Source organism: Callorhinchus milii, unplaced genomic scaffold (genome assembly GCF_018977255.1).
Source record: "Callorhinchus milii isolate IMCB2004 unplaced genomic scaffold, IMCB_Cmil_1.0 Scaffold1, whole genome shotgun sequence".
NCBI classification, from domain to species: domain Eukaryota; kingdom Metazoa; phylum Chordata; class Chondrichthyes; order Chimaeriformes; family Callorhinchidae; genus Callorhinchus; species Callorhinchus milii.
The window spans coordinates 80,351,366-80,495,544 of record NW_024704742.1 but is presented as its reverse complement, the minus strand read 5'-3'; positions in this window follow the sequence as shown (position 1 = coordinate 80,495,544).

The window sequence follows — 144,179 nt, the reverse complement described above, 5'->3', positions numbered from 1 at the left end:
GAGCATATGTGACCAGTGCTCCCTCTGCCTCCTCGTCCTCCTCGACTTCTCCACCGCCTTTGATACCGTGGACCACTCAATCCTCCACCACCACCTCTCCTCCCAACCTAACCTTCAAGGTTCTGTCCTTGACTGGTTCAGGTCCTACCTTTTACACTGCCACCACTTCGTCATGGCAAACGGCTTCTCCTCAAGCCCCCGCACTGTCTCGTGCAGTGATCCTCAGGGCTCTATCCTTGGTCCCCTCCTCTTCACCCTCTACATGCTCCCCCTTGGTGATGCCATCTGCAGACATGGGGTAAATTTCCACATGTATGCAGATGACACCCAACCCATCGCTCTGAACTCCAGGACAACTGGCGTCCTGACCGACTGCCTGTCCGACATCAAGTCCTGGACGAGGGCCAACGTCTTCAACTCGACGTCAGCAAGACCGAGGCCCTCCTGATTGGCTCGCGCCAGTGCCTCCGTACCTCAGGCTCTGGCAGCATTAGCCTCCACGGCTGCACACTCAACCTCACTAAGCCAGTCAGAAACCTGGGTATCTTGTATGACCCTGAACTGTCCTTTCTCCCCCACATCCGTGCCATGACCGGCACTGCCTATCACCATCTCTGCAATATTGCCAGATTCTGCCACTCAGGCTGCCGAAACCCTCACCCACGCATCCATCACCTCAAGGCTTGATTACGGGAACTCCCTCCTCATCGGCCTTCCCAACTCTTCCCTTCACAAGCTGCAGATCATCCAAAACTCTCCAGCTCGTGTACTCTCATGCACCAGGCTCCACAACCCCATCACTCCCACCCTCACCCGACTCCATTGGCTCCCCATCCACCAGAAGATCGAGTTCAAGATTCTCGTCCTCACCTTTAAGGCCATCCATGGCCTTGCCCCTTCATACCTCTCTAACCTGCTGACTCCCTACCAACTTGCCCACTTCCTCCGTTCATCGGGCTCCTGCCTGCTCCATGTCTCCCACCCGACCCGCCCTGCCATCGGTGGACAGGCTTTCAGCCTCTCTGCCCCCACACTCTGGAACTCCATCCCACGTCTCACTTCCTCCCTTGCCTCCTTCAAGACCGGTCTCAACGGTCTCAAGACCGTTCTCTTTGACCGTACCTTTGGTCTCCCTCCCACCTCTCTGCCTTCCCTCACCCCTACACCACCCCTACCCCATGCTCGGTCCCTGACATCTGACTGTACAGCGCTTTGGGATGTCCTCCCGACGTGAAAGGCACTCTATAAATGTAATTTTGTTGTTGTTTTTGTCAGTACTATTTGTGTGTTTTGTGGTTTCAATGTTAAAAAATATTCCATGAAGTGCTTTTGTGACATCTCACTGATGTGATAAGGCGCTATACCAAACGCAAGAATTATTATTATTGTTAATATTCTTATTATTATTAAAAGGAAAAAACAAGCCGACAAAGAAAAGCGGACAGGAAAGCAAGTGCACAAACTGAATATCAGACTTAATCAAGTCCCAGAAATCTGCAAACGTTTTGCACAAACAGCAAGTTTTTGTTTCATCGAGAGCTGAGGCAGCAGTTTCCAATTTGTACTGAGGGCAGATCAGATGAAATGACAAGTGATTTTATGAAATAATACCACAGATCACAACTTGTCTTTTGTCATTTATTAATTCACAAAGATGAAAGTACAGATCGGCCCCTGATTTGTTTGAACCACTGGCATCACACAATCAAACTAGGTCAATCAAAGTGGAGAAAGGGCAGAGGAGCAGCACTCCAATTGAATAAGATGAAAAGATGCCAATGCTACTATGCCCATGGTATGAGCTAGTAAATATGCTCATGCAATGTACTTCTAGCTTTGTTCACAAAAGAGGTCGGGATGAAGAAAGCCAGCAGAAAATGCCAACCTTAGCCTAATACTCTCTGGATTTAGGTGAGCAATGTGTGTCCCTCCAGGGAAACAACGCACATTCCATTGCAGACACAGGAACATTTCCATGATACATATGTGGAACATACATATGGTGGCATACATATGTGGAACTCTCAGTCTGGTCTGGAAACTCTTAACCATGGTGATGAATTTCTGCAAGTATCAGACACCTGGCTGACCAAAGTAAAAGGCGAACAGCTCATTGAGCTCATCCTTCTGGAATACCCACCCTACTGTCCTTTCATGACACCATCAAAATGTTTTTCAATTAAATCAAGTGGTCTTGACCGCAATCTTTCTTCTTGGTAATCTACTCCTGATGTTAATTACTCTCTGGGTAAACAAATATTTCCTGGGGTCTATCTTGAAATTGTCTTGTGCAATCATGCACTTGTGATCATTTTGTACAATAACAATAACCTTTACATTTGATATAGCGCTTTTCAAGTTTTCTAGACATCTCAAAGTGCTCCACATAATATACTGTAAAGTGAATTGATCATATATTTGTGGGTGAAATGCAGCAGCCAAATGCACACATTAGTGTCCCACAGACAGTTGGATTGAAGTGACCAATTTATTATTTTTTTCTTAAGGGATTATTATCAGGCATGTGGAGTAAGAAAACTTTCCCAAGGTTTTGACCTGCGGGGATCAAACCCAGGTCTCTCGCTTGTGAGGCGAGTGTTCTAACCACTGAGCTACAGGACTCCACTTTTCAATTCCTCACAGTTAGTTCATCACCTTTTTAATAATCTCTGGGTGTCACTCTTGCCCAGTTGGTAGCACTCTCACCTCTGAGACAGTTGCCTTGGCAAATCTGAAAATATTGTTCAAGCCTTACTTTTCCACTCTCATTTAGAAGCTAATGTACCTCTATAAGGTCCCCACTGAGATTCCACTCTTCTTGTCTAGTTATTGTTAATTGTTCAATCCTCCAATTGTAGGGATCAACGTATTTGCTCTCCTATGTACTAGCTCTCGGATCCAAAGGACTCTCCTTCCACCAACATGACATATAGATGACCACTGTACATCTCTTTTAGCTCCCCCTTGGCAAGTTGTATTCCATTCATGGTGCACATGCCTCCTACGTGTATTTCGTAATTACCAATACTTTGGTGTGAACTCTATTGAGACTACGTTATGGTAGATAATAATAAAAATCCTTGAATTTGGTATAGCCCCTTATCACGTCTTTGAGTCATCCCAAAACGCTTCACAGAATCTACTGTAAAGTGAATTGATTGTATATTTCGTGGGTGAAATGCAGCAGCCAATCGTGCACAGCAGTGTCCCACAAACAGTCAAGGATTGAAGGCAACAATTTATTATTTTTTTTGGAAGGAATTATTACCCCCGAAAATGCGATCCATCAATCGATTAACGATCGGGTTCCTATTTACTGCTAGGTAAACAGAAGCAGTGGAGTAAGGAATCTTGCCCAATGTTTCACCCTGCCAGGAATTGAACCCAGATCTCTCTCTTGCGAGGCAAGTGCTCTGACCACTGAGATAAAGGACTCCACATTGACTGCTGTTACTGACACCTCTGTCATGCCTTTTCAACTCCTCACAGTCACTTAATCAACTTTTGAATAATCTCTGGGTGTCACACTTGCCCAGTTGGTAGCACTCTCACCTCTGAGACGGAAGCTTATGTGAGTTTCAAATCCCATGTCAGGATTCGGAATTCACAAATTCTAGGCTGATACTCCAGTGTAGTGCTGGGTGGGGGAGTGGCAGGGGGTACTGCACTATCAGAGGTGCTTTCTTTTGAATGGCAAAAAGTTCCCATCTGCAGTTCAAGCACTCTGAGATGCTACCCTATGAGGAGGGCCCTATATAAGTGCAAGTTGTTGTTGTTTTTGTTGTTGGTTGGACATTGAAGATCCCATGACACTACCTGAAAAAAAGAAACAAGTTTTTCCCAGTGTCCTGGCCAACCATCCCCCAAATAGATCACTTCAACTCCCAACACTTAGCTCAGGTCCAAAGCCCCTGGTTTTCCAGTGCCCTGGGACGTCTTTCCGATGTGAAGGGCACTATACAAGTGTAATTTGTTGTTGTTGTTCATGGCTATTGATGGGATATTGCTGTGTGCAACATTGGCTGCTGTATTCATCTCCAAATACAGTCATTCCATTTTACTGTAAATTCTGTGAAGGTGTCCTCCTGACATGAAAGGTGCTACAGCAAATGTAAGGCGTATTATTATTTTGACAAAACCTTTCCAAAAAAATATTGTTGATATTTAGCAGATTATACACTGGTTTTGCAGTGGTAGGAGACAAGCCTGCATGTGTGTGATCCCCTGCCATTCAACTCATGTTAACATACCAGGAAACAGTGACAAATAACAACCTCTGCATTTCCTCAAGATATTTATTTTAAAAGAACAAATATGTCCATTGATCATTTATGAGTTTCCCGGGCTCTAATTATTTCTTAATGGGATTGCTTAATAAAGAATCAAAATCAGAATCCATGATCAGCGAGTCAGCATAATGAACTCACTGTGCCACTAATCATCATTCCAGCACTCTCCAGCACAGCTAATTGCAAATGCTGGTCACGTTAGCAATAAGCTTGGACAAGACTTCCTCCCGGACAGAGACAGAAGCCAGCCCAAATTGCTTCCCTGTAGTTACTATATTCTTCTTGTTATCAAAACTGACGAAAAAAAGTACTGACTGACTTGATTGCAATTCCCTTCCCTCTTCTCTAAAAAGGCTTTTTTCTAAAAAGTCAGTTGGGTTTCTGACATAAATCATGGAAACCAATCAGCATGCTAACCAGTATCCAACCCAGACTGAATAGTTCTACACATGTATGCCACATGAATATTTTGCTGTGTCTGGAATATGCATCCTCTCCCTGAAGAGACTCATGCTGCTTATCTCATTCCAGAGAATATCAGGTGCAGGTTGGCAAGAGCCATAACGTGGGGGCCCCACAGAGTGTATTGGGGACTTTTGGAGTTTAACCAGCTACAACCACTTGGCTCAGCACTATAGTTCATATCATAACTTAAGAAGATATGAAACACAACATGAGAAAAACACAATATAAGTGTAACCCAACAACATTTTTGGACCTACATCCCATTAAACTACAACACAGCTAATATCACAAACTCCCCATGTCAGCAACCAAAGAGTTTAACACGTGTTCTGCCTCCATAGTCAATAGGAGCTCAATAGGAGCTCAAGGCATCAGTTTTGCCACTGACAGAACAGCTGATATCAGAAGCTTGCTGCATCAGCAATTGTAGATTTGAACCCATGTTCTACCACAGTACAGCACAGCATAATGGAACATTAATGCACTGAAAACAATTTCCAGCACTAACAGCTTTGCCCACTTGAACAAAGAGCAAACTCATTATCATGTAAGGTGAACTCTCAATTGACCATTTTCATGCAATTGCTAGTTGGGATTAAATTTATTCAGTTGGTCTTTGTCAAATAGTATAGCTCTAGTTTGACAAATTTGTGGAGTCCTGTAGCTCAGTGATTAGAGCACTTGCCTTGCAAGTGAGACACCCGGGTTTATTTCCAGACAGGGCCAAACCTTGGGAAGTTTCCTTACTCCACACGCCTAATAATAATCCCTCCAAAAAACAAAACAATAATAAATTGGTCATTTTCAATTCATGACTGTTTGTGGGACAATGCTGTGCGCAATTGGCTGCCACGTTTCACCCACAAAGATACTGTCAATTCACTTTACAGTGTTGGGATTTCTGATCCTGTAGCTCGAAATATGACTCGACAATCCAAATATGGTGTAGCAAGGTTTATTATGAACAGAATGAACACAACATGCATTAACAAGTTACTACAAATGTCTAACAAATTATACTACCAGTCTTTGAAGACAGTCACACAACATGACGGAACACCTGCCTTGTGATCTTAAAGGGACCTCTCCACACTGGTCTCCCTCCCTCTCTGGAGCCTTCCTGTTCTTCTAATTGTTCTCACCTAGAGTGCCATAGTTATACCCTTTCTCCAAGTGTCCTTCCTAGGGCCCCTCTACCCACTTCTGATACAGTCACGTACTCAGGTTAATCAATCATTTGGCTTGGTGCCAACCTGACTGAGTCTCCACGAGGTCTTCCCTTTGTCCTGTCTAAGATAGGAGATTGATCAGTTTAGGGTTGTATCTGGTGCTTGTTATTTTGTTGTGTGGGATCATTAGTACATTCCTTTTAAGTGACTGGTTATTTCTTATCAGTATCCCGGGGTGGTACCAAGGCCCTCTAGTTTAAACAACTTGCTCATCAGTTGCTATTCTTGAGGGTTGCCTTTTGTCGCTCGGCAGGCCCTGCCAGAATCTAGCGACTTATTGCTAAGTCGAGATCCTATGTCAACCGGTACCTTGGATCGTTACCTCTGTGGACTTCTTGTTATTTACTGATAAGAGGTGACCCCCTGCCCTTTTCCAAAGCTGTCTTGTTTTTCTTTCAGAAACAGAGAAAACCAGATGTGTCCTATACCATGACTGTCAGTACTTTCTCCATTCTACATTTGTTTAATGTTCATTATTATTAGACGGCAACTTCTATAATCTAACAACGGTCTATTCTGTGAAGCACTTTGAGACGTCGAGAAGATGTGAAAAGTGCTATATCAAATGCAAGGATTATTATTATTATTATAAATAACATAATATTTAAACAGCGGTGTGATCCCTCTCAATCGCTTTCAAATTGGTTTGAGTACAAGCAGACTAGGCTCACTGACCTGTAAAGTTAAATGCCCACTGTTAAGTGCTCCGGAATGCTACCTTGCATGAAGAGCGCTCTATAAGTGCAAGTCGTTATTGTATAAATACAAGTTGCTGTTCTTGTTGAAAAGTACCTGTAAGATTATCAGTCAGAATACTGGTTGGGAGAAATTGCAAGAAATATTTGTGAATCATTTTAATTAACAATCTAAGAGCTTTCGTATTTTGTTGTTTGCATGTGTCACCACAAACATCCCATTTTGAACTTTTCCTATTGTTAATTGTGCAGTCATCTTGATACATGTAGTGCTAATCACACAACTTCTAGGATGTCTCAGAGGAAAATTGCAAAACTATTAATATCATCACAAGCAGTTGTGCAAACTTAAGTTAAATAAATCTCAGGGGCTGGATAAATTGCATCTGAGGATCCTTAAGTAACTAAGGGAGGAAGTTGCAGAAACGCTGGCACAAATCACTGAATACTAAAAAGGTAACGGGGCACTGGAAAAAGGCAGATGTTACTCCTATTTTTAAGAATGTAACAAAAGTAACCCAGGAAACTATAGACAAGTAAGTTTGATGTCCATTGCGGGTAAGATTATGGAGACACATATTAAACATAAATCATGGAGAACTTGGACAGAAAAATATCATAAATGGTAGTCAATATGGGTTCATGAAGCGACGGTCTTAACAATCTAATTTACTGATTTTCATTGACGGTGTGACTAAGGGAGCTTGATAAGGGTAAGTTGTGGATGTTGTATATCTGGATTTCAGTAAGGCCTTTGGTACAGTTCCTCTTGAGAGGCTGATACTGAAATTAAAGGAAGCGGGAATCAGTGGAAGTATATTACAGTGATACGTAACTGCTTGACTGGAAGATCCCAGAGAATGGTGGTGCAGGGAATGTCATCAGATTGGGAAAATGTTACCAGTGGAGTTTCCACAAGGGTCTGTTTTGGGATCACTTTTGTTTAATATTTGTATAAATGATCTGGAACTAAGAGTCGCAAGCAGAGCGGCAGATGACAGATTATAATAATAATAATAATCTTTGCATTTGATATAGCACTTGTTCACGTCTTCTCAAAGCGCTTCACAGAGTATACTGACTGTATATTTGTGGGCGAATTTATACCAAGCTAATGAAGGTGGTAGATTGCAAAACTTATCAAGATAGGTTACAGGAGGATTTGAACATACTTGGGAATTGAGCAACATGGTGGCAGGTGAAATTCAACATGGAGAAATATAAAGTACTTCACATTATTATCTAATGTGAACGGAAGGAAATCAATATGTATGGAAAATGAAAAGGACCCGGGAATTCTGATTGACAATCAATTGAAACTCTTGCAACAATGCTCCGTGGCAATGAGTAAAGCAAACCAGATGTTGGGATTTATCAAAAGATCAATACTAAGCCAAAATAGTGGGGTAATCCTGCCACTATGTAAATCATTGGTGAGACCTTACTTAGAGTATTGTGTACAGCTCTGGTCACCACAGTATGAAAAGTTTATTGGAGATATTGAGAAGATATAGATATAGAGGACGGCAACCAGATTGATTGAGAGACTGGGCTCTGATTGGACTGGACTGGACTATCAGTAAATTAGGCATGTTCACACTGGAAAGATTGAGAGGTAATATGACTGATGTCTTTCAGATTCTAAAGGAGCTAGACAATATAGACAATATAGATCATGACAGGCTGTTTCAACTAGACCAGGATATAAAACCAGAGGACACGGTCTGCGATTGAAGAGAAGTAAATTCAGAACGAATCTACAGAAACACTATTTTGGTAGTGAATAATAACAATAATAATCCTTGCATTTGATACAGCACTTTTCACGTCTTCTAGACGTCTCAAAGCGCTTCACAGAATATGCTGTAAAGTGAAATGACCATATATTTGTGGGCAAAACGCAGAAGCAAATTGCGCACAGCAGTGTCCCACAAACAGTCGTGAATTGAAAATGACCAATTTATTATTGTTTTGGAGGGGTCATTATTAGGCGTGTGGAGTAAGTAAACTTGCCCAAGGTTTCGCCCACCCTTGTGTGGTGCACATCCACAGATATGAAGAGACATCAAAGGACCATGTTGTAAGTAAACCTATGGAACATGCTCCCTACAGAGATGGTTGAAGCAGGTTGATTGCTTCAAACACAAAAAAATCACTGTGTCTGTAAGCATTTGTCCCAGAAAATACAAAGTCATTGCATTTTATAGTATATCTTGTGAGGCGCTTTGAGATGTCGTCCTGACATGAAAAACACTTTATCAAATATAAGGATGCACAGTCAAAACATGATTGATTTCAAAAGTTACCCTTTAAGATAATGTCATTGAAAATTCTGGATTTTGAGAGAACTGTTTTTCGGAGAATTGTGTTTTGCTGCAGATTGGAGCAGTGGAAGGAAGTTCTACCTAAGTCAACATTTACTCAATTTTTGTAGCATGTTAGATCATCCAGTATTTTGCAAATTCTAAAATAATGTCTCGATTTTGAAATCGATTTTCTGTAAATTCTTTCAACAACTTGCACTTGAAGATGCAATTTTTTTTGTGTCAAACCAAAGGGAGTTTTACATTGAAATTATGTGATTATTTTGTTTCTACTAACATTATGTGGAAACCCATCTCCACGCTTATTCAAATAAGAGTGAGATTTCTACATATGTATGCCACCTGCACATGGAAATTTCCCATTTGTCTGGAATGAAATGTACACTCTCTCTCTGGAGGGACACACCCTGCTTACCTAATTTCTGAGGGTACTAGGCATAGATTGGCCAAAATCCTAGCACCGCATTGGAGTATCAATCTAGATTATATGAATTCAAAATCCATATCTGAGACTTAAATTCACAACCTTCTGACTCAGAGCTGACAGTGCTACCAAATGAGCCAGACTAATAGCAATCTCAGAAATAGTACTTTACTGAGGAATAATATTTTATTTAGATAGTCAATGATAAACTTCAATGCAAGATAATATAAGAGCAGTATTCTTTTACTTTTACATAATGTTAAATCATTATGTAGACAGTCATTATTTGCAATATCAAAGGGGCTAGTAAACATATCACAAAGGTAAGTAACAATAACAGTAAGGCAAGGCAAACAGGGGCATAGGGAGAAAAAACGTTTCTGCAGTGAACATTAAAGGACACTTAAAACTTTCCTCTGCATTCATCTATATTAGATAGACAGATCAGTTTGGGAAGAAATGGGAATACAAAAGTAAACATTCAATGGCAGAAGTAATCTTACATAGATTAATTACCAAATGGCTTATGCACAAAAGCATTAATGATCTAGCATCAAATATAAGTGGCACAATGGTGAAATATTATACTGGGCCGTCTAAATTGCGGTATTTCTTAAAGGTATTCTTTATTAATGAATCTTGTTAAAATTTCCATTAACCTATGTGATCCTCACAGCAAAAATATATTGCTTGAGAGTGTCTGTGATCAGTGTGACTTCCAATTACTGAAAGGAGACCCCATTTACACCATTTATTTTCCTTCCTAAAGAATCCCATTTCAAAGACCATCAATTAGATCCCAGTCCACTGTGTTATATTTCCTTTTTTTATTCAAAGGAAATATAACATAATGATACACTGGGATCTAATTGATAGTACAGAAATCACCTCTGACTTGTTGGCCTTCAGTTTCTCCTATTTAATTATATACTGAATTGAATTTCAACATTAAAGCATTCATTTATCTCTTTGCATTTTGAAACGAGAAAACTAATTTGAATTTGTTATTTTGCCCTAGGTATAAAAGACTCTAAAATATTGTGAGAGGATAAACTGTGAACTATTATTTCTGCAGTTTAGTGAATTGATAACTAGAAGACCTAAATTCAAGTATTTTATGCAGAGATCATTTAAAATATAGAATGCCTTGCCATGTCTACAAGTGTGGCCTAGACAGTAAAGTGGTTAAAAGGGGAATTAGATGTAGAGAAGGTGCTATAGGTATGGGGATACAGGACTGACAGCTGTCCCATATGTCCTTGTGCATATGGATTTGTTAGTGATACTGGGTATTGGTAGACCCTGGGTTTGCTAGAGGGAACGGATGTTGGTAGACACTGCTAAGGGTACTGGAAGGTACTGAGGGTTTTCTCTTGCATAAATAAACTATTGATTTATAAACTATATCTTTCGCCATCTGTGTGGTACTTGTCTAGCTCTGGTGGTCCACTATGGAAACAGTATCTAGATTTATTTTTGAGACATCTTTGAGACATCTCAGCCATGTGATAAGGCACTATATAAATGCAAGGATTATTACTAATTATTGTTGGTTGCTTTTGTACTCTAATTAAAACTGACAAAATGATCCTTCTACATTCAAAGCTTCTGGAAAAGAAATATTGGAACTCAGTTTCCAAATCACTGTGCTGCTTTTACAGGTAATAAGGGAATGGACTCCAGAGGTAATTCACAAGAGACCACCAACACTGATCCCCAGTGTTAGAGAGATGAGCGAGTAGGATGGAGAGATTTTCAACCTTTAAAAGAAGTTTCTCGGAGTGGAATTTATAGAAGTATAAAGGATTCTAAATGGGATAGAAACATTAAACCCACAACAATATGTTTGGATATGGTAAGGCGGTAGGACAAGTGGATGCAGGTTCAGGGTTATGAACAACAACAACAACAAGATTACATTTGTATAGCGCCTTTCACGTCGGGAGGACGTCCCAAGGCGCTGGACAGAGTACACCATTTAAGACCCGAGCTGGGGTCAGGGGGAGAAGGGAGGGAGGGGAAATGGGGTGGCCGATGGCATGGTCGAAGAGGAGGGTATTGAGACGGGACTTGAAGGAGGCTAAGGAGGGGGCGAGGCGGAGTGATGGAATTCCAGAGGTTGGGGGCAGAGTGGCTGAAGGCTCTCCTGTCAATGGTGGGGCGGGTGGGTCGGGGGGCGTGAAGCAGGCCAGAAACAGCTGAGTGGAGGGAGCGGGCGGGTTGGTAGGGGCTTAGGAGGTCGCAGAGGCAGGGTGAGGCGAGGCCATGGAGGGCTTTGTTGGTGAGGACCAGGATTTTGAACTGGATCCTCTGAAGGATAGGGAGCCAATGGAGTTGGGCGAGAGTGGGGGAGATGGGGTCAAGGAGTTTGGTGCGGGAGAGGACATGGGCTGCAGAGTTCTGGACTATCTCCAGTCTGTGGAGGGAGGAGTTGGGAAGGCCGACAAGCAGGGCGTTTGCATAGTCGAACCTGGAAGTGATGAAGGCATGAACAAGAGTTTCAGCGGCCTGAGGGTTGAGGTAGTGGCGGAGTCGGGCGATGTTACAGAGGTGAGGGAAGGCAGAGCGGGTCATGAAGTGCAATTTCAGAACAGTAAACAGGAAGTAATGATGCAGTAGTTTACCTGGAAAGGTTATAGAGGGCAGCAAACAGGATTGACTTAAAGAAACAGATTGAAGCTACAATGTGAAGATGGCAAAGTGGATATTCTCCTACAAATACACAGTTATCACACAACATTACAGCACAGAAACAGGGCCAACCTGTCTTTGTCAGTGTTCATACTTCCTATGAGACTCCTAATCCCCTCTCCTATTTCTCTTAATACGTTTCTCTCTGATTCATACACGTTACAATGAAGTCCTGTGAAGTGCTTTGAAACATTTCAACAATGTGATAAGGCGCTACATCAAATGCAAGTATTTATTCATTCTGGAAATAATGAGATGAAAGGATCTGAAGGGTGGCCTAACCCTCTCTTGTGAGCCCTAAGCACTGTGACAGCATGAGAAACAGTTTCCTACAGGTAATGAGATCTGTCCCCATTACAAATCTGCACGTAAATGGGAAGCTTAATCACCAAATTATGTCATAAGATTGTGATTCTTCAGTTTGTTACATTGGATAAATGTCACAGTCTGGAATCTAGCAAAGAGAGGAAATAATATATGTAAGATTGGGGCATACCGAGAGATATAGCTTTATACTGTGTTTTTCTCCATATAGTTCACATTGTGTAACCTCGACAAGCCTNAAAAAAATCAAGCCCTAAAAATATTTTGGCCAAAAATAATACTAAAATATTAATAATAAATGTTGTATATGATATAGCATCATGCTGTAAAGGAAAATGTTCTTTTTCATCGATAACCAATCTAGCCATGAACAAAATGATTTTGTATTTAAATATTTTATTTGGTTCTTATGTCACAGTTATTACCTCGGCCACCATATTCTTCAGTAAGCCTTCACAACATTCATTCTGTGTTTCAGATTTTTCATATTTCTATCTTTTTGCTGTTTGTGGGATACCGCTGTGAACAAATTGAATACTGTGTTCAGCCACAAAACACAAAGCTTTACAATATACTTGTGAAGCTCTTTACGCCATTCTTCCGACATTAAAGGCTGATACCAAATGTAAGGATTATTATTGTTATTACTATTATTATACAATTAGTGAGGTGCATTATAAGATAAATTCTCAGTTCTTTGTACATATATATCTTTTTCTGTCAAAAATTACCTCAAAACCCATCCTCCAATATTCAAGATTAGTATCCAAGAACGGCATTCTATTGCCAAATTCAAATAATCTGTTCTTTGGATGAATTCATCCATTTAGGTAAACTATTAAAAGGCCTCCTGCAGGATATAATAACCACATTACCCCTTAAAATTCAACTCTGCATATTCTTGTATTTACTTTTTTTTAATGTCTACATTGGACAATCTTAGCCAGTCTCTCCACATTACTGACCTCAAAGACTACACTGACAGTTCACACTTCAAGAATGGTCCACTGGGCATAGTACTGGAAGCTATCAAATGCTTCTGGGGTTGTGACCCAAAATAATTCAGTGCTGAGAGGAAGAGAGAACATCTTTTCGTTGTTTTGGACATCAGAGCTAAAGTCTCACAAGTTGCAGTAACATACAGATAATAATCTGCAGAAAACAGTTTACATTGCTGAAGGTGTTTTCCACCAGCTGATAACTACCATTACCAAGAAAGCACCTTTTCATCCCTGTCATCCTGAGGTTTGCCACCTCTGCAACATTGCCAGACTCCGCCACTGCCTCACTCAGGCTGCCGAAACCCTCACCCACGCATTCGTTACTTCAAGGCTCAATTACAGGAACTCCCTCCTCATCGGCCTTTCCAACCCTTCCCTTCACAAGCTGCAGATCATCCAAAACTCTGGAGCTCGTGTACTCTCACGCACCAGGCTCCGCAACCCCATCACTCCCACACTTGCCCAACTCCACTGGCTCCCCATCCCCCAGAGGATCGAGTTCAAGATCCTCGTCCTCACTTTCAAGCCCATCCATGGCCTTGCCCCCTCCTACCTCTCTGATCTGCTGACTCCCTACCAACCTGCCCGCTCCCTCCGTTCAGCGGGCTCCGGTCTGCTCCATGTCTCCCGCCCGACTCTACCATCGGTGGCCAGGCTTTCAGCCTCTCTGCCCCCACACTCTGGAACTCCATCCCACAGTCCCTTCCCCTCGCTTCCTCCCTTGCCTCCTTTAAGGCCTTCTCAAGACTCTTCTCTTCGATCGTGCCTTTGATTGCCCTCCACCTCTCTGCCTCTCCTCACCCCTACACCACTCCTCCCCCTTCTCAGGCTCCGCCATCTGACTGTTTAGCGCTTTGGTATGTCCTCGCGATGTGAAAGGCGCTCTATTAAATGTAATTTTGTTATTGTTTCTATCTCTCTAACAACTTTTTCAAACGCTTTGAGATAAGTTAAAAAAGCATATGGGATCCTTGGCTTTATAAATAAATGTTGTCCCATGTTATGGTTGTTATTTTCTCACAACTAAAATGTAGCAATCATCACTTTATTCTGGGCTTTCAAAACACTACAACAACACACTTCATTGTTGGATCCCCCCTGCATCCTGCTTTATACTTCCTGATCCCCTTTCATTGATTACCAGTTAATTGGTCATTACTTCTTAAAGGGTATAATAAATAATAATCCTTGCATTTGATATAGCGCTTTTCACGTCAGAAGGACGTCCCAAAGCGCTTCACAGAACACATTGTAAAGTGAATTGACTGTATATTTGTGGGCGAACGCGGCAGCCAATTGCGCACAGCAATGTCCCACAAACAGTCGTAGATTGAAAATGACCAATTTATTATTGTTTTTGGTTTTGGAGGGATTATTATTAGGCGTGTGGAGTAAGGAAACTTGCCCACGGTTTCGCCCTGCCTGGAATTGAACTCAGGTCTCTCGCTTGCAAAGCGAGTGCTCTAACCACTGAGCTACAGGACTTTACAGTATCAACAATGATCTCTAGAATGTTAGGCTGTTTCCAAGTTGGCTGCGAATTTAATTGGTGTCCATTTTCAGTATTCTCTGGCTTTAACTGGAACAAGAATTCTGCAAGCACCCAATGAACAAGAAGATATTTGTTTCATGAATGAAAATATACCATGACTGGCACTCCAGGAGGAAGCATCATGAGTCAGTTTTTGACAGACTGTTGACATTTTTGCTATATATTTGATTTTATGCTTTCTTTGTTAAGGATATATTTGCAGGATTGCATTGAAAATCATCATTAGATTGATCTGAATCTCTCCTAAAGCTTCTGTAGTTCTGAAATGAATCATTTTGATGTGAAAGTATATAAATGCAGAGGAGATTTACAAAAATGATACAGGGATGAGGGACTCCAATTATGTGGAGGGAGAGCAGAGAAGGTTGAGGGGAGATTTAGCAAAAGTTTTCAAAATTATGAGGGGTTTTGATAGTGAAGATAGGGAGAAACTGTTTCTCTGGTGGGTGGGTCGATAACCAGAGGACACAGATTTAAGATAATTGGCAAAAGAACCACAGGGCTGACGAGGAGAATTTATTTTACCCAGAGAGTTGTTACGGTCTGGAACGCACTGCCTGAAAGGGTGGTGGAAGCAGATTTGATAATAGCTTTCAAAAGGGAATTGGATAGGTGCTTAAAAAGCAAAAAAATTGCAGGGCTATCGGGTAAGAATGTGGGAGTGGACTGGTTGGTAGCTCTATCAAAGAGCTAGCACAGACATGGTGGACCGAATGGCATCCTTCTGTGCTGTAAAATTCTATGATTCTATGATATGAATTCAATTGAAATGTTAACTGATCTTCGTGTGTGTCTCTTATCATTCATTCTCTTTCAGTCTCTGTACGCTCTATATTTCAGCATGTTTTTGTTTTATTCCAGACTTTCTTTTTATCCCTATCGTACATGTGTGTACCGCTAGATGTGCAATTGAAAGAAACCTGATATAACAACAAAGGGCCTACTCAAACTGATTCAAGCTTCATTATGGAAGACAGAGCATGCTTGAAATGAGATGGTGGAAATGAAATTACTTTCCAGATAGTCAGAACAGTGCTGTGATAATGAAGAAATATTTTCGCAGATACATTGCCTAACAGTGAAAGTAGGCATAAAGTCATTGATGAGAAGGAAGAACAAACTCAAGGAAGTGTAACAGAGTGGGATGAAGAATCCATTGAAAGCACCAGTGCTTTATGTGCAAAACACTTCTATCTGGTAGATTTTAATGGATCAGTAAAACAAAAAATTCTTGTATTTAAAATATTGAAAGGAAGTCCTAAAGCACTTCATATGATTCACTGTAAAATGTAATGACTGTGTATTTTGTGGGCAAATGCAGCAACCAATTTGACACACCAATGTCCCACAAATAGCTATAATATGAATGATCAATTTTATTTGGAGAATTGTTGGCAAGGACACCGGAATCCCATGAGAAACTCCCTTGACAGTAATATTAATGAAGTTATACTGTTAACTGCAGAGGTAATTACTACTATGTCCTAAAGTCTCTTTATCCTGCTTTAGGAAAATTTGTTGATAGTTGCATTATAAACGGATAATAAAAATATAAATAACAATAATAATCTTTACATTTGATATAGTGCCTAATCACGTCGTTCAGATATCTCAAAGTGCTTCACAGCATATATTGTAAAGCTGCTATATATTTTGTGGGCAAAATGCGGCAGCCAATTGCGCACAGCAGTGTCCCACAAACAGTCATAGATTAAGTGAACACATTATTATTATTTATTGAAGGGATTATCACTCCCAGAAAGTAATCCGCCAATCGACTAAGAATTTAGTTCCTACATACTGCTGGTAGACAGCTGTGTGGAGTAAGGAAACTTGCCTAAGGTTTGTCCTGCCCAGGAATTGAACCCCAATCATCTCACTTGAGTTGAATGCTTTAACCAATATGCTACAGGACTCATATCACCACAATGCAACTTCAGGTGATTTAAACCGGGTTTATATAACAGCACTACCACCAACTGCAGTCCTACCCTCAGCAAAGGTGCATGAATGCAAATTATATTAGCTCCAGAGGTGCTTTTCACCACGTCTCAAAGTTTATTTTCTCTTCTTTACCCTGGCATTACTTGCCCTCATGTTTTTCTGGCTATGGATCAACTGAGCTGACACCTACAGGCTAGTGATGTCAAAAGAGCATTGCTTATCTGTGTGGTTCATGTCTGAGGTTGAGAAAGATAGTATTATTATACGATTGTTACCTTGTTACTGCCGTGGATCTCAACCTGCAAATTAAAGAGGGCTCAAGGGATACCATTTAATAAAGCTTTCAACCCCTTTAATGTTGAACCGTGCAATATTTTCTTTCAGGTAATTACACTATTCTGAAACTCTGTTTAAATTTCTTAACCATTGAAATAATTAATATCTTAAATCACTATCCTGGTAATATATTCTCTCCTACTCAAAGAATGTTATCGGTAAACTCCAGCGCTCTCTTATTCATCTCGATAAACACATCTGGGAAACCACAAAGCAATTTTAAATTAGTCTGATGTCTTTCTTTATTATTTGAAAAAGGTGTAAATTGTAAGTAAAAATGTAACATAATTCCCTAGATTTTAATGTTGTGGCTCTGTTCATAAATGTTATCTGCTTGCCTGTCATCTGGCCTATAGTCAGATAGGAATCAATGTTAGAGAGGCACAAAGAGATGCTTCTGGGCTTTGACAATTCCTACTCCTCTTTAGTGCCTCCATGATATTCTCAGTCTCTTTCCTCATCTCGATGATGTTATATTTTATATTTTGATCTACCCCAGTCAACTTTTTTCACTTATAATATTCATTATATTAAAATGTGCAGTTGCGATACTTTGCAGTAAATATTGTAAAGTCCTTTGAGACACCATCCTGATGTGAAAGGCGCAATATAAAATACAAACAATATTATTATATTCGCTTTAACAAAGATTATTTAATATAAACAATTCATTTTTAAAGAATATATTTGTCAAATAAATAACCTTATATTTTTAATACTTTTAACAATGCTCATTTTATTCCCCCTACAAGCACAATTGAATACAGTATAGCAGATGCTTGGTTTGACATCACCACCTAATTTCATGTTATGTGTATTACATATGCATTCTATATTTAAGTCAGAAATGCACACACCATGTTATTCATCACCTGAAAGAGAGGAGTAGGATTGCTTGCTGGTGAGAAATTGCTTCTGATTGCACTTCAGATTCTATGTGAACCATTTGAAATAATCTTTCTTACTTAGAAGCTGATTGAAACTGCTGTGCTTCTTTTCCTGCTTTAAACCATTTTTGTTTTTCTTCTGAATTTCCAGAAAAGAAATCTTCCTATTCATTCGTGCAATTTGTTCAGTTTGTCCATGGTGAGATCTTAACGGAGCTGTTTTTCTTTATTTCACATCAAGTGCACTGAATCTGGCTCCTTTAGCTTGCTTAATTTATGTATATAGAACAACAACAAAATGACATCTGTATAGCACTTTTCATATCGGAGGACGTCCAAGGCACTGGGTAGACAGAGTTTTGGACCTGAGCTGGGGGTCAGGGTCGGGCAGGGTGGAGGGCAGGGGGTTAAGCATGGAGATCGAAAGCACAGTCAAAGGATCTTGAGATGGATCTTGATGAAGGCAAGGGAGAGGGCGAGGCGGAGGGACTGTGGGATGGAGTTCCAGAGGGTGGGCGCAGAGTGGCAGAAGGCCCGCCCGCCAATAGTGGGCCGAGCGAGGCAGGGGAGGTGAAGCAGGCCGGAGCCCACTGAATGGAGGGAGCAAGCAGGGGGGTAGGGGTTTAGGGGATCAAAAAGGTAGAGGGTGAGCAAGACCATGGAGGGCTTTGAAGGTGAGGATTAGGTTCTTGAACTGTATCCTCTGTGTGATGGGAAGGCAGTGGAGTCGAGCGAGGAAGGGGGTGATACGGTTGTGGAGCCTCGTGCTGGAGAGGACACGGGCTGCAGAATTCTTGATGATCTGCATTCTGTGAAGGGAGGAGTTGGGGAGGTTGATAAGCAGTGAGTTTGCATAGTCAAGCCTTGATGTATTGAAAGCATGTATGAGGATTTTGGTGACCTGCGGTGTGAGACAGTGGCGGAGACTGGCGATGTTGCAGAGGTGGGAGAAGGCAGAGCGGGTCACTACGTAGATGTGGGGTAGAAAGGATAGTTGAAGTTCAAACAAGAACCCAAGGTTCTGGACTGGCTTAATAAGGTAGTTGTGCAACCATGGATGGTGATGCTGTCAACGCATGAGATGAGGAGGCTCTGACGGAAGCTAATCAGGAGAGCCTCGGTGTTGTTGACGTTCAACTGAAGAAAGTTAGCTCTCATCCAGGACTTGATGTCTGACAGCCATTCTGTCAGGACAGCATTGGTCCTGGAGTCAAGGATAGAGGCAGAGAGGTAGAGTTGGGTGTCATCTGCATATATGTGGAAGTTGAACCCAAGAGGAAGCATATAGATAAGAACATAAGAATTAGGAGCAGGAGTAGGCCATTCGGCCCTCGAACCTGCCCCGCCATTCAATAAGATCATGGCTGATCTTCTGACCTAACTCTAATTACCTGCCCTGTACCCCTATCCCCTAATCCCTCTATTTTTTAAAAACCTATCAGTTTCAGCCTTGAAAATACTCAAGGACTGAGCATCTACAGCCTTCTGGAGTAGTGAATTCCATAAATTCCATAAATTCACTACCCTCTGAGTGAAGAAATGTTTCATCAACTCTGTTCTAAAAGGCTGAATCTTAATTTTAAGACTGTGACCCCTCCTACCAGGGGAAACAGACCCTCAGTGTCTACTTTATCCAGTCCTTTAAGAATCTTATATGTTTCAATAAGATCTCCCCTAATTCTTCTGTACTCTAGAGAATACAGCCCTAGTTTATTCAGCCTATGCTCACAGGTCAGTTCCCTCATCCCAGGAACTAACCTGGTGAATCTACGCTGCACCCCCTCGAGGGCAAGTATATCCTTTCTTAAATAAGGAGACCAAAACTGCACACAATACTCTAGGTGCGGTCTCACCAAGGCCCTATATAGTTGCAGCAAGACTTCCCTACTCTTGTACTCTAAACCTTTTGCAATGAACGCTAACATGCCGTTTGCCTTCTTAGTTACTTGCTGCACCTGCAAACTAACTTTTTGAGACTAGTGTACAAGTACACCCAAACCCCTCTGAACATTAACACTATCTAATCTCTCCCCTCTAGAAAATAATCTGTTTTTCTACTTTTGCTGCCTAGGTGAATAACTTCACACTTCCCCACATTAAATTCCATCTGCCACCTACTCGCCCACTCCCCTAGCCTATCTATATCCCGTTGCAATCTTTTTGCATCATCCTCAAAGCTTACTCTCCCACCCAGTTTAGTGTCATCCGAGAATTTAGATACGTTACATTCAATGTCCTCGTCTAGATCATTGATGTAAATTGTAAATAGCTGAGGCCCAAGCACTGATCCTTGTGGCACTCCACTAGTCACATCCTGCCAATTCGAGAATGACCCGTTTATCCCTACTCTCTGTTTTCTACCCATTAGCCACTCTTCAATCCATGCTAATATGTTCCCATTTATCCCGTAGGCCTTAACCTTGTGCAATAGCCTTTTGTGTGGCACCTTGTCAAATGCCTATTTAAAATCTAAATATATTACATCTACTGGCTCACCCTATCTAACCTGCTAGATACATCTTCAAAAAACTCTAAAAGATTAGTTAAGCATGACTTCCCTTTTGTAAAGCCATGTTGACTCTGCCTAATCGTGTTATGGTCTTCCAGGAATCCCATAACGACATCCTTAATTAAGGACTCAAGAATTTTCCCTACCACTGATGTCAAACTGACTGGTCTACAATTCCCCATCTTTTCCAGAATCCAGAGAATTTTGGAAAATCAAAGACAAGCCATCCACTATCTCAGTAGCCACCTTTTTTAAAACCCTAGGATGTAGGCCATCAGGTCCAGGGGATTTATCAGTTTTAAGACCTGACAATTTATCTAAAACCATTTTTTTACTAATATTAATTTCCCCAAGTTGCTCGCTAACATTATCTTCTTGGTTCCCCTCTATTCTTGGTAGGTTTTCAGTGTCTTCTAAGGTGAAGACAGTAGCAAAGTACTTGTTTAATGACTCTGCCATGTCATTGTCCCCTATTATAATTCCCTCCGTCTCTGCCTGCAGGGGACCCACATTTACCTTTGACAGCCTCTTCCTCTTTATATATTTATAAAAACTCTTGCAGTCTGTCTTTATGTTCCTCCCTAGTTTGCCCTCATATTCCATTTTTTCTCTCTTAGTCACTTTTTGGGTTCTCCTTTGTTGATCCCTAAAGTTCTCCCAATCCTCGGGTTTACTACTCATCTTAGCTGTTTTATAGGCTTCTTCCTTTAATTTTATACTTTTCCTAACTGTTCTAGTTATCCACGGTTGGACCACCTTTCCCACGGCATTCTTATTCCTCAAAGATGTTGAATAGGAGGAGAACAAGGCCAGAGCCCTGAGGAACACTGCACGAGATGGTGCGGGGGATAGAGGAGAAACTGTTTATGGAGATGCAATGGAGGCGATGTGAAAGGTTCGATCTGAACCAGTCAACAACAGAGCCGTGAAGGTTGAGGTGAGAGGAGCAGTTAGGGAAAGTATAGAGTGGTCGATGGTGTCGAAGGCAGTAGAGAGGTCAAGGAGAATGAGGAGGCAGAGGGGTCCCAGGTCACAGATGGACAGAATGTCATTTGTCACTTTGACCAGGGCTGTTTCTGTGCTGTGGGCGGCACGGAAACCCGATTGGAGGGGTTCGTGAAGGGAGTGGCGGGAGAGGAAGAAGGTTACTCTTTTTGGTCAGCTGGGTGTCTGACACAAGTGGAAACCCATCACCATGCTTTAAAGAATCCAAACCAAGCTGAGACTTCCATGCATCCCATCTACACATGGAAATTCCTATGTATGAAATGGAATAATAGTTTACATCAACTGCAGAACAAATACATTGGAACAACACTCCTGCTATCCTTTGTATTGTGTAAGATTATTCCAGCTGCATGCTTCTATCCACCAACACTGTTAAAACCAAGCAGACAAACCCAAATTTAATTTGCACTTACATAGAAAGAAAATTGCTATCTTTTAAATTCTTTTATGTTTGGATGCATGGGTGATGCCCTTTTAGTACAGAGAGAGTTTAATGCTCATTTGAGTATAAAAGATACAGCTGTACTTATTATTCAAAAGGTCAGATAGGTTCAAAGGAGTTTCATCATAATGTAATTACACAGAGAAAGAAATGAGAAGGTCCAACATTTATGGAGTTGAAAGCTTTAATATATTGTGTCCTTGACAAGAGAAGGTCATTTTGTTGTAGGATTTTGCTAGCTTGTATTTATACCCTTATATAACAGTGAATGTAATGATTTCTAAGAGCCTATTTTAAATGTGTGGAGAAAACATGTGATCTTCAGCTTTTTGAGTGACTTGTGATGCTAACATTTAAAAAATATATAATAATATGTTCCAACAAAGTGACAGTACATTCCAAGGCCATATTTGGATTTGTGATTTGCAGCAGAGAAATTGCAAAACATATTGCCAAGAATTTAATTTAAAATCTATAAGGAGCATCATCTCAGCATTGCACAGGTTAATACTTTTTTTCCCAGAAACATTTAGATTTCTATTTTAATTGCATTGTATAAATGGAGTGATGACTGATAATACAAAGAAAAGGATAACGAGAAATGAAAAGGTCAACATGAAGCAATACATAGTAATAGCAAATAAACGGAATAGAATTGAACTTTGCAAACATTGGCGCAGGCAGCAGACTGAACCCTCTTGATTTTAGACCCAAGGTTTCAAGGAAATCCAATGCACTGCTGGATAGCGCTGTATTGTTGAATATGCCGTCTGAAAGATAAGATGTTGAACTGGTGTTCCATCTACTTATTCAGGTGTCATGGTACATTGCTGTGTGATAATTGGCTAACAAATACACATTCACCGCATTTTACAGTAAATCCTATGAAGTACTTTGAGATGTTTTAACAATGCGAGGCGATGCTGGACTTCCTCGAATCCAAAGTCGAGTGGATCCGCTCAACTGCCTTTGCCCTTCCGTCTACTACCCACTCTCCATCTTCCCCTTTCACCCCAGCCCCTACCCATCCCTCCCTCCACACCTTTTACCTGTCTCCCCCTCCTCTCATCACCACTATAACCCGCATGAAACCGACCACCTGCTCCCTCGACCCCATCCATACACCTCTCCTTACTTCTCCACCTCTTTGCCCCTCTACTCACAGACATCATAAACCTTTCCCTATCCACTGGTACTGTTCCCACCCTTTTAAAAACTGCCGTCATCACTCCTATCCTTAAAAAACCTTCCGTGGACCCATTCCTGCTCTCAAACTACCACCCCATCTACAACCTCCTTTTCCCCTCCAAGGTCCTTGAACAAGTCATTGCTTTCCAACATCGCTCATTTCTCTCCCGCCACTCCCTCCACAACCCCTTCAATTGGGTGTCTGAGCCGCCCACAGCACAGAAACTGCCCTAGTCAAAGCGACAAATGACATTCTGTCCATCTGCGACCGGGGCTCCCTCTGCCTCCTCGTCCTCATTGACCTCTCTGCTGTCTTCAACACCATTGACCACTCTATCCTTATCCACTGCCTCTCCTATCACATCACCCTTCACGGATCTGTCCTTGAATCGTTCATATCGTATCTCTCACACTGCCTCTACTTCATCTCCACAAACTGTTTCTCCTCTAGCCCCCACACCATCTCGTCTGGTATTCCTCAGGGCTCTGTTCTTGGTCCCCTCCTATTCAACATCTATATGCTCCCTCTTGGTGACATCATCCACATGATACCTAATGGTATCTCTCTGCCTCCACCCTTGACTCCAGGACCACTGTTGTCCTGACAGAATGTCTATCAAACATCAAGTCATGGATGAGAGCTAACTTTCTTCGGCTGAATTTCAACAAGACCGAGGCCCTCCTCATTGGCTCCCGTCAGCGCCTCCTCACCTCAGGCGTTGATAGCATCACCATCCAAGGATGCATACTCCACCTTGCTAAGCCAGTCCGGAACCTTGGGGGCTTATTTGACCCTCAACTATTCTTTCTATCCCACATCTGGGCCATGACCTGCTCTGCCTCCCCCCACCTCTGCAAAATAGCCCGGTTCCGCCACTGTCTCACACTGCAGGCCACCAAAAAGCCTCATACACACATTCATAACATTGTGGCTTGACCATGCAAACTCCTTGCTTGTTGGCCTCCCCATCTCCTCCCTCAATAGGCTGCAGATCATCCAGAACTCTGCTGTCTATGTCATCGCACCAGGCACCAGGCACCTTGAGCCTATTAACCCCATCCTCGCCTGACTCACTATCCTGGTCCTCACCTTCAAAGCCCTCCATGGCTTTGCTCCCCCTATATCTGTGACCTCCTAACCCCTAACATCCTGCCCGCTCCCTCGGCTCAGCGGGCTCCGACCTGCTACACATTCCCCGCCTCGTCAGCCCCAGCAATGGCAGGTGGGCCTTCTGCTACTCTGCCCCTACCTTCTGAAACTCTATCCCAGAGTCCTTCTGCCTGACCCCCTCACTTACCTCCTTCAAGACCCATCTCAAGACCCTCCTCTTAGACCATGCTTTCGATCACACTACGTCTGCCCCCTGCCCGCCACACTCTCCGATGCTGAACACCAGCTCGGGTCCAAAACACTGACAGTCCAGCGCCTTGGGATGTCCTCCCAACCTAAAAGGCAGTATACAAATGTAATTTTGTTGTTGTTGTGATTGGGCGATTTACCAAATGTGAGGATTATTATACTTTTATTATTATTAACCAAGCCTGAATTATACTGGAATCAATTTATGGTGAAGATACCTGTCAAAGCTGATAGAAGACTGGAATTTGGTCTTGCTTGTCACAGTTGGCAACATTGGGTCAGTTAATAATGGAGCAGCAGTATGTCCTCCATGCTAGAATTTACAACATTAGGCATATATTGCCAGGCTGACCATATTCTATCAGAACAACACGATCAATCTTGTGAACACTCGAGGTAATCCTAGGTCACTTTATTGATTCCAAACTCTCAAGAAGTACTACAGCTACACTTCAATGTTTATCTCACTCCAATGCATCCTCAGATAATATATGCAGCCAATCTTCTCAATGCTACCCTTGCCTAAGAAACATGCGCTTATTGTTCACAGGTCCCCCTCTACATTAAGTTCCAAATAGAGATTTATTAATGGTTTGCTGCTGTTAGTTATTGGGATTAAGTTTTACACTATGGAAAGCTCCAGTTCGTGAATTAGCATCTATGTTAAGTTTCTACAAATCCTTCTGTGCTCTTAGAAAGCTGCAGAATCCAATTTTCTGAGACAACTGTGCTCCAGTCTCTGTGGTTATATCCCACACATGGAATGGTTCTCTGCCGATATGTCTGCAGATTATTCAAAAGGAATAACCAACATTAAACCACAAGAGATGGATTTCTGTCAATACTTTTAGGGCAGAGGGATACAACCCTTCCAGAGTTATGCAAAAGCAAAGCTTTGTTTATGAATAAGTATTGATAAGGAGAACTCGTAATATTGGGAAAGAGCAGAGGGATTTGTGAGTTCATCACTATTTGGAGTCCTGTAGCTCAGTGGTTAGAGCAGTCGAGCAACCTGGGTTCAATTCCCAGCAGGGTGAAACCTTGGCGAGTTTCCTTACTCCATACGCCTGATAATAAATCCTCAAGAAAAAAACAATAATAAAGTTGGTCACTTCAATCCATGACTGTTTGAGGGGCACTGCTGTGCGCAAATGGCTACCACGTTTCGCCCACAAATATACAGTCAATTCAATTTATAGGGAATTCTGTGAAGCGCTTTGAGACTTCTAGAAGACGTGAAAAGCGCTATGCAAATACAAGGATTTTTTTATCTAGAAGTGGAAGGGTTAATTGCCTGATTCCTTTGGTAACGCATTTGCCTCTGATTCAGCAGTTTGTGGGTTCAACAAGAACAACAATAAATTATGTTTCAACGTTGTGAGGACACCCAAGGCCCTGGAAAGTCAGGGATTTAGGCTTGATCTAGGGGTCAGGATTAGGAGCAGGTGGGGGCAGGAGGTATAAGGATAGGAGGGTGACCGAAGGCATAGTTGATGAGGATGGTCTTGAGATTGGCCTTGAAGGAGGCAAGGGAGCGGATGAGGTGAAGGGACTATGGGATAAAGTTCCAAAGGGTGGGTGCAGAAAGGCTGAATGCCCAATAGCTGATGGTGGGGTGGGCCGGTCGGGGGATATGGAGCAAGCTGGGGACCACTGAGTGCAGGGAGGGGAGAGGTCGATATAGAGCTAGCAGGTCACAGAGGTTGGAAGGAGCAAGGCCATGGAGGGCTTTCAAGGCAAGGGAGAGGCTTTTGAACTCTAACTCCTGGGGGATGGGGAGCCTGTGATGCCAGGTGAGGATGGAGGTGATAGGGTCACGGAGCCTGGTGCAGGAGAGAACATGACCTGCAGAGTTCTGGATGTTCTGCAGCTTCTGGAGAGAAGAGGTATGAAGACCAACAAGCAACAAGTTAAGCCTCACATTGGCACTTGACACAACAACAAAATTACATTTGTAAAGCGCCTTTCACGTCGGGAGGATGTCCCAAGGCACTGGGCAGCGTACAGCATTTCAGATCCGAGCTGGGGTCAGGGAGGGAGAAGGGAGGGGAGGGGAAGGGGGGGTGGCCGATGGCATGGTTGAAGAGGAGGGTTTTGGGGCGGAACTTGTAGGAGGCTAAGGAGGGGGCGAGGCGGAGTGATTGGGGGATGGAATTCCAGAGGTTGGGGGCAGAGTGGCTGAAGGCTTTCCTGCCAATGGTGGGGTGGGTGGGTCGGGGAGCAGGCAGAGTCAGCTGAGTGGAGAGAGCGGGTGGGTTGGTAGGGGATTAGGAGGTCGCAGAGGTTGGGTGGGGCGAGGCCATGGAGGGCTTTGTAGGTGAGGACCAGGATCTTGAACTGGATCCTCTGAAGGATAGGGAGCCAATGGAGTCGGGCGAGAGTGGGGGAGATGGGGTCACAGAGTTTGGTGGGGGAGAGGACACGGGCTGCAGAGTTCTGGATTAACTGCAGCCTGTGGAGGGAGGAGTTAGGAAGGCCGACAAGCAGGACGTTTGCATAGTCGAGCCTGGAGGTGATGAAGGCAAGAACAAGAGTTTCAACGGTCTGAGGGGTGAGGTAGTGGCGGAGTCAACAACAACAACAACAACTTGGATTTATATAGTGCCCTCCACGCCGGATGGCATCTCAGGGCACTTTACAGTAACGGATCCCGGGGCCAAGCCAGGGGGATGGGGAGGAAGGTGACCAAAGGCGCGGTCGAAAAGAAAGCTCTTCAGCAGGGACCTGAAGATCGGGGAGCGGAGTTTGATGCGAGTTTTAGGGGGAGGTCTGGTAGGTGGAAAAGGTGAGATCTGTGAGATTTTAGATGTTGACGAGAGCCAAAGAGTATGGCTTCCATCTTGTCAACGTTCAGCTGAAGAAAATTTGTGCTCATTCAGCCCCTGAGATCTGACAGGCAGGCTGACAGAACATCAGGGGCCTGAGGGTCGCAAAGAGAGGTGGAATAATAGAGTTGGGTGTCATTCGCTTACATGTGGAAATGTACCCCATGTCTGCGGACAACATCCCCAAAAGGTAGCATGTAGATCAGAAAGAGGAGGGGGCCAAGGATGGATCCTTGGGATATCCCACAGGTAACTGGGTGAGAGTGGGAGGAGAAGCCGTTTGTGCAGATGTACTGCTGGCGGTTTGTGAGGTAGGACTCAAACCAGGCGATTGCGGTCCCACTGAGATGGATGATGGAGGAAAGGCGGTTGAGGAGGATGGCGTGATCAACTGTGTCCAACGCCGCAGAGAGATCCAGGAGGACAAGGAGGCAAAGGGAGCCCTGGTCATAGATAGAGAGGATGTCGTTTGTGACTTTCACAAGCGCAGTCTCTGTACTGTGGGCAGAGCAGAAACTGGACTGGAGGGGTTCGAAGAGGGAATTGGAGGAGAGGTTTGCGCGAAGTTGATTGGCAACAACGCATTCTAGGACTTTTGCGAGGAAGGGCAGGTTAGAAATAGGGCGGTAGTGGCTGGGGTTTGAGGGGTCTACGGAAGGTCTGGCGACATTATGGTGGTGAGGGAAGGCAGAGCGGGTTATGGCTCATGTTACGGGTATGCTGCATTGTTATGCGTGTGATGCATTGTCGGAGATGCCATCCTTTGGATGAGACTTAAAATCGAGGTCCCATCTGCCAGTCCAGGTGAACATTAAAGATCCCATGGTACTATTCAGAAAGAAAAGTGAGTTTCTTCCAGTAACATGGCTTACAGGTGGAGTCCTGTAGCTCAGTGGTCAGAGCACTCGCTTTGCAAGTGAGAGACCTCAGTTCAATTCCAGGCAGGGCGAAACCTTGGGCAAGTTTCCTTACTCCACACGCCTAATAGTAATCCCTCCGAAAAAAGCAAAAAGCAATAATAAATTGGTCATTTTCAATCCATGACTGTTTGTGGGACATTGCTGTGCGCAATTGGCTGCCGCGTTCCCCCACAAATATACAGTCAATTCACTTTACAGTAAATTCTGTGACGCGCTTTGGGACGTCTAGAAGACGTGAAAAGCGCTATATCAAATGCAAAGATTATTATTATTATTATTACAACCCAACAAATAATATTAGTCACTCACTCCATGGCTGTTTACAAGACATTGCTGCGTGAAGCTTGGTTGCCACGTTTGCCCTCAAAATATACACACACATGCACACTTTACAGTATATCCCATAAAATGCTTTGAGACTCTCAATAAAATGATAAGGGGCTAGATCAGATGCAAAGATTATTATTATTTTGTTGTGTCATTTAGCTTGTAATATCTGCCAAAACAATGGTCCATTGCTCTTGTCAATATTGCAAAATAGTCCCCATTCTCAATTGCATTGGTTCAACCAGTCTTACACCTCAGTCACATCCTAAGTTGAGAGCACTTCAATTATAGTTACAGTGTGCATTTTATCTCTGCAAAACTGAAACAGTTTTAAAATGCCTCAAGAAGTGCAGTACTATATAACCATTTTGTAAGAGAATGTGGACTTGCTTTAAATATGTTGAGGAAATATGCTTGAAAAAGTTCATTAAGTATGCAAATGATTTGAATTTAGGGGAATGGATTTTGTGCACTTTTATCAGTAAGTGTTTAAGGCTCGATTAGAAGGATGAGATTTTAGAACAGTTCATAATACAGCATAAGAGAGATATGGACGAAGAAGTTATTGATTATGAAAGCTCTTTGATCCATTTAGTTTTATCCTTCCAGAATTCTCACCTTTTCATCTTCCAATTATAACATCGAGCTGTTTTTTAAATAAATCCAGTGTCCTGGCCTCTATACTCTCAAAGTGTTGCCCACCCTATAACAAGTTCTAAATCAAGTGATCTGTCTTTTCCTTTCTATACTGTTTATTTGATGATCTCAGCATTTTGTGAAATGTGTACAACCTACCTCTTCCATGGTCTAATGGACCCATGTGGGTCCAGTCTGGATGTGAGCAGCTCTGGTGGCCCAGTGTGATCTTACAGCATATGTGGGAATGATAAATCCAATTTCCACTGCAACATGATGCCTAAATGTTTGATTTTTATAGTGGTTTAAATCCAATAAATATGGCCTTTCTAATTTATATGATGTTTTATGAAGAGTCTCACTAACCTTTCAGCTATTGAGGGTTAGCTATCATGTCTTTTGTTACAGTGGAGATCACTGCTGCCCTCTAATGGCTGCTGTGTTTTTTCCTATATTATTTATATTCATGTTGCACAATTCCAAGAACATTGTTTTCTGTAATCTCTTTTGACTTGTCACTTTTAGAATCATAGAAATTTACAGCCTAGAAGAAAGCCATTTGGCCCATCATGCCTGTGTTGGCTCTTTTAAAGAACAAACGCTTCAGTCCCAACAACAACTCACATTTATATAGCACCTTTCACACAGGATAATGTCTAGGAAAATTTGGATTTCATTTCAGATTGAGAAGATACAAATTTCAGATTCAGTAGATGTGAATTTCAGAGTCAGAAAATATGAATTTCAGGGTCAGATTACAGATTTCAAATCTTAACCAAATTATCATTCAGAATCTCTGCATTCTGGTATGGTATAAGTGGTATGGTGTGGTCGTGTTATGATCACGAAATAGATCTTTCTTCTCTTTGCTGCTTACTATACAAAGTCTTCATGAATATGGGGAAGAAAATAAGTACTAAATAAATAATGAGTCCCAAGGTCCAACATTTCAATATGTTTTTAATAGTATTTCTGGCATTTCAAAGATTGTGCCGTTAATTAGAACGGTCATTCCATCCTTTCTATTTAGTGCTCATTTCGTGTGAGATAAGAGTTTTTGCTTTTTCCAGGCAATTGTACTTACTTTACACACACACATAATGCCTGCCATTAATTTGATTGTGACAGCCAAACTGGGTTAAAAAATAATAATAAAACTTTTATAACATTTCTCATAAGAGTTGGCCAGTCCTGGTAACTCTTTGACATTCACTGCAACAGCAACCAGCCTCAGACCTTGCCTTAACACCAACCCACAAACCTTTTGACCCAGGGATGAAAACATTAGGAAATGGAGCTAAGATGACATTTGTTCTACACACATTCCACCAATTCAACTACACATAGCCACAGAAGAAATTGGACTAATTAGATTTACAACAATATAAAGAAAATTTCTGGATTTCTACATTTCTTTAAAGTACTTTCCTAACTATTGCATTTACTGCTCTATATAAAACACAAATATTTATCTTTATATTTGATGTAGATCCTTTCAAATCAAGAGGAAGTGTCAAAGCTCTTTACAGAATATACTTCAAGCAGAGTGACTGTGTACTTTGTGGGAAAACACAGAAGCCAATTTGCACTACAAGGTTCTACAAACATCCATGAAGTGAATACCAATTTTATTTGGAGAAACTTCCTTCTCTTTTAGAATAGAGCTATGGCATCTTTAAATTCCATCTGAACAGGGAGACAGGACCTTGATTTAATGTCTAATCCAAAGGACGGCACCTCTGACAATGTAGAACACCCCCAGCACTGCGTAGATGATGTGAGTTCAAGTCCCAACATAGGGCTTGAACCCTAATCTTCTGACTCAGAAGTGAGAGTGCTACAAAGTGAGCCAGGCTGACACAGGGAGAGATTGATGCAAACATACAAGACGTCATGTTCATTTTCCTCTGACCAAGTTACATTTTTACTTAATAGCACATCATTTCAGGTCATTGAGTATTTTCCAACAATCATTTGAAGTTTGAGCAAGCTTGGATTTTTCTTAACCTTTTTGTTTGTATAAATGTACATCCACATGCCCTTCTTTCCAATGTTTCAGCTTCTTATTAGGTATCTTGACATACATACTGCTGGAAGTTATTTATGACAGATTCACAGAAACCACCCTCCCTATGCTTGAATGGTAACTGACTGTATTACCATTACTGTCAAAAGGTTGCCCATGGTTTTTTTTTCCCCCACAGGCCACATTAGCTCTTGCTGGTTCTAATCTCCCTGGCAGTTGCTTGGGTTTTGTTTCATATGATGTGACAATGTTGTCAACATTTAGTAAACAAGCACATGACAGCTGTCCATTTGTTCAACATCTGTCTCTTTAAATGCTATTCCTCCACAGCAAGTGATAATTGCATACTATTCCTCCACTCCAGACAATTCTGGGTTACCTTTAAACATGCAGCCTGTATTCAGTATAAGAGATGAGATAATATGAGATATTATATTACTTTGGGGAAGCAACATATTATGTTCCAGGGCAGATTTGAGAGGAGTATCCAATTAGTTGCTTCCCCAAAGTAACTGCATTTTTGCTTATTGTCTGATCAATTTTATGATTTAATTTGCTGTTTGAATTTAAGTCTCATGTTAAGTCTGACCCAACTGTACAGCGCCTTGGGACGTCCTCCCAACGTGAAAGGCGCTCTATAAATGGAATCTTGTTGTTGTTATTGTTGAGAGGTAAAATATGCAGCATTTGATAATGCTTAAAGGACCCTAAATTTCATCTTAACATTTAGAGTGTTAATAATATAATTTGAATCGCAAATTAGAGATACACCAGCTAAAGATCAAGGTGAAATCCCTCATATCTTTTTTCTGTCTTAAACATTACTACATTGTCAGAATAACATTCTGTAGTTGTTCCTCACTAAAAGATGGGATTCAGAGCAGTATTATATTTTTCATTTAAATTCTGCCTTTTCAGAGGCTTCTAACACCAATGCGAACATACGGCAAGTAAGTTTTGATGTTAACAAGCTACAGGCTTGATGGTTCTTTGAACCATCAAGGCAAATTGTGCAGTAGATCCGATGGAGAACCTATTATTTTAAGTGAAACATTCTTTGATTTCAGTTTTTGCTGTTTTCAGACACAAATATATGTCTCTTGCACGTAAGCTCCTCTTATCAGATATTTTTCACTCCTACCTTTACTCCCACTGAATCCAGAAGCCTTTGCAATGTAGGCAGTAATACTTTGGAACCAAGCTATTGACCAGAGTATTTTCATATTTGTAACATAATAATAATCCTTGCATTTGATATAACGCTTTATCATGTCTTATAGATGCAGTGGCCTTTTTGATTCAGGTAGGAAAAACAATAATTAGCAAGTGATGATTTTCATTGGTTGCTAATGGCTACATTGCGATCACAGTGCCGAGGCCCTACCCTGTCATAGCCACTATGATAATTTGGCCAGTGCCTACTTTCCTCATAGAAGCCACTTCACATTTGCTGATTTTCAACCCCCAGAATCGCTCTACCATCCCCCACCTCCGTAACATTGCCCGGGTCTGCCACTGTCTCCCACCCCAGGCTACCTCATACACACATTCATAATATCCAGGATTGACAATGCAAACCCTTTGCTTGTTGGCTTCCCCAACTCCTCCCTCCATAGGCTGCAGATCATCCAGAACTCTGCAGCCCGTGTCCTCTCCTGCACCAGGCTCCATGCCCATATAAGCCCCATCCTTGCCCAACTTCACTGGATTCCCATTACACAGAGGATACAGTTCAAGATCCTGATCCTCACCATCAAAGCTCTCCATAGCCTTGCACCTCCCTATCTCTGTGACCTCCTAACCCCTAACAACCTGCCCGCTCTCCCCGCTCAGCAGGCTCATGCTGGCTTCATGTCTCCCGCCTCGCCCGCCCCACCATTGGGCCTTTAGCCACTCTGCCCTTACTCTCTGGAACTCCATCCCATAGTCCCTCCGCCATGACCCCTCCTTTGCCTCAGTCAAGATCCGTCTCAAGACCCTCCTCTTCGACCGTGTCTTTGGTCACCCTCCTTCCCTCTGCTCTCCAACCTCTCCGATCCCAACCCCCAGCTCGGTTCCGAAACACTGATTGTCCAGCACTTTGGGACATTTTCCTGATGTGAAAGGCGCCATACAAATGTAATTTTGTTGTTGCTGTATATGAATTCTGAGGAGACTTTGATAAATACTTGATGCAATATTTATACTTGCAAGCTCTAACTATCTACACTGTGTCAGCCTGGCTCAGTTGCTAGCATTCCTGCCTCTGAGGTAGAAGCTTGAAGTGCAAGCCCCATTTTGGGACTTTGATATCACATAATTCAGGCTGGCTGCTCAACTCTGCACTGTGATTGTGCTACATTAAACCAAGGTCCCATCTGCCTACTCAGGCGAATGTTAAAGATCCCATGGCATTACTTGAAAAAAGAGTTACTCCCGGCTTTCTGGACCACAATCTTTCAGATAAAATTGGTCACTCACTCCATGGCTCTTTTGTAACATGTGGGTTGCCACACCTGCCTACAAAATACAGTCAGTGGTTGGGTTTAATAATGTGCTCCAAGCTTGAGCAGCTCATCCCTATTCTGTGGTTGCTAGGTGCTGGGAGCTCATTAACTCTAACTGAGACCAGATATTCTTCCCACTCAGCTCTTTTAACACTGCAGGCCCAAAGCATTACAGGTAAGTGGTTCTAAATAGCTGGAGAAACAGTCAGGCAGTGGTCTCAATGGCAAGCTATGTGATATTAGCTGGTTAAACTCCAGTAGCACCCAACTGAATTTCTGAAGCCCTGTCTCTGTGCCTAATATTCTCTGGAATTATTTAACCAGGGTTCAACCCTCTGAGAAAGAGTGCACATTCCACTCCATAGGGGTAATTCCACGTATAGTTGGCAAACATATGTGAAACCCTCAGTCTGATTTGGATATTCTTAAACATAATGATGCTCCACATGCTCGTGGAGTCCTGTAGCTTAGTGGTTAGCGCACTCGCTTTGCAAGTGAGAGACCTGAGTTCAATTCCAGGTAGAGGACGAAACCTTGGGCAAGTTTCCTTACTCCACACACCTAATAATAATCCCTCCAAAACCAAAAACAATAATAAATTGGTCATTTTCAATCCATATGACTGTTTGTGGGACATTGTTGTGCGCAATTGGCTGCCGCGTTCGCCCACAAATATACAGTGAATTCACTTTACAGTGTGTTCTGTGAAGCGCTTTGGGACGTCCTCCCGACGTGAAAAGCGCTATATCAAATACAAGGATTATTATATATTATTATTATTATTATTATTATTATTATTATGCTTCCAGTGCTCTGGGATTTTACCCCATGTGAAGGGCACTATATAAACACAAGTTGTTGAGTGTGGTGGGTTTCCGCCTGACTTACTCCCCAAACATCTCATGAACTAATCAATAACAGGACCCTGTCATACCAGGCTGTGTTTGGATATGCTGATTCCTAATTCCTGGAAGTTTCTTGGGGAAATGTATGCCTCTGCCAGAATATTTGAGTTCTCCTGAACAGGCATAAATAGTAAATGCAAATTGACACTAACCCTTTCAATGTTTGGTTCCCAGAAATCCGTGCCCAAGCTGTGTTAATCAACACCTGCAATGCATTATTGAACTTTTCCAATATAATGCCAGAATCTGAAATTCTAAGATATAAAATATCTATTATCTTGTCAAAGAGCCCGCAGATATTTCTGTTATATGGAGTCCTGTAACTCAGTTGTTAGAGCACTCGCCTCGCAAGTGCAAGATCTGGGTTCAATTCCAAGCAGGCTGAAATATTGGGCAAGTTTCTTTACTCCACTCACCTCTGTTTACCTAGCAACAAGTAGGATCCCAGTTGTTAGTCGATTGGCGGATCGCTCTTCCGGGGGAATAATTCCTTAAAAAAATACTAATAATAAATTGGTCACTTCAATCCGTAACTGTTTGTGAGACACTGCTGTGCACGATTGGCTACCTCATTTCGCCCACAAAATATACAGTCAATTCACTTAACAGTATATTCTATGAAGCGTTTTGAAAAGTCACGAAGATGTGATACGGTGCTATATCAAATGCAAGTATTATTATTATATTTGTTGGACATTACCTGCCTTTTTGTAGATTATGTTTTGTCTTAACTATATTCTGAAGGTAATTCAACTTTTGTTTGATGATAAATGTATCTCCAATTTATTTCCTAATTTATCTCTCCAAGTGCACCCTCACCTCAAGATCACTGCTGCTAAAATCTCCAACAGTATCATTATCTCTTGCTGTAGGCAATGTTACAAAGTCAAATTTAATTACACAGTGATAAATTGCTCCCCATGCTCCAATGTCAGAATTGCTGCTAAATGAAATGCAATCTCTTCCCCCTGGACCTTTTGTGGCATTGTCTGCATTCCAAGCACTCTGTTGAACTCAGGCCCAAAATGTCACCTTGTCTTAGCCTGCTTTAAAATTTAATGACTACAAAAAGCTGACTTCCAAAATAAGACTGAATTTAAGAATTTTACACAATCATGAGCAATCTTCAGAGCTCTGCTGGTGTATCCCTTGGAGAATCTCAGTGATTGAATTCACCCTTCCCTTTCTCCAATGATTTTCAGATCTATCTCAATCATTCCACATCACTTCATACCACATCAAATCAACCTCATGGTCGACAACCATTTCCAATTTTAGTATAGTTATTTTGGCGTAACAGCTCCAACCCAAATTGACTCAGTGCTCCTGCCTGTGATTAGCTTATCTGTGTTAATTACAGACAGATCCTTTCTTACGAGCAACGCTGCTCAGAGCTTTGCTCTCCATATTATTATAATTGCTTCACATATTTTGTTTTTACCCTCTTAATATCTTCCAAGACCTTCAATATATTAACCATTTCTCGTCATATAAATAACTCATCATGCTTTCCCGATTGCGGAGTCAGTGACCAGAGGGTATCAATTTAAGATAATTAGCAAAGGGGAGATTAGGAGCATTTATTTTTCCACAGTTATAGCAATACATGATAATAATGTTTGTATTTGACACAGCGTCTTTAAGGCTGTGAGGAATTCTCATAGCATTTCACAGGATTTTAATGGAGGATTGTTTGGATTCTTTCGATTGTTTATTTTGTGGGCGAATGTGGCATTTTGCACACATCAATGTCATGTAGCCATGAAGTGAGTGACCAAATTTATTTGGGGATTAGTTGGCCAGAGCACCAGCAGAAATTCCCTTTTCTTTTCGAATTGCGGCATGGGATCTTTAACACCCACTGAACAGGCAGATGATCCTTCAATTTAATGTCTCATCTGAAGAACGGTCAATAATTCAACACTTTCCGGTACTGCAATGAAGTGTTATCCCAAGAATAGTGAGAGGCAACCTTTTTGGTCAGCTAACCAAATATATTTTTTGTTATTGAATTTTTCTTCATTGATGTCCGTGCCGTGGGTGTCATGGCTCGGTAGCTACTAGAAACAAGGGATTGATTTAGCGCAGATTTGCCTGGACTGGTGCAGCTGTCTGGTGGGCCATTTCTGGATGCTACAAGAAGTCAATCAGTTTGGTGAACCCTGACCTAGATACTTCCAAATCCTGACATGGGGCTTGAACCCACAACCTCCTGACTCAGAGGCAAAAGTGCTCCAACTGAGCCAGACTGAAAACTGAAGAAATTGTCAGCTGGCTGCCTTTTTCGTCAGTGTGGTAAATACTTTTAACACATCACAAGTTGCAATTTTCACTGCTTTGATCTGTACTGCTTTATGGCTGTGACAAAGCTACACCTGACACTTCATACCTTTTCCCCCACCTATCCTATTCTCTGCATCACCCCACGCAACTTTTCAAAGGCTCTTCATTCTGCCTAGTATAAGAAATGTTGTAATTATTCACAAGAGCACACAATGCAACAAGAGTTCTCATTATAAAGAATCCCAGCTGCTGCATAAATCATTTGTTTTTTTTTGCTAACATGCTATCCTTAAAATACTTTTACAAAGCAATTTGGGTTCAAAGTTTTTCAGCAAATATTTGAAACCAGAGGGGTGAATAATGTGACGTGATAATTGTCACATCACATGTTCCTATTTTCATTTCAGAAATCTTTCATGTTGACAATCATTTTAGGGGATTCTTCAAGGCAAGTGCATGAGCTTCAATCTTAAAAACTTTGAAGGATATCACATTCCCAGACGTTGTGAGGATTGAAGATAATGTATTTGAAAATAACGAGTGAACCCACAAACCCACCTTACTTCCCCTAATCTGTTTAATGCATCCTCCCAGCTCAAATAAGACAAGTTGAAGGTGGAGAGGCAACCGAATTGTAAATGTATGCAATTCGTTTTTAACAATAATAATTCTTGCATTAGACAGTATCTTTCAAGTGGATGACTATATTTTTGTTGGTGAAAAATTTAAGTAAGGGAAGTAAGGTGATCTGTGTTTTTACTTACTTATGTTTAAAAATGTACTCTTTTGTTAAAAGAAGCCCGTCCTAAATAAAGGTTTATTTTGCTCATCAAAATGAGGGATGGCAGTGCTAGGAAACAGGACATTTTTCTACTTTCTATTTGCTACAGCATCAAATTGCTACAACATCAAATTGTCTCAAGAACTTCACAAGGAATTGCTGTCAAGTACAGAGGCTGTGTAATTATAGGTACATGCAGCATCCAATTTATGTACAATAATATCTTACAAACAGCCATGACATGAATGATCAATTTACTGGAAGATTGTTGGACAGTACACCGGGAGAAACTCCTATCTCTTATCGAGTACTGCGAAGGGATCTTAGGTCACCAGTAACTGAAGAAGGACTATCCAGAGTCACTTCACAAAACTTCCAATCATATCCCCTTCTCTCCTGATAATGTGACTTTTTCTTTTTATAAGGGTACAATTCCATCTGTAAATACCGGTCAGCTTTGGTTTCTCCATTAAAGGGGCCATCAATCATGTGGTTGTCTTAATAGCAATCATTGGCAGTCTATTTGAGCATAGGAGCATCACAGCTCAACTGTTATCTTATAGCACTCACCAAATGTCCAAACACACACCCCTATAACAGAGATCACTAGATAATCACTAGGATTTAAAGTACTTTTACTGCAAACCCATTTTGATCTCATCTCAACAAATAGGGGATCAGTGTGCTTCAGATGCTGTTGGTTCACTCGAGACCCTGATCCACATGAAGATAGCTATATAAATGCAAGTTTTTGTTGGTTGCACTCTCCCTTCGGTGGTGGGTTCAAGTCACACATTAGGACTTCAAATTCATAATCTAGGCTAACGCTCCAGTGCAGGGGTGAGGGGTGATATTGTTGGACATGCCGTCTTCCAGATGAGACATTAATCATGAACCATTTGCCTGTTAAACTAGAGGTTAATGATCCCATGGCACTATTCCAAAAGAGAAAGGAGTTTCTCTTGGTAAACTGGCCAACAATTCCCCAAATAAAGCTGGTCACTCACACCATGGCTATTTGTGGGACATTGTTGTGTTGAAATGGAATGCCGCATTCACCCAAATACAGTCAATCTACTTTATTAAATCCTGGAAAGTATTTTAAGGTAACGTAAAAGGTGCTATACCGCATGCATGCATTTATGCATGCATGTATGTATGTATTTATTTTAATTCACTAAAAAAAATTCATTTTTGGAGTCTATTGCTCGCAAATTGAATTTGATGTGCTAATTGTGACTTCCAGTTTGCAAACATTGAATTGTAATATTCACAAAACAGCAAACCTCAATTTACAAATGCCAGTAAATTCCCCAAAAAATGAATAAACAAAATGCCATTCTAATTTAGACTTTGCTGCCTGACAGGTTTTCAAAAAATGTCTATTTCACGAATATTGTAAAACGACTTTTGATGTCCAAAAAGCAGACATCAGAGATAACAAATCAACTGGGAACAGGGATTCTTCCCACTTAGCTCCCATTAACCAAAACCCTCACAAGTTGGTTGGTCCTAGGACAAGCAGTGGGAAGCTTGCCAGACAGTGCCTTCAATGGAAAGCTATTTGATTTTAGCTGGTTAAATTCAGGCAATACTCCCAACACACACACTGTCGGGTCGCCAAGTCTTGGCTCTTGCCAACTTGACCTTAATACTTGTTGGAATTAATGTGAAACAGGCTGATTCTCTCCAGGGAGAGAGTATTCCATTTCAAAACATGCGTATTTCCATGTGTAGGTGGGATGCATGGAATTCTCAGTTTGGTTTGGATATTCTTGAGCATGTTGATGTGTTTCTGCATGTGTGGACACCCAGCTGACCAAAGAGAATAACTAATTGAATCCGGACTGAAGATTCCACAAATGAGACCCAATTGTACATCATTACGAAGAAGAACAGCGCATGCCAGAAAACCAATTCACAAACAATTATCTATCAGTTTCTACTCAACATTTCTAGATAAAATCCTTGCCTGCAGTAATAATAATAATAATAATAATAATCCTTGCATTTGATATAGCGCTTTTCACGTCAGGAGGACGTCCCAAAGCGCTTCACAGAACACACTGTAAAGTGAATTGACTGTATATTTGTGGGCGAACGCGGCAGCCAATTGCACACAGCAATGTCCCACAAACAGTTGTAGATTGAAAATGACCAATTTATTATTGTTTTTGGTTTTGGAGGGATTATTATTAGGCGAGTGGAGTAAGGAAACTTGCCCAAGGTTTCGCCCTGCCTGGAATTGAACTCGCAAAACTTGCAAAGCGAGTGCTCTAACCGCTGAGCTGCAGGACTCAGATTATTGTGACCATGGATCCAAATATCCTTCCTTCCTCTCTGAAGCACAACAATGATAAACTACAGTACATGGGAATGGTTTATAATTTGAACCCTTTCTACCTGCAGATTTATTACCCAAACTCTTAATTAATTTCAAGAATAAACAGACAACCCTGACTGATCTGTGGCATCTTCTAACTTGTGAAAGAGTTCTTGTAACTCAATATGCCTAGTGCAATACCCTTTTTCTGCAAATAATCAATATACATTAGTGTGAACAAAGGCTTCCAAAAAGGATTTTCTGCTTCATCATAAATACGCTTTCTGCATATAAAATAAATTTTCAGACACAGTTGAACATCAGGCTTTTCAAGCACACTGCCTGAAATTTATAACGCGCAGCAAGCATTTGCACTTGTTCAATGCTCATAATATTTTATTTAGATCCATATGAGGAGAACCCACATGACAATTAAACAAAGCTAATATTGCCACTCAATCTTCTTAAATGACCTGGGGTCTATAGCAGGCATCTGGTTGCCAGGTACGAAGATCAACTAGGAACCGATTCAGCTTCTGCATCCAGAGATTGCGTTCCTCCTTAGTGTCTGCAGACAACCAGTTTTTGGTGACACAAAGTGTGTTCTTGCACTCGCTGACGAGAGTCTCTCGATCATCCTCTCGTAATGCTGAGTAATAAAATAATTAAAAATAAAATACGGCAAATGAAAGTTATGTCTGCAAAATGCTCAGTTATACATCTAATAAATAATCCAAACAGAATTCTACTAAACATCTTCATATTTTCAAGGTATTATTGAACTCCCAAATAGCAGACATTTATTAGAAGTGAATTGGCAAATTTTCTTTCTCATCTGGAGGAATGCACTCCATAAAGTTTAAAGGAGAACAGCCTTGATTTGATGGGTTCATTGGATGCCTTAAAATAGCAGAGAAGCTGACATTAGAGTGCAGGCTAATTCTTATCAGGAAAGATGGTGGCAATCTTTTGCAACACAACAATGATAACTTATACATCAAGCATTTATACATCAAGGACTCCTGTAGCTCAGTGGTTAGAGCACTCGCCTGGGAAGCGAGAGACCGGGGTTCGATTCCGGGCAGGACGAAATCTTGGGCAAGTTTCCTTACTCCACGTGCCTGATACTAATCCCTCAAGAAAAAACCCCAATAATAAATCGGTCACTTCGATCCATGCCAGTTTGTGGGACACTGCTGTGCGCAATTGGCTGCCGCGTTTTGCCAACAAATATACAGTCAATTCACTTTACACTATATTTGTGAAGTGCTTTGAGACGTCGAGAAGACATGAAAAGCGCTATATCAAATGCAAGGATTATTATTATTATTATCCTTCAAGCAGGTTTGGAGAGTTTAACAATGGTAAAAGTTGAGCCGGGGGAGAGGGCAAGTGACTTAAATAGCACTGTCATACTGCTATTTCACACCGGATGATGTCCCAAAGCACCTGATAGTTCTGACTGGGTACCAGAACTGAAGATGGGAGCTGAGGGGAATGACAATTTGATATGGCTTGTGAGACAGCTGTAGTAGTTAAATAATGATTATACAACTCACCTGCACACGTATTTGTCTCCAATTTGAATGGTTAATAATAATAATAATCCTTGCGTTCGATATAGCTCTTTTCACATTTTCTAGATGTCTCAAAACACTTCACAGAATATACTGTAAAGGGAATTGACTGTATATTTGTGGGCGAAAAAGCAACTGTACACACATTTAAACATATCTAGCAACTTGTGCTACAATTCACCATCTTGCTCCATTCGACTCAGCATTCCAGGCAATATTTATTGCAGTGATTGGAACTGGATAGTTCCCCACCCATTCCAATTGGGAGCCATCAATCAGGAAAATTTACTCTTCTTTCTTATTTAAATACATTCCCACAGCTACCAACTTCTTCATGCGTGTTTCATGAGGCACAAGGTTGAAAACGTTATGGAAATTTAGGAATGCAACTGAAGGCATGTTTACCCTGATGTTTATGCAGTTTTGTGATCAGGGATACAATCTGCCCCACACAATAATAATAATAATCCTTGCATTTGATATAGCGCTTTTCACGTCTTCTAGACATCCCAAAGCGCTTCACAGAATATACTGTAAGGTGAATTGACTGTATATTTGTGGGCGAACGCGGCAGCCATTTGCACACAGCAGTGTCCCAAAAACAGTCGTGGATTGAAAATGACCAATTCATTATTGTTTTTTTGTTTTGGAGGGATTATTATTAGGCTGCTCATGAGAGCAGAATACAGCCAGTTTCTTCTTTAGCCACCAGTTTAACAACCACTGAAATCAGTGAGATTCCCTGTAGTTCTCGTTCTTACTAGGTTAGATCTGTCTTGTGGATAGATACCACAATTGCACTGACTGTGTAGATGCCTCAAACAGATTCCTGCTGGCCAACCTTAGAAGGGCAGCTCCAAAGGAACAAATTACTTTGGAGCTGCCCTGAGGATCTTACAGATCAATGTTCCTTGCATTCATCTGTAAGGTAATAATAATAATCCTTGCATTTGATATAGTGCCTTATCACATCATTGAGATGCCTCAAAGCACTTCATTGAGACGCCTCAACTCCTCCCTCCATAGGCTGCAGATCATCCAGAACTCTGCAACCCATATCCTCTCCCGCATGAGGCTCTGTGACCCTATTACCTCCATCTTCGCCCGATTCCACTGGCTTCCCATCACACAGAGGATACAGTTCAAGATCCTGATCCTCACCTTCAAAGCCTTCCATGGTCTTGCTCTCCCCTACCTCTGCGACCTCCTAACCCCGTACCAACCTGCTCGCTCTCTTTACTCAGTGGGCTCCGGCCTGCTTCACATCCTCCGTCTCGCCATCTGCACCATTTGCGGGCGGGCCTTCCGCCACTGTGCCCCCACCCTCTGGAACTCCATCCTGCAGTCCCTCCGCCTTGCCCCTCCCTAGCCCCCTTCAAAACCCATCTCAAGACCCTTCTCTTTAACCGTATCTTCTATCATCCTCCTTCCCCACTGCCCTCCACCCTCCCCAATCCTGACCCCCAGCTCGGGTGCGAAACACTGATTGTCCAGCGTCTTGCGACGTCCACCCAACGTGAAAAGCGCAATACAAATGTAATTTTGTTGTTGTTGTTGTTCGCTTTAAGTAGTCCTTGATCACAGGTTTACAACAGTGCTCAGTTGCTCAGTCGAGGCTTCTAGTATCACTGTAAAGGCCCTCTGCATTTGCCGAATAGCTCTCTTTTCCTTTTCAGTTACATTGATAGGATTCTGCTTTTGTGGATGAGTGGCTAACACACTATGGTTTCAGTTTTGCTTAGAATGTCAGCTGCCAGCTGAAGAAGCAAGAAAGATACTGGCTACAAAATCTGTCATTGAGTCTACTCTATCAGCTGTCACACAGACCCAGCCTCAGGCTGAATTGTCAGCATTATCCTTCACTCTGACCTGAGCAGGCACCCTTTGTCAGTCCCTTGCCCAAGACATTCAAAGCCTTCCCTCTTGACATACAAAATAACTGGCAAACAGTCTAACATTTTCAACGACAACAAATAAAGCAATTGGAGTGCATAGGATGTGCCAACCTATTTACATTCATGTGATCAATTGCGGAGTCTCCCTGAACTTTACTTTGTGCTACTTAATTTCATGCTCCTTAGGCTACCAAAGGCCACAATAGGTTGTGAATCGGTTTTTACAAAAGGCTGTGGATCGGTTACTCTGTCAGGGTAGCACATGGGAATCTGTTGTTCAGCTTTGAAAACCAGGCGGCCATTCAAATCCACTACTCCCAATTTGCAAGTTTTGCTAGTTCTTGATCAAAAACACACCACTATTCCTGATCAAGCAAACCGACATTACTACATCAGAGTAAGGAGGTAACACTGATGAATTTACCAGAGGGACCTGCTCATTTGTTCAAAACACAAACAGCAGCAATAGTATGTATGATATTGGTGAAGTAGTCTAACATTGATTTCGGAAACATTCAGTAATAGTCATTCAGTTTTTGTTCAGGCTCAATTGATTCTGGAGAATCTTATGAAGCATTTAATATCTTGATTTGAAAAAGGGAGAGATGTTATTTAGCTTTCAGCATTCATGTAGGAAAATGCCTCATAGATGGAGTCGGACGCCAAGAAAGAGGAGGAAGAGGGGCAATGGGAAGTGCAGAAATCAAAGAGATAGCTTTTCAGGTGGGAATTCAAGACTGATACAGAGGGGGCAAGATGGAGAGATAGAGGAAGGGATTTCCAAAGGTTTGGGGTAACATATAATAATAATCCTTACATTTGATATAGCGCCTTACCACGGTTTTGAGATGTCTCAAATAGCTTCACAGATTATATTGTAAAGTGAATTGACTGTATATTTTGTGGTTGAAACACTGCAGCCAATTATGCACAGCAGTGTCCCACAAACAGTCATGAATCGAGTGACTAATTTTTTATAAAAATTTATGGATTATTACCTCCGGAAAAGCGATCCTCCAACAGGACATGAGAGACAAGGACAGGGGATTTATTTTTCTTTGGGGATCAGCCAGGAGCCACATGGCAATGATGTGTTTTGTTCCTGGCTCTCACTCCTAGGACCAGCTGGAAGCTGAAAAGTGACATTAACAAAAAAAATCTAGATTCTTGTGTTAAGTTATTGAAGGAGATAAAAGGTTGGATACCACAGGGAAGGCTCACCTCTGTTTATAGGTACCAAATAAACCCAATGCTGTCCCACATCAAATTCCTCAGGCTACTACTAAAGATAACATAATAAAACAATTATGGAATAAAGATAATTATCTTTTCTACAAAATCAGTAGATTAGTGACATGTTTGTGTGTTCTATTTAATCTTTAGTATTTTATAAAAAAGAGTTCTCAGAACGATTGGACGTCACGGTTAGGAAATTGACTGTTTCTTGTTCTGTGTACTTAGTAATGATGCTTATCTCCGCCATCAAGCACTACCAGATCAGATACGGCAGTGATCAAATGATATTCTATTCTCAGCAATGTGATTTAACCTAAAAGATTGCAACTGTTCCAGCCTCTCGGAGGCCTCTCTGAAGCAGGTGTCATGTAATTTAGCAATGTGCTCTGAAATCAAGCCAACTGAGAACTGAATAGTCTAACCAAACTCACTCATAACCCTAACAGCCATCAGCTGTAGCAGCCTTTAAAATAACTGATTGCTTTGCATTCTTGTACATTACCCCCTTCATTAGTCAAATTGGAGTGATTAATTACAAACTAATCCTCATACTGACAAGTTGAAGAAGTGGATCTGTTTGATTGTGGCTTGTCTTTATTTACAAGCTTGTGTCAAGTTAAAAAACTAGTTCCTGTCATTGAACAAGTGCTTGTGGTGATAGCGACAATGTAAATGGTTCCTCAGTGGGTTCCTTGGAGGAGTTGTACCTTAAGTCCCAATGTGGTTTGTGGATCGTAGAGGCACAAATTATACTGCCATTTTTCTGATGTGTACTTACTGTCAGAAATTCCCTGAAAATTACTGCATCCTGCTGATACTTTAGTATATGTTTCTCAGAAGTTGATATAGGTATAAATTACTATATTAATAATAATCCTTGCATTTGATATAGCACCATATCACATTTTTGAGATGTCTCAAAGCGATTCACAGAATATACCGTAAAATGAATTAAGGATTAGTAAATCCTGAATCTTGCATTTACCGAGATATTGTCTGTCTGGAATGCCACTTGGATGTCAATGGTGATTTCAATAGTTTGAGATTTAGAGCATTCTCTTACCCTTTCCCATATCACTGTAGATTACTACATTTTAGATATTTTTTCTAGTGTTTTTCTTTTAAATCATTTCGGATTTTATGATAAGCAATGACTAGCACAGAACTGGAAGTCTCCACAATTTACAGACATCTGAGCCCATGGATTAACTTGCTTCCCCCAATGCCCCAAGTCAATAATAGCTGCTCTTTAGATCTACAAGTTAGATGTACTAATTACCTTCCCAAAAGGATAGCTCGATAGCCTATTTTAAAGTGGTGAACGCAAGAGAGAAAAGCTTTGTAGCCAACATTGAGGGCACAGAAGTCAATTAGATCTACTCCTCAGGCCACATAGATGTTTGATGACCTATTATAGTGCTGAATTTAGTAACAATGGAGAATTATCCTAGGACAGTCATGTTCACTGCTGCTTCCAGGCCAAAAACTTTCTGAGAAACAAATTTGCTCCAATTGTTTTGAAATTTCCAAAGCTCTTTATCTCTTATTGTGGAGTCTTGTAGCTCTGTAGTTACAGCACTCGACTCGCAAGCGAGAGAACTGGGTTTGATTCCCGGCAGGGCAAAACTTTGGGCAAGTTTCCTTGCTCCACATGCCTGATAATAATCCCTCAAGAAAAAAAACACAATAATTTGGTCACTCAATCCACGACTGTTTGTGGGACACTGCTGTGCGCAATTGGCTGCCGCGTTTCGCACACAAATATATAGTCAATTCACTTTACAGTATATTCTGTGAAGCACTTTGAGACATCTAGAAGACGTGAAAAGCACTATATCAAATGCAAGGATTATTATTATTATTCCAGAGTTCACCTCTCTCTCTTTCATAATGTTACCATCTTTATTAAGAAAGGGTGATGGATTTTGATTTGAGATGTGGTTTCAGTTTGCAGGATGTGGATTTGTATAAGTACACAAAATCACAAGACTGTTTTGAATGAAAAAGGCCCTTCAGCCCACCTGATCTCATCCTTCTAAAATACTACTAAGTGATCTTCTGATTACAGAATCAAGCTGTTTCTTAAATGAATCCAGGATCCAGTCCTCAATCACCCTTTCTGGTTACTTGTTCCAGTCATTGATTACCCTCTGGATAAAGAAACATTTTCTGGTGTCTGTCTTACAATTGCTTTGCAACTCTAAACCTATGTTAATAATTCCCTCCAAAGCAATAATAAATTGGTCATTTTCGATCTACGACTGTGTGTGGGACATTGCTGTGCGCAATTGGCTGCTGCGTTCGCCCACAAATATTACAGTCAATTCACTTTACAGTGTGTTCTGTGAAGCGCTTTGGGATGTCCTCCCAACGTGAAAAGCGCTATATCAAATGCAAGGATTATTATTATGTCTTCTTGTTCTACCATTTTGGTGCATTTTAAAGTTTTGTTCTGGTTTACTTTTTCAATCCGATTTGAAATATTTTATATAGTCCCCATAAAGTCCCCACACTGACATCTCCTTTTGAGACTGAAAAGCCGTAGCCTCTACACTTGGGATCCTCCTCATTATCTCCTCTGCACTCTCTCAAGAGTTTGAACAGCCCCCTTATATCATAGTGACCAGTTGTATGACTCTAGAGATCTGATTTAACAACACAGTTAAACATCCGGTTTGCCTTGTTTATTGCTGCTCACACTGTTTTGACCTAGTGAGCGATGAGTCAACTAACACCCCTATATCTTTTTCAGCTTTCTCCTTGGCAATTTCTATCTCATCCATGGAATATTTGTGTTTCCTCTTCTTACTTGCTACATGTAGCACTTTGAATGTATCCGCATTAAACTTCATTAGCCAGTTATCAGCCCATGTGCATACCCTGTCACTTCTTAAGACCTTTGCAGTCTCTTTTGATTCCACAGTTTCCCTCAAAAGAGTAAATGTAAAACAATATAATTCAGTAACCGTGCCTGAGTACAGCAGCTTGTATAACTCAAATACATTAAATCTACAGTATGATTTATACAAATTTAAACATCTGTCATGTTTTACATTCAAACAGCTGCCTTTCCACAACAGGTGGTCCATACTAAACTTCATATTCAATAATAATCCATGCATTTGATATAGCTCCCATAACGTCAACACTTCTCAAAGATAATTGCTGGCAAGAGTGTGTTTGTAAGGAAACAAAACAGTTTGATCATTGCAGACCTAAAATTCTATCGAGGGAGTTAGTTTTCTTTGGTTCTTAAAAATAATTGGTTTCCAAATTAACAATGAATTTAAGATTTTTCCAGTAATCTACAGTGTCTTAAAATTTAAAATAGTTTTACAGACTAAGACAAGGTGGTATTTTGGACTAAGCAGGTTCTACAGACAAGAATAAAGTGAATGACCACAAGTGCCCACCCAATTCTGTGAATGTGCTTGGGGAAGTCCTCCCAATGTGAAAGATACTATATAAATGTAAAATGTATTTTATTATATTGTTGGCCAGGACCTGGGAGAAACAACCATCTCGTTTGAATAGTATCATGGGACCTTTAATCTTAACCTAAACAGGCAGCCAAGAACTTTGTTCGAAACCTGATCCCAAAGGCTGCACCTCTGACAAAGCACAGGAGTATCAGTGTGAGCTTGAGTTCCAACATAGGCCTTGAACCCATAATCTTCTAATCCAGTCGTGCGAATGGTACCAAATGAGCCAAACTGACACTGTTCCGAGTCACCCCACTATACACATACACTCTGTGCAATCAGTATGATAACCTTTGCTGTCTGTTCACAGTCATTCTCTTCATGACTGCTTCTGGGACATAGCTGGGTACATAACTGACTGTCGCATTTACCTACAAAATACACAGTCATTCCACTTTGCAGTGCATCCTGTGGAGCCCTTGAAACATTTTCCTGAATTGAAAGGAGCAATACCAAAATCAAGGAATATTGTTAATATTAATTCTCTTGTAAATTCTATGCAGCACAAAGAAAAATATTTTAAAAAAGGGTAAAATAAAGGCCTGAGAGAGGAGAGGAGTTGGGCGGTTTCTCCAGTTCCACTCAGTGGCCTTTCAGTTAATTGCTGCTGTTACTGTTTCCAGATGCCTCTTTTCCATCTCTCTCTCCCTGTCAATCAGTGCTTTAGTGCTGACAATTTGGTGCTGCACCACTTAACTGCAAGACTTGGGCTGTTATCTGTTGTGGATGACCTTATTAAAATGCTAAGAGAGCTGGCCACTTTGTTCTCAATTTCCTGAAGGCTATACATGGAAGCATCAAGCATAAAAGGTGCTTTTAAATCTTTTACATTTTTAACCTTTGCTAAGACATACACTGGGCAATTTTCAATCATCTGTAAATCATTGACACAATAATTAAGAAACAGCACCTTGATAATGATATTTTGCTGTTAAAACAATGTATAAATAAGTTAAGCCCTAATAACTTCTCCTTTAAGGACTATCCTACCCATTAGGTCTTTAATTTAGATGTTTCAGGGCATCTGTACACCTCCAAGTCTCTTTCATGAGCCAGACAGGCTAATCATCCACTAACAGACCTTGTGTTGGTGCTTTGCCAGAGCTGTCTCCTTAGAACCAATGGAACCCCAGTGACCCAATTAACTCCTCCTATTCTCCAGTGTATTTGAGTCATTGTCCTCATTTTATTTTATTTTTTTGGTCAGCAGCCTGACACATGCGGAAACCCATCACCATGCTTAAGAGTATCCAAACCAAATTGAGATTTCCATGCATCCCACCTTGACATGAAATCCCAGAGATAGATTGATGGAATGGAATGCGCAATTTCTCCCTGGAGGGATGTTTCCTGCTTACCTAATTCCACAAAGTATTAGGCACAGGTTGGCAAGAGCCAAGGCCTGGGGACCCTGGAGTGTGCGTTGGGATACTGCTGGAGTCAAACCAGCTAAAACCACATAGCTTGCCATTGATATTGCTGTCTGGCAAGCTTGGCCGCTGCTTGTCCAGGTGGGACCACCCTACCCGTTAGGGGTTTGGCTTGCAGGGTTAAGAGGAGTTGAGTGGGATAACTCCCTGCCACCATGACTCGTCTGCCATTCCAGGTCCTGCTGATGAGCCAGGCTGGCTGTGCTGTCATCAGCATTGCCCTAGAATACCTCAGAACAGCTTGGCTCAGGAACCGAACTACCGAGACCGCCATAGATGGCTGACTCAACTCTGACATTTCAGTGATAATCATGTCACCTTGAAGCCAGTTCAGCTCTAAGGAGATCCTGCTTACCTCCCCCCAAACCCCCCTCAAGGAGGATATTTTATAAACAACAGAAGGGTGGACAGCTGAATGGGATTTTTATCCTGAACTTTCTCATTCCGATTCCAGACAACTGACTGAGCTCAGGATGTTAAAGTGTCTCTGACAAAGGTGGAAAGTGATAAACAATGGCGTGCTGCATCAGATGGTGACCTCCATTTCTCTTCATTTCTTTATTTTCCTTCCTCTTGGTGAAAGTGCAGCAAAATAAGAGAGTCGGTATGTCCAAGTTATCAGGGTCGTGGGAATCATGAGGCTGAGCATGGACAAAGAGATGCAGCAAATAAATAGCTTCTTTATTCCAATATTACTGTACTTTATGGTATTCCCTTCTGTTTTCTTGCTTCCCCCCCACAAACAACCTCATAAATTCACAATCAAGCACACAGTTGACAGTTTTTTGCCCTTATTTCACAGTTGCCTAAACGTTGTATCAAAAGGGGACATAAATCATTAGCAACCTCACGGAAATAAGCTCATTAAATCATGCTTTGTTGAGAATACTCTAAGCCATGGGCCAACTTTGTAAATTGCTAAACACCAACACAAGAACCAGTCTTGCAAGGGAATTGTTATATTTTTTTATAAATATTATGCTGCAAATACTTCAACACTCTCTGGAGTTTTAGTTGCAATGAACCCCTGAAAGAGCTTTCAATTTAAGTTGCTGCTGCCACTCTGAGTGTAATTGCACTGTGCCTTGTGTAAATCAATTCAAGGATTGGCTTGAAAATTGACTTCAAGGTAGACAGTATATATTTTTTGGTCAGCCAACAAAACAAATTGTCTTGATTGAATATATCTTGATTCAAGCCATAAATTAAGAAATATTAAATCAAGAAAAAACTGGAAACAACATGGATTTAAAACACACTCACATAGACAATTGTGCATGGTTAGCAGGCCACTTCTTGACGTCCCTGCAGGCCACTTCCAGCCCACGGGCCATGAGTTGTCCACCACTGATATAAAGGATGGCTGGTACTTAGAGCATCAGCTTTCATTTATAAAGAGTGGAGTCTGATTTCTACGTAGAACAATGCAATAATGCTGTGATCAACTGGAGCTTTAAGCACACATGACAATACCAAGGTTAATTCAATTCACTCTTCTACAGCTAGTGCCCTGAATTTTTGTAAGATTTGTTTTTCAGTTTTGGGAGTGCATTAAAAATGACATGCCTTTCATGTCAGCGGCAGTCTCAACACATTTCACAGGATATGCTCCAGCGCCTTGGGACGTCCTCCCGACGTGAAAGGCACTATACAAATGTAATTTTGTTGTTGTAAAGTACAGTGATTGTGCTTTTTGTCGGCGAACATTCTAGCCAATTGACACACAGTAATTTCCCACAAACAACCATGAAGTGAATAACTGATTTTATTAAATCTGGGTGATTGTTGGCCGGAACAATGGGAGAAAATCCTTTCTCTTTTCGAATAATAATAATAATAATAATTGCATTTGATATTGGCCTTATCGCGTCTTCGAGACATCTCAAAGCACTTCACAAAACATACAGTAAAGTGAATTGACTGTATATTTAGTGGGCAAACACCATTGGGTCTTCAACGTTTAGGTACAGGCACATTTTGGATCTCGGTTTAAAGCCTCATCTAAACATTACTGAGTTGAGGAAGAACTTCTTCACTCAAAGGGTGGTGAATGTATGGAACTCACTACCCCAAAGGGCTGTTGACGCTCAGTCCTTGAACATATTCAAGACAGAGATAGATAGATTTCTTATTGCAAAAGGGATTAAGGGATATGGGGATAAGGCAGAGTCAGGTTATTAGCTGGAGTTAGATTAGAAGATCAGCCATGATTGAATGGCGGGGCAGGCTCGAAGGGCCGAATGGCCTACTCCTGCTTCTACATGTTATGTTATGTTATGTTATGTTATGTTATCTGAAGGACAATGCATCTCACCCTCAGCACTGCATGAGACTATCGGCCTCGACTCTTTGAGTTCAAAACCCTAGCACTGCAAGCCTGTGAGAGTAAGAAAATGAAGTGGAGAAGAGAAAAGTGGACTTGTAATTCAAAGTTATAGAGATAGGATCCTTTCTGGTGTAACACAGAATTCATTGCATTTCATGAATATATTCATACAATATAATTTCATTTGCAAAGCTCCTTTCACATCAAAATCCTTCACACCACTGGCTGGGCAGATGGCCCAGGATGGGGAGAGATGAGGAGCTGAAGGTTTTTTTGGAGGGTATGGAGGGAGGAGAAGATAATAATAATAATAATTCTTGCATTTGATATAGCGCTTTTCACGTCTTCTCGACGTCTCAAAGTGCTTCACAGAATAGACTGTAAAGTGAATTGACTGTATAATTGTGGGCGAAATGCGACAGCCAATTGCGCACAGCAGTGTCCCACAAACAGTCGTGGATTGAAGTGACCAATTGATTATTGTTTTTTTTTCTTGTGGGATTATTATTAGGCGTGTGGAGTAAGGAAACTTGCCTAAGGTTTCGTCCTACCGGGAATCGAACCAAGGTCTCTCATTTCAGAGGTGAATGCTCTAACCACTGAGCTACAGGGCTCCACTGACCAAAAGCATAAACAAAAGAAATAAATGGGCTATTTATTAATACTGTACAGTGTGCAGGAGAAAGTATTAACTTTTTGTGAAAATGATAGGCTTCATTTAGTTTTACTGTTGTAATTGATTCTTTAAATATCCAATGATTTTGTTTTGCGCACCTGTGTTAAGGGCAATGTTAGGATGACAGCGCTGTGCACGATCCAGTGCACTGAAAATGTTAACAATTACGGTGTAGAATTCCGACCAATATTTTACTTGTTGGAAATGAGAAAGTGATTGCATTATTTTTGCTTGTGGCAATTGGTGATAAATGACATTTTTTCTAAAATGAGCACTGAGAATAGACTGTTAGATAACAGTGTGCTCATTTAAGCCCTGACCTGAAGTCAGGAGCTATGGTTTGCAAATGGTTCACTAGAGTGGAATATCAATGGGATGGATAACAAGCCTGTCTGTGAGCTGTGCTGGAATATACCTGTTGCTGGACAGAGGAATTGAAATGAAAAAACGGATGTCTCTTCTACAAAACATTATTATATTTCCTGGGCACTTGCGAGTAAATGGCAAGAATTACACAACAGCACCAACACAAACTTGCATTTTTTTAGCACCCTTTACAGGGGTAATACTTTGGAGGGCTTAACAAAGGCTGAGGTAATAGCTGAACTAGGGAGAAAGGGGAGGTAATGGTAGACACAGTCGAGGATAAGGTCTTCAGATATGATCGAAACTGCACTGATTAAGCACACGCCTAATAATAATCCCTCCAAAACCCAAAACAATAATAAATTGGTCATTTTCAAAGTTGAAAGTAGGAACTTTAAAGGGTTTCCAAAAACAGTTGGGCAAGTACCTGGAAAAAGCCCCTGATTTTGATGATGTTGTGCTGAAGGAATCCTGATGGATTGAGGGATCGTCTTGGTGGAATCAAAGGTTCACTCCTGCTTGAAACTATTACCATGTTAGAGTCACCTGATGTATTAGTTAACAATGATGTTAACCCTCACGTCATTCAACAGTACAGTCAATATAATAATAATAATAATAATCCTTGCATTTGATGTAGCGTCTTATCACGTCTTCAAGACGTCTCAAAGCACTTCACAGAATACACTGTCAAGTGAATTAACTTTATATTTTGTCGGCGAAACCAGCACACAGCAGCGTCCCAAAAACAGTCAGGGATTGAATGACCACATTTTTTAAGAGGGATTATTCCCTCCAGAATTAGGTATAATCAGGATACATCCCGACAGGGAGAGAGTGCGCAGACTATTCCAGACACAGGGGCATTTTGAATGTGTAGGTGGCATAAGTACCGTACTCTCAGCCCAACTTGAATACTGCTGTAAGCATGGTGATGGGTTTCCGTATGTGTCAAGACACCCGGCTGTCCGAAAAAACAAACATAAACCAATTCATACTCACGGTGGGCTGCGGTTTCTATTGTCCCTTGCAACCTCTTTTTCTCGGTGGTACTTAAAACTTTTCAATCTACAAAAAGTGTCATGCTTGCCGAACACGTAACAACAGGAAGCGGGGCCCACGAGCTCGCTTGCTCGGCCTTGGTACAACTCTCCCACAAGGTTGAATGGAGGCAGATTGGAGCGAAGAGGCAGTTCTTAGCTAAAATGGATGTCTTTAGCTGTGAACTCCTGTCGCCCACTGCCCTGTGCCCCCGAAGACTAAACATGACTCTCTTTGGACTTGAGAGCTGCAGATTGTAGCACTAGAGTGCCAGTTTGTGAGATATCATCGCAACTCTGATTTATTTTGTTCAGTCAATATGTCACTAACCAGCATGCCAATACAATGATCTGTGGGCTGTCAAATGCAATGTCAGCTTCAGACTCAACCACTGTGACAAAGTCAGAGGGGCCACACCTACAAATCAATTGATGTCTTTAATTATTGATTGACTTTGTTGGTCTCGTTTTTCAACAATGTGATAACTAACATCAGTTTTAATTGACACATCGCTGCTCACAATTTACGTTAATTACCGCCAATGTGCATATAAAATGTAAAGATTCAAGGTCATTTCCCTCCTGGATTTATATAATGTGGATAATCTTTGTGTGTGATAATAATAATTATCCTTGTATTTGATATAACAGTTTTCATGTCAGGAAGGCGTTTCAGAGCTCTTCACAGGATATTCTGTAATATTCACCAGTATTACTATTTTACAGACTTTCCTTGGCTCATAGAGCAAATGACCACCCAAGTATTCTAAGAAATGGAACCATATCATGTTAATGTAATATCTGTGTAGTAATTCCTCAGAAAAGTGTGCTGTTTCTTACTTTCATTAACACAATGGTGTATGCCGTGAGCAATATTGCACAGACTGCAAAACTGACTGAAGAAAATTGTTTTCTTCTAGTTGTTTATTCAAAAGTCTGACACAATAAAAGCATATTTGAGTGGGCTCTGGGGGTCCAAAACAAAAAGGTGTAGCAGTCTCAGATGTAGGGCAGAGCCAAGCCTGACTGACAGGTAAATTAACGTAGAAACAGTAATAGGCCATTCAGCCCCTCAAGCCTGTTCCACCATTCTAGCTTCCAGATTTCCACAACCTGTTGTGTAAAACAAATATTTTCTGGCTTCACTCTTAACTAGCCTAGCTTTATTTTTAAGATGATGCCCCCTAGTTCTGAATTCCCTCACCAGAGGAAATGGGTTCTCTTTATCTACTCTATCAAGTCCTTTATCATTTTAAACATGTCAGTTAGATCACCCCTCATCCTTCTGAACTTCAGAGAATACAAACCAAATTGACGCAACCTAGCCTTACAATTTAACCTCCTCCACACCATTCTGGTGAATCTGCGCTATAAGTTAATGCCAACGATACTTAAGGAATAAAATATGAAAGCTTTGCAAAATGCCGACTCCACTGGCTCCCCATCCCCCAGAGGATTGAGTTCAAGATCCTCATCCTCACCTTTAAGGCCATCCATGGCCTTGCCCCCTCCTACTTCTCTGACCTGCTGACTCCCTACCAACCTGCCCACTCTCTCCGTTCATTGGGCTCCGGTCTGCTCCATATCTCCCGCCGACCCGCCCTACCATCGGTGGCCGGGCTTTCAGCCTCTCTGCCCCCACACTCTGGAACTCCATCCCATGGTCCCTTCCCCTCGCTTCCTCCCTTGCCTCCTTCAAGGCCGGGCTCAAGACCCTTCTCTTCGACCGTGCATTTCATCTTCCTCCCACCTCTCTGCCTTCCCTCACCGCTACACCACCCCTCCCCCATGCTCGGGCCCCAAAACCTGACTGTTCAGCGCTTTGGGACGGCGCTCTATGAATGTAATTTTGTTTTTGTTGCCGCACAGATTGTGTTTGCATTAAATTCCCAAATTTCACCACAGTCTATTTTTTAAAATAGCCTTTGAATTATACAAATGACGGATAGTTCAGATATACTATTTTGCCAATTGCTATTTTGTATGTTTTCAAAGACATTTCCACACAAATGTTGGCTTGGCAGAGAAAATGATTCTGAAAATAGCACACACCACACAGGGAATGAGACTGAACCAATTTGCAATACATCCCTCTAGACTTGCAGAAAACAAGTGTGTCTTTTCCCTGCACATTTCTAACTTAAAATATCCACGATTCCTCCTGACGATGATATTTGCAGAAAAGGCAGAAATGATAAATGACCTTGGGAAGGCTTCATTCTTAGGTAAAACAATGACCATCTTTTTTCTTCAGTAACCTTGTTTTTCAATTTTAGATCGCTTCAAGTGATTGAAACCAAAGCCTCCAGCCACCTGCATACACAGAGACTATACATATGATTGACTACTCTTTACATAATTGAAAATACAATGCAGCTAAATATTTGAATAAAAAATAAATGCTCCCTGAAATATTAATTAAGCAATTCAGACAAGATTAAAAAGGGGAATCCTGTATTTTTGTGGTTAGAGCACTTGCCTCGCAAGCGGGAGGACCTCGGTTTGATTCCCGGCAATCTTCCCTACTCCACATTCCTCTGTTTACCAAGCAGTAAGTAGGAACCTGGTTGTTAGTCAATTGGCGGATCGCTTTTCCAGGGGTAATAATCCCTTCAAAGTAAATAAAAATAATTTGGTTACTCAATCCTCGACTGTTTGTGGGACACTGCTGTGCGTAATTGGCTGTCACTTTTCACCCACAAACTATACAGTCAATTCACTTCACAGTATATTCTGTGAGGCGCTCTGAGATATCTCGAAGATGTGATAAGGCACTATATCAAATGCAAGGATTATTATTATTAAAAAAAAATATGATATCTGAATTGGATGAGAAGTTAAATTGAGTTCCCATCTGGCTGTTTAGATAAATGTTAAAGATCCCATGGTACTATTCGAAAAGAGAAGCCAATTTGCAGACAGCAATGTCCCATAAATAGCCACATAAATAATAATAAATAAATAATAAATAATAAATAGTCAATTAGCTTTACAGTATATTCTGTGAAGCACTTTGAGACGTCCAGAAAATGTGAAAAGCGCTATATCAAATGCAAGGATAATAATAATAACATAGTGAATGACCAATTTTATTTGGGGGATTGTTTGCTAGGACACCAGAGAAATCATTGCAGGTTAAGTAATTTAGTTTACAATATAGATGATCAAAATATACAGTCAATTCTCTTTATAGTATATTCTGTGAAGAGCTTTGAGACATCTCAACGATGTGATAAGGCATTATATCAAATGCAAGGATTATTAATATTATTATCTTTGGAACAGACTTCCTAGGAAGACTGTAGAAACAGAAAATGCCGATTTTTTCAAATACAAATTCGATAGATTTATTTTAGGAAATAATATTTATGGACACAGTATGCAGTTTGGGACTTGGCATGTGCATGCGATTACAAGGATAGTGGAAGGCACCAACTAGATGGACCTTGTTTTTATCGTCTTAACATTTCCTATGTTCCTAAGAACATAATCAAAGGAAATGAAAATGTAGAGAGAAGATGTGTTTTGAAAGCACAACATTGGCATTAACTTAGAAACTGTTGGTAATGATTGGCAAAAACAACATCATTGGTACAGATTCAGGGTCAATTAACATGGAACAAGCAAAACATTACATTTTGATGCTGCACCAGCTCTGCTCTGGCTACCTTTCTAAATCCAAAGGAGAGGTTTCAAAACTTCTGTCATTTGTCTCCCTGGATCTCCTAGTATTATTTTAAGCTTTATCATAATGATGCTATTTCCTAACTCCGTGTTCCCATCTTTCTCCTCATCCTGTTCGGTGTAGCTTAAGTATAGTTTCATTGAAATATCTAATTATCCTGATGAAACTAGTAATAATAACTGATTCTCAATACACACACAATAGGATTGACTCAAGGTTCCATTTATCTTTTGATCATCTTTTTATTTTTATTTTCTCTCTCCCCATCAGACATATACACACGTTTCTTTCCCCGCATCCGTATGCTTTTTTTTCTATTTTGCATCTTAAACACAATTAAACAAGGGTCTGCATAGAGAGAAGTGGAAATGCAAGTCTACAGTAAGTCAAGGTGGACTTGGAGGTTTAAATTGGATTCAGAAAGTGAACTCGGAACAATACTTTTGGATGCAGCAAAAAAGCAGAACAAGGGGACACATATTTTAAGGGTTGCAATTGCTTAAAGTTAATGTTAAATAAGTTAAGACATGCTTTAAGAAATATGACAAAATTGACATCAGAATTATATGCACTCTGGAGCAAAAGCTGTTTCTCTGATACATTATCTAAGCTAAATCCACCACAAACAGAATATTATACTTTCATTGAAATATCTAATAATCCTTATAATAACTGATTCTCATCAAAGGCAATAGAGTTGACTGAAGGCATTAGGATTGACTGAAACTTCCATTTTTCTTTCGATCATCTTTTGATGTTAATTCTTCCATTTATGGAATTTTCATTTTGAGAATAAACAAGAAAGATCTTTGCACAGAACTGCAATATCCTTAAATATCAGAAACCCACTCTGAAATAAATTATCCAGCACTTCTGATGCAAATAAACTGTACCACAATTTCAAGGTTACAAGATGCCTGATTAATTATGTCTGCCTGCATCCCATTCAGTTGCAGTAATACAATTGAATGGCTTCTCTCAGTAAAAGCAATCACAGGTTTTCACAGATAGAGCAACCTGGATTTGTCAGTGTAGTGCTACAAAAGAGATGTGCTACCAAGGAGATGGTAAGGATATCAACACATTCAGAATTATAAAATCTAACATCTGGTGTTGAGTTCAGAATAGTCAATTGGCTTACTGATTCAAGGTTAAATGTAGCTGATTTAATACAATTCTTAATCATGATCAGAGCCATATCATCACTCTGATCAGATCTGTATGTGTTAATTATTGTCTGACTGACAATATCAAATCGATGTGCTTTAAAAAAGAAGAGCTGCTGCCTTTCAATGTGTCACCGATGTGTTGCTTAGGGCATATACATTAGCACTGGCAGAGCACCTATTTAAATATGTATGCTATTTAAAAACGAGAAGGGCGACTCTCCTGGTATTCTGGCCAACAATCCCCCAAATAAAATTGGTCACTTGTTTCATGTTTGTTTGTGGGACAATGCTGTACGCTATTATGTTGCTGGTTTGCCTACAAAATACACACGTTAACTCCATTTCACAATAATTCCTGTGAAACGCTTGGAGACATCTTTCTGATAACAATAAGGCATTATACCAAATGCAAGGATTATTATAATTAAGTAGTGCTTTTACTCTTGGATAAATAGTAAAGTAAAATTTTGATCAAGTCCTTGAAGAATGAATTGCATCTCTTTGCAATGTTCCCGTTAGCCATGCATAGACAGGCTATCACTGACTGCTGGCAGTGACAGGCGCTTTTATTTGACGTATTGTGCATTGGCAATATTCAGCCTAATTTAAGCATCACAATATAACTCCTAGACAGAAACTTAATGCTTAATCAATTTCTCCAGCAAACCACTGTCACAGCTCACAGACAGGTGCTCTGCCAGTACTAATGTATAAGCCCTAAGCACCACATTGATGACACATTGAGAGGCAGGAGCTCTTCTTTCTTAAAGCACGTCAATTTGATGTTGTCAGTCAAGAGACAGAAGCGCGTTTATTGCCAATTACATTTCTAAGTATCCGATAGACAGCCATAAAAGATTTCTCCAACATTTAGACATTGGTCTGCCCACAACTGCATATTTCAATTATTTTGAAGAGAAGGCAAACTTTTGGAAAACAAATAAGTGGCTTGAGAGTAAATCTTGAGCTCATGACATTGCATTACATTATAAGGCTCTTTTTCTTTCACTGTTGAGTATGCACTTCAATATGTTTGGTTTCTGCAGTAATCCAGGTAAATTTTATTGTGCATACCAGCTGCTCTGAGTGAGTAAGCTCAATGACAGCGAACATAGCAGGACTTAATGTTTCATTTTCTTTACACATCATTGGCATTTTGATTTTTGTTGGGCAATTTGCACACAGCAATTCACTGGCATGAGTTATCCCATACTCTTTCAAGCCTCCATCTTTCATATACCTATTGCCTACCTCCCTTTCAAAATCCACAATGGAATCTGCCTCTACCACAGCAACAACAACTCGCATTTATATAGTGCCCTTCACGCGGGGCAGTGTCTAGGAGCATTCAACTAGGCAGGGCATTCCACATCCCAGAAACTCTGTGAGTAAAAAAAAATTAAAAGGATTTCCAGAATATCACCCCAAAAAAGCTCTATTAATTTGGTCATTTGGGGTTCTGACATTTGAGTAAACGATAATAATAATAATAATAATCCTTGCATTTGATATTGCGCTTTTCACGTCTTCTCGATCTAAACCAAACTGAGATTTCTATGCATCCCACCTAAGGTTAAGAGAGCAGCAAAATCCAGCACTAGTTACAAGATGAAGGGCACATTGTTTCTTTTGAAAGGTTTGATCAGATAAATTGAATTTCTTCTAGAAAATTATCTAGAAAATCTGGTTTCACCGAATAAGTTTCATAATATTATAATTTGATGATGTTGGAAATTACACTGAATATCTGGAACATAAAATGTGATGCTAATAATACTGCAGACAAATACCTTTGAAGTCATGGGACAGCTCACAGGAGTCCACTTTCTCCCTGAAGACAACAAGATGAGGTTTTCAATGAATCCTGGATTCCAATCGATTTCACAGCAGAGCTAGAGAACTCATTTTACAGTGCTCATCTGCAAACCTCAAAATAGATCGTTCACATATTCATAGAGCCATATAAAGTTCACAGCAGAGAAGGAGGGCAGTTCATCCATTGACTTTGCAGGTTCAGTTTCAACGTTAGAATTCTTCCCATGTAATTTCCAGCACAGAAGCATGTTCATTTACAATGTGTGGGAATTTGAGTGTGAGCCGAGCAATTGAGCTTTTTACGGACTATTTGCAATCCATCATTGCACTTTAATTATGTTCATTAGTGTCTGTCTTTAGAAAACGTTTTGTGGTTATAATTGGCTGTAACTGAACTTGTTTATTTTACTACACAATCTGCTGGTCCATGTGGTAATATCCACCTTACAAAAGACTTTGTGACACGTACAGAATGGGTAGCTTGAAGGTTTATTGTCTGTGAGGTTAGACGTACAACAGCACTGTGAATGCTAGTGGCTGAGAAGATCCATTTACTGCTGCAGGAGAAATTGTATTCCATTAAAATGTGACAATTGTAAAGAAGATTGTGCACATTGTTAAATATTATCATAAAATACATTGCTGCAATTATAATCCTGAACATTTTTTTTTGTGTCCTGTTGCAATCAGGCTACTTCCAACATACGGGTTAATCTTGATGTTTTGAGGTAAGTGGGATAATGTGGAACAGTAATAAACTACCCAATTGTAAAATCGGTGCAATCAATGTCTGAGCGCTGGCAAGTATTATTTTTATAAGTGTCTCAGTCATTGGGAGGGAAGAGGAGAGTGATTACTAGATAATGGTGATCAAATTGTTATTTGATGTACAGTTGGACATTAATACTGTCATCCATTGTTGCAGACGTGATCTCCTGCTTAGTCACACTCACAGTATACTGGCTGCTGGAGACAGATACCTGAAAATTGTAGTTCGGATACATGGAGGCAAAGTTGCAATGCTTATTGAACTGGATATATGTACCGTCTCTAGTTTAGCTTTTGAATCATAGAATTATGTAATTATATACATGGGCTTCACATAAAGTCTAAACTGACACTGTAATGCAATTCTCTAGTGTGCTCCTGAAGGGCTGCTGTCCTTTGGATAAGATGTTAAACCGAAGCCCCATCTGCCTGTTCAGGTGGATGTTAAAGGTCCTATGGTGAAAAGAGAAGGGATTTTCTCTCTGCGTCCTGGCCAACAACCTCCCCCCACCCTCAATAAAATTGGTCACCTACTTAATGGCTGTTTGTGGGACACTAATGTGTGCAAATTGGCTGCTGTGTTTGCCCACAAACCCACAGTCACTGCACTTTACAGAATACGTGAAGCACTTGAAATGTCTCCGTGACATAAAAGGCATTAAACCAAATATAAGGATTATTATTAGTAGTAGTAATTAAAGAAACAAAAGTACACAAGGAAGCCATTCAGTGCATCAAGCCTATGCTGTTTTGATAGGGAATTCTTCAGTGGGACCTTCTCATTGACAGCTCTGCTCAAGTGGAATCACCAGCCCATACATTTGTCCCTGGTAATCATTTTCAGTCACACTGGGGCTGACCACTCAGCTGTGGAGAACACTACCCTTTTGCCCCAAGGATCAGGCAGCAGCCTAACTATGTTACTGGGTCCCAGTTTGCTAAGGGGGTTATAAGATTCCTTTGTTTAGCAGCCAGGACTTACAAGTGTGCAAACTGGATTTAAAATACAATGATACAGTTACAGAGATGTTACCTTTAAGATTAGTGCATTTGGAATTGTCAACATAAAATAAATAATGTATACTAAGGGTTAGTTTAGAGTCTTTTACAACAATCTATCACATGCAAGAAGATGTCTTGAGCTTTTACTTTGGTCATCTGGGAGTTTGACATGCACTGAAACCTTTTGCTGTACTTAGAGGAGTCCCCAGTTTGAGCTGTTGAAGCAGTTTCTGTATGTCAGCTCTGGAGTACACAATCTGTACAACAACTCCCAAGACTGAGCCTTGATTAAGACCTTTCAGTCTGTCCGATCTCATCTGAGAATGGAAAGGCTTCAAGATTCTCAGCCTTCCATACAAATCTTTTCATCCACAGGACCTCCCCATCTCTCTGTCCTGTTTGTACCCCATTCAAGCAAGTGAATGAACAAATTTTATATGGGGGATTTTGGCCAAGGCACCATAAGAAACTCTCTTCTCTCACTGCCAAAATTTGCCACCAACCATGCAAATTAAAAACAGCATCAAAAACAAAGAGAAGATTTGTCTGTTTTTCCATTGACTTTACTCATTATAAGAACATAAAAATTTGATAAGTGAAAAAAGACCAAGTCTACCTAGTTCGCCTTCCACCATCCTGGCAGTCACTTGACATGTTGTGCCCCAAACTATACACTGTATCCTGAGATATTATTTTCTAGCAGAAATCTATCTAATTTTCTGCTTCCACTGTCTTCCTAGGGAGCCTGTTCCATAGGTTTATTGCTCTCTCACTGAAGTAGTGTTTCCGTAGATTTGTTCTGAATTTACTCCTGTTATGGGTATGTAACTCTGTCTGTCCAGCATCTTGGAACGTCCTCCCGACATGAAAGGAGCTTTACAAATCTAATTTTGTTGTTGTTGCATCAAATACCTCGCTTCCTTCCCTCACAAAACTGCCGATCACCCTGTACGACAATGGCATCATTGACATCTGGTTGGTTCAGGCTGGTAAGATAAGTGGAATCCTTAGCTCAGTGGTTACAGCACTCACCTTGAAAGCAAGTGACCTGGATTTGATTCCCAGCAGGGCAAAACCATGGGCATGTTTCCTTACTTCACACGCTTGATAATATTCCCTCAAGAAAAATATAATACTTTGGTCTCTCAATCCACGATTATTGTGGGCCACTGCTGTGCACAATTGGCTGCTGTGTTTCACCCACAAATATACAGTCAATTCATTTTAGAGTATATTAGGAGTCCTGTAGCTCAGTGGTTAGAGCAATCGCAGAGCAATCGCTTTTCAAGCGAGAGACCTGAGTTCAATTCCAGGCAGGGAGAAACCCTAGGCAAGTTTCCTTACTCCACACGCCTAATAATAATCCCTCCAAAACAAAACAATAATAAATTGGTCATTTTCAATCTACGACTGTTTGTGGGACATTGCTGTGCGCAATTGGCTGCCGCGTTCGCCCACAAATATACAGTCAATTCACTTTACAGGGTGTTCTGTGAAGTGCTTTGGGACGTCCTCCCGACGTGAAAAGCGCTATATCAAATGCAAGGATTATTGTTATTATTTTCTGAAGAGCTTTGAGACATCTCGAAGATGTGAAAAGTGCTATATCAAGTGCAAGGATTATTATTATTATTATTATTTCAGTTCATTTGCCATCCATGTGTCACAGCATACTGTTCTTGAAAGTAAGTATTCTGGAGTAACAATGTACATAGTGAAAGGTGGAGAGATGTAATCAGCAGCCCAAATTACAGACAAAAACAGAGATGGCTGGGAACACTCCGTAGGAGAGGCAGCACATCATTTGAGTCCCAGACAAACCTTTCCTCTCAGGTTCTGACGAAGGGTCGTGGACCCGAAACGTTGACTCACTATTTTTCTCCATAGATGCTGCCTGACCTGCTGAGTTTTCCCAGCTCTTTCTGTTTTTGTTTCAGATTCCAGCATCTGCAGTATTTTGTGTGTTGTACACCTTTTCTCTTATTGGTCAGCCTCTGCTGCCCTCTTTTGTTTTGCATCATTAACAGCTCTTTTAACCCATCATCCCCTGTCCTCCACCCCATTTTTGCCTTTGTTTTTCTTGCCCCACCTCCCCTCTGTTTGTCCTTAAAATGTCTCCCTCCCGACATCACCCAGTTGTGACGAAGGGTCGTGGAACCGAAACGTTGACTTTCCTTTCTCCATAGATGCTGCCTGACCTGCTGAGTGTTCCCAACGACGTTGTTTTTGTTTCAGATTTCCAGCATCTACAATATTTTGCGTTTTATTTAGCCCAAATAACAGGCAGTTTTAACTCTGTAAGAATATTTTGCCTTAACAGCTAAGATTTCACAGGAATATGGTAAATGCATAAATTGTTAGTTTGGAAGCACATTTTTTTAAAAGGATTATGGAGAACACAACTTACTCGATCTTTACAGTGCTCTTGTTAGACCACACCTGGAGTGGTGGATAAGAAGGCTGCTCAGGTCCTAGAGGTAATACAGAGGACAGCAACGATAATGATAATGAGGGTGATCCCCAGTAACAGAGTAATGCACTTTGAGCAATGATTAGGTAATATAGTCTTATTCAGTCTAAAAAGGAGACATCTCAGAGGGGACTTAATAAAGCTATATTCAATTTGAAATAGAATTGAAAAAGTAACCGAACGTACAACAACAACAAGATTTCATTTATAGAGCGCCTTTCAGGTCGGGAGGACGTCCCAAGGCGCTGGATAGTTGGATCGGGACCTGAGCAGGGGGGAAATGGTCAGGGTGAGGGGAGGGAAGGGAGGAAGCGAGGAGGGGTAGAGAGTCGTGAGGGGAGCTGAAGGCACGGTCGAAGAGAAAGGTCTTGAGACCGGCCTTGGAGGAAAGGGAGGAGGCAAGGCGAAGGCACTGGGGGATGGAGATCCAGAGCCTAGGGGCTGAGAGGCTGAAGGCCCGACCAACGATGGTAGGGCGGTTGGGGCGGGGGATATGGAGCAGACCCGAGCCAGAGAAACGGAGGGTACGGGCAGGTAAGTAGGGGGATAGTAGGTCGGAGAGGTAGGAGGGAGCAAGGCCGTGAATGGCCTTGTAGGTGAGGATGAGGATCTTGAATTCGATCCTCTGGGGGATGGGGAGCCAGTGGAGGCGAGCGAGGGTGGGAGTGATGTGGTCGCAAAGCCTGGTGCGGGACAGTACACGAGCTGCAGAGTTCTGAATGACCTGCAGCTTGTGGAGGGAGGTGCCGGGAAGGCCGGCGAGGAGAGAGTTCCCATAGTCCAGCCTTGAGGTGATGAAGGCGTGGACCAGAGTTTCAGCATTTGAACGTAACTTTCAAATCCACCAAGGCATTAGAACAAGAGGACTTTCAGGACAGATACAATGAAGTATTTATTTACCCACTGATTAACAACAGAAACATGTTTTCCATAGTGGATTGAGGCCCAGATGCTGGACTCATTTATTTATTTATTAATAATAATAATATTTGCATTTGATAAATCCTTCCATGTCGGAAGGTATTGTTAAATTGCTTCACTGCACCTTTGACTACATTTTTGCAGGCAAAAATGCTGTGATTGAAAGACAGTAGGTAGGGTGGGTATTCTGGAAGTATGAGATCTAATGGACCGAAAGGCTTTTTTAAACCGCAACACCTTCCAGATTGTGTTAATGCATTTAAAGAATAATCAATAATTCTCTGCAATCTTAAATTTTAAATCAAAAATGGCGTCAAAGGCTATGAATCGGTGACGTTTTGGATGTGTGACGTACTGAAATTCAGGCTAGGTTTAATTTGTTCAGAATTTAGTTTTAACTTTGAATTTCAAGAATTTCAAAATGATAAAGCGATTGAAGTTGAAACTCAGTAAAAAATTGAAACAAGAATGTTCGTAGAGACCTAGCGTTGTTCTAAGCACAAGTTATTTCATGAGGATAGACTCTTGCACTGTTCAGAAAACCACCTGTACACTATCTGAACCTGATCAGGTTCTACTATCTCGATGAGGACATCGAAGCTAATATATCTAAATTCGCGGATGACACAAAACTAGGAAGAAGCGCCAACACAGAGGATGACATTAAAAAATTGCAACGAGACACAGATAGGTTAGGTGATTGGGCAGGTAGGTGGCAGATGAAGTATAATGTAGAGAAGTGCAAAGTCATCCACCCAGGTAGCAAATCAGTAGAGCGGGTTATTTTTTAGAAGGAGAGAGATTGGAATGTGTTAGCGTCCAGAGGGACTTGGGTGTCCTTGTACATCAATCACAGAAGGTTAGTCTGTAGGTGCAGCAGCAATTAGGAAGGCAAACGGTATGTTAGCATTCATTATGAAAGGATTAGAGTATAAGAGTAGGGAAGTCTTGCTGCAACTGTATAGGGCCCTGGTGAGACCACACCTGGAATACTGTGTCCAGTTTTAGTCTCCTCATTTAAGGAAGAACATACTTGCCTTGGAGGGGGTGCAGCGTAGATTTACTAGTTTAGTGCCAGGGATGAAGGGGATGAGTTACGAGGATAGGCTGACCAATTTGGGCCTATATTCTCTAGAATATAGAAGAATTAGAGGGGATCTTATAGAAACCTATAAGATCATCAAAGGGCATGATAGAGTAGATAGTGGGAGATTGTTTCCCCTGGTTGGAGAAACTAAAACCAGGGGTCACAACCCTAAAATCAGAGGTCAGCCCTTTCGCACTGAGTTGAGGAAGAACTTCTTAACTTAAAGGATGGTGAATGTATGGAACGTACTACCCCAAAGGGCTGTTGATGCTCAGTCCTTGAACATATTCAAGACTGAGATAGATAGATTTCTTATTGCAAAAGGGATTAAGGGATATGGGGATACGGCAGAGTCAGGTTATTAGCTGGGGTTAGATTAGAAGATCAGCCATGAATGAATGGCGGGGCAGGCTCGAAGGGCCGAATGGCCTACTCCTGCTCCTACATGTTATGTTATGTTATGTTATGTTATGTTATGTTATGTTATGTTATGTTATGTTATGTTATGTTATGTTACCAGTGTGCAAGTTCCTAAATGAGGGTTTGAGAAAAGGCAATGAATGAATCATTCAGCCCATGGCGTGAAGCATACTAATTTATAGGCAGCACCAACAGAATAACATGATTAGAAGGAATAAAAAACATGATCATTAAACATCCCTCGCAGAAATAAAATTGTCTATTGGACTATATAACTCATTTTTCTCACTTAGACAGGATGTTTTACAACAGTCATTTCAAGCAGATGTCATAGTATTCTGGATCTTCAACAAGATTATTGGAGTCCTGTAGTTCAGTGGTTAGAGCACTCGCTTTGCAAGCGAGACACCTAGGTTCAATTCCAGGCAAGGCAAAACCTTGGGCAAGTTTCCTTACTCCACACACCTAATAATAATCCCTCCAAAAAAAAACAATAATAAATTGGTCATTTTCAATCCACGACTGTTTGTGGGACACTGCTGTGCCCAATTGGCTGCCGCGTTTCGCCCACAAATATACAGTCAATTCACTTTACAGCATATTCTGTGAAGCACTTTGAGACGTCGAGAAGACATGAAAAGCACTTTTCTCAAATGCAAGGATTATTATTATTATTATTATTCAGTTTGATGAAAACAGTTCAACTTAACTCATAATAGTTGTGAAATCCACAATTTCAGCTGCGGTGCCTTTGCGTTTTGATTATTTGCTGTTGACTGTTCAGCACCTTGGGACGTCCTCCCAATATGAAAGACACTTTCCAAATATAATTTTGCATTGTATGGTATTTCTTGTGCCTTTGGTCGTCTGAGAAATGGCACAAAAAGCAAAATGCCTGCGGCAATTTCAAAACTAATGGGTTAATCTAAGTTTGTGGGACAGGCAATATCAATGCCCATGGGATATAAATGCATGCTTCTGCATTCTGCTTGACCTGCATTTGCTCACAAAATATGTCACTTTACAGTGTATTCTGCAAAGCATTTTGAGACATCTTGACGACATGGTAAGGTAGTAAATAAGTGCAAGGAATATTTTTTTAAGGGTGAGGAGCAACTTCTGCTGCTGCAGTCTGTCATTACTGATAATATCGATAGGGATAGTAGTGCACGTTAACATGCATGGCAACATTTTTTGCATCCAGTGTTAATAACAAGTACTCCACGGGCAGATGCGGCAGAGGTTATGCTCTCCTGAAAGTGTGGCATAACCTCTATTTCAGAAAAGCAAACCTCAATCCACTGGTGGTGTATTTCCATTTGACACACCTTATGTATCTGGAGTCATTCTCCCATTCTTGATAAACTTGGTGGTTGCATTGAATTTTCAGATTGTCACTACATTTGTGACCTTATGAAAAGGTATTTTCTCATTATAAATTCATATTGACAAAGTGCTAAAATCCCCTCTAGCCTAATAATAATAATAATCTTTGCATTTGTTATAGTGCCTTATCACATTGTTAAAATGTCTCAAAATGCTTCACAGAATATACTGTAAAGTGAATTGACTGTGTATTCGTGGACGAACTGTGGCAGCCAATTGCGCACAGCAATATACCACAAACAGTCGAGGATTGGGTGACTGTTTAATATTAATTATTATTACTTTTTGAAGGTGGCTAATGGTTGAACCTCTCTAAACTACACACACTGAAGAACTACACATAAACACAGACATACACAACACAGTTAAAGGAATGCATTAGCATGAAGGCGCAAATACTCGCAACTCATATGTTTTGGGGGCAGTTTCAAGGTTGGGAATTCTGGCTTACAAACAAAGAACCCTTTATGGAAAAATAACATAATACATCTTGCCTTTGATATTGTGCCTATAATGGTACAATGTCTCAAAACACTTCACATGGAATTTCTGTCATGTGCAGTTAGAACAACAAGATTACATTTGTATAGCGCCTTTCACATCGGGAGGACGTCTCAACAGTTTGTTTTGTAGGCAGATGTGGCAGCCAATTTGGGCACAAGATCTTACAAACTGATATTGAAATCTCAAACACCAATGATTGATATATAAGAAAAGATCAAGGAACAGAGCTGCTGACGTGTGCACACATTGGAGGCCACAGAACCTGGCAGCTCCTGGATCCATTACATATCTGCACCATTTAAAGGGTTAAAGTTTCTCTCTGTCTCCAAAGATAAAACAAGCACAAGAAAAACAACTGTCATCCTAAATCCTATATAATTCATCCAGTTGCTTTCTTTGCTTTGATATTTCTGAGGTCTCTGCAGTTCAGTACTATCATGTTCTATACAGCATTCAATCATTCCTTTCTCTCTAACCCTTGTTCCCAACTTGATATCATCCAGCTCATCGAGCTCTGTTGGAAATGTATCAGTGGGCACAATTTTAAACTGCTTTAGCTGGGAGTCAATTTCATCCATTTTGCTATGATGAAAGACAATTCCCTTGCTGATCTCAAATTTTGCTTTAGATTTGCTAATATTGGCAAGATAGTAAGAGCTTCATAAGAAAGGTACAGATGAAGAAAGCCCTTCAGTTCATTTGATCTCATTCCTCCAGAAGATCCATCCTACCCACCCCATCACAGTTTTTTTTTTAAAAAACAGGCCTGTGTTATGAGTCAATTAAATAAATACTTCCTGGTTTCTTTCCTGAAATTATGATTCACAATCCTTAACCTGCCTTGCTGTCTTGGAATATCTGAAAGCATGTATCTGGGTTTATTCAATCTCATTCACATTTTATACAGGTAAACTCACATCCTGTTATTGTATAATAATGCACTCAAGTCCCATTCATTTCCTACCAAAAAACATTTCTTGGTACTAATCATATTTTACAAGTCAGATAAAGGGTTAAACTGTAACGGTACATTGGTCCCAATAATCCTAAATCTTAAGCAAATCAATTGGCTGCCACGTTTTACCCACAAATATACAGTCAATTCACTTTACAGTACATTCTGTAAAGTGCTTTGAGACATCTAGAAGATGTGAAAAGTGCTATATCAAATGCAAGGATTATTATTATTATAATTCATCTCGTAACTCATATCACCTCTACCGTACTTAGCAACTGCATTGAGGTGAAACATGCGCACATAGTACTGCATTTGAAACAAACAGGGCAAACATGGTTTTCATCCGTTATCATGTCACAAAAGACAAAATTAGCTTCACGTAAGTCATATTAAGTTGACAGAAACGTCTTGTGCAAGTTTGCCCGTAACTCCTAATTCACATAAATTGTATTAAATTAGATGGTACCAACTGATATGATGTATGCAAGTTAACTTATTTACCTTTCTAAACAATATTCTCCAATAAGTCTCTTTTCTGAGATGTTTGTTTTCAAATTTAGCTTAATGAGAAACCTAATAAGTATACATTACATTTGTGTTCAAGTTTCTGGCTCCTGTTTATCTCTGTGCTTCTCCTTATTTTTCTCTGAATTTCGCTCTCCCATTTCCTGTATTTTTCCTCTTTTTATCCCTATCCTATCTCCCTCCAGGTGTGTGGAGTCCCTTACACTGCCTTTGTCGTCCATCATTCTCAATCTCTCTTTCTCATCAATCTTTCCCTGCGAGTCATTCTCTCTCCATCTCTTGCACACTGTCTCTCACACTCACTTAATCTTTCCCATCTCAACAACAAGTTGCATTGATATTGTGACTTTCACATAGAATAATGTCTCAGAGCACTTTACAGAGGTGGTACGACACATTGTGTGGGAGTAGGGGGCTGGGGGTGGGGGGGCAGGCAAGAGAAGGGGAGGGAAAATGTATCTCTTTTCCGCTGCTTATCTAGCTAGGTCTGCCCTATCCTTTAGGCCTTTTGCTTGCAGGGTAAACAGGAGTTGAATGGGAAGAGTCCCTGCCTCCAGTGATTGGTCTGCCCTTCCAAATCCTGCCGATGAGCCAGGCTGGCTGGGCTGTCATCACAGGCCCTCGAGTCCGTCTGGCTCAGAAACTAGACTACCGAGACTGCTAAAGAGGGTGACATCCGTTGTCAAACATGGCACCTGAGAGCCAGTTCAGCTCCAAGGAGGACAGTCACAACTTGTTGTTGAGATAGGAAAGATCAAGTGAGTATGAGAAACAATGTACAAGAGTCAGAGAGAGGGAAAGACTCACAGGGAAAGATTGATGAAAGGGAGAGAGAAAGAGGGATAGAGAGTGAAGGACACAAAGGCAGAGTGAGGAACTCAGATAGAACACACCTTCAGGGACACAAGATAGGGATCAAGAAGGCGTGAAGGGATTTGAAGGTGAGAATGAGAATCTTGATGCTGTGATCCCACTAACCTTGCCTCACAGCCTTACCATTTCCTTTTTCACACTCACTGCACCACATTGCTTTTGTCAACAAGGAGCTGAAAAGAAGATTCATGGGAAATCAGTTACCTGATGGTAAAAAATAAACTTGTACCATGAGGCTCCTTTTCCTTCTTGCTCTGAAAAGAAAGTACATATTCAGATAACCTTGGTACAATGGCCTCTCAACAGCACTCAGGAAGGTGAGCACTGCAGACAGGCGAGGTTGTGCAGATAGGTACATTATTGCACTACAAGCTTTTTCTACTTAAGCAACATGACAGTGACAAATTAACCTAAATGAAGGATTAACTGCGAAAGGAAACCTTCCCACTGTGTCATCTTTGATTTATAGGCTGAATGTTAAATCAATACGGGAGAACAGGGTGCCAACAATCTTACCAACAACACTAATCCACATTATGAGCGAGAATATGTATGACCAGGAAAGGAGATTAATACAAAATAATTATAAGAAAAGCCTGCAGTGATTTGCATTGCTCAGGCTTTCCAGAAATGCATTAGCCCTCCATGCTCCAATATTTCACCGTTTAAATAGGTTGTAATGATTGGTTTCATAAGTGCGGGATCCTGAGATTAAATGAGTCAGAAGGTATTTTCATTTAAAATGCAGGACAAAAGTGAGTCTTACTTCAAAACACTTTGAGATGTTGCTTTACATTAAAGGCACTATGCATAAATACAAGTCATTAAAATAATTCACAGGATATTATTCACTATTAATCGACATGCTCTTGTATTTTATAAGCTTATGTTTTGGAGTGACCCATGCTAAACCCATTCACTGGATCTAATGTGTCTGGAGAAAGCTGAATGGTTTGGACATTCATCATACTAAGGATTGGACTCTAATGTTTGTGTTTAGACTGACTCAAAATAACTGATATAGAGGATGAGATAGCTTGCGTTAAATAAACCTTTAAGTTGCATGGGCTACAAAACTCATTAAACACTGCAAACATGAACCAGTTAGGCTGGCTACATTTTGAATGGCATATTTTCGTAATACCATTGTCTTTCAATGTACAGTATATTCAATTTAGAATACAAAAATAACTCATCAACTCCTTCTCAGTTGTGAGGAGAGACTACTGTAGATTGCACTAAAGAGGAGATGGCTCAGGGACATGGTCAAGATCCTAATGAACATTGTCAAGATCCTAATGAACACAGATAAGATGAATTTTTATATGTTTAAATAGGGTCCAAAATCTAGAACAAGAGGCATTGACTGAAATTCAGAAGAGGGCTAGGTAAGCAGATACTTCAAGTTTAATTATTTTACAATGGGTAGCCGACCCGTGGATCAGACTGCCAAAGAAACTGCTTTGTTAATAATAGTGATCCTTGCATTTAATATCACATTGTTGAGAAGTCTGAAAGGCCTTCACTGAATATACTGTAAAGTGAAATGACTGTATATTTTCTGGCTGAAACACAGCAGCTAATTGTGCGCACAAACAGTCAAAATGTTAGCCAGATGTTATAGAAAAAATTCAGTTGGGATAGTTATTTGGTGACAAACTCAGTCAAGGGTAGGCTTATTTATTATTTTTCAAAATACAAAAATATGTATTTTGAGACTAGCCAGATGGCCGTTTATAGTCCTAGATATTTCTAAGTCATAACATTCGGGGCACTTCTCGACACATTGATTGTGCTAAATCACACAAGGAATAATCAGGAAAAAAATAACTTTGATGTTCAGGAATAGAAAGACTTTACTAACTTGAGCAATGAATACAGTTCGGGATAAAAAGATTATTGGGATTTGACTTCCTACAAAAAAAAACACTTAACTTGATTCTGTTCTATACTGTGAAATTGAAATACTATGATATTTGTTTGTTAAAATGTTGTATAAATTTCATTTTGCCCATGAATATCGGTTTGAATCCATGGGCTGAAAGTCTCCTCTGCTATAAGAGTCCTATGTGAAACAAGCTTTGGGAGATCTGAATCTACTTTCCAGTGAGTGTAGGCATATGGCACAAATGTGGCATTAAATTGTCATTTCATCAGAATGACTGACATGAGAAATAAAAAATATTATTCTGTTGTTGCAGGAAATGCTTTTCTATCTCTTAGACTGAGGCACACTATTGGAGCAGAGTAGAAGAAGTTTTACTCTGCATCTAACATCTCTGCCAAATCTTTATGGAAATCACGACAGAATTTTGAGAGGAAAATGCCACATCCTGTGTTCAGCAAATTTCAGTAGTTTTTATTTCTAGCGTTAAAAATTTCACATTATCAACATTAAAAACCTTGACTGGACTTCACAGATCAATTCTGATATTCCATTGCCAAGCACATCCGCATCACCTTGGAGCCAGCCCAGCCCCAAGGAGAGCTCTCACACACCAAGCATCACTTACTGTACAGTATGAGGAAAGATGTCTACCTCCCCTGGAATGTAGCTCAGTGGTTAGTGGTTAGAGCACTCGCTTTGCAAACGAGAGACCTGAGTTGAATTCCAGGCAGGGCGAAACTTTGGGCAAGTTTCCTTACTCCACACAGAGCCCAATAATAATCCCTCCAAAACCAAAAAAACAATAATAAATTGGTCATTTTCAATCTACGACTGTTTGTGGGACATTGCTGTGCGCAATTGGCTGCCGCGTTAGCCACAAATATACAGTCAATTCACTTTACAGTATATTCTGTGAAGCGCTTTGGGACGTCCTCCCGATGTGAAAAGCGCTATATCAAATGCAAGGATTATTATTATTATTATTATTATCTTAGTGCAAATGAACCAGGTAAAAAACACAGAAACTGGCATCAACTCTTTCAATATTTGTATATCGGAATTTCGACCTTGATATTTGATAAATTGGAGCATGCTTGATGTTAATTTTAGTGTCAAAACTGCAAAAGTGTTTCATCTCGCAGCATTAATATCCTTTACCTCAATGAGCATGACGACAACAACAACAACAGCAATAAATTGCTTTTATAGAGTACCTTTCACATCGGGAGGATATTCCAAGATGTTGGACAGTCGAGGGTTTCCATAAGGATCACAGAAAAACAACAACAACGAAATGATTACATTTGTATAGCACCTTTCACGTCGGGAAGACGTTCCAAGGCGCTGAAATGTCTTCAAAAAAAATTGAAAAACTATTTGACTAATAAGAACTTCTAAGTCACAGAAACATCTGCAAATTCAAATAGTTGTTATAAAGTATATATATGTTGCATAAAATATATTTATGTTTATTGGCCTAGATCAGTTAGTAGCATTCTCTCCTGAGTCAGAAGATTGGGTTTGGAAATATCTGGACTTTGAACTCACAAAGTCTAGCCTGACACTCCAGTGCAGTGTTGGGGGGGCGGGGGGAGGGGGGCGGGGTGGTGGGTGCTGTATTGTCAAAGGTGCTATGAAACAGTGCACAAATAAACTGCCTTTTTTGCCTACACATATACAATAAAATTCTGTGAAGCGCTTTGAGACATTCCAACAACATGATAAGCACTGTGTCAAAATGCAAGGTTTATTATTATTAAAGGTGTCTGCATTGGCAGCCGATTTGTGAGTTTTATACAAGCTACGAACCTGACCAGAATAACATAACTGCAATCATTTGGAACTTGTTGGTTATGTGGTCAGTTTCACTTACAGTACTAATACACTAATAAAGCTCAGCTGACAGTGATCCATCCTTCACTGATGTTTTTTTCTGATTTGCTGCAAAATCAGGGTTTAGCACTGTCTTCATTACTCTCAGGTTTTTTTTGTCAAACTGTTCTTTTTATTGTTAGGATGGGAGCCAAGAACAACAAGAACTTGCACTTATATAACACCCTCCACGCAGGGTGGCGTCTCAGAGCGCTTAACAGTGGCAGAGCCTGACTTTGAGGAGGAGATGGCCGTAAGCACAACAACAACAATACAATTACATTTGTATAGCACCTTTCACATCGGGAAGATGTCCCAAGGCACTGAAGACGTCCCAAGGTGTCCCAAGCACAGTCAAACAGGAAAGTTTTCAGGTGGTACTTGAAAGAGGGGAGAGAAGGAGCAAGTCTGAGGGATTGAGGGAGAATGTTCCAAGTTTTGGGGCATAGTGGCTGAAAGCATGACCTCCGATGGTGGGCGGAGGGATGCACAGGAGGCCGGTGTCAGTCGAGTGCAGGCGCCGGGTTGTGGATTGGGGAGTGAGGAGGTTGGAGAGGTAGGGAGGTGCCAGAGAGTGAATGGATTTGAACACGAGTGTGAACTTGAAGTTGATTTGTTCAGTGATGAGGAGACAGTGGAGCCTGGCCAGAACTGGTGAGATGTGGGTAAGGAGTTTGGTCCGGGTCAGTATGCGGGCAGCAGAGTTTTGAATGAGCTGGATCTTGTGAACGGTGATGCTGTGGAGACCGACGAGAAGTGCGTTGGAGTAATCCAAGCGGGAGGTGACAAACGCATGCACGAGGGTTTGGCTACGTTTGTGATAAGGTACAATCAGAGGCGGGCAATGTGGCGGAGATGGAAGAAGGCGGTCCTGGTCAGGTTTAAGGACAACTGTGGGTTGAACCAGACACCTAGGCTGCGCACTGGAATTTGCACCGCTGTTATGTGCAGAAGCAATCTAATGATACTTACTGGTGTAGTCGTGGTGTTCACTAGAAATATTGCAGTACTGAGGTTGGAACAATCAGAGAATATTTTCAATGAAACGCATGAAAGGAAATAATTTTGGAAGGATAGGGATTTATCCATCCTATTCTCATCCCACAGTATCCTGTCACTATGTATGCCATCTTCAGTGGGTTACAGCATTTCACCCAAACATTGTGCCTTGTTTTCTGTAAACAGCCGACCACTAACTAGATTCTCATAAACTCATTGATCAATCTGTCTATCTGTCCAACTATCTATTTAATACAGCTTTCACTCTTGACCTTAGCATCTCAAGGTTAAACAGATTTGTTGATTCTTACATTTTGGGGCATGGATAAACACATGATATATTGGCACATTATGTCTGCGATGGCAACCATGTCAATTTTCAGATCCTTATTTGTGTGATTGGAAGCAAACAAATTTGAAGGTGAATTCCATATTAGCTGCTAACAGGGATCCAGATAGATATGTTACAAATGAATAAATTGCAGAGATAAGGGGAAATGGCAGATAAATGGGACTGAATGGATTGTTCTCTCAAAAAGCCAGCATGGACACGACAGGACAAATGGTCTCAAACATAAAGGGGTAATGGAAATTCATGTTATACAAAACAAACAGTTGAGATTTGAAAATGTTTTATTGAATGTAGCAATCCTTTTTGTGATATTTATTGTGCACTTTAATAACAATAAATATAAACAACTTGTTAAATATTTCCTTTGCAATTACACCTCTGTTTAAGTAAATCAATGCTCTAATCACATAAATCTTAGCCTGTTTGCAGGGTCAGGAAATTTCCTATCATTCTGGATGGACTAATTTTGAACATTTTCAGCTTGTTCAATCCATCACAGCAATAAATATAGTATGAATGCTAAAGTGCTACAGTTGCTTTGAAATGCTAAGCAAGCATCAGCAAAAATAACTTTATTATTTTCATATTAACTTTGTTATATAATCAAGAACTAAAACCACAATTTAATTTGAAATTAAAGATTTAATTATTGTTGGTGTCGCTTGCCCTTCCCATTCTCTGTTCCCAATGTTTTGTACCTTCCCAAAACATTGGGTTTCCTTTTAAACTTCACTTGAAAATAGGTTCAGCTGCTCCAGTCTCTGCCCATAGGTAATCTTAGTAAATATACCAGCTTTCCCTTTCTTTATTACAATGGTTCAGTGTTAGAAGAGCACAGCTACTATGTGGTGTACCTTAACTTCAAAGGTATTATATAATGTGTACGAGTCGGGGAAACTATGGCTCCCTTCCATCTATATTCCTGTTACTATGCAGGGTTTTCAATGGGACGAAGAAATCTATGAAGAGCCTTCACATTTCTTAAGCAGTGTTATAATAAATTTTCATCCTGGGCATTGCCTTGAATATTATGGAGTTAACGGTGCAAAGTAAGTGGCAAATGTCCCAGGCTATTCAGCAGAACCTTTATGACTACCTAATTACGACCAAACATAAAATAGCACTTTAGACAGTAAGGATGCATTTAACTGTATTTCAACTACTTCACATTTCTGATACAAGTTTAACGCAGCAGTAAACGATTACTATTAAATTATATTCCACTGTTAGTGAACTAAAAAAATATACATTTACCCACATACTAGAGAGAAAGTCCCATTACCTGTCGCTTTAATCCACTTGCAAACCAATGTATTTTATTGTGACAGACAGACAGACAGACAGACAGACAGACAGACAGACAGACAGACAGACAGACAGACAGACAGACAGACAGACAGACAGACAGACAGACAGACAGACAGACAGACAGACAGACAGACAGACAGACAGACTTCAATACATTGTGAGTTGAAAACAGGAGGGCGTAAATTAGGCTTAATCAAATTGATGTATGATCCAATAAATGTAACAGAACTGTTAGCATAACACTCAATACTGGGGGATAATTTGCTGTCAAAGCATCAGGATTCCTTAATAAAGAATAACACAAATTAACATTGGGACAATAATTAAAATCCGGGACTTGGAACATAGTCCAAGCTACCTCTCCAGTGCAGTGCTGGGTGAGTAAAGCACTGTTGAAGGTGGCATCCATCGGATGGGTGTTGTTTGCCTGTTCAGGTGGATGTTAAAGCTCCCATGGCATAATATGAAAAGAGAAGGGAGTTTCTCCCAGTGCCCTAACAAGACTGTAAGATTTGATCAAATGAAGAAGACGTTTCAGCTTATCTGATCCCATCCCTCCAGAATACCCACCCAACCATCATCCAACCATAGCATTGAGCTGCCAAGCATTCAACTTAACTACTACTCTATTGATGCATCCTAAAGTATTGGTCTGAGTTTACTTTTTCAATCCCATTTAAAATTTGATATATTCAATAAGGTCCCCTCTGAGTCATCTTTTCTCAAGACTGAAGAGTCCTAGCTTATCTAATCATTTTTCACAACTCATCCCTCTAGCACTGAGGATCATCGTTTTTGCTCTCCCCTGTATTGTCTGTAGGGCCTATGTATGCAGTACTCTAAATGCTGCCTGACTAAAGCACTATACCGCCCAATATCTGGGGATTTAGGATAGTCGAGCATCCTATTTGTCTTGTTTATTGCTGCCTTACACTATTTTGACATAGTATTATGGCCAACAATCCCTCAAATAAAATTGGTCATTGACTTCAGGCTGTTTGTGGGACACTGCTCTGCACAAATTAGCTTTCAAGTTCGCCTACAAATAAACAGACATTACATTTCACAGTAAAATCCCGTGAAGCGCTTTGTGAGGAGATAAGGCAATAAATCAAATACAAACATTATTATTATGTTATATTAATCCTTTCTTTGATATTGTGCCTTGTCAGGTCAAAATGTCTTAAAAAGATTTTTTGTAATTTATAGTGATTCCATTCTCTTTTTGAGTAGAGACATGGGATTGTTAACATCCACCAGAATAGGCAGATGGGACTTTGGTTTAATGCCTTATCTCTCTTAGCATTGAACTGGAGTGCCACTTTAGACTATGAGCTTGAAGTCCCAATATTAGGATTGAACCCACAATCTTCCAATTCAGAAGTTAGAGCCTGGCTAACCTCCAAACCAAGCAATATTTTTCAAAGTAAATACCTCCACAATATGCATTTCTACACTTGAATGGGATTTTAAAAAGTCACACCCACTGCTGTATATAAAGCCCATTAAAAAGAAGCAATATTATGCATAGGTCACATTCAGTCGCTGCCATACAAATGTAGCAATATACATTGTTTTGCCCAGAGAGGTGACATTATATAGAAAAATTCTCCAATTGACTGGAATCATACTATAGCTGGAACAAATCGATTCAATTCAGAAACCAAATATTCAAGATGATTTTGTGAATGCTCAGCAAATAGTACATATGAACAGCCAAAAATCTTTCCTGAAGAGAAGACTACAATTTATTCTTATGCTCCTGAAAGTGGTTTTAAACCAAGTAAAATAATGCAGAGCAGAAGCAGTATTTATGGTTCTCAGTTCAAAATCATGATATGAAGGATGGTTAAAGACTTTTAAATTGTCTTCAGAGTAAAGCTATCTTTATATGTTTTTTGATGTTACTTCAAACATTTTGAACTTCAAGAGTGGGTTTGGTTGATTTTGAAATCTCTGTGGATGCTCGAATTCCATGGTGGATAAAAAAAATCTACTTGAGAATGGTCAGAGCTCTCTTCTGAAATTGATGCTGTGTGTTATGCTGTTCTGTTGCAATTACTCTCATCTTGGCATTGAAAATTGCAATGTTTGCTGGAGGTATCAGCTAAATGATATTACATTTTGGCCATTGGCCACCGCCCTTCCCCTCCCCTCCTTTACCCTCCCAACCCCAGCTCGGGTCTGAAATGCTGTACTCTGTCCAGCGCCTTGGGACGTCCTCCCGACATGAAAGGCACTATACAAATGTAATCTTGTTGTTGTGGTTGGTCAGTAATTCAGTGACAAGAGTGCATTAATTTAAGTTAGTTATCAACTGAGAAAATGAGATTAGGAAAATGCTTTTCACATACAAGGAGTTAGGATATGGAATGCCATGCCGGGAGTGGTGGTTGAGGCAGAATCCATATTTGCTTTCAAAAGGGAATAGAGAATTATCTACAAAACTGTGGCTGTATGGGAAAAGGGCATGACTCAAATAATTGCTTTTAAAAGAGCATAATTGGCCAAATGAATGGCTTTCTTCTGTGTTGTATGGTTCTAAATAGCAACTCCTGACAGCAACCTGATGTGCGTCACACTGATATGCTTCCCCACGTAAAGAGCGTAATATAAAGTAGTTGTTGTTGAATTCCACTGTGGATGTAGATCCCATCAGATTGAAGTGTGGCCCAGCATATAAATATATAAATTGTAATGTATTTGGTGTAATATACTTCTGGTTACTATTAGGATTCACAATTCACAACCCAATTGGTATTTAGCAAATCCAAATGGCAAAATCACATTTTCAACCCCTAAATTCCACTTGTGGTTTTCAAGCATATCCAACTATGGGTGCCCCTAATGTGTTATATTCAGAAGCCCACATTGCAGGGCACCAGCTGATAAGTCTAAGAAAATAACTTTTGTTTCAATATTCCAAGTGTTCCTTCAGTGATGCTCTTTGTTTTTCTGATGCAATTCATTATACATGTGCCCAGCAGAGGATCTGTGGAATGTATAGAAGTGTCATCACCCATGTCGTTTGACCATAATGAAGGTCTCTAAGGAGTCATCCATTAATCGAGTTGTCTTGTTCACAGGCCTTTGACAGCTCAGACTGGCTCAAATAACATTAGCTATAATATGAGCTGGGGAAATTGATAGGAACAGGCATGGTTGTGTGCCTGGCACTGCAGACAAAACTAAGAAATTCACAGAAGAGTATCCCTTATGATTTATGCATGCTAGAGAATCATGCCACAAAGCATGGAATTCAACATCGTGCTAGTCATCACTCAAAAGACACACAAAAATGAGCAATATGTTAAATTGTTTGTGAATTTTAATAATTATTAAATTATTTGGGAGAATCTCTCCAGCTAGGCCAGGCAATGAGATAATGCTCTGAGTTGTAGCTGGTCCCTGTTTGATATGAAAACATTGATTTGGCCCGGTGGGAAATGGGATTCTGTTGATCTTTACAATAGAAGGCCGCGAATACAAAAGAAAACGTTGGTTAGGATATAGTTTAGTTTCCGCCTTCTAGCTCGAAGGACGGAACTGGAGAAAGAAGAAAAAGTGTAATACTTTCTGGAATTAGGTAAGCAGGAGGCATCCCTCGATGGAGAGGGTGCACATTCCATTTCAACAGTCTACCTCTACAATTGTTATGTGCAGGTGGGATGCCTGGAATTCAAGGTTTGATTTGGATACTCTTAAGCATGGTGATGGGTTTACGCATGTGTCAGACACCCGGCTGACCAAAGAAAACTAGCAAAAACAAGTCAAAAAACCTTAAAACGTTAAATACTTAGTGAGAAACCACACAGTTCGTAGGCTAGTCATTTTTCGTTACAGAAAAGTTTAAGTTGAAATAAAGATATGAGATTCAGAGTGGTGAGAAGGGAAAGCAAAGTAGCTAGTGAGCAAATGTAAAACATTGTCATTTTAGCTTAAAGACTCTGGTGTTTATTTAGAGGCATGGTAATATAATACTGGACTGTGGCAATTTGTGGCTGTTTACTGCCAGTTGATGGAAGTGACGAGCTGTAAGTTGCACATGTTGGCTGCCTTCACAAACATCAGCATTGAGAATGGTGTTGGAGGAGGGAGGGTTTCCATCTCCAGCACATAATTCCTATTCAATACTTTAGATTTAAACTGCATCTCAGAGCATGGGTGGTGTGTTTTACAAAGCTGATAATATTAATAATAATACTTGATTTGATATGGTGGCTTATCACATCGCCATGACATCTCAAAGTGCTTCACAAAATTTTACTGTGTGGTCTAGTGACAATGTATTTTGTAGGCAAATATGGCAGCCAATTTGCACGCAGCTATGTCTGACAAACAGACATAAAGTGAGAAAGCAACTTCTGTCTGGGGAGACTGTTAGCCAGGACCCCTGGAAAATATCCCTTCTGTTTTTGAAGAGTGACGGAAAGGTACAGGCAAGATCTTGGTTTAACATCTCATTTCATCTGAAAGACGACACCTCCAATAATGCAGCACACCCCCATCAATTCATATTAATCAGGTGGCTATTGCTTTCTTGACTCAAGGATAAAATACAAAGAACCAAGGCAAATGAGATAATGAATCCACAGAGACCTTACATGCAGGGATAATGATGCAACAGTAGATGTGAGACACTAAAGCAGGAATATAGAAGTCTCATCTGGGGCCATAGAGAGAATGAACAGGATAATTGACTTCAGTGAGTGGTTATTAAAACGGTGTGAGCAGGAGGGAATTGACTTTGCAGATAAGTGGGAACAGAGAAAATGAAACAAGAACTGTGCCCTGCACTTAAGTAGCTGTGAGATAAGGCATTTGTGAAAAACAGAAAAGAACAGAAATTTGGATTTATTCAAACTCCATTTGGAAACGAATGGGTAATATATTCAAACAAATTATTAGTACTGTAGCTATAAGAAATGGACCGCTGTTCACAGCGAAGAGAAAAAGACACAAAATATCATGAAAGATTCAAAAGTAGATAAGAAATTGCTGAAGGCAAAACACAAAAGTATACGTTGGTACGGGCTAGAGAAGGGGAAAATGAGCCAATGTTCCTGCAAAATGCTATTTCAGGACAGACACCAGGAAGTGTTTATTCTGGTTAATTAACACCAATACAGGTTGCTAGGAAGGGCAGGCGAGTCCTGGGCAATGGGACAAATTGTTTTAAAAACCATGATACTGTGATGGGAAGATGGTATGGCATTCTGGAAGAATGAAATCAAATAGGTTCATCCAAACATCATAACATCATTAGATTCAGAGTGCATATGGAAAGAGACAAGGAACCATCTACGGTGAAGACATTCAAATGGAAGAGGGCAAATTTCAGTGAGTTAAAAAGGGACCTAGCCAAGGAAAGAAAGATTGGCAGGTAAAACAACTAAAGAGCATTGGGAAGTCTTCAAGGATGAGATAGCTTGGGGAAAGAATAAATACATTCCCACAAAAGGGAAAAGTAGGGCTTCCAAACCACCCTGGATGACGAAGGAAATTGTATCTGGAATGAAGCAGAAAAAGGAAGCGTATGACAAATGTCAAACCCAAGATACAGAAGACAACCAAATAGAATATAGGAAGTACAGAAGAGGTTTGAAAAAGGAAACAAGAGGGGTAAAAAGATTATACGGAAAAAGATTAGCGGTAACATTTAAGGGAATTCTAAAATATTTTACAAGCATAACAAGAAAAAAAAGTTAGTCAAAGGTAGGGTGGGGCCAATTAAGGACCAAGGGGGAAATCTTATTGTGGAGGCAGAGGGCATGGCTGATGTGCTGAATGAGTACTTTGCATCTGTCTTCACAAAAGAAGTGGATGCACCAAATGCCACAGTATCGGAGGAGAGGGTAGAGGAAATGGATAGGATGAGTATAAACAGAGAGGAAGTACTGAAAAGGTTGACTGCTCTGAAGGTAGATAAGTCTCCCGGTCCGGATGCAAACAAGATTACTATGGGAGGCACGGGTACAAATAGCGGAGGCTTTGGCTACAATTTTTCAATCTTCGTTGGACACAGGAGTGGTGCCAGAGGACTGGAGAGTGGCCAATGTGACTCCCCTGTACAAAAAGGGACAGAAGGATAAATCTGGGAACTAGAGGCCAGTCAGCCTAACATCAGTAGTGGGGAAACTCCTGGAGACTATAATCCGGGACAGAATAAATCTTCACTTAGAAGAATATGGATTAATTAGGGGCAGCCAACATGGATTTGTTAAAGGCAAATGTTGTCTAACAAATCTAATAGAATTTTTCGATGAGGTAACGGAGAGGGTGGATAAAGGTAGTGGAGTTGATGTAGTTTATATGGACTTTCAAAAGGCATTTGACAAAGTGCCACATGAAAGACTTGTAAGAAAGATAGAAGACCATGGTATAAAAGGGACAGTGGCAGCGTGGATCCAGAACTGGCTGGGAGACAGAAAGCAAAGAGTTGTGGTGAATGGCTGCTTTTCTGACTGGAGGGAAGTGTACAGTGGCGTTCCCCAGGGATCGGTATTAGGACCACTGCTCTTAATATACATAAATGATCTGGACTTGGGTATAGCAAGCACCATTTTCAAGTTTGCGGATGACACAAAGTTAGATAGGGTGGTAAACAGTGAGAAGGATAGCAGCCAACTGCAGGAAGACATAGACAGAATGGTAAAATGGGCAGAGACATGGCAGATGAGATTTACGAGGATGGTACCAGGAATGAGGAACCTTGATTATGAGGAAAGGCTAGAGAGGTGGGATTATTCTCACTGGAGCAGAGAAGGTTACCAGGAGACCTAATAGAGGTCTTCAAAATCATGAGGGGATTTGATAGGTTAGAAAGGGAAAAACTGTTTCCACTGGTGGGTGTGTCGGTGACTCGAGGTCACAGATTCAAAATAGTCTCTAAAAGAAACAGAGGGGAGGTGAGAAGAAATTTTTTCACGCAGCGAGTTGTTCGAATCTGGAACGCATTGCCTGATAGGGTGGTCGAGGCCGATTCGATAACAACTTTTAAAAATACGGTGGACGGGTATTTGAGGAGGACGGGTTTGCAGGGTTATGGGTAAAGGGCTGGGGAGTGGGATTGACATTAATTGCTCTATTCAAAGAGCCGGCACAAACTCGAAGGGCCGAATGGCCTCTTTTTGCGCTGTACGTTTCTATGATTCTATGCTTCTATGATTCTATGAAACCTGGGATCTAATGAATTGAGTGAGAACTGGAAATTATGTGTGTGAAGCTGTCTGGTGGGAATAGCATTGGGCATGATAGTGATTACCCTCCCTCCTCCCATAGTCAAGTAACCTGCCAACAATCCATGTCGGGAGTCAATGGTACACAACAGCCACTAGGGTGAGGTAACAGAGTGATGTGGGCACCATGGGAAAGTAACTCACGAGGAACCATTACCTTCAGAAGTGGAGAGACATTTGTTGGGGGAGGAAATAGACACATATTAATTCATGTCATATTTTCAAGCCTATTATTAGATAGACTTGAGCAACCCATTGTGGATAATACTTGTTGAAAGGCAACTTTGAACAATTTGATTCATCCGACACAAAATACAGGTGAGAGACTTTTCATTCTTTTACAGAAGCTTACTAATGCTGGTGTGCTGTCAAATAGTAGTTGATAATGAATGACAACGCTGTCTTACTTTGCGGCTATCTTATATCCATCCATCCTGACACAATCTACAACACTAACATTTTCCCTTAAAATTGATAGCTGCCCATTAATATGAAAACATAAACATTGAGATTGAACAGAACAAACTCAAAAAACAGGGATATACGATACAACAAATAGAGCCATAGAAATTTACAGTACAAAAGGCCATTCAGTCGATTTTGACTGTGCTGGTTCCCTGAAAGTGCTGTCCATTAAGTCTCATTTTCCTGCCTTGTCCCCACACTCTTTTTACATTTCACCTTTTCAGAGTCATTTAATTCCCTCTTGAAAGATAATATATTCTGCCTCTACCATATTTTGAGATTTTACTTTGGTTGCACCAAGTGGAACAAGAGATATGAAGGACAATTTTACAACAGCCACCAAGACATTCTTGTTTACCCAGGTATGGTTGTAAATGGAAGGAGTTGTGAACACAAAATAGATCTTTCTCAACTTTGCTGCTTACTATAATTATAGTCTTTTCCGTGAAGTCTTCATGAATATGGGTAAGGAAAAATATTCTGAATAAATGATGAGTCCCAAGGTGCAAACAATTTAACATGATTTTAATATTATTTCAGATGCGCCCTTAACTAGAGTAGCCACACTGTCCTTTCCATTTAGTGCTTATTTCTACTTCTTGTTTCCTTTGTGTAAATTAAGAGTTTCTGCTTTCTCCAGGGAATTGTACATAACTAACACCCACACATAAACATTGTTATTCATTTGATTGTGACAGCCAAACTCCTGAGTTAAAAAATAATAATAAAACTTGAATACCGTGCCTATAATATCAAATCATTTCAAATGCTGCACAGGAAATCAACGTTAAATGGACTGTTAGAAAAATCAGTCTTGAGAGAAGATGTTTTAAAGGGGGTTTTATAATTTAAAATAGGATTGAAAACGTAAACACGGAACAATAATAATAATAATAATAATCCTTGCATTTGATATAGCGCTTTTCACGTAGGGAAGACGTCCCAAAGCGCTTCACAGAACACACTGTAAAGTGAATTGACTGTATGTTTGTGGGCGAACGCGGCAGCCAATTGCGCACAGCAATGTCCCACAAACAGTCGTGGATTGAAAATGACCAATTTATTATTGTTTTGGGTTTTTTGGAGGGATCATTATTAGGCGTGTGGAGTAAGGAAACTTGCCCAAGGTTTCGCCCTGCCTGGAATTGAACTCAGGTCTTTCTCGCTTGCAAAGCGAGTGCTCTAACCACTGAGCTACAGGACTCCACAATATTTTAGGATGCACTAAGAGAGTAGAACAAGAGGAGATATGTATACAATTGTAAAGGGCAATTTCAGGATAGATACTTGTAAGTTTTTCTTTACCCAGTGGATTATTGACAACTGAAACAGGTTGCCAGAAACCTGTTCGAGGCAGGGACACCTATGCTAAACAACTCGATGCTGTGCTAGGAAGATGGTAGAGTGAGTATTCTCGAGGGATGAGATCAGATGGGCTGAAGTGCCTTCTTCAATCAAACTAATCTCGTGATCTTATAAGGGCATTCCATGTCCTAACAATCCTCTGTGTAAAAAACAATTCTCCAAACCTTTCCCCTTATTCTTTTGGTTATAACCTTTAAATCTATGGTCTTCATTTTGATCATTATATAGCTCAGATCTCTCAACTTTGTGGAGTCTTGTAGCTCAGTGATTAGAGTAATCGCCTTGCAAACGAAACACCTGGGTTCAATTCCAGGCAGGCCGAAACCTTGGGCAAGTTTCCTTACTCCACACACCTAATAATAATCCCTCCAAAAAAAACAATAATAAATTGGTCATTTTCAATCCACGATTGTTTGTGGGATACTGCTGTGTGCAATTGGCTGCCACGTTTCGCCCACAAATATACGGTCAATTCACTTTACAGTCTATTCTGTGAAGCACTTTGGGACATCGGGAAGACGTGAAAAGCACTATATCAAATGCAACGATTATTATTATTATTATATTATTATACAACTTACTCAGTTCCGGGGAAATTCCTCCAATCGCTCCTCATAAGTGTCTTGTCCAATAATCCCTAAATAAAATTGGTCATTCATTTCATGGCTGTTTGTGGGATATCATGTTGGGCAAATTGGCTGTTTCGTTTGTTGAAAAAATACAATCAATACTTTACAGTATATCCTGTTAAGCACTTTGAGACATCTTCTTGACATGAAAGACTCTCTTTCAAATGTAAGGATTATTTACTTATTCCTTCATTTCTTGTTCCCAGTGTTCAGTAATGAGAAGAAGAACAAGTCTGATTTTATTTCCAAAACATATTAATTTATTCAGAGATGATTTAATTACCTGGTCCAGCAGGTCATTTCACAAACTACCAATACTCAAATCCCATTCTGCTATGAGAAAGAGACGATTTTTAAAAAAAATAATTGATAGGATTATGAATTCATAGGGTAGTCAGCTAGGGACGGAGAATATGACTCAGAAAGTCAGAGCAGCCATGTTCTTGCAGAGCAGGCTTGATGGGCTGAATTTTAAGTGCCTTGGGATGTTCTCCTGACATGAAAGGCACTATATCAATGCAATCATGTGTTGTTATTTTGAATGGCCCTGTTCTATTCCTAAGGACTTAATGCAAGGGATTGCAGGGCTGGGAGATTGTGAGAATGTGGCATATTCCATCTAATTGAGATATGATTTAATATAGTTCAACATCTAGGGTTGAGATTGACTGCACAGATTATACTTCACCCAGTTCCACAATACAACACAGCATTAATCTGTCAGCTTCTGATCCATGTTGTAAGTGTCATGGGGAAAGTGACTGCTTTCTGTGCACCAGCTGTTTATCTAATTGACATGTTTAGCAGAAACTGGTCACTGGTGCTTTGTCATATTGTATACTCCATCAAGAAATAACTTCTGTTCTACCAGAGTCTGTTTTGGCAACCTTTCTGCAAATGTCAACAAACAATTATAATTGGAGTGTTAGTAGTAAAATATGTATGCTACTATGTGTGAATGAAAAATCATACCTGTGCTAAGGAATACACATCATCTTGTGTATTCCTTAGCACATGAGGAGGGGGAGTGGACCTTTGATGCAACTTTTGGATCTGTGTGAGCGTGAGAGATCACTTTGATTCTCGTATCGGTTTTTCATTTTCTTTATCAGGTGAATAAATGAAGTACTCTGCAAGTGGCTCACTGATTCAACTCACTGTTTAGTGTGACACTGAGCTCTACTGAAACAGGAAGATACTACATTTGATACCAAGTCTGAAAGCTGCAATGCTATAAATCACCTCTAAATAGCCAATCTGGGATCAGGAACAAGTACAGTGATGCTGTATTCTACCAAATTCACCATGTGCTAACCAGGGAGCTGCTAATGTCACTAAAGCCATTTCCACCATGTCTATATTAATGTTTATTTATCATATATGTGGAGGTGAGGCTTTGAAACAGTTGTCACACTTTCTAGCATGGAGTCCTGTAACTCAGTGGTTAGAGCACTCACCTTGCAAGCGAGAGACCTGGGTTTCATTCCTGGCAGGGTGAAACGTTGGGCAAGTTTCCTTACTCCACACGCCTCTGTTTACCTAGCAGTAAACCAGGAATCTGATTGTTAGTCAATTGGCGGATTGTTTTTCCGAAGGTGATAATTGCTTAAAAAAATAATAAAATTGGTTACTCGATTCATAATTGTTTGTGAAACACTGTTGTACGCAATTGGATGCTGCATATCACCCACAAAATGTACAGTCAATTCACTTTACAATATAATCTGTGAAGCGCTTGGAGATGCCTCAAAGACATGATCAGGCGCTATATCAAATGAAAGGATTATTATTTTATTATCACAACACAGAAACAGGAATAAGCCATTATAATAATAATAATAATAATAATCCTTGCATTTGATACAGCGCTTTTCACGTCTTCTAGACGTCCCAAAGCGCTTCACGGAACACACTGTAAAGTGAATTGACTGTATATTTGTGGGCGAACGAGGCAGCCAATTGCGCAGAGCAATGTCCCACAAACAGTCATGGATTGAAAATGACCAATTTTTTTTATTATTGTTTTGGTTTTTTTGGAGGGATTATTATTAGGCTCTGTGTGGAGTAAGGAAACTTGCCCAAGGTTTCGCCCTGTCTGGAATTGAACTCAGGTCTCTCACTTGCAAAGCGAGTGCTCTAACCACTGAGCCACAGGACTCCATTCATTGTCTTGAGCCTGTTCCATCATTTTATAAGATCATCGCTGATCTGTACCTCAAGTCCAATTACCCACCCTTACCCTGTATCCATTAATACCCTGACCTAACAAATGTCTATCCACCTCAGTTTTGATCCACATCATTCATAAAATTGCTGTTGGCCTACAAAATACAATCAAAATACAAGTCATTTTATAGGAAATCCTGTGTCGTACTTTGAAATGTCCTCAAACATAAAATAATAATAATGCTTTCATTTGAGACAGTACTTTTCACGTCTTCGAGGCGTCTCAAAGAGCTTTACAGAATATACTGTAAAGTGAATTGACTATATATTTGTGACCGAAACACGGCAGCCAATGCTCACAGCAGTGTCCCACAAACAGTCGTGGATTAAGTGACTAAATTATTATTGTTTTTTTTCCTTGAGGCATTATTATCAGGCGTGCGGAGTAAGGAAACTTGCCCAAAGTTTCTCCCTGCTGGGAATCGAACTCAGGTCTCTCGCTTGCGAGGTCAGTGCTCTAACCAAGGAGCTGCAGGACTCCACTTTACAAAGTGATAAAATATAAAATTTATAAAAGCAGCTATATCAAATGGAAGGATTATGAAGGATTATTTTTAGGTCAAGTGCCATCACTCACTCAAACAAAATGTTTTCTCCTTTCCATCTCCCCATATCCAAATATCTAAATTCATAATCTACGTCTGGAATAAATTTAAGTTCCCCGAGATCTTTGCTTGCCTTCTGAATTGAGATCTATTTCCAAATTGGTTCCAGATTTGGAGAGAAGCAACTTTTAAATAGGGTCACACAATCTTTCACATATTATAGTAGCACAATTCTGCCATTGTAATGCTATTATTGTATTGATTTTAGCAGCTAGATGTTCAACTTGTCCTCTGAGAAACTCTGTTGAAAGGTTGTCACATTTAATGTTTTGCCCTACTTCGAATGTGTTTTGATACCTTCGGGAATTTATTTCGGTGATAGCCTGTTCACACTGATATCAAGACTCTCATTAGGGTATCTTTGTAACTGTGCATCTGGGTCATTTGTCACAGCTGATAGGTTGCAATTCAGTAAATTAGAGCAGTTTTGCGCGCACACAGATTCAAAAATCTAAGATTTAGTATATCCTTCCTGATCCAGTAGGTCTTTTACTTTAATCACGCTGTGTTTAAACGTACACATTATTCATCAATCAGCAGGAACAACAAGCTGCTTTAATATAATAGCTTCTACATAGGATAAATTCCTCACAGTCTACTGATATTCCAGTGCAGTCCTGGGAGGGGGTTTGAATTATCCGCGGTGACGCCATTGTCAGTGGGTGGGTGGCTGGAGCTACAGAGGGTTCAGTCTCCTCCCAAATCTATCTGGCAGGCTGCTCATCGGGGAGTCCTTACCTCTGAATGGCCAATCTCCCTGTCAGTCAAGCCAATATGTCAGCTTGTGTCTGTGTTAGCGGTGGCTTCTACCTGTTCAGGTGGATGTTAAAGATTTCGCAGCAATTTTGGAAATTCATTTAATGGCTGTTTGGGGGAACATTGCTGTGCGCAAAATTCTTCAACCTGATGCTAAAAGGTGCCTGGGAACCTATAATTTTTCCTTATGCCCTGTGGTGCTGAATACAGCCTCTGCAGGCAGCTCAGTTGCTATCAGCATGTGGGAAATCATGAGAAGTAATTGCTGCTCCACCACAGTATGTTTTCACTTGAGCAATTGTATTGCTGCTGCACTTTCAAACCACACACCGCCACTGAGCCCATGGAATTTTAGAGGATACTGGAGGAAAGCGCTCTAGGATCCTACCCCATGTCAAGGGTGCTATATCAATGCAAGTTGTTCTTGTTGCTGTTGAATTCTAATCAGCAGTTCATGGAATCATAAAATGAAAAAACAAGAGAAGGCATTCATGTCCTGCGCCAATAAATCCCACTTTGATTTAAGAAGAATGGATTTGGACAAGACCATAATTTGATATCAGCCCTAAATTACTTTTAAAGTTTGAGGAACAGGACAGGATAACCTACATAGTTATCTATGTATATATATATATATATATATATTCTTTGAAGTTTATATAAGTTGGGAAATTAAAAGAGATAATATGATAAGCGATCAATAAAGAAAGTGTTAATGATGATTATTATTGAATGATGATATCTGGCAAAATTTGCAGAATAAATCATCAATCAGGGTTGGGGACAAAGTGCAGTTATCTATTCCAATACCCTTCCTTCGCTCGTTCCCTGGAACATTTCTTATTGAGTTTTTTCGCTCGCAGGTACTTATGCAGGTACTTATGCATTAAATTACTTTATGGACTCAGATTCAACAGCCATTTGGTCACTCACTTGATGGCTGTTTGCGGGACTTTGCCGTGCGAAAATTGGCTGCTGCGTTCGCCTAAAAATACAGTAACTACACTTTACACTATACTCTGCAAAGTGCTTTGAGATGTCCCGAGACAGAGGGTTTGAGGGAGAATGTTCCAGAGTTTCGGGGTGTAGTGGCTGAAAGCGCGACCTCTGATGGTGGGGCGGAGGATGCGAGGGACGAGCAGGAGGCCGGTGCCAGTCGAGCTGAGGTGCCGGGTGGTGGATTGGGGAGTGAGGAGGTCGGTGAGGTAGGGAGGTGTCAGGGAGTGAAGGGATTTGAACACGAGAGTGAGGATCTTGAAGTCGATCTGTTCGGTGATGAGGAGCCTGTGGAGCCTGGTCAGAACTGGTGAGATGTGGGTACAGAATTTGGTCCGGGTCAGTGTGCAGGCGGCAGAGTTTTGAATGAGCTGGATCTTTTGATTAGTGGAGCTGGGGAAACCGGCGAGGAATGTGTTTGAGTGATCCAAGCAGGAGATGACAAATGCAAGCAGCTGCATTTGGGGTAAAGTATGGTCGGAGGCTGGCAATGTGGCGGAGGTGGATGAAGGCGGTTCTGGTCAGGGATCGGATGTGGGGGAGGAGGGACAGCTGGGGGTTGAACCAGCTGCCGAGATTGCACACTGGTTTGGTGAGTCTGAGGGAGAGTCCAGGGAGGTTGAGGAGTTCAGATCCACAGGAATGAAGATGTTGATGGGAGCCAAGAAGTATGGCTTCCGTCTTGTCCACATTCAGCTGCAGGAAGTTTACACTCATCCAGGCCCTGATGTCTGCCAGACGAGCTGATAGAACATCAGCAGACCTAGATTTGGTACTGGAGAAGGCAAAGTAGATTTGTGTGTCATCTGCATACATGTGGTAGTTTACCCCATGTCTGCAGAGTGAGCATATAGATAAGGAAAAGAAGAAGGCCAAGGATGGAGCTTTGGGTACCCCGCAGGTGACTGGGCGGTAGCAGGAAGAAAATCCATTTGCCGAGACGAAATGGAGGAGGTTGGTTAAGTAGGACTCGAACCATGCGAGCGTAGTCCCACTAAGGTGGATGAGGGAGGAGAGACAATAGTGGAGGATGGCGTGATCGACTGTGTCGAACACGGCAGAGAGATCCAGGAGGATGAAGAGGCAGAAGGAGCCCTGGTCACAGATAGACAGGACGTTGTTTGTGACTTAGACAAGCATTGTCTGTGCTGTGGGCAGGGCGAAAACCAGACTGCAAGGGCTTGAGGAGGGAGTGGAGGGAGAGGTGTGACCGAAGTTAACCTGCAACAACGGAAAGGGTAGGTTGGAAATGGGATGGTAGTGTGAGAGAGTAGAGGGATCGAGGGTGGGTTTTTTTTGAGGAGGGGTGTGATAGCAGTGGTTTTTAGGGCGAGTAACATTTATCATGATCAAATTCCACAAATTTCCCCCTATTTGAGCATCAAATAAGACATACTTTTTGGTCAATATTACTGGGATCACTGGGATCAAAATAATTGTACATTTTTATTCCTTATTTTTTAGGACCCCCAAGTCTTAGGAAAGCTATTTATTAGAAAACATTACTATTTCCAAATGAAATTGATATGCAGCATCTACCGGTACTGTACAATTTTTTAATATAATGCTCCAGAATTGCTTGCATGAATCTGAACGGAGATTGCTCAATATATAGTGGGATCTAATTTGCAGTATATCTTAATGAGATTGCTTAATAAGTTGTGCAACATGCTTGACCTCTGTTCTGAACAATCTATAATATTTATTACAGAAACAGAATTTGCTGGGAACACTCAGCAGGTCAGGAAGCAGACTGACCTGCTGAGTGTTCCCAGCGACTTCTAGTTTTGGTTCAGATTTTCAGCATCTGCAGTATTTTGCGCTTTGTTTATAATATTTATTATATGAATATATATCATATCTAAACCTGATATTTGATATAGTGCAGAATAATCATGTCTTGGGTAAGTCTCAAAGTGCTTCACAGGAAATACTGTGAAGAGTAGTGACAATGTGTTTATTTATTTATTTTGGTCAGTGGGTGACTGACATATGCGGAAACCCATCCACGTGCTTAAGAGTATCCAAACCAATGAGAATTCCATGTATCCCACCTACACGTGGAAATTCCAGAGATAGATTGTTGCAATGGAATATGCACTCTCTCCCTGGAGGGATGCTTCCTGCTTATCTAATTCCGGAAAGTATTAGGGGCAGGTTTGTGAGAGCCAAGGATTGGGAACCCCAGAGTGTGTGTTGGGTTACTGCTGAAGTCTAACCAGCTAAAACTGCATAGCTTGCCATCGATATCGCTGCTTGGCAAGCACAACGTGTTTATGGTTGATCTACTTGCTTGTTAAAGAATCCCGTTAAAAATACTGTAAATTAGTCCATCATTGCCTTGCTTCCTAGAGGTCACTGCAGTCTATTAAAAAGAGCTAAAGAATTGACAAGGAAGTACATTCTTTTTAATCAGAGTATGTTTAGTATTATAAAAACATCTATCAGGCAACATGACAGATTTATATCTGAAAAGGTTAGAACATCCTATTTAATAACTCTTGAATGTGCCAGAGAAAGCCTATTATTAAACTGGAATTCAAGATCCTCATCCTCACCTACAAGGCCATTCTTGCTCCCGCCTACCTACCTGCCCATACCTTCCATTCCTCTGGCTCTGGTCTGCTCCACATCCCCCGCCCCAATCGCCCTACCATCGGTGGCCGAGCCTTCAGCCTCTCAGCCCCGAGGCTCTGGAACTCTATCCCCCAGTGCCTTGGCCGCCTCCTCCCTTTCCTCCTTCAAGGCCGGTCTCAAGACCTTTGTCTTTGACCGAGCCTTCAGCTCCCCTCTCGACTCTCTACCCCCTCCTCGCTCCCTCCCTTCCCTTCCCTCACCCTGACCATTTCCCCCCTGCTCGGGTCCTGACCCAACTGTACAGCGCCTTGGAACGTCCTCCCGACGTGAAAGGCACTCTATAAATCGAATGTTGTTGTTGTTGTTGTATTTATCACCCTCTCTCTTTTCAATCATATTTACTCACCCCATCTGTTGTAATTTCTCACTTCTTAATTTGGTCCTCTTCAAACAACAGCAAGTTGCATTTATATAGCATATTTCACATGGATATTGTCTCAGAGTACTTGAAAAATGTTCATCCATTTTACATCACATAAAAATGTTCTTGCTTAAAGTCAATTCAGCTTAAAATTTACAAATTGAACACACTGCAATGTTTATGATAATGTTTCACATACTATTTCAATACAAATCTTTCATGCTACAACTGTACAAGCTTAATGAGTGCATCAAGATTGCTGCAGGTGGAGGGCTAGAGGTAAAGAAAGTCCAAGGACGAGAGGGTGTTTGTAAGGGACTCGAGATGACGAGATGGTGGAAATTCTGGTGGATGGAAAAGGGAGGAGGAGGAGATGAGGAAATGATCAGATGTGGCCTTATCCATGATGCAGAGCTCAGAGATGTCAAGACCATGTGTAATAATGAGGTCCAAAAGGGGTGGCCTCAGTTGTGGGTAGGGCAGTTTATGTGGAGAGTGGGGTTAAGAGAGGAGAGAAGGGTTGAGAAATCAGAGGAGATGGGGCAGGAGGAGTTCAGATGCAAGTTGAAATTGTCCATTATGAAGAGGAGGTCAGTACAGAGCTAGAGGGATGTGAGGAGCCAGTGGTGGTTTAGGGGGTGGTAGACAATCAGGAATTTAAGTCCAGGAGGGAGAGAAGGAAGGAGGGTGATGGGAGAGAATTGAGTGGAGGTAGAAAAGATTGGGGAGTAGAAACAGAGGATTTTAGGGGGGCTGCATCTGACTGGAGAAAGCGCTCATAGCTTTATATAAAAAAAACTTTAAGTATTTAAGTTTACTTTTAAATACTTTAAAATAACAAGACAGTGAGAAGGGTGCAATTTTTTAAAAAAATAATATTTATCCTTTTTTTTGGAAACCGAGAATTTTCATGTCACACTGTGTTTTTCTCTTGACCGCATTTAAACTGACAGCCCACACTCCTCCTCTCTGCGCTCCAACACACAGCCCAACCAACCAGTTATAAAGGTATATATCATTGCAAAGAGGTAAAAGGAAAACACTCAAAAATATGTAGGATTTTATCAGACAGATTAAACTCCAGCAATTATTCAACACACTCACTGGGATTTCCAAGCCTCCGCCTTGCCAATATGTGGCCCATTTGCATGTGTAGGTGGGAAGTGTGGAACTTGCAGTCTCATTTGGATACTCATAAGTATAGTTATGAGTTTCTGCATGTGTCAGATACCCAGCTGACAAACAAAAAATCAGACTGATGGTTAGATTTAAACATTAAAGCTGGGCATTGGATGTATAATATCCTCTAGTCTTATGGAGTGCATGTAAACCACTGGGTATGTCCCTTAGAATAATGAAGGTTATAATTTGAAGGCAAAAAAACACCACAAATTATATTGAAGAGTTTGGTACAATCCTAGACAGATCATGGCAGTCATCTGCAGAGGTAGCATATTTGTAAGATGAAATCCAATCTGAATAATGGAAGAATGGATGCCAGGAGATCACAGGTGTGTCAAGTGTATTTCTACACCAAAGGTACTGTGCAACAGATATCAAGGAATTTATTCATTCTTAGCTTTAAATCCACCAATGAAGATATAACAGAAATAAAGGAAGATATGAATCCAAAGTTGAGATTAAAAACTGATATGAAAATGCTGATGGTAAATACATTGAAACAGGACTAGTCAACGTATAATCAAAGCTCGCATATTAGTCAGAGAAATGAGACTTATTTACAGGAGCTACCATCTTTTGGGATGGTGATTTTTCCCCTACTGGATAGTGAATACGTGAGAAGGTTTCAATAAATATGGTAAGGAATCAAAAGGAAGTCAAACCTTGTGCTTTTATTCAGGGTGCAATTAATGCTGAACAATTAAAGGAATAATAAAGGAAGATCAAACTTCCATTTTTATAAGGCAACACTTCAATGCACATCATAAGAACTTGCCATTATGTGTAATGACAGGAAGAAAGGGAAATATTTACTTATTTAATCCCATCAGGATTGGTAGGTTGGGCAAGGCCTATTGATGGATGAGGTTAGTAAGAGCCTGAATGCCAGATGAGAGATTGAACTGCTTTCTCGAATGGCACATAGCCACTGTAAGGTCAGTGCTCAGCATGAAAGACATTAAGGAAATCTGCAGAGGAGGCGACGGATTTATCAAAGCCCACAGACTTTCAGTAGTTTATTGGACCAAACATGAGACAGGCATAATTGTGACTGCAATAATAAATACTTTTCAAATTGCTGTAAATGAGCCTAGTGGATTGAAAATAGCCGAGGATGTGGGGAAGGAACACAGTAGAGATTCTGGAAGATGAAAGAGGAACATTTACATCAATTGCACTTTATAAAAGTTTCTGCATTGTTTAGTAAATGAACGACAAGTGGAGAGAATTACAGTACCATCGTGTCATAGCTGAATGGTTGCAAAGATTATATTTTTTACTTACAATAAAAGATTTTTCTGATAACTCTCTCCGTGTAAACAATTCTTCTAAATTCCTCTTGATTATTCTAGCGGTAATCGGGAGTTTCAAAAAATAGAATATGGTACATTTGTGCACCAGAAAGAAAACAAAGTAGAGCAGGTTTGCTTTAATAACTGATTTACATTTGCTTCCAATGATATTTCACTTAGCAAGCATGTGCAAACCTTACAAGTTAAAAAATCACATTGATACAAAGAGTCATTTATCATCGCACTGTTAAATAAAATCCAGTTGCACTAATTTTAGTATCAGAATGAATTAAGGTTCCTTGCTTATTGAGTTGAACTGGGGGATAACATTTATTTGTGAAAATCCATTCATGGCTCAGTGAATGGCACATTGTTAAAATGAAATCAGTGGATTTTAACAACATGAAGCAGACAATATGATAGACACAGGCTACAAATCAATGGGTTAGAGAAATCAGAATGCAGTGCAAGGAAAGAGGACATTGAATGGAACGCATTAGCAAGTGTTTCAGCCTGGCTCAGTTGGTAGCGCTCTAGCCTCTGAATCAAAGAAGGCTGTGGGACTTTGAACTCTCAATGTTTTGGATAACATTTCAATGCAATGTTGGGTGTGTGCTGCAATATAGTACGTTTGAGATGAGATCTATTGGCTCATTGAACTTACATGAGTGCTTGCTTCACCCAATGTAGCCCCCCACCCCACCCTCCCCCATTGCAATGCATTGTCAACCTAGACTGTGAGTTCACAATCCTAACCTAGGCCTTGACCCTTTTTTGACTCCAAGGCTGGAGTACTGCTTACCAAAGCCAGGCTTGCATGACATCAATTTCTTGAATAAGGGGTTTGAGGGTTATAGAGACAGGAACAGCTCCAATCCAGCTTCAGGAAGAGAGTATAGGTTGAGGGAATGTCTTGGGATCCATGGTTATGGTATCAATGGTCAATGCTTGTTGGATGGACATAACTGTGGGAAGGATAGCCTTGAATGGACTAAATAGACTTTCCATGTCTTCTTAAGTTCTTAAGATTTGAGATGATGCTTACCCCCAATGATCTGGCTTTGTTGTAACATGTTACACGTTCGTCACCTCCCGACTCGACTTCTCAAATGCCCTCTTTTCCGGTCTCCCCAGCTCCACCATGCACAAGATCCAGTTGATCCAAAACTCCGCCGCCCGCATACTCACCCATACTAAACTCTATACACCCAACACACCAGAGGTAGCCAGGCTTCACTGGCTCCTTATCGCCGAACAGATCGATTTCAAGATCCTCACACACGTTTTGAAATCCATTCATGCCCTGGCACCTCCCTACCTCTCCGAATTTCTTGTCCCCCAACTCACAACCCGCTGCCTCCGTTCGACTGGCTTTGGCCTTCTGCATGTCGCTTGTGCCCTCCCTTCCACCAATGGGGGCTGTGCTTTCAGTCAGTATGCCCCGAAACACTGGAACACTCTTCCTCTATCCCTCTGCCTTGCACCTTCCTTCCCCATCTTCAGGTCACTCCTGGAACATTACTCTGCATGAGGGGCGCTATATGAATGCAAGTTGTTGTTGTTGAACACATACTCTCATGTTTGGAAACTTGTGGTTATTAGCTTTCATGCACATTTCACTAGAACATTTTATGTTTGATTGAGTTACTATTGTTTTACACCTACAAATATTTTCATCGATTTTTTTTTACAGCTATTTGCCATTTGTTACAAAATGAAATGAAACAGATTTGGAATGAAATGTGAAGCGGTTAAAAAGAGATCATTAGAATAACTCTCAACAGCGCCATCCTTTCATTCCTATCAGCTGCTTCAGTTTCGTTTAATTTTCAAGTCCCTGTGGTGCAAATGCCTCACAGTAAAGAAGAAGAAACAAGATGAAATGACTTATAATAAAACATGTTCTTTTTTGTTTGATTATATTCAACTGTTGAACTTCAAGAAATCCATTTATATTATTATTGCAGAAATCTGCAGGAAAGGAAGACCATGCAGCATCCAACATTTAATATGGGTGGCAAACATTGATTTGCTATGCTGGAGACCAGGATATAGATACAACATGGCATTCGTCAGAAATAATACATTATTGGTGTATTGAAGAGAAATGTATTTCAATGTATTGAAGAGAACATTTCATACATATATTAAGGATATGAAAATAGAGAGGTAAAGGAGAGAAATGGAGGAGGGCTTGTTTGGTGTCCCGTGTCCTTTGCAGCTTGTGTCCTCTCCCGCACCAGGCTCCATGATCCTATCACCTCCACCCTCACCTGGCTCCACTGGCTTCCCATACCCCCAGAGGATACAGTTCAAAATCCTCATCCTCGCCTTCAAAACCCTCTGCAGCCTTGCTCATTCTTATCTCTGCGACGTGCTAACGCCTTATTGTGCACTCTCTCCATTTAGTAGGCTCTGCCCTACTTCACGTCTCCCGCCCAGCCCACCCCAACCTTGTAGTTGGGCCTTCAGCCTCTCGGCCCCCACCCTTTGGAACTCCATCCCACAGTGCCCTCACCTTGTTCCATCCCTTGCCTCCTTCAAGGCTAGTCTCAAGACCCTCCACTTCGATCGCGCCTTTTTCCACCCTCTAACCCTACCCTCACTGCCCTCCACCCCTCCTGATCCCAATTCTCTGCTCAGGTCTAAATCCCTGACTGTCCAGTGCTTTGGGATGTCCTCCCAGCATGAAAGGTGATATACAAATGTAGTTTGTTCTTGTTTTAGTGGATAGCTCGCTCGACTCACAAGTGAGAGGATCCGGGTTCGATTCCCGGGTGGGGCAAACCCTTAGGCAAGTTTCCTTACTCCACACACCTCAGTTTACCTAGCAGTAAGTAGGAATCCTGTTGTTAGTCAATTGGCGAATCGCTTTCCAGGATAATAATACCTAAAAAAAAAGTGCAGCTTTACACAGTCAATCCACTTTACAATATATGCTGTGAAGCGCTTTGAGATGTTTCAATTATGTGATAAGGCACTATATCAAATGCAGGGATTATTATTATCATACACACCAGCAAAGACTAGTTGGGCCAAATGGCATGCTAACTGAGTCAATCTATGTAACATACAACATAAAAACAACAACTTACGTTTATATAGTGCTCTTCATGTAGGGTAGCATCTTGGAGAGATTTCCTTATATAGATACTCGAGGTAACTCTTTGATCTTGTGTGTTGTTTGTATATTTAATATCCCCAAATTCTTTTGTTTTCAATTTCATGCCTTCTTTTTGGAGCTATGAGCAACACAACAGTTTCTGTGTTGCTGGGGCCAAGACCAGGTGAGGGGAAATCATGATGTCCATTGAGAATTGCAAACCAGGGTGAATTATGGAAATGTGAGAATCATTCAATATTCTGGATTTTGTTTTTCTTGATATTTTTCTGCAGTGGTGAGGATGAGAGAGCATCTATGCAGGACTCTACCTTGGAAATAGAGAGGATGGGGAGGGGGTAATGTCCATTGTTTGGTGAATTTTTTAAGACATGGAAGGGGACTTAATGGCTCTGTTGGATTAGAAACAGGCTAACATTGTAATTCAAATTCAACAGTCACTGCAAAACTATGTGTATCAGGAGAATCGATAATGGATTTCCATATTATAAGCATGGATCAATACCACAATGTTGCATTCTTTTACAGACAGCCCATGGTAATAAAGTACTGTGCAATTAAACTGTTTTCAAAAATAGTTATCAGTACCAAAGGAAACATAATTAGGGCCATGTTGCAAAGGTGTGTTGTCAGCAATGGATCTGTTATTGTTTAATTCGTCTAGGGAGTTAGTCAGCTCCATTCGAACAATTTAGGAAATTTGTGGCTCTGGGATAAATGTTATTCTGTTTTATTTAAGTAAGTATAATAAAGTTTCCCCGTGTTTCTACAAATGAATGCAACCAATCCAATGAGATTTCTCAGCTTGCTATATTCGTCTACAAATGCACAGTCACTGTATTCACAATTTTGGTTGCTATATTATAATATTAATTCTTGTATTTGATATAGCGTCTTATCACATCTTTGAGACATTTCAAAGCGCTTCACAGAATATAATGTAAAGTGAATTGACTATATTTTGTGGGTGAAACTTGGTAGCCAACTGTGCACAGCAGTGTCCCACAAACAGTTGTGAATAGATTGACCAATTTATTATTATTATTTTTTTGAAGGGATCATCAGTGGAGTCCTGTAGCTCAGTGGTTAGAGCACTCGCTTTGCAAGCGAGAGACCTGAGTTCAATTCCAGGCAGAGGGCGAAACCTTAGGCAAGTTTCCTTACTCCACACAGAGCCTAATAATAATCCCTCCAAAACCAAAAACAATAATAAATTGGTCATTTTCAATCTATGACTGTTTGTGGGACACTGCTGTGCGCAATTTGGCTGCCGCGTTCGCCCACAAATATACAGTCAATTCACTTTACAGTGTGTTCTGTGAAGCGCTTTGGGACGTCCTCCCGACGTGAAAAGCGCTATATCAAATGCAAGGATTATTATTATTATTATTATTATCAGCTCATAAGAGCGATCCGCCAATCGACTAACAACCAGGTTACTACTTACTGCTGGGTAAACAGAGTGGTGTAGAAGTAAGGAAACTTGCCCAGCATTTCGCTCTGCCAGGAATTGAACCCAGGTACTTTCGTTTGAGAGGAGAGTGCTCTAACCACTAAGCTACAGGATTCCTCATTATCTGCAAATAATCTATTTATCAGTAGTTAAAATATCAAACAATGAAACAGTCCTTAATTTTGTACTCAATCACCAATCTCACTCAGGGATTTAACGGAGATTGCTATTGTGGGAAGTCGAACAATTAACAGTTTTGAACAAACAGTAACTTTCTCAGGGTGATATTAAAGTACAGTACTACAATGCAGCAGTCCCTACCGTAGATAGGCTAAATTCCAATGCCTTGTTCATCCCGATCCACAATGCCGTAGTGGATGGAGCTGCATCTTATGGACCTGGAGCTTTCTAGGTTGATACACAGTCTCAAACTCCAAGGGTAAATGGTCAATTTATATTGCACTACTTTATGCAGAAAGTGTGGAATTGTTTAGCAGCCAATTGTGGATAAAGATCATGGAAGCAGTTTCAAGATAAAAATAATAATCCTTGCATTTGATAAAGCATGTTTCACGTCAGGTGGACATCTTACAACACACTAGAAACTGTAGTGGATGTGTAAATACTGCCATGGGATCTTCAAAGTCCACTTGAACAGGCACTATCACTCAGGTTTAACGTCTCACCCGAAAGATGGAACTCTAACAATGCAGCACATCCCTCGCACTGAATTGTCAGAGTGCTATCTACTGAGCCAGGCTGACATCTAAAATGGAATTAAAAATATCATATATAATATGTATGTTGATGATGGAATAAAGGAGTGGTACCGAAATATCACTTCTGCTCCTTGCTACATTGCTAGATTCCTAATTCTAACCTGGAAAAGCTTGATGCTGATCTTGGGTATTTCAAATAGAAAAAAATAGTCAATATAAAAATGTAAATTAAAGAGTGATATCATTCCTCCCTCAGATGAACAGCAAACAAAGCAAGATGTATTCTCATTCCCAACATTGTATTGCTCTAAAAGTATATAATTTCACTGAAGTTATTTTAGCATTTTCAAGTTTCATTCAGAGTAAATATTTCTGTAGAAAAACAAGGCTATATTAGCTCCACATGGCAGCGCACCAGTATAAGCAATTCATAAAATATTGTGAGACATTACTTCACAATTAGTTTAAAAAGATCTAAGTTTCATATTTCTTCATGGAATATATTTTAATATTTAGTGTATAAAACTATGTTTCTAATCTAGCACGTGGCTCTCTGGTCGTGGTCTGGGTTCATCTTGCTAGGGTCTCATGGGTGTTGGTTGCCCATCGCTCCCTGGCCAAGAGACGTGTTCACCTGTGAGCGTTGGCAGTCATTAATGGTAATATCTACTCACTGTAGAGGGCATCACAACCATTACCTATCACTGTTACTCCTCACACTATCAAGCCAGAATTGTCAAGTATAGTAGTCCTGTAGCGTATTGGTTAGAGCACTCGCCTCGCAAGCGAGAGACCCGAGTTCGATTCCCAGGCAGGGCGAAACCATAGGCAAGTTTCCTCACTCCACGTGCTTCTGTTTACCTATAATAATAATAATCCTTGCATTGGTATAGTGAGTTTCAAAGTGCTTCACAGAATATACTGTAAAGTGAATTGACTGTAAATTTCGTGGGCGAAATGCTGCAGCCCATTGAGTGACCCAATTATTATTTATTTATTTTGAAGAGATTAATACCTGCAGAAAAACGATCCGCCAATTGACTAACAACTGGGTTCCTACTTACTGCCAGGTGAACAGAGATGCGTGGAGTAAGGAAACTTTCACACTGCCTGGAAATCAAACCCAAGTCCTCTCGCTTATGAGGCTAAAATGAGCAAACACAGCATGATTTGGGGAGAGCGCGTGGGAATGGAATTGATTTGGGTAGCTCTTTTCAAAGAGCCAGCAAAGAGACACGATGGGCCAAATGGCCTCCTTCTTGCTGTATAATTCTATGATTCTATGATTTTAAGATTCTATGATTTTGAACCAGTGCTCGATAAGACCGCTGCTCTGTCCACTGCACCTTCAGAACTGGTCCTCGTGGGATTTCTTAATAATTACTCCTCAGTAAACAGGGTATAAATTATACATTTCTTTGTGGTATTTCATTTGTTTTGAAATGTGATGATTTGGTGTATCTAATTTTTATAAATTATTTATCTTTTTCTCCCTCTGGCATATGTCCCTGCTCCTGGTCTGGCCCCTCTTGCTGGAGGCAGTTCCACAGCTACCGGTTACTTTCCCATGCTCCGTCAAATGGCTATTGTTTATTTATAATAATAATAATCCTTGTATTCCCATTTGTATAGCACCTTTCACGTCGGGTGCTGGAAGATGACAACAGCAGAATAAACTAAATTAATTCAATCCCCTGCCTTTGACCTTTCCATTCTGTAAATTACTCAGTTACATTTAAATGTATGCGCTGTGTTTGTCGATGGAAGATATTTTTCTGATGGGAGCTCACTGTCAAAGCCGAACATTTTCTGAAAGGTTTAATCGAACATCCTTTCAAGATGAACTCCTTCTCTCCCTCCACAACCACCCCACATCAGCCAAGATTCCTATTTAATTTGATAGTTTCATCAGAGGTTTGGTTTGTAAGAGTAGCATCTATTTTGCATTACACTCCACTGAATAATTCTCTATCTAAGACTGAGGCTGAGAAATACTGTAAATCAACATCTCTTTAGGAAGCACTTCAAGCATCACATTGATTTATATCTTGAGATTCAAGTTTAACATCATGTACGAAAGCTTTTCAGCGAGTTCATTTTTAATGAACACACAGTAGCACATTCTAAACATTTTTCCTTGAATGGAATCAATTTGAAAAGTACACTTTTATACAGTTAGATATTTTTTAACCCAAACACAGTAATTATACGAAATGGACATTTTTATTTTTTTTGCTCTTTCCCAAATATCCATGAATATTCCATGAATATCATTCAGCTTCATTCATTGCAAATGGCAGGAAAACCAGGCTTCAGGTCCTCTTAAATAATTTTGACAAGCAACACTTGAGAATTGGCTTACAATAACAATAATAATAATCCTTGCCATTGATGTATCGCCTTTCAGGTCAGGAGAAAGTCTCAAATCACTTCACATGATTTACTGTAAAATGTTGTGACTGTATATCATGTAGACGCACATTGCATAGGTTGCATACAATGGAAAAGCATTGTAATGTTCTTTTTTGCTCCTAACTGCCCGTGTAAGGAAATGCATCTAGCAACTCCCAAAACATGTTCCCAAACAAAACCTATCAACCTGGATTAACATACAGTTTGGGGGTTAAATTTCACAGCTACCTACTGAGAATCCCCATCAAGTTACTGAACCATTGAAAATATTAGCCATACGCAGACAACCGGGACTCCCTGTGAGTAACCATTTAGGGTGCAGATAGTATCATGAACCAAGCAAGCAAGAGGCTTCAAACTTTATAGCCACGATGTGCGATTTAAAGTCAGATTAAATCTTTGAAATCAGCACTGCATGTCTTGTTTTTAAAACAAACAGGAAGGAAAAGATATGAAATTCTGTAAGTGATTTATCACATTGAACTATCACATTGAATCTGCTATGAAATATTGCANTTTTTTTAAAGATTGGCCACAAATCTACACTCCTGTGCCCCCACTCTCAGGTTGGCACAATGGTTGGTTCCAACAGTGAACAGCATCATTGTTTTATGCAACAGACAAAAGTGGGGTTTTATTGCAGCTTCATGGTTTAACGGCTTAATTCCAAGATAGAGATTCTTAATTTTTAAAAAGCAAACATAATTTCCAATTATTGGGATAACCTCTAACTCTTGTTTAACATTTTGTTTGCAAAATCTCCCCAGCCCAGAAATAACCTTTAATGATAATAACAATAATCCTTGCATTGATATAGCACCTTATCGAGACATCTCAAAGAGCTTCATAGAATATACTGTAAATTGAATTGACTGTATATTTTGTGAGTGAAACCCAGCAGTGAATTGCTCACAGCAGTGTCCCAAGACCTAGACGATCACAAGATCTAGGCAACGCCCAAGCCCATCAATTGCTAAAACGTTATTTCAGACCCAACAAGGGCCTGGATTATTTCCATTACTAATAGTCACTAAATATTTCTGAACTAACACAAGAAAGGAAGACCTCATTTTATTTTGCAAATCAACAATTAAGTTCTACAATAACCTTTGAGATGCCTCAATAAAGTAAGGCATCTTAAACGAAAGATTATTATTATTATTATCTACAATTTAATATGAACATGTCTGGCGAAATTTTGCCAATACGAAAATGACAGTTAAGAGGATCACAATTGTTGTTTTGGTTTAGATGTCAATTTAGGGTTTTGTTTTTGATACAATTGGGCAGAAACCTTTAATTTGGATCAAACTCATTCTCAGAAGCAGAATTGCAGAAACCTGATTCATATTTTATATCTAGCAAAAGGTTTCCCTGTGTCAGTTGCTGTCAAAGTCACCCCTGAACAGATCTCCCAAGTATTCCCCCTTGTGAGCAGAATAACACATGAGTCACGAAAATGTAATTGTGTGAGGTTTAAAAATACTGTTGCAGAGAGAGATAGTTCACAGCCAACGACATAGAAATTAGTGTAGCTTTAATTCAATCAATATGGCAGAATGGATTTGAGACCCTAAAGAGGCAAATTTAAAGCAAGAATTAAATCAGAATCCATACACGGTGACTACTCATCTTATTGTTTGTAGGTCGCTTCTGCACTTTAGCTACCTTGTTTGCCAAATAAAGCAGCATCGACTTCATTTTTAATTAATGTTATTCTTCAGAGTTTCTTTTATGTGACAGGCTCTATGTATACTTTCCGTTATTTGTAGAAAAAAGCTATTTAGTTGTTTTCAATAGCACATGATAGAAAGGGCAGGAATTGGCTCAGAGAAGTGCAATGTGGAATAAAAAGCAAAGCACAAACTGTCAGTTTGCTTAAGTACAGTATATAGCGAGTTGGGAGCACAACCAAGTAGAATGTACCAGGTGATAGAGTCATTGGGAGTTTAACTTATGTCATTGTTCAATGGGATTCCCTGTTCCTGTCCACCTGAGGGAAATTCACTTCAAAAGTAGAATGCACCAGAATGATGCATCTGCATGTTGGCATGGTATAAGACTGCACAACAGAGTCCTGATTTGATTGACTTAGATTAGTTATTAAAGAACAAAGAAAAGTAATCCTTGGATTTGTTATAGTGCCTTTCATGCTGGACAAACGTCACAAAGGTAGGACCTCATCTTAACATCTCACCTGATGAATGGCACCTGGGACAGTGCAACAGAACCCCAGTGATACATTAGAATGTCAGTCTGGACAATATGAGTTCGACGTCCTGACATGGGGCTTGAATCCGCAACTTTGTGACTCAGAATCTATTTAGGAAATATATAAATTAGACCACAATGCAAAACCATGCTGAAGATTGACCCAAACACAAAAGCGCCTGTGAGAAAGTTACTCAACAAACTTAAAAGAAATGTCAGCCCAAGGGAAACTAGTTACTGGATTATTTATACAAATGCATTTCAGATTATTTGGAGACTTTGGTTAATTTACTGAGCACAGCTCGAGGGGAAAAGGGCATCTGTAGTTTATTTTAAGTAAGAAAGTAAACTATCACATAAAGCTCGCAGCTAATTTAGTAGTACATTTATTAAGTTGTGACAGCAGCTCTAGCATCAAAATGCAGCTGTGTATTTACAGTCTACGCTGACACAAATGCAGTGTTCGGGGAATTCTGTGTTTGCGGAGTTCTGGACAGATGAGGTCAGATGATCCAAAGGGCCTTTTTTATCCAAACCAAACTTGTGAGCCCCACCCTCCCTGCTCCATCATCCCACCCGGCCCACAACACCATCAGCAGTCGGGCCTTCAGCCTCTCTGCCCCCACACTTTGGAACTCCATCCCACAGTCCCTTCATCTCGCCCCCTCCCTTGCCTTTTTCAAGGCCCATCTCAAGACCCTCCGCTTCGACCGCACCTTTAGTCACTCTCCTACTTCTACCCTCCCTGCCCTCCACCCCTCCTGATCCCAACTCCCAGCTCGGGTACACATCATTGACTGTCCAGCGCTTTGTGATGTCCTCCCAATGTGAAAGGCTCTATACAAATGTAAGTTGTTGTTGTTGTTGTTGTGAGGTGCCGTTCTTTGGATGAGACTGAGATCCGATCTGTCTGTTCAGTTAGATGTTAAGGATCTCACAGCACTATTCAAAAAGTGAAGGGAATTTCTTCCAGTGTCCTGGCCAACCCTCCACCAAATAAAATCAATCAATCAATCAACTTCATGGTTACTTGTGGGTCAATGGTTTGTGCAAATTGGCTGGCGTATTCACTTGCAAACATATAGTCACTACACAGTAATTCCTGTGAAGTGCTTTGAGATGTTTTGACAATGTGATAAGGTGCTGTACCAAATGCAAGGATTATTATTTATTATTTACAACTTCTTAATTTATCTTATTGTCTCTCCTGCTCTTTTCAAACTTGATGGTGGCCTACACCATGCACATTTATCATTCACCTTATTTTTAGGTAAACAATGTATTTTGTTAAGTCTTGCAGGTAAATTATTAAAGGGATCAAGAGATACTATTATAGGATGGTGTATCGATCAGCAAGGAATGGTATCTCACAATTAATTATTTAAACACTGGCCTAATGGTAAGTTTTACAGTGACTTTATTCCAGAGATCATATTGAGAAGAATTGCAGGGCTAAGAAAATCTATAGAGCAAACACTGAAGCACACTATTGAGTAACTAGATTCAACACTTTGAGCTCATTATGGTTGATAAATTATCCTCTGAATTATTGAGCTCAACCTTGGAAGTTCTTAATGGACTTGTTTGAGTTGAAAGAAGGCTTGTTGTGAAAACAATAACCTGGAGCAAATCACAAAAACAGAAAAAAAAACTTTGGTATATGACGTGCATTTCCTGCAAGGACCCCCATGTATGTCATGCTGACCTGAAAAGACTTTGCTCCAACCAAAGATCTTGAAGGACACATTTTTTTGTGATAATGAATGTCTTGATTTTATTTTTCTTCATGAAACAGATGTTAGGCACCAATTTTTCCAAAGTGTGTTTTCCCAGCCCTTCTGTTGGACGCAGGTATAGTCACAGTGAAAGGCATTAGCAGAATGAAGAACATCACCATATACAGGGACCAAAAGATTGAGACTAATTTACAAGTGTGTGTCATAATAATAAACAATAATGCATACATTTGATATATCACCTTCATATCATGAGGATGTCTCAAAGAGCTTCACAGAATTTACTGTAAAACAGGGAAATCTTCCAATACAGTGAGATTGGCTAATCCTTGCTGTATCATTCTATGTAATTGTATGTTGCCAGCTAGCAGTTGATCAGCTATCAAATGCCAAGAACTATCTCACAGCCACATTATATTTCTGATTCACTGAATGTATCTCTTCACTCCAGATGCCAACCATTGTCACAGAAATAAATGTCCTCTGAAAGCATCCTCCAATTCCGAAGGCTCAGCCAAAAGGTAAAGCCAACAATAAGGAATGGAGATAAAGTGAACGAAGTGTATAGGAGAGAAGTGAGGATAATCCCCAGTGTTAGATGAATAAGGTATAGATTATAAGAAACAATTAGACTAGCTAGGGCTGTTCAGTCTTGAAAGAAGATATTTCAGAGAGGACCATCTAGAATTTTAAATGATAAAGTAAACCCAGAACAATAGTATGGATGCACCAACAGTAATAATAATCCTTGCATTTGATATAGAGTCTTATCACGTTGTTGCGATGTCTCAAAGCGCTTCACAGAATATACTGTAAAGTGAATTGACTATAGTTTGTAAGTGAAATGTAGCAGTCTATCACGCACAGCAGTATCCCACAATCGTGGATTGAGAAGGCAACAGCATAAGAAGAGACAGGTTTGTTTGTTTGTATATCTGCCTAGAGAGTAATTAATGATGGAACAGTTTATCAGGAAGGAAGGTTGCGGTCATGACACTTGACTCACTTGAAAAATCAGCTTGATATCGTGATGGGCGGACACTAAGGTGGGTATTCTGGAAGGATGAGATCAAAAGGGCTGAAAGGCTTCTTTATTCAAACATCCCGAGATCACGCATTGAGCTATTTTTTGAACAAGGAGAAAAAGAAATAAAACACAATCTTTCCACTATGATTATAGGATGGTGTATTGGCCAACAAGGGATAGCATCTCATAAAAGTGTTTAAGGAAACAAGCAGAGTCATGAGGCAAAGCTAAGCACTACAGGGCACAAATTCTAATCAACATTATGTGTAGGGCCTCTGGCTATGTAGACAACTAACAGGATTTTGCTATTATAATTTCTTATTGCCAAGGGTGCTAAAAATAATGCCAAATGAAATTTCAGCTCATATATGTCAGAGCTGTTCAGTCTGAAGCCTGAAATTTCTTATGATTGTAGACTTAAGTCCATTGCGTTAAAATGTAAGAGCATTCAGAGGTTTTCTCATTTTTTTAGTTGGAAGCTGGTTTTCTGCAGCTTTGAATCCTTGATTTTGCTCAGTAAATAACCATTTTTAGGGCAGGGAGACAGTGGATTGCATCCTGATTCAGAAAATTAAGGTACACAAATAGATATAAGAGCAAAGCATCAATTTAGATGTAACTCAAGTGTTACTCAGTTGAGAAATCCTCCACATTCAAGTCAAAGATGTTAGGCTTAGGTTCACTTATTGATGCTCATGTTCCCATCTATAATAATAATCATAAAAAGTCAGTCAGTTGATTCAATCAGCCAGTCAGAGACACGAGAGCTAGGGGCGGGCCGAGGAGAGCAGTCAGCCAGTCAGTCAGAGGATAAAAAACCAGCAAGAAAATTAAAAAGTGATGTCAGAGCGACGTCAGTATCAACACTAACTATTGACTAACACAAAAAACTGTCAACACATCACACACCACGGACTTAACTTGATTAACTTAACTTGATCAACTTAATTGGATCAACTTGATTAAATTAAAACTTAAATAAATTAACTTGTCTAACTAACTCAAGTTGGAAAAGGTGACAATGGTAGGTGTTATGTGAGGTGTGTGATATGTGGGAACTAATGAAGGGCAGTCTGACCCAGGGTGACCACATCGCAGCAGATGTCTGCAACTGAGGCAGCTCCAGCTCAGAGTGGCTGAGCTGGAATCCGAGGTACAGACACTACGGAGTATCAGAGACAGTGAGTGTTTCCTGGATAGCTACATCCTGGAGCCAGTCACTCCCCTGAGGGAATATATGGTCAACACCATTGATTATGGTCAGGATAGGTCAATAGACAGTCAGGAGGTCAGGGGGACAACGGAAAGAGTGGTAGTAAATCCGGCATTAACCTTGAGCAATAGATATGAGATCCTTGGAGGTTGTATCGACAAGGAAGCCGGTGAGGTGGAAGGAAAAACTACCTCTAAAACTGGGGTAAACGAGCGGATGGTTGTTGTTATTGGTGATGAGACTATTAGATAGACAGACACAATCATCTGCAACACCAACCAGAAGACCCGAAGGCTTTGTTGCCTCCCTGGGGCCAGGGTGAAGGATGTCTCGACAGGGCTAGAAGATAATTTAAAATATGAGGGCAAGGATCCGTTGGTGGTACTTCACATAGGTACCAATAACATTGGTAGAGTTGGCCAAGATGACTTGAGAAGGGAATTCAAAGAGCTGGGGTCCAAATTGAAGTCAAGATCATCGAAGGTGGTGATATCGGGACTACTGCCTGTACCATATGACAATTGGTACAGGAACAAACAAATTAAGGACTTGAACGCATGGCTAAAAGAGTGGTGCGGAACTCAGGGGTTTCTTTTTATGGGCCATTGGCACGAGTATTGGGGGAAAAGAGAGCTCTTTTAGAGAAATGGGCTGCAATTAAATCGGCTGGGACAAATGTCCTAGCTAAACAAATTAATAGGGAGGTAAATAGGAATTTAAACTAGAAAAGTGGAGGGAATATATAGGTAAGAGAAACCATAAGTTAGCATTAGAAAAAGTAAAGATGACAGTGCAGAATAGCATGCCAGATAATAGGAATATGTTAACTAGGGGTAAGAAGCTTGGCAAAGCAGATAAGGAATCAGAGAGTAAAGGAAATGGTAGGAAATTAAAAATGTTATATCTGAATGCGCGAAGCACTCAGAATAAAACTGATGAATTAAAAGCACAAATAGACACATATGGGTACGATCTAGTAGGCATCACTGAAACATGGTTACAAGGAGATCCGGAGTGGGAGTTAAATATTCTAGGGTTCTCAGTTTACAGGAATGATACGCACTGTGGGAAAAGAGGTGGGGGGTGGCCCTGTTAATTAGGGATGAAATAAAAGCAGTGGAGAGGAAGGATCTGAAATCCAATGACCAGGCGGTCGAGACAATATGGGTGGAAATAAAAAATAATAAGGGGCAAAAAATATTAATGGGAATGGTTTATAGACACCCAAACAATGATCACAAAATAGCACAAGGTATTAATCAAGAAATCAGTGGAGCATGTAGGAAAGGTAAAGCGATAATAGTGGGTGATTTCAATCTCCACATAGATTGGGAAAACCAAATCGGCAAAAGTAGGTTAGAAGAAGAGTTCATTGAGTGTATGAGAGATAACTTTCAAGAGCAGCATGCCGAGGAACCAACTAGGGGACAGACCATTCTAGACCTTATTCTGTGTAACGAAACAGGGCTAGTCAGCAGTGTAGGTATTAAGACTCCTCTAGAGCAGAGTGATCACAATATGATTGAATTCTGCATTAAGTTAGAGAGAGAGATAATTAAATCCGAGGCAAGTATTCTGAATTTAAATAAGGCTAATGTTGTAGGTATGAGGAAAGATTTTAGGTAAAATAGACTGGAGAATAAGATTAAGAGGTAAAAATGTAGAACAACAGTGGCAAATATTTAAGGATGTAGTGCATAATTCTCAACGGTCGCATATTTCCTTGCGGAATAAGAGTACCATAGGGAAAGCAAGTCATCCGTGGCTAACTAGAGCAGTTAGGGAAAGCATCAAATGAAAAGAAAAAGCTTATAAAACTGCCAAGAAAAGCAGCAAATCTGAAGATTGGGAGAGTTTTAGAAACCAGCNAAAAAAACTGAAAAACTCATTAAGAGCGAGAAAAAGGAGTATGAGGGTAAGCTAGCTAGGAACATTAAGTCAGATAATAAAAATATTTACAAATACATAAGGAGGAATAGGCTAGTGAGGGTAAATGTAGGTCCACTTCAGTCAGAGACGGGACAAGTTGTAATGGGGGATAAGGACATGGTAGAGTCCCTAAATGGGTACTTTGCATCTGTCTTCACCCTAGAAGACACAACAAGTCTTCCAACAAGAGATGTACCAAGGGGGTAAGGACAGGGAGCAATTTAGGGAAATTTTCATGAGTAGAGAATTGGTGCTAGGGAAAATGTTAGCACGAAAAAGTGACAAATCCCCTGGTCCAGATGGCTTGCATCCCAGGGTTTTAAAAAAGGTAGCATACGAGATAGTGAATCCTTGTGTCTGATTTTCCAAAATTCCTTGGATTCTGGAACAGTCCCCATGGATTGGAAGATCGCAAATGTCACACCACCATTTTAAAAAGGTGGAAAGGAAAAGATGGGGAACTATAGGCCAATTAGTCTCAATTCAGTGACAGGAAATTTTTTTGAATCATTGATTAAGGATGTGGTAGTGCGGTATTTAGAGGAGCACAATATAATTAGGCCAAGTCAACATGGCTTTACAAAAGGGAAGTCATGTTTGACAAATCTCAGAGTTTTTTGAGGATATTTCCAGTAAACTAGGTAAGGGTGAATCAGTGGATGTGGTCTATTTAGACATCCAGAAGGCATTCGATAAGGTGCCACATAAAAGGTTAGTCCAAAAGATAGAGACCCACGGAATTGGGGGGAGCATATTAACGTGGATTGGGGAATGGTTAACGGGTAGGAAATAACGGGTAGAGATAAACGGGTCCTTTTCAGATTGGCGGGATCTGACTAGTGCAGTGCCACAATGATCAGTCCTTGGGCCTCAACTATTTACCATCTACATCAACGATCTAGATGAGGACATCGAAGTTAATATATCTAAATTCGCGGATGACACAAACTAGGAGGAAGTGCCAACACAGAGGAAGACATTAAAAAAATGCAGCAAGACATAGATAGGTTAGGTGATTGGGCAGGTAGGTGGCAGATGAAGTATAATGTAGGGAAGCGCGAAGTCCTCCCCTTAGGTAGCAAAAATAGTAGAGCGGGTTATTTTTTAGAAGGGGAGAGATTGGAATGTGTTAGCGTCCAAAGGGACTTGGGTGTCCTTGTACACCAATCACAGAAGGTTAGTCTGCAGGTGCAGTAAGCGATTAGGAAGGCGAACGGTCTGTTAACATTCATTATGAAAGGATTAGAGTATAAGAGTAGGGCAGTCTTGCTGCAACTGTATAGGGCCCTGGTGAGACCACACCTAGAATACCGTGTGCAGGTTTGGTCTCCTTATTTAAGGAAGGATGTACTTGCCTTGGAGGGGGTGCAGCGTAGATTTACTAGGTTAGTGCCAGGGATGAAGGGGAAGAAACCTATAAGATCATCAAAGGCATGATAGAGTAGATAGTTGGAGAAACCAAAAACCAGGGGTCACAACCTTAAAATCAGAGGCCAGCCCTTTCGCACTGAATTGAGGAAGAACTTCTTCACTCAAAGGGTGGTGAATGTATGGAACTCACTACCCCAAAGAGCTGTTGATGCTCAGTCCTTGAACACAGTCAAGACTGAGATAGATAGATTTCTTATTGCAAAAGGGATTAAGGGATATGGGGATAAGGCAGGGTTAGGTTATTAGCTGGAGTTAGATTAGAAGATCAGCCATGATTGAATGGCAGGGCAGGCTCGAAGGGCCGAATGGCCTACTCCTGCTCCTACATGTTATGGTACGTTAAAATAATAATCCTTACTTTTGATATAGTACCATTCAAATTGGGAATATATCCCCAAGTGCTTTACTAGATTTTACTGAAAAGTGTAGTGAGTTTGTATTTTGCAGGCAAATCCCATGACCAGTACATTGTTGTACTTCGGATGAGACGTTAAACTGAGATCCCATCTGCTCATTGAGATAGACGTCAAAGATCCCGTCAAAGGTCCCGTGGGACTATTAACTGGAGTTCCTTCCACTGTGCTGGCCAAGATTACCCCAAATAAGACTAGCTATTACTGCTTGTAGGACATTGCTGTGTGTAAATTGGCTGCCATGTTTACCTACGAGTTACACAGTCACAAAGTTACACTTTACAACAAATCCTGTGAGACATTTGACAATGTGATAAGATGCTACATCCATGCAAGAATTATTATTACCATCTATGCTAAGCACTGATGAATGGTACGGCAGTAATAGAAATTACTTAAGTCAAGGATAGTAGACTGATGACTGTGCAGGTTGAGACTACATTCTTTCACTGGTATACATTAGTATGACAGGAACATGACAATAAACTTAACACTAATCCTCAGCCAATAGTAAGAGAAAGGACAAAAAGAATAATTATTCCACTATCTGATGACATTGTATAACTCTGAAAAGTTTGATGCATTTTAATCCAATGCGTAGTAGGATGCGATTTATAACTCATCATGCTTATCTCTATGTACCAAGTACTGCACTTTAGAGCAGATTTAAATGGAGGCTTAAATGGAGACCTTAGCATGAAAATTTCACAGTGACTGACAGATTCTTGTCTATTCAAAGATAAAACTCCTGTTTGTGCATCTTACTGCAGAAAATGACTTCTGCTTCTCAAGTGTATTTTTGACAGATCAAATCCACAGTCAGTCACTGAGCTCAAACAAAGGGAACAAACTGAAAACTCAACAGAGCTGGAAAGGGCAAAATCAACTCTGTAACACCTTAAAGTTACATTTCTAGTTGTTAAAATAAATTTGTCATGCATTTGACAACCTGACATGTTCCTCTCGCAAAAGCATGCAAAATAAAACCCTAAAATCTAGATAACACAATAAGCAAATTCATTGGTGATGTGCCAGCCCACTTTGAGAAACTTTGTAATTAAATTAGGTATTCATAAATATATTCGATTCTTTATGAAAGGAATAAGGCTAAAAGATGCTTCGAAAAATAACCCCCTCTTCCTCTCCTGACTTCTGAAACATGAATACAAACCTACACAAAAGTCTTGCCCATCTCCAACCTCCCCTTCCTATCCAAGGTCCTTGAAAGAGTTGTCGCCTCCAAGCTGCGCTCTTTCCTCTCCACCCACGCATTATTCGAACCCCTTCAGTCGGGTTTCCGTACTGCCCATAGCACAGAAACTGCCCTGGTCAAGGTCACCAATGAAATCTTAACCATCTGTGACCAGGGCTCCCTCGTCCTCCTCGACCTATCGGCAGCATTTGATACAGTCGACCACGTTATCCTCCTCCACCACTTGTCCTCCCACCTCAACCTTCAAGGCCCTGCCCTTGAGTGGTTCAGGTCATACCTCTCCCACCGTCTTCATTTTGTTTCCACAAACGGCTTTCCCTCCAGCCCCCGCACTGTCTCGTGCGGTGTCCCTCAGGGCTCTGTCCTCGGTCCCCTCCGTTTCACCCTCTATATGCTCCCCTGTGGTGACATCATCCACAGACATGGGGTTAACTTCCACATGTATGCGGATGACACCCAACTCTACCTTTTCTTCTCTATCCTCAACTCCACGACCACCGATGTCCGGACAGACTGCCTGTCCGACATCGAGTCCTGGACGAGAGACAACTTTCTTCAGCTCAACGTACGCAAAACTGAGGCCCTCCTGATTGGCTCACGTCAGCGCCTCCGCACCTCAGGCGCTGACACCATCAGCATCCAAGGCTGCACTCTCCACCTCTCAAAGCCACTCAGGAACCTCGGCGTTCTGTTCGACCCTGAGCTGTCCTTTCTTCCTCATATCCGCGCCACAACTGGCACCGCCTTCCATCACCACCGAAACATCGCCAGACTACGGCACTACCTCACCCCTCACGCTGCTGAAACTCTGGTCCACGCCTTTATCACCTCAAGGCTGGACTATGGGAACTCTCTCCTCGCCGGCCTTCCCGGCACCTCCCTCCACAAGCTGCAGGTCATTCAGAACTCTGCAGCTCGTGTACTGTCCCACACCAGGCTTCGGGACCACATCACTCCCACCCTCGCTCGCCTCCACTGGCTCCCCAACCCCCACAGGATCGAATTCAAGATCCTCATCCTTACCTACAAGGCCATTCACGGCCTTGCTCCTTCCTATCTCTCCGACCTACTATCCCCCTACTTACCTGCCCATACCCTCCGTTCCTCTGGCTCCGGTCTGCTCCACATCCCCCACCCCAACCGCCCTACCATCGGTGGTCGGGCCTTCAGCCTCTCAGTCCCAAGGCTCTGGAACTCCATCCCCAGTGCCTTCGCCTTGCTTCCTCCCTTTCCTCCTTCAAGGCCGGTCTCAAAACCTTTCTCTTTGACCATGCCTTCAGCTCCCCTGTCGACTCTCTATCCCCTCCTCGCTCCTTCCCTTCCCTCCCCTCACCCTGACCATTTCCCCCCTGCTCGGGTCCTGACCCAACTGTCCAGCGCCTTGGGACGTCCTCCCGATGTGAAAGGCGCTCTATAAATGAAATCTTGTTGTTATTGTTGCACAGTGGCATCTTGGATTCCAGCTTAGCTGGGATCATTCACCAGCCAAGAAAACAATCTTATTGAGAGGATCCTGGCATGACTATATATGAGTTAGGGCAGCATCCTGTGAATTATGCTGCCTGCACAATTACGATGCTCGCACTTTTGGTCATCTTTACCTTTCCCATCTCCCTCAGCTCGCACTCCCAACATAGGTGCACAGCCAGCATTGTCATTTGAGACCTTCCTCTGGATGGGAAAAGCACCATATTAATATACATTTTATTGTAATTGATTCAGAGAGAGAGCTTACTTTGCTCGCAAATGGCTTATTGAAATCTTTGGGCCTCCATTAGCATTTGTGAATGAAAAAATCAGCTTTTCAGGACTTATTCACGGGCGCTGGACTAATTTGGGCTGAAGTAGGCCAGTATTTCCTGAATAAATCAGAAGAATGAGATCAAAATAGCATGAAGAGCATTTCAATCTGAACCTGTGTTCTGATCTTGTAATTATAACAATCACAATTACTATTTCACCTGTCTCTATGAATGAAAAGTGGAAGGAGATTTGACAAATAAAAAGCTCCCAGATACATTTAAGGGCTTAACAGCAGTGGAGACCTTAACAATAGATTCCATACTTCATATGTCATATGAAACTATAAATGTCAAGCACAGAAAGTATGAATAAGAGCATAATTATACAAATCTGAAAATGTTGAATAATTGGCAGTATTCATGGAAACAAAGCTCAAGGTTACCTGATATTTGACCTTGCAATCCTCAAACAGCTTGCCTTGTATCTCAGTGCAATTGGAGCAGTAGGTTGTTCACAGTCCCTCTCTGCAGTGCTGCAATACTCTGAAATGGCACTGCTAAACTAGTGTAAAGAACCAGACAGAGCCCACCTTCATTGATGAGCTGTCCACTTAACTATAATACCATTCAATTACCCAGTGTACTGTGCTCCCAGTGAAAAGTTTTTTTTGCACCTTTTTCACCGAGATACCATATACACATTTTTGACATTTTCAAAACCGATTAATCTTTTCCTGAGTTAAGAAACCGACTCTTTTAAACTGCAGGGTAATCCCTCCCTGGTTCTCTTGATACAAGGAATAGGGAAAATCAAAGCATGTTGGAATGACACGTAAATAATCAGTCACCCAGTGACACATAATACCGATACACATCACTGAATAAAAATCTGCAATGTCCAAATAACAGGAATACAGAATGACACATGCATTTACACACAGTTCACAAAAGTGGCAAATTAGACCTCACGTGTGCCAAGTGGGGAATGCTCTGTTTTCCGGCACTGTAATTCCAATCCTTTACAAGCACAAGCTTGCAAAGAGGATAAGAAAATCAAGCAAGGGTCCTTGGCAGCTTATTTCAGCTACATGGCTCCATGAAAATGCACCTTGATCTTTTCTTCCCTTTCTTTACTGTGTACGTTTGGCGAATGATTTGAACCCACTACCAAACTTGCTAAGAAACAACTACAAAAATTTGTTTAATGATAGTAATCCTTGCTTTTGATATAACGCCTGATCACATCACCGAGACCTCTCAAAGCAATTCACTCTAAAGTAATTTGACTATGTTCATTTTATGGACAAAGAATTTGGTTGCTAATAACACTTTGATGGGAGGGCAGGGCAGCTCATGAGTGACTCTTTGAGGCATGGAAATTGCATTTTTTTAAAATAGCCGGCGCCTTACTAAAAGTGATCATCGGTTCCTTCAGAATAGAGCGCTACACAAAACAGTTAACGGCTATTGTACAGCCTGTTAGCTTAAACAAGGAGCAGAAAATATCTAATGTATTTGATGTCTCTGATTGTGGGCAAATGTTTGTTCCATTTAGATCTCAAAAACAATTGGAAGAGTATAGTATTATTTATCTTGAAAATTGGTGTTGCCGGTCAACAATTTTCAAGATAAATGGTATAGATTAATTATTTTCCTTAAGATAACCCAATGCATCCAGGAAAATAATGGTCAAAATGTTAATTTTGAGGTGAATAAGATCACATTAAATTACTTAGGAAATGTTTCATTTTATATAATTTTCTTATATCATAGGAGCGGATGGCATATTGTTAAATTTATTCACTAGGATCAATTTCCATGATCTTTACCTGATTTATTTGCTGCACTTCAATGCATTGTGAGCATTCATGTACAGCAAGGTCCACAAACAGCCATGAAGTAAATGAACAATTTTATCTGGGGATTGTTGAGAAAATGTACATTGTGCCAAGCACTTTGATTAAAATTTTAAATGATATCCTAAAGCACAACAAACAACGTGAATGAGTAAATATCTGATTGTAAAAGTTGAAGTGAAAACGTTTAATTGTGTCGCGCTATTATATAAATGTAATAAACCCTTTAGTCCGTAAGCATTTAAAAAAAATAATAACTTGGTCATTCAATCCACAACTGTTTGTGGGACACTGCCGTGTGCAAGTGGCTGTGTGTTTTACCCACAAAGTGCAGTCAATCTACTTTACAGTATATTTTGGGAAGTGCTTTGTGGTGATGCAACCACATAATAATGTATTATATCAAATGCAAGGATTATTATTATTATTAAATGGGAAGCTAGAATAATATTTTCAGATGCAATGATAAAGCAGGACATAGCTTTAGGACGATTCCAGGACAGCCACCAGAGTTCTTTACTGGAGGGTAAATTAATGATTGGAACAGAAAGGGTGGTTGGGGTCAGAACATTGGACTCATTCTTTTTTAAAATCATGTTATGATGCGGTATTAAAACAGAGTATTAAAATAGTGCAGTGACTGTGAGTTTTGTAAACTACTGTGTCAGCCATTTTGCACACAGCGATGTTCCACAAACAATGATACATTTTATTTGGAAGTGTTGGCCAGAATACAGGAATAAACTAATTTCTCTTTTCAAATAGTGCTATGGGATCCTTAACATCCATCTGAACAGGTAACCTTGGTTTAATGTGTCATCTGAAGAATGGCACCTGTGGCAATGGAGCACACCCTCACCATTGCATTGGAGCGTCAACTTGGATTTTATGAGTTAACGTCTTGAATCCACGACCATCTGACAGAGCAAGTGCTGCCAACTGAGCCACACTGAGCCAGATATAAAGAATGAAATTAAAGTTAGTATGTTCTTAGCAGATTCTCCTGAAATGTTCAAGATCAGATGCTCAGATTTTCACCCATATCTAATAGATTTCCACTTGTGTAAAAGGACAATTCATCCCTTGATTTTTGATCCTTAATACATTGTTCTATCTTTTTCCCTTCTCCAGCTATGCATCACTAATTGTGTACCGATATTAATGCCCATTCATCCAGTGGAGAGTAACATCTAAAGCACTAGGAGCCTTGAAGTGCAAAACCTTAAAATAAATGGCTGAAATTGTAGCATATGGTTTTTAATTAAATCAACAATTATTGCACCACTGGAGTAAAGCCCGATAAATGTATATTTTGCTCTGTTGCACCGGCTACATTAAATTGTGCCAGTAAATGACTATTCATGATGAATAACTACTAAAAGTTGCAAGCTCATCATGAAATTTAATGGGGAGGAAAAATATGCAGGTGGGCGAATTAAATTAATGTGGGTTTTAGTGTTTTACCTCAGAAAAGACCACAAACTGTGAAAGTTGCAAGGAGGGTAAAAAGTAGACAAATTAAGATTCATAAAATTAAATGGACTGAGAAATGGAAGCACATCGCGACAAGTCTTGGAAGGGTGTCAGTTCATTATTCAATATTGTAAAACGAGGAAGCCAGATATTATATAGCTGAAGATGACCTGAAATAAAAGGAATGCAAGGGGACTCCAGGGAAGGCAAATTCTTTTTCAGTACTATCCAATGAAACAGTTTAAAAATGTATTATTCCAGCACAGGTCAGTGCGAGATGGCATCCTTCTGAAGACATTATTTTCAATTGGATAGACTATCAAGATCTGACAGATGGTATCAAATACAAAGAAAGGAACACAGGTGTGAGGAATGCACCTCAACCATCTCATCAATATTAACATGGGGAGAATAGTGTTGATAAGTAGAGATGAATGGGATAATCTGTCATGGTTCATGCTGAAGTTTGGCTCGATCTTTAATGCTTTTTATCTTGTCTGGTACATGAAATAATGAGATTCAGTTGCATATCACAGTGCTCACAATACCTCAGGCTGCCCAGTTCTCTACTGAATTCTCTGCTATCAAGCAGAAGAAGGAGGAAAGGAAAGGAAATAAAAGTCAGATTAGAGGCAATGCGGGTTTCAAACCAAACTTTTTTCTACTGTTGACTTTAAAGTAATTATTGTGGTGGATTTGACTAAAATATTTACACATAGATATACGTGTAAAATAATCCATATCTGCCAAATTATTGTGTTATTGCTAGTGTTTAAATAGCATCATTCACCCTAAGGATGGTGGGCACAGAGGAAAGCATAGGAGAAGGCTAGAGCAATCGAAGTTCCAATCGAGAGTGATCAAAGTTGCTACTCGGGGAGAAAAATAGCCTTGGTAAATGATTTTGAAAGAGAATTCCAATGGATAGCACCTCGGTGCCTAGGAAATCGGTTTATTTTGGGGAAGTGGGACACAAGCAGTAAATTAGAAACATATAGACTACAAATGGAGATGATGCACAGTCAAGGTGGAATGATGTAATAGATGGATTAAAAAACATGGATCTTGGAATCTACCTAGAATCCACTGCATAACAGTGTTCTACGGGGCTTCGCAAAGGCAAGAGTGATGGGAATGCAGAACATTTTGCAAGTACAGTATATGTGGAGTCCTGTGGCTCAGTAGTTAGAGCACTCGCCTCGCAAGCGAGAGACCTGGGTTTGTTTCCGGGAAGGGCGAAATGTTGGGCAAGTTTTCTTACTCCACATGCCTCTGTTTACCTAGCAGTAAATAGGAGCTACGTTGTTAGTTGATTGGTGGATAGCTTTTCCGGGGGTCATAATTCCTTCAAAAAAAATAATAATAAATTGTTCACTTCAGTCCACGACTGTTTGTGGGACACTGCTGTACACAATTGGCTGCCTTGTTTTGTTCACAAAATACACAGTCAATTCACTTTACAGTATATTCTGTGAAGCATTTTGAAACATCTCGAAGACGTGTTAAGGCGCAATATCAAATGCAAGGATTATTATATTCATTATTATGTTAAGTTAGCCTTTCTCTAACACAGATGGAGACTGTTCAGAGTAAACTTCAGGTTTTCTGACCAAATGACAGACTCCTATAAAAACCTGTGTAACCGCTCAGCTGGAATCCTAGGTCCACAGTCCATCAGGGAAGCAATAGAAATACAGTAGCCAAAGTATAAACAATACAAATGCATATGTTTATAATGTTTAATATAGCAGTCACGACTGTAGGGTTTTAATAAATTCATGACCCTGTGGTTGAAGTAAGGACCAACAAAAATTCTTGAATCAATTGATATTTGTTAATACAAATTCTAATAATAATAATAATAATCCCTTGCATTTGATATAGCACTTTTCATGTCTTCTCGATGTCTCAAAGCGCTTCACAGAATAGACTGTAACGTGAATTGACCATATATGTGTGGGCGAAACGCGGTAGCCAATTGCGCACAGCAGTGTCCCACAAACATTTGTAGATTAAAAATGACCAATTTATTATTTTTTTTGTTTTGGAGGGATTATTATCAGGCGTGTGGAGTAAGGAAACTTCTCCAAGGTTTCGCCCTGCCTGGAATTGAACCCAGGTGTCTCGCTTGCGAGGCAAGTGCTCTAACCACTGAGCTACAGGACTCCATGAATTAGCAAGGTTATGCAGGTTACAATAATTTAATTAATCAAAAGTAATACTTGGTACAATTCATAACAAGTAAAGTTGGCCAGACCAATGTTGTGGAAGAAGTGGAGGGAGAATCAACTGACCACTGGTACCAGGATTGTTATTTTAAGTGTCGATCGTTGATCAGATTGTTGATGGTTGTCTCAATCTTTTTCTTCTTGTAAATCCTTTTAAGATGTTGGTTACATGTAGTTAGTCCATTTTCCAAATCTCTGCCTTTCTTCTGTCATTGAAAATTATCCCTACCTTTATATCTTATAAAATCATACAAATCGACCTTGTAAAGACATCTGGCATTCAGCTCCACAAAAACATATTTTGAGTCAGATAGATTCCCCCTGTCACCAAAATCCATAGTTGTCAACATCCCCTCACCTTTATCAATATTCCAGCAGTCTATTTCAAACAAGCCTGAGTATCACAGATTTAACGTCCATTGTGTAGCTAACAACAACATCTTATCAACGATGATGTTAAAACTTTGTATTTTGTAAACATTTTTTCCACTGTCCTTGGCCTTAATGTACTGCAACTTTCCTGAAGCAAACAGGCCCATGAGTCTCCGAAATTTTCCTTTGGTCAACCTAAGCAACCCAGAATTCTGGGATTGCTTGCACGAGGAACTAGGGCGAGGAAGACGACTGCTTTGTTCAGGAGGTGACGACACCCGGGGCTGGAAGGTAAAGACCCTGGCCTGGCCAGGGAACATGAGCCTAGACTATATGCTACTAGCCTGAGGTTGGTTAATAGTTAGAGCAAGGGGAATTGCAAGAGCACAAGTCTGTAAGAGGAGTAGCAAGCACTGCCTGCAAGACCATTGCATACATCCCATAATTTTATATTTATATAAATCCCACAATAAATTCACAAATATATGGTCAATTCACTTTACAGTCTATTCTGGAAGTGCTTTGAGACGTCGAGAAGACATGAAAAGCGCTTTATCAAATGCAAGGATTATTATTATTATTATTATTATTATTATTATTATTATTATTATCCCTCCATGGTTGTTGTGTTGCTTTTGCTATTACAGGTTCACCCCACACCTGAGAAATTAAACTCACATTGGCCTCATTCAAGAATTACCATGTGTCTGTGAAAAATGATTTTTGAACGTTGGTGAAATGTCTCACAGTTTTACAGTCAGAATAAATTGCCAGCCTTATTTATAATAATAATAATCCTTGCATTTGATATAGCGCTTTTCATGTCTTCTAGATCTCTCAAAATGCTTCACAGAATAGATTGTCAGGTGAATTGACTGCATATTTTGTGGGCGAAACGCGGCAGCCAATTGAGCAAAGCAGTGTCCCACAAACAGTCATGGATTGAAATGACCAATTTATTACTTTTTTTCTTGAGGGATTATTATCAGGCGTGTGGAGTAAGGAAACTTGCCCAAGGTTTCACCCTGCCGGGAATCGAATCCAGGTCTCTTGCTTGCAGAGCGAGTGCTCTAACCACTGCGCTACAGTCTCCATTTATATTTATTTATATATATATTTATGTCTGCTATTGATCTAGACAGCAAGATAAAAGCATTAGTGACTTCAAACAGGCACAACCACCGAAAATGTGAAAGGACTATGTGAGATCCCAAATGATCTGAATGCAATTCAAATACTTTAACTTGGAAACCTTTACCAACATGAAATGGAGCTGAATACCATTCTCCACAATGAATAGAGTACAATTCAGCCTTATATCATAACTGAATACGCTAGCAACGTTGGAAACAAAGCACATTGATCAGGACTTGCCATGATTTATTTTTAATCAGGATACAATGTGAAGCATATGGATTTGATTTGTTTGTGAAATCAATAGGAAAGCTTCCGGGATTGGAATTCTTTGCCAATCAGTACAAAAGCGGAAGATAGTAAGTCGACTTCATTGTATTCTTTTTGTTGTGTCCATCAATGGCAGGTAGGTACCACAGAACAGAGCAAAGAGAAATTTGTCTGAAGCCAGCAAGCTGCAGTACATTGATAGAAGAATTATGTAGATTTAGTGTCTAAACTCATGCATATTGGGCTCCAGGGTCACAGCGTTAACAGAAACCAATTTGCGATGTGACAGCACTGACCAGCAGTCAACTTCATGATATCCGCTTGTCAAGGGAGATACCAGATTCAGCCATGCATTTGTTGTGACTGGTTGACATCTTCTGAGTAAATAGCACTTGATTCAATAGTTCACTACGGTCATTCAGATTACTTGGATTAAGCTGTCATTGTGAAGTTGCGTGGTCACTAAAAAAAACACTTGTCATATTTCTGAATATTTCCTGCAATAAATATAATTTTGTTAAATTAATTGTTAAAATTGCAAACAGATATTTAGCTTATGTTTCCATCTCCTGATATATTGTGGGATGAGAAGTTTGTTACGTGATATCATAATTAGCGTTTTTTAATAGTTTACAAATCACAAGTCTCATTTTCCCATTTTTTCAAAACAATAATAACAATAATAATCCTTGCATTTGATATAGTGCCTTCACAAGTGCTTCAAAGAATATTCTGTAAAGTGAATTGACTGTATACTTTGTGGATGAAATGCTGCAACCAATTCCACAAAGCAGAGTCCCACAAAAAGTCATCGATTGAGTGACCAAATTATTATTACTTTTATTTATATTTTTATTATGAAGGAAATAAGAATCATCGTTACATCGTGAAACAGCTTTGCATTGGGAGGATGTCTCCAAGTGCATCACAGGACAAACTGTAAAGCGGAGTGACTGTACTTTGTGAGCAGTCAATTTGTGCACAACAATGTCCCACAAACTATCAAAGGAATGATCAATTTTAAGTGGGCCAGAACACTGCAAGAAACTCCCTTCTCTTTTTGAATAGTGCCATGGAGTCTTTAACATCCACATGAACAGGCGATCTAATATTTCATCTGAAGGATGTCACCTCTAACAATGAAGCACGCTCCCAGCAACAAAAACAATGTGCATTTATAGTGTGTTTCATGTAGCATAGCATCTTGGACTGCGACACAGGGAACGCTAAGTTTGGAATAATGCCAAGTTATGGAGAGGAGGGATGAGTGAGTTAGCCAATGGTGCATTCAGAGCACACTGCATTGGACATCGGATGTAGGTTGCCAGTAACCAGTAATATCACATGGCAAAGTAAATTTGAAGTACTAGAATTAAATTGAGAGAATCCTGTGAGTTTGCCCTGAGGTACTTTAAGTTATCAGTAGGATTCTATGACAGTGGTTCTGAGACACTGTTTGTGAGTCCTGTTGCAAGCCATTGCTTTTCTGACCCAAAGTAATTAAAACAGTTAACACAGCTCGATTGAATCATCATCGTCTATCACAGCCACCGATAAAGGCGGCAACCATAAAAGTAAATGGAATCTGTGACTTTATTGATTCTCCAACATAGTCATAATCCCCATTTACAGTCTAATTACATTACTGAGATCTAAGGGTGCTTCCATAATTTTATAGCAGGACTTACATAAATCAATTTCTAATTTGGATGAGAAAATCCATCAGAAACGTCAGGAGAAATTTAATGCACTTTCACTAGAGTCAGGATCTGATCTCACCTTGTTCTGATTGCCCCCTCCCACCCAAAAAAACCTTGTTCTAATTCTAGCCACCAAATCCATTGCAGTTGACAGAAAGATAATTGATAGAAAGACTGGTTATTGATGTCTGGATCTGCCGTTGTCATGAAGGTCTGTAATCTTCGGCAATTTATTTCAATTTTCTTTGATTCGCTTGATAGATCTTCCCTGTTGGAATCCATGTGGATTCATGTTCCCTTTGTGCTTGATTGTTGTTTTTTTTCTATTGGTATTCCTTATGACCTTATTCACTTGATCTTGCTGCCTGATCTTGCTGATCTTGTTAGTCCTGTGATTCTGAACCCTTGGAATCCTTTGGGGGAGGTGGACCCAAATGTGTTCCTCTACCGCTCTCAGGTTCCTATCATCCAGAGTATTTGTGAACCGTAATTCTTCCTGTCAAACTTAATCAATACACATTACCCTATATTAAATGTCACCTGCCACGTATCTGCCCATTTTGCAAGCCTATTTATGTCTTCCTGCATTGTTTTGCAATCCTTTTCACTATTTATCATACCCCCAATTTGGTGTCATTTAGTAATTTCGACACCATATCTCCTGTATCTCAGTCCATATCATGTATAGATATTGTGACCAGTAGTGGAACTGGTATGAATTCTTACTTTTTGCCAGTTCAAGAAGCTGCCCTATACTCTTACTCTGTTTTCTATTTTCCAGCCATCTCTCAAATCCATTCTGCTAACTCTCCCTTCAGTGCACATGGTCTGATTTCTTTAATTCCAATAGATTTGCGATCTTCCAATAGTCAGCTCAAATAATGAATGCAGACTGAGCTGCCTAAGGCTGAAGAACATATTTATACATATTTATACTGGATATTTCCAAGTTACCTGGAAGGACATTTTCTGGATACAGTGATTATAGTAATAATAATCCTTGCATTTGATATAGCGCCTTATCATGTCTTTGATACGTCTTCAAAGCGCTTCACAGAATATACTGTAAGGTGAATTGTCTATATATTTTGTGCGCATAAATCAGTATCACATAGACAAAAATAACATCCTTAAAGACACTTTAAATGTGTGCACACAACAAAAACAACAACAAATTACATTTGTATAACGCCTTTCACATCCGGAGGACATACCACACACTTTCCTGTAAACTAATACAAGTTCTTACTAGTGAGTTAAACTTGATGTGTGGCATTAAATTGACAAATGGTAATCATATCTTTACAGGAGTACCACCTCCGTCACCAAACACTGCAAACACCAGCAATTCCAACAATTTGGGTGGCCATCTCTGTCTCCGAATCCACAAATAAACAATCAACATTTCCAGGTTAATCGACTGCTCCTCTCATTGCTAATTCTGCAATATTACTGTAGGCTGCCATTTTTGCAACAACAAGTGCTTCATTTCAAATTTTTCTCATTTTGTGAAACCTATTCCTTTACGTATAATAATAATAAAAATAATCCTTGCATTTGATATAGCGCTTTTCACATCTTCTCGACGTCTCAAAGCGTTTCACAGAATAGACTGTAAAGTGAATTGACTGTATATTTGTGGGTGAAACGCAGCAGCCAATTGTACACAGCAGTGTCCCACAAACAGTCGTGGATTGAAAATGACCAATTTATTATTGTTTGGTTTGGAGGGATTATTATTACAGCATTACATAAATGAAATTGTTGTTGTTGAGATGTTTGAAGCTGTGTGTCATAAACCATTGCCAATTGCAAGTGGACAAAGTAATACAAATAATAATAATCCTTGCATTTGATATAGCACCTTATTACACCTTCGAGATGTCGCAACACACTTCACAGAATATACTGTAAAGTGAATTAACTGTACATTTTGTGGGCAAAAATAGCAGCATGACTAATGTCTATGCAAATTATTTCTGGTGGCTGGAAAGATCCAATAATCCAAAAAAAGTAATTACTTCTGTCACATTCAGAGTTGCCATTAGAGCAAGAGGAATTGTTGAAAATCCCTCCCAATAATGGGGTCTCTAAAGAGTTTTACTTGATTGTCTTTTGGATAAGTACTACAACTGTACTGACAGGGTGTGTGTGTATGTGTGTGTGTGTGTGTGTGTGTGCCTCAAACAGAAACCTATTGACCTGTCATGAAAAGGTAGTTCTAAGGCAGATTGACGATTACTGGCACAGATCTGTGGGACTCAAGACATTTTCCACCCCTTCTCTCAGAACAGCTTTTAGAAACTTGGCGTTAATACAGATGACAGCTGCTGCCTTATTATAAGGCATCACACCTCCTCCCAGCGAACTGGATCATTAATACAATACAAAATACAAAATTACATTTGTATAGTATCTTTCACATTGGGAGGACATCCCAAGGCGCTGTCTTGGCCTTCAATCTGCTCAACACCTCCAGTCAACTCTTGCCACGTTTTATGTAGATGAATCTCTGCTATGGGCTGTTGGGTCAGACTTCAATTCGGAATAATAGTCCTTCCAGATCTCGGGGACACACACATGGATCTGTTATAAAGCACCAGGCAATCCACCACTGGTACCAGCTCAGAGGGACCCTTCCAGCCATGACCAATAACAGGCAGCAGTGGAAGAAAGATGTGGGATCGGTCTTATATTGTGATTCTTTAAATAGTGGTATAATCCACTGATCCCACCTCATTTACCTAATAACTTGCCCTGCCTCAGGCCATGCTTGGTTGTAAACTACATTTGCAGTGGTCCTAGCTTGCTCTAAGGAAACTTTTAGTCCCCTTTAAACACCCTCTGCTTTCACCTAACAAATCTGCTTCCCTATGAAGTTACTTGGATGAGGTGATGGAGACGAATAGGTGCCTTCTGATCTGCACCTCAAGAGATGGAAAAGCAAGTCAGACACTTTTGGAGGATGAGGGGAAAAAATTTGAGGAGAAAAAATTGACGAGAACAGAATTCAGGCAGTTCGTTCTTGGACTATACAGCAACTTCATTTATTTCCTGCACCTCATCTTACAACACAGAAGGTTAGCACAGTCAGTACAAATGATGTTTTTTTACAGGCTCAAACACTGCATTAAGTCACTCAGTGATGGCAAAGCCCAGACCAACCGTAACTAATCGCAATTGTCTCAAAAGATTGGCTGCTGCACTTAGCTAATTGAATCAGGTCCCTCATAATTGACTAAATTATTGCTTGAGTTCACTTTCAATAATAATTCACCACTCTGTCCAACCTGCATTATATTCTGCAGTGGCATCAACACTGTCTAAAATACCCGAGTGTCTGGAATACAGAATTCTGCTTCTGACTACCAAAGCTTCTGATAAATCATTAGCTTGTTCACCTACAAAATATACAAACACTACACTTTACAGTAAATCCTATTAAGCGCTTTGAGATGTTCTCTCAACCCGAAAGGCACTTTGTTAAGTGCAATTATTATTCATAATAATAGGCAGTAAAACTTGCCAAGAGTCTGAATAATACAATGCGGAGTTTGTTTTGACTGAATTGATTCATGCATACTAGTTGAACCACCAATTGTTCTGTGAAATACAATATTAATCCAGCTTGGATTGACTGCACTCACAGTAATGTGAGTATACTTCCCAGAACATTGACTGCAGTGGAGACAGCACTGGATACACAAAGTAAAGCTTCATTTCACATCATGCCCCAGAAAGCTGACAAAAGTGAAAGCTTCGGGTGGCCAAGTAGGTCTGGGAATAGAAGATTTTTAGACTCAGAAGCCTGAATTAATTTCTGGCATGACATACAAGATCTTAGCAATGAGTTTTGCAAAAGGCCCCTGCGCTGCAGTCCTCTGGTGAGTTCCAACAAATGTCTGCTCATTAGTACTAGACTGTCAAGGTGAGAAGCACCTTTTACGGTTGAAGGAATAAGATCTATTGAAGGAAGAAATCACTTGCATTTTTGTAGCACAGAATATGTTTCCAACTGGATGCACGTAAGAATAATTAGTCAAACGTAGTGACTTTTTTTGTAGGTAAATGCAGCAGCTATTTTGCATATTGCAAGCTCCCACAAATAGCCACGAGGTGAATCACAAATAATCTGGTCATTTGGCAAGATGTGAGAAACTCCCTTCTCGTTTTGAATAGTGCCCTGAGATTTCTGACACCCATCTAAACAGGCAGATCAAGCCTTATCTTTTAACATTTAACAAGAAGGACAGCCCTGCAGTTCTGCTATGGAGTGCAAAGCTAGTCTATGATCTCAAGTCCCAGTGTGGATCTTAAATCCACAAATCTTGCAAACCGCCGGACAATGACAAGCTATGAGGTTTCAGAAGGTTAAACTCCAGCAGTTCCCCAATGAACACTCTGGGGTTCCCAAGCCTTGACTCTTGTCAACCGAGGAGCAAGAAGGGTGTTCCAGAGGTTAGGCACATCGTGACTGACAGCTTGGCCACCAATGCTGGCTTAGAGGGATTGGCAGAGGCCTGTGTTAGCTGAGCAAAGGGGCCAAGCAGAGGAGTGGAATTCTAGAAGATCAGATAGATAGGGAGGTGCTAGGGAGTGAAGGGATTTATACGTGAGACTAGAGTTCTATCAATTGAACTAGCCGTACAACAAGTGGAAATGATTGAAAACTCAAAATATTCTCTTTGGTGTTGACATTTGCAATTTAGTGAAAATTTTAAAAAATCTGAAAAGTACAAATTCAGCATGACATTCTGACAAATTAATTTACAGTTTAATTTTCACAAATAGTTATTAGCGTCCTGAAGGGAGCTTTAGAAAACCGCTGAATTTCATTAATACTGCCGTTAAGACTTTGTTTAGTGGGGCAACAAAATTAAAGTTTAAAGTTCCATTTGTTCCGCAGCTAACCAGTAATAAATTATTTATCTCTGAAGTGCAGCAATATATATTTGCAAAGGCTAAGTTTAAGAAGGAGGTAAGTCAGAGGGATTGAAATGTACTACATATATTTCAATATATTGTAGGTTACAGGACACATAATAGTAATAAAAATTCTTACATTTAGTACAGCGCCTTTCACATCGGCAGTACGGCCCAAAGCTCTTCACAGGATGTTGCAAGTGTGTGGGTGAACACAGCAGCCAATTTGCACACAGTAATGTCCCACAAACAGCCATGAAGTGAATGATTAATTTTATATGGGGGATTGTTGGGTAGGATACTGGGAGAAACTCTGTTCTCCTTTCGAATAGTGCCATGGGTTCTTTAACTTACACCTAGAGGGGCAGACTGCTTCAGTTTAACATCTCATCTGAAGGATAGCACCTCCATCAACGCAGCACATCCCTATGGAAATGCTAGGATGGTCAGTGGTACAAAGGGTACAAATTAAAACCATTTGTTTTTCCCAAATTAGGGTAAAATATATTTGTTTCCTTTAACATTGTGAAGGGCTAGCTAAATCTAAAGAACAACTTGAAAATCTGTGTTCCAGTTGGGAGTGACTTTGCTCCAGGCTATTTTTTTAAATGCAGGCAGACCTGTTAATCAATGAAACATTGGCTTTAAAGCCCATCAATTAAAAGACAGGAGTATGTTGTCAAACTGCATCACCACATTGACAGACAGCTGGTGGTGTGCAATTTTATTAGCTCGATGGGACAGTGACAACTCCAGAGTTCAATTCATTCACTGCCAGTCACTGGCCACAGACCCTTTGTTTGTATTCAGAGCTCCTTCTCGAAGATTCACCTAACTTCCCTGACAAAAGTTTAGTTAAAAAAAAATCTGGTATATCATAATTTGACTTGATTATTTATTACTGTTGAATCATTTATTATTCAACTTGCCAGCATGACTCTTCACTTTCACTGGAATACTTGAGATGCAAAAGTACAAGAGATACACCAACATACAATATCAGTCAAGCAGCTGCGAGCCACAGAGCTGGATTAGCTCTCAAGATTAGGCTTTCAAATATTTAAACAGCAGGACTCACCCCCTGGTTGTTAAGCGTTCATAGCTAGAATGTCCTACATTGTCATTGGAGCTTATACACTTATCCTGCCATGCCTCAAGGCACTGTTTTGCTGACTGCATTCGACAGTGGAAGATGGTGCTTCGGACCACTACACAGCATCAAAATCTCACTGAAATCAATTCCAATTATAAATTGACATCAGTGCAGTTTCATATATCAAATTAGCAGGTGATTTGCACACATCAATTGCATATGCAAATGACACTGGTTTTAAAATAAATATGTTGCTATGTAGGTCTACCTTAAAATTGTTGAAGGACCTAGAAAAATGTCCTTTTTATTATTCTCCATTTAAAAAGTGGAATTGGAGGTTATAAGGATGAGTGTAGCTCTTGAGGATCACATACTTCATAAAACACAATGGTTCTAACCCTGCTGGGACTAACTTTAATATTAGAGTTGAAATGCAACCCGATCATGTACCATAATGCATTTAAAAGGAAACATTTACACCTCTGCATAGCCTTGGTTATTAATGTGAATGCATCTTTTCACACATCACTCAAACAGTAAAAAACGTATTTAAATGAATGCTACACTTGCAAAGTGATTTGATGTTACTATAATGCAATGAGGCACTTGTCACAGGACCTTATTACCAATCTACGGTTTCAATGGAGCAATCCCAACAGTAAAAAAAAGCTCTCCATGCATGTGTTATACTGGTTAGTTCAAGGTCTCAAAATGATTTTTGCTCTGGAGTCATTATTTTGTGTAAACTACAGTAGAAACTACAGTAAGATAGCCCTTGCTTGGCCAGTGAAGATGTTAGTTAACCTGGAGGTATTGTGAAAAGGAATGCCTTCAATACCTGCTCCCTTCATTTAAAGTAGACCTAACTATTAGTTGCAGAAACAAGGTGGCTGGAAGATTATTTAACTATGGAGAATCTGTGATTTGATCATTGGCACCCCACTCATTTGCATGTGTTTTTATGTATTTTTATCAATAATAATAGATTTTATAGCAATTATAAAATCTAAGACATATGTGTCCTGATTACAACCGTCTGTGTCAGTGTTCAGTCATTTGATGAATATAAAGAATACAGTTATGTCTAGTGGGGATCTATGATTACATGATATGCTTACAACCACCCTCCCCTAACCACCCATCTTTCCTCTAGCTTGGTTTCCCTCTCTGTGTAAAGTGCTTTAAAGACATTCTTCATATGTGAAAGAAGCTGTATAATTGCAAAGTGTTGCTTTGATTTCAACTTAAACAAGAAATGTTTTTTTATTGGTATGTGCTGTTAAATTTTAATGGTCTCGTAAAAGGAAAACATCACATTTAATGGAAATGAACAATTGTAGTATTGAATTTTACATTTTACAACAAATGGGCACTTTGAAGCTTAGTATAGTGTGAAGCAAAGCACAGAGACAAATGTGCTATTAGTTTCAAAACAATATTGAACAGAATGAATTGCATTCTGACAACAAAGACATCTTATTTTAAAAAAAACTTTTGTCTTTTTTCAAATTTGGTTCATTCTTCTGCTTTTTGTTCCTTGATTTGCTGTTTATTTCTCTTCTGGAGGAGGGTGAGGTAAGCAGGATCTCCTTGGGGCTGAGCTGGCTTTGATGATAATAACTGAGTTTGATGATAATAATTGCTGCATTTGATATACAGCTGATAACATCAACATGCCTAAAATAGCCTCACAATTTTCTGTAAAGTGTAGTAACTGTGTGTACATAAGCTAATGGTGCAGCCAATTTTCAGATAGCAATGTCCTACAAACAGCGATGAAGTGAATGACCAATTATATCCGGAAGATTGTTGGCTAGAACACTGGGAGAAATTCCCATTTTTTATCAAATTGTCTCATGGGATCTTTAATGTCCATCGAAACTGAACAATGAGAACTCTGCTTCAATGTTTCATTTGAAGGACGCCATCTCCAACAACTGCATTGGAATGTCAAAATTCCAACATGGGCCTTGGATCCACATCCTGACTCAGAGATCAGAGTACTACAAACTGAGCCAGTCTGACTCCTAGAATTTATAAAGTTTTGGCTGCTTCCTCTAAAAGCACTGACATGGTTAGGAATTTGTCCTTATCAGTACTCACGTTCTTCACTAGATAAGATCAATTGGGCTGTTTAGCTCTCATGACTTTCCTTTCTATCCCTGGCTCCCATTTTGTTCATCTCCAAGCCACCAGCTAAATTTAGCATCCAACTTTGCAATAACATGTACCTTGACCTATCACTTGACATAAAAAAACATTCCTCCTGTGCACTCTATGCAAAGTAGTGCTGCACTTTGCATCACTCATGTGAAATCTCAATCATTGGCTGAGGATTAGGCTGATTCCTTGCTAAATAATAATAGAAAAGCTTAGCTGATCGCCAGAGACCAGACTGTATTCTTCTACAACAGTTCATCCTTCCTCCATCAAGTGTTGGCTCATAATAATAATAATAATCCGTGCATTTGATATAGCACTTTTCACGTCGGGAGGACGTCCCAAAGCGCTTCACAGAACACACTGTAAAGTGAATTGACTGTATATTTGTGGGCGAACGCGGCAGCCAATTGCGCACAGCAATGTCCCACAAACAATCGTAGATTGAAAATGACCAATTTTATTATTATTTTTGGTTTTGGAGGGATGATTATTAGGCGTGTGGAATAAGGAAACTTGCCCAAGGTTTCGCCCTGCCTGGAATTGAACTCAGGTCTCTCACTTGCAAAGCGAGTGCTCTAACCACTGAGCTACAGGACTCATATCATGTCCAGGGTTACATCTCCCAAAGTTACAGCTTATATTCTATCTGGCCCTCTTGCTAATAGTCATATCTCCTTTCTGTTCTGGTTCTCTAATTTCACTGGAATCGGGGTTCGATAACCAAAACCTCAGAATACAATCAGCTACTTTTGTTTAAGGGTATGGTTTTAAGGTACTTTGTGTAACTTTCCTTAATTCTGTCTGGCTATAATTAAGATTGTTGGCCAGGACTCTGGTAGAAACTCCCTTCTCTTTTCAAATAATGTCCTTCGCCTCGCTGCCATTCTTGCCTCCTTCAAGGCGCGTCTCAAAACCTTCCTCTTCGATCGAACCTTCGGTCACCTACCTACCCTCCCTGCCATCCACCCTCTCTGATCCCAACCCCCAGCTTGGGTCCAAATCCCTGACTGTCCAGCACCTTGGAATGTGCTCCCAAAATGAAAGGCGCAATAGAAATTTAATTTTGTATTGTATTAACATCCATCTGACCAGTCAGGGTGCACCTTGGTTTGATGTCTCAATCTGACAAGGTAAGCAAATTAAATTCTTTCTACAGGGCCCCCTACGACATTTTTCCAAAGTGGATATTTCCATAAATGAGTACCAGACATTGAATAGGAGCACTCGATCCAGTCTGCAGCAAATCATGTGTCAGATAGCAACTCGTTCTGATAATTAGACATGTGTCATGCTGACCAGTTGAAAATCTGCTCTGACATATCCAATTCCGATCGCTAGAGTTCCTGATACTCTTCTGGTTAGTCAGTGTTCACAGAACATTACTGAGCAAATCCTGTTACACTGCACCAAGTATTAAGCCCTATTTTTACCATTTGACAATGGAGGCATCACTGCTGATCCTAATCCGGACCTCACTTACCAAGATCGCTGGATCAGGAACGTGAAACCTGGCTCTTTTGGGCTCTCTACCTATGGATCACAAAGCACAAATTTAGTGCATTGACTGCTATCACCAAGATAAATTAATTCAGCAAAGCCCTGCACGGTGAACTTGGGACCTTTTTCATCTTTATGGCTCATTACCACAGCACGAAACACATTTACCAATTAGGTTTAGTGGGAGATCTAATAGTGACAAATATAAAAGGTATCAATATCAAATATACTTGTAAACTGACAAGCCTACCAAAATGCTTCTTGGGGCTCACTCTCTCTTTTTTCCCCGGTCCATGCGTAGAACACATAGATCCAAGCAATTTTATGTACAATAATTTTCCATTTTGATATTATGACATTCCACTATGATATATATGACAGTGCTTCCCATTCTTCTTGTGTTATTTAGAATTTCCCTGCATTCAGCTATAACTTTCCTATATACGATTTGCATGGCTCGAAAACAACAACAACAAAATTAAATTTATAGAGCGCCTTTCATGTCGGGAGGACGTCCCAAGGCGGTGGACAGTGAGGAGTCAGGACCCGAGCATGGAGGTGGGATGGGGTAGGAGTGAGGGAAGACAAAGAGGTGGAAGGGTGACCGAAGACATGATCGAAGAGGAGGGGTGGTAGGGCAGGTCGGGTGGGAAACATGGAGCAGGCCGGGGCCCGATGAACGGAAGGAACGGGCAGGTTGGTAGGGAGTCAGCAGGTCAGAGAGGTAGGAGGGGGCAAGGCCGTAGATAGCCTTGAAAGTGAGGACGAGGATCTTGCATTTGATCCTTTGAAGGATGGGGAGCCAGTGGAGTCAGGCAAGGGTGGGAGTGATGGGGTCACAGAGCCTGAATGTGTGAGAGTACACGAGCTGCAGAGATTTGGATGAACTACAGCTTGTGAAGGGAAGAGTTGGGAAGGCCGATGAGGAGGAAATTTCCATAATCGAGCCTTGATGTGACGAATGCGTGGGTGAGGGTTTGGCCAGCCTGAGGGGTGAGGCAGTGGCGGAGTCTGGCAATTTTGCGGAAGTGTTGGTAGGCAGTGCCGGTCATGGCGAGGATGTGGGGGAGAAAGGACAGTTCAGGGTCAAACAAGATACCCAGGTTCCTGACTGGCTTAGTGAGGTTCAGTATGCAGCCGTGGAGGCTGATGCTGCCAGCGCCCAAGGGGCGGAGGCGCTAGCGCAAGCCAATCAGGAGAGCCTTGGTCTTGCTGATGTTCAGCTGGAGGAACCTCTTCCATCAGAAGCTTATGGTTCAATTATCTGAATCTCTTCACAACCTCACACTTCCCAACCCCTGCAATCTCATTCTATTCTTTTATCCTCAGTTTTGGTCTTCCACCTCTGGCCTGTTTGTCATTTCTCACTTCCTCTATCCCACCATCAGTGGCTGGGCATTCAGCTACTATAATTCTGCACTCTGAAACCCCATTTGCCTTGCTCCACAGAACCATAGAAATTTGCAGCACAGAAGAAGGCCATTCAGTCTGACTCCTTTAATGAGCAATGCTTAAAGTCCAATTTACCTACCTTTTCCGCATGCTTCTTCTCTGCCTCCTTCGAACACCTTACCCTCCACCACCCCTCCAGGCTTCCTTTCAAAATCCTCCTTGTCTACCGTCCCCCTATGCCTTCCCCCACCTTCCTCTCAGACATCCACACCCTCCTATTTTCCCTCTCCCTCTGCTCTGAACACCTCATCCTAGGCGTCTTTAACCTCAACTTCACCCCCTCCTGCTCTACCTCTACCAACTTCTGCTCCCTCCTCTCTTCCCTCAACCTCTCCCTCCTTATCCACACCCTCACCAACATCCATGGCCACCCTTTTGACCTGGTGATCACCTGGGGCCTCACCGTCTCGGACATCACCATCGTCGATAAAGCCATCTCGGACCACCACTTCATCTCCCTCAATCTCAGTACCTCCCTCTACCCAATCCTCCACCATTACATACCGTCCATGGATAAAAATTTCCTCCCTCTCCACTGCCCTGGAGTCATCTGAACTCCTACACCTCTGGCCCTCACTGACTGATCTTCTCTCCTCACTCTCCTTTCTCCACAACTCCCTCTCCTCCATTCTGGACTCCATTGCCCCCCTCACCTCCCGATCTGCCTCATACTCCCGTAAATCCCCCGGTACACCAGCCATCTCCTTTCCCTCAAGGCACAAGTGCAAGCTGCCGACTGCGACTGGACCAAATCCAAATTAATGGTCCATCGGCAGATTTGGCTTCACCACACCAAGATCTACCGCTGCGCTCTTGCTCCGCCAAATCCTCCTTCTACTCCAAGGTTATCTTGGAGGCAAAGGACAACCCCCGGCTTCTCTTTTCCATCACGAGCTGTCTCCTCCATCCACCTTCCCATACCTCGCCCATCCTCTCCTCAAACTCCAACTGTGAGGAGATGCTGGACTTCCTCGAATCTAAAATCGAGGGTATACATTCAGCCACCTCAGCCCCGTCCACAGCCACCCCCACATCATCTTTCCTCATGACCCAACACCCACCCATCCGCCCCCCCATACTCCTTCGACCCTATCTCTCCCTCCTCCCTCATCAAAACTGTCCACAAACTCAAACCCACCACCTGCTCCCTCAATCCCATCCCCACCTCTCTCCTTGTCTCCAAGTTCCACCTTCTGGCCCCCCTCCTTTCCGATGTCATCAACCTCTCCCTGTCCACCGGTTCAGTTCCCACCCCACTAAAACAGCCATCATCACCCCCATCCTGAAAAAACCTTCCCTGGATCCATCCCTCCTCTCCAGCTACTGCCCCATCTCTAACCTCCCATTCCTCTCCAAGGTCCTGGAACGAGTTGTCGCGTCCCAGCTCCACTCCTTTCTCTCTCGCCATTCCCTCTTTGAACCCCTCCAATCCGGCTTCCGTGCTGCCCACAGCACGGAAACAGCCCTGGTCAAAGTCACTAATCACATTCTGAACATCTGTGATCAGGGCTCCCTCTGCCTCCTTGTCTTTCACAACCTCTCTGCTGCCTTCGACACTGTCGACCACTCCATCCTCATACACCGCCTCTCTGCTTTACTCAATCTTCACTTACCTGCCCTTGTCTGGTTCGATTCCTAACTCTCTCATCGTCTCCACTTCATTGCCTCTAACGGTTTCTGCTCCAGCCCCCACACTGTCACGTCTGATGTCCCCCAGGGCTCTGTTCTTCGCCCTCTCCTCTTTAATATCTGCAGCCTCCCCCTTTGGTGACATCATCCGCAGATATGGAGTCAACTTCCACATGTATGCGGATGACACCCAACTCTTTCTGCCTCCACCCTCAACTCCCGGACCACTGCTGTCCTGACAGACTGTCTGTCGGACATCAAGTCCTGGATGAGGGCAAATTTCCTACAGTTGAATGTGAACAAGACTGAGGCCCTCCTAATTGGCTCACGCCAGCGCCTCAGCACCTCAGGCTCTGGCACCATCAACCTCCATGGTTGCACACTACAACTCACCAAGACAGTCAGGAACCTAGGGGTCTTGTTCGACCCTCAACTGTCTTTTCTCCCCCACATTCAAGCCATGACCCGCTCTGCCTTCATTGGCAGGAGAGCCTTCAGCCATTCTGCCCCCCAACCTTTGGAATTCCATCCCCCAATCACTCTGCCTTGCCCCCTCCTTAGCCTCCTTCAAGTCCTACCTCAAGACCCTCCTCTTCGACCATGCCATCGGCCANCCCCCCTTCTCCTCCCCTCCCTTCCTTCCCCCTGGCCACAGCTCCGGTCTGAAACGCTGTACACTGTCCAGCAGCTTGAGACGTCCTCCTGACATGAAAGGCGCTATACAAATGTAATCTTTTTGTTGTTGCCTCCCACCTTTCAAATCTCTCTAAAAAAAACACAATCTCTACTCTTCAATCACAAAACACCAACAGTCACACTACTTTACAATTTATGTGGTTTGCTTCATCTCGAAGATGTGACGTGTATGAAATGCAAGGATTCTTCTTCTTCTTCGAACTGTACCCAAATGGAAGCAACTTTAAACATTTATTTTATGTGAAAGACACAATGCAAGTGCAGATTGTTCATAAGATCATAAAATCTTACAGTACAGAAGAACCCCACTTAGCAGATCGAGCTTGTGCTGGCTCTTTGAAAGAGCTATCCAATTAGTCCTACTCTCTGGCTCTTTCCCCATAATCCTGCAGTTTTTTTTCTTTAATATCCGATTCCCTTTTGAAAGTTGTTATTGAATCTGCTTTCACCACCCTCTGAGGCAGTGCATTCCAGATCATAACATCTCGCTGTGTAAAAAAAATTCTCCTCATCTCCCCACTGGCCCTCTTCCCCTCTGACCTGATTACTCCACAACCCACCACCCGTTGTCTCTGCTCGACTGGCTCTGGCCTCCTGCTTGTCCCATGGCCTCTGTTCCACCTTCGGTGTCCACTCTTTCAGCCATTGCACTCCAAATCTGGAACACTCCCCTTCAATCTCTCCACCTTGCCCCATCTTTCCCCATCTTCATGTCATGCTTGAAGGCTTCCTCCTCGATCGTGCTTACGGTCACCTCCCTGTGGCTTGGTGTCATGCTCCGCCACTCTCAAGCACTCTGGGATGCTACCCTGCTAGTGAACCGCTGTATAATCACGATTGTTTGCCAATTATCTTTATTCTGTGACCTCTGGTTACTGACCCACCTGCCAGTTGAAACAGTTTCTCCTCATTTACTCGTATCAAAACCCCTCATAATTTGCAATACCTCTAATAAATCTCCCCTTAATCTTCTCTGCTCTATGGAGAACAATCCCAGCTTCTTTAGTGTCTCCACATAACTGAAGTCCCTCATCCCAGGTATTATTTTGGTAAACCTCCTTTGCAGCCTCTCCAAGGCCTTGATATCCTTGTGATAATGTGATATTGATTGTGACTTTCCCGCAAACATATTGTAACCTTTATAGTATGATTCTGTTAGTGGCTCTTTTCTAGTTATTGGAGATAATACATTTGCACGGATTCCACTGTGATATTATTGGGATTATAATTAACTTCCACCAGATGTCCTGCTTTAGCAAAACCCATAAACACAACATTTTATTAGCTCAAAACCTTGAACACCCAGCAGGAGGCAGCCCAGGCCGAGAGCAAAAAAAAGGAACAATAAATAAAATACAATATTTCCCATACTATATATAAAAGGAAACCATTATTGCCAAGAATAAAGTGCTCAACATTGTATATATCAATGAATTTGCTGCAGGAATCTGCCATCAACTCTGTCAGAGGAACATTTGCTCTGCATGAGCTATTGGACAGTATTGGTGAGGGTGGTGTCCTCCAGTGAACTCAAACGTGTCCACATCCACGCCGACCCGGGCGGGTCTGTATCATCACCCAACCCAAATAGGATTAGCAGTTTAGTAATCTAAATACAAAGGAACATGAAGATCTGGAAAGTGGAGTTAATATCACAATTGAAATTAGAAACATGGCTATCCATGAACAGATCCTATGGGGCCACTGACCTCTGCTTGTGCTGGAAATGTATGTATTTAACATTTGTTTAATGTTAAAATTTAACATGGTTTTGTCCCGGATGCGACTGGATTGGTCACTTGGTTAAGGTATTGGGACACTTGACACCCACTGCAAAAGTAAGTACCTCCTTTGGGAATGGAGAAAAGAAGTAAAGGGTAAAAAGCTATTGACTAGCCTATGAGTATGCCTAAATTAATTTTGGTGTTTGATTTCAGACCAATTTGGAAGTAGGAACCATGGATGAAGCCCACTTTTACATTATGGCAGAATTCAGTGGGTGAAGTTAAATGCTTTTTTAATAGCTCAACACATAACAGAGGTTCTGCAAAAGGTAAAGCCTGGGTTTATCTTTAACGACAGATTTTAAAAACAATCACAAGACAGTCAACAGTACAAATATTTCCAGTTTTCACCATAAAAAGCCAGCCTTGAATGTAAGCATTTATTTCTGAGAGTTTAGAGCCCAAAATAAATGCTTAGGGAAAATGTTATTTCTCTTATTGCAAAGATCGCTGCCGATTTTTTCTTGTCCCATCGTAACAGAATTACAGCAAGGTTGGCTCTTAGCGAGACATAAACAGACCAGAACTGCAATGCCAAGGCACTGAGCTGACTAATATAAAATTCTACTACACTAGCATGCTACAACTTAGCTGGTGTTCAATATAAAACCTGAATTTAGTTGCTGTGATCCTTAATTTTCTGTTTACGTACATTTTAATAATTTGGATTTTTTAAAATGTTTTTAAATTCTCAGCATTAAGAAAAAAAAGTAAGAAAGCACATTTTTACTGTGTACATTGCTTATTATACTCTACAACACTCTAGTCTAAGGCATTGTTAGGCATGTGTAGTCCCATAGCTCAATGGTTGGAGCACTCGCCTTGCAAGTGAGAGACTTGGATTTGATTCCCGGTAGGGCGAGATGTTGGGCAAGTTTCCTTATTCCACACGCCTCTGTTTACCTAGCAGTAAGTAGGAGCCTGGTTATTGGTTAATTGGCGGATCGTTTTCTGGGGATAATAATCTTTCAAAAATAAATAACTGATAGATAGATAGAGAGAGAGAGAGAGAGAGAGAGAGAGAGAGAGAGAGAGAGAGAGAGATAGATAGATAGATAGATAGATAGATAGATAGATAGATAGATAGATAGATAGATAGATAGATAGATAGATAGATAGATAGATAGATAGATAGATAGATAGATAGATAGATAGATAGGTCGCTTAATCCACGACTGTTTGTGGGACACGACTGTGCGCAATTGGCTGCCGCTTTTCGCCCACAACTATACAGTGTATTCTGTGAAGCACTTAGAAGATGTAAAAAGTGCTATATCAAGATCAAGGATTATTGTTATTATTATTGTTGTTGACAAACCAGCCATTT